At 41.4% G+C, this 144179-nt stretch overlaps 1 protein-coding gene across 2 annotated transcripts; it reads left to right on the top strand.

Annotated features, from left to right (window-relative positions):
- Nucleotides 1-27449: 27449 nt before the first annotated feature.
- On the top strand, nt 27450-130819 carry LOC124722919 (golgin-84-like). 2 transcript variants are annotated; one of them, XM_047248073.1, is made up of 11 exons: nt 27450-27767; nt 27847-27976; nt 56697-57048; nt 72450-72591; nt 72705-72839; nt 80761-80981; nt 95259-95518; nt 96061-96306; nt 96462-96537; nt 129917-130077; nt 130178-130819. In XM_047248073.1, the coding sequence occupies exons 1-11, from the start codon at nt 27628-27630 to the stop codon at nt 130244-130246; spliced, it is 1932 nt and encodes a 643-aa protein (XP_047104029.1). In that variant the 5' UTR covers nt 27450-27627; the 3' UTR covers nt 130247-130819. The 2 variants fall into 2 exon arrangements, with proteins under 2 accessions (XP_047104029.1, XP_047104028.1); XM_047248072.1 differs by having other exon boundaries at nt 27844-27976.
- The last annotated feature ends 13360 nt before the right edge of the window (nt 130820-144179 follow it).

Genomic DNA, 144179 nt, shown 5'->3' with positions numbered 1-144179 from the left:
GAAGGCCAGATCAGTCAATCATCCAGACTGTTGCCCCTGCAACTACTGAAAAGGCTGCTGCCCCTCTTCAGGAACCACATGTTTGTCTGGCCTCTCAACAGATACCCCTCCGTTGTGGTTGCACCTACAGTACGGCCATCTGTATCGCTGAGGCACGCAAGCCTCCCCACCAACGGCAAGGTCCATGGTTCATGGGGGGGGGGGGGGAACACTTATTGGGTAACCTTTTTATAATGACAGATAATTCCTCAGGTGTTGTTGGAGACATGAATAGGGTTCTTGTAAGAATTTTTGTATCTGACTGGAGTGTATTGCTGTTTGGTTGTGAGTTCTAATGTTTGGTAATCAGGTGGTGTGCTACATTAAAAAAGTAGTTGTTAAATTTATTAGCTACTACTGTGGGGTTGATTATTTTATTGTTGTTTTCGTGAAGTTCTATATTATTGTGGGCTAATGATGTAGTAACTTTCTCTCTTTTTATGATACTCCAGGTTGCTTTAGTCTTATTCCTGGAATTTTTTATTTGTTTGTCATTTTCCATTTTCTTTGCTTTTCTTATAACTTGTCTAAGTATTTGTTTATATTGTTTAAAGTAGTTGATAAATACAGGATTTGTGGTTCGTTTTGAGTATTTATATAAGATCCTCAACGTTTGAAGCAACTTATATTCATGAGACATACTTTGTAGTTTAAAACCTATCAAAAACGAGCTTCGAGTCAACCGGCGAATTCCATTATGGCTTCTACACGTCTCAGAACTCGGTACGACCACGAAAGTCGATAGACTTCCCAAACAGTCGAAACTGGACATGTTAACGTCATAGTGATGTCACGGGGAAGTACCACCGAGGTGAATCGAACGTCTGACAAGCTGGAACGTGAAGGAAACCAACAAGACGTCTGGAAACGAAATTAAATTTCGAGGACAAGAAATAGAAACTTTTACGTTTGTTGATGACAGTGTAATTCTGTCGGAGGTGGCAAAGGAGTTAGAAAAGCAGTTGATCGGAATGGATAGTGTCTTGAAAAGAGATTATAAGATGAATATCAACAAAGGTAAAATAAAGCTAAAGGAACGTAGACAAATTAAATCAGGCGATGCGATATTAGGAAATGAGACACTGAAAGTAGTAGATGAGTTTTGCTAAGTAACTCTTGATGACCAAAGCAGAGGATATGAAATGCATACTAGCAATCGTGAGGAAGTCATTTCTAACGAAGAGAAATTTATTAACATGGAATATAAATCTAGACGTTAGGAAAATATTTTCTGAAAGTATTTGTGTTGAGTGTAATCTCATTTGGAAGTGAAATGTAAGCAGTAAACGACTCAAACAAGAAGAGAATACAAGCTTTTGAAATGTGATGCTACAGAATGATACTGAGTAGATCAAATAACTTACGAGGAGGCGTTGAATATAATTGGGGAAAAAAGATGTATGAAAGCCAAATATGTAAAGAGGTGAAAACGACGATATCCGACTCAACGCATCGTCACATCACGTAGAGTACAAATTAGTTTTGTCACTGCGTGGAGAAGTATTTTTGGCTGTTATATGAATATGTCGTTTAAGTTATTATAGCCATATGTGTAGGCTGTGATTAAACTAATTCATAGTCCTAAAACATGTTTTTTACTCACATCATAAACTTCAAATTTAGTGTCACTGTATTGAGAAAAATCGTAGAAGAATGGACTTAAAAGTGATTCTGAGAGTTCTAACGTATTCTAACGTAGTTCCTTTTTGTCCACTACATGTGTGCAATTTCAAAGCAAGTTTAAAAAAATGTAACATGCACTGGTGTGCAAGTCTTAAGGATGAAACTAACTTCCGCTTGATGTGTCACAGCCAAGTAAAATTCGCTGAAGAAACTTTGACTATACATAGGAAGAGCTGCTAGAGTATAGTACAGAAGATAATTGAAAGAAACACGCAACGAAACGATCAGAAACGATGCTTTTATTCAAAAACGAAGCCACCTTGAAGTCACCGCTATTTGTGATGGTCCCCTGGACATTACAAAAGGTAGTACATAGTACATGGTTCTTAACAGGGTGTGTGATCACCACTGACGGCAGCGCATGCTCTGCAATGCGCTGCCGTGATGGCATTATGGCTGGTGAGGAATTCTTGCGGAATGGTGTTCCTTTCCTCCACTAGCGAGGTTGATAACTATTAGATGGTCGAAGGTGCACCGGGACATGCTCCAATACGTCTTCACAAAGCATCCCACATGTGCTCGATGGGATTTTAGTCGGGAGTATTGGCAGGCCAGTCTATTCGCCGAATATTCTCCGTGCCAAGAGCCCCTCCATCTGCTCTGTTCGATGCAGTCGCGTATTATGATCCATAAAAATAAAATCGTGGTTGCATGCACCCCTGAAAAAACACACGTGGGGAAGGGGTACAGTACAGTGTCACAATAACGTTGACTGGTGTGTGTACCAAGTTCAGAGATTTGGAGGTCAGTACGCCAGTGTAACATTCTGCCTCCTCATACCGTAATACCTGGACCTCTAAAAGATTACGTTCGACAGTACTGAACGTACCTCCATATGTCGAGAGGTGGAAATATATCCTGAAAAGGCAAAGAAACTGATACACCTGCCTGATATCGTGTACGACCCCCGTGAGCACGCAGATGTGCCACAACACGACGTTGCATGGACGCGACTAATGTGTGAAGTAGTGCTGGTGGAAAGTGACACCATGAATCCTGCATGGCTGTCCATAAATCCATAAGAGGACGGGGGAATGGAGATCTCTTCTGAACAGCACGTTCAGCATGTTCATGTATGGGGAGTTTGGTGGTCAGCGAAAGTGTTTAAACTCAGAAGAGTGTTCCTGGCGCCACTCTGTGGCAATTCTGGACGTGTGGGGTGTCGCATTGTCCTGCTAGAATTGCCAAAGTCCGTCGGAATGCACAATGGACATGAATGGATGCAAGTGATCAGACAGGATGCTTGCGTACGTGTCACACGTCAGGATGGCATCTAGAAGTATCAGGGGTCCCATATCACTCCACACCATTACGGAGCCTCCACTAGCCTGAACAGTCCCCTGCTGACATGCAGGGTCCATGGATTCATGAGGTTGTCTCCATACCCGTAAACGTCTATCCGCTCGATACAATTTGAAACGAGACTCGTCCGACCAGGCACCATTTTTCCAGTGATCAACAGTCCAATGTCGATGTTGACGCGCCTAGGCGAGTCGTAAAGCTTTGCGTCGTGCAGGCATCAAGGGTACACGAGTGGGTCTTCGGCTCAGAAAGCCCATATCGATGATGTTTAGATGAATGATTCGCACGCTGACACTTGTTGTGGCCCAGCATTGAAATCTGCAGCAATTTGCGGAAGGGTTGCACATCTGTCACTTTGAACGATTCTCTTCAGTCGTCGTTAGTCCCGTTCTTGAAGGGTCTTTTCCTAGCTACAGTGATGACGGATATTCGGTGTTTTACCGGATTCCTGATATTCACAGTACACTCGTGAAATGGTTGTACGGGAAAATCCCCACTTCATCACCACCTTGGAGTTACTGTGTCCCATCGCCCGTGCGCTGACTATGACACCATGTTCAAACTCACTTTAATCTTGATAATCTGCCATTGTAGCAGCAGTAACAACTGCGCCAGACAATTGTCTTATATAGACGTTGCCGACCTCAGCGACATCTTTTGCCTGTTTATAATCTCTGTATTTTAATGCACATGCCTATACCAGTTTCTTTGGCGCTTCAGTGTATAATGCATCCAGGAACATTGTCGAACATGAACGTTTTGGTGGTACCCAAGTGTTGTGGTGTGGGGAGGCATAACGTTGCGTAGGTGTACTGACCTCCAAACCTTTGAACACGTTACATTCATTGGCCAACGTTATTGACACTACCCTCCCTTCACATTTGTGTCTTTCCAGGATTTTCAGGTATGCATTCGGCCCTGATTTCATTTTGATGGATGACAATGCGCTACAAGATCTAGCTACGCAAGTAGAGGTAGTCTTGGAACGAGAGGATATTCAGCGAATGGATTGGCCGGCACGTTCCCCAGACTTAAATCACATCGAGCACTTGGGGGATGCATTGGAGACACGTGTTACACAACGTCGCATACACTAACGTTCATCCAGCAGTTGTCAACCGCGCTGGTGGAGGAATGGATGCCCTACCATAAGAACTCCTGGAGCACTCTGCAGAGCAAGGCACGGCCGCCCGTGGTCATCATACAACTAATTAACAACCATCTCCCGCCATCTGCGATGTCGCGATGACTTCAGTGTAACTATTGTCTTTTAATAAAAGTGTCTTTTCTTTTCGTCTCATTGCGTATTATTTCGTGTACCTTCTGTACGATACTGTAGCAGTTCATCCCATGTATGGTCCAAGTTTTACTGAGCAATGTTATTTGGCAGTGACATATCATTCAAAGTTACTTTCGTCATTAACTTTTGCACACTGTGCATATCTCGGCTTAAAAATAGTTGTAACCATTCTAAAGTGTTATTTGTTTCATTATAAGTCAAAACTCTCGTAGCAAGTATATCAGTGTGTGTGTGTGTGTGTGTGTGTGTGTGTGTGTGTGTGTGAGAGAGAGAGAGAGAGAGAGAGAGAGAGGAAGGAAGACAGGGAATATAAGTTTATTTATATGTAAGTACATTCTAAGCAATAAAAGAAAAACGACGCACCATGCACGTCTTTGCTGGTCATAGGGACTCAGTTCGAAGCGAGATTCATCCATGAAGACAATTCTACTCTAATCAATAAGATTCCAAGCCGAAGACATTTCTGCAGACGGTCCAGACTGCCATGGGATATCAACCAGACTGTCACCCTCCATACAGCCTGACAACCAGGAGTGATGATCTGGCGTGCCATTGCTTTTCCTAGCAGGACCCACCCATTGCACCGTTGCAGCACAGTGATATTTTACGCCCCGTTTTGTTGCTCTTCGTGGGAAGTTATCCTGGGCTTACATTTCAGCAAGATAACGCCCACCTGCACACGGCGAGAGTTTCTACAGTTTGTCTCCGCGCTTGCGAAACCCTACCTTGGCCAGCAAGATCGCCGCATCTGTCTCCAGTTAAGGTTTGGAGTATTATGGGCAGGGCTCTCCAACCAGCTCGGGATTTTGACGATTTAACGCGCTAGTTGAACAGAATTTGACGCGATATCTCTCAGGAGGACATGCAACAACTCTATCAGTCAATGCCAAGTCGAATAGCTGCTTGCATAAGGCCACTAGAGGTGAACCAGAACATTATTGACTTGCTCAATTTGCGAAGCTTTTTCTCTTGAATAATTCATCCAGTTTTGTGCAGATTGCAATCACTTCTTTGCCTGTACATATACATCATTTCTACCGATTTTCGTCCCATTCGCATAATTCCTTCGTGGTGTGTCTTTTTTTGTCTTAGTGTGTACCACGAATTCCCTATCCTTTTTAAATACATCGTCAGATGTCTCTCACAGGCTATCATGCTGAGGGCTCAGTTTATCGCCATTCATTCTCTCTCTCTCTCTCTCTCTTTCCTCTCTCTCCCTCCCTCCCTCCCTCCCTCTCTCTCTCTCTCTCTCTCTCTCTCTCTCTCTCTCTCTCTGTGCGTGGGGGAGGGGGGGGGGGGGGGCACGCGTTCACTCGCGCGTTCCTGTGGAGGGAGGGGCGAGATATTTTGTATTTGATTCAATGGAATCTTTTTTTCGTTATTGACATCCACTGTGTTTAAGTATTTTAGTATGAATGCTAAAGACCAAGACATCAGGAGCCAAGCCAAATGACATCCACATCATCATAGTAACTACAATGTTCAAATGGTTCAAATGGCTCTGAACACTATGGGACCTAACATCTATGGTCATCAGTCCCCTAGAACTTAGAACTACTTAAACCTAACTAACCTAAGGACAGCACACAACACCCAACCATCACGAGGCAGAGAAAATCCCTGACCCCGCCCGGAATCGAACCCGGGAACCCGGGCGTGGGAAGCGAGAACGCTACCGCACGACCACGAGATGCGGACTACTACAATGTAACTCATTAAAATTGCGATACCATGAGGACAACAGGCAAAAATCATGGAACTAGGATGAAGAATACTACATGCTTTCATATGCAAATGATTAGCATTTCAGCATAACCACACAAAAGTACAAACGATAACGCCATCTACATTTTGTATATAGGTAAAGATTACGCTGTAGGTTTCTCATTCGGAAATGACATCCCAGTTTTCGTTGTTTGTGAGAAGATCATGTTACGAATTATGTAAGAAGGAGAAATGTCTACTAACCAGTGTCGGTATCTAACACTGGCTGGATGGTGGCCTATAGAGATAGCGATTTATGGTTCCGTTATATTGCTGCTCGCACCCGTGAGTATCCAGCAACTATCATGCGCCTATGAAATCGATTGGATCAGGAGGTCCGTACCAAAGTCATTACGATGGACGCATTCGTGTGTGGATGTTTCGGCGAGAATAACGTCACCAGATTGCATTCGCAATCCTCATACGGACCCAGCAGGTGGCGTGATAGTGTGTGGTGTCATTGGGTACACAACGCGATCATCTTCTATTCGCATGGTCAGTAATTTTGACAGCAGGTATTACGTTTCTGACGTTTGTTGGAAATCTCCATAACATTGTCATTCAATTACACAGGGTGAACATTTACAAAACCGACAAATTGCAGGGGCGGATTCCTGACTGAAAATGGAGGAAGAAAGGTCCTATGAACATGTGTCCAGAAATGCGTCGTCGCCACGGTAGATGGCGCTGGCGAATGAAAGGTCCTCTGACCACCTGTGTGTTGCAGACTGTGTGACTGACACAGCGTACTGTAAGCAGCAGAATGGTCCGGTCCGGTATTGACGTCGGGAACAAGCCGAGATGGTGTTTGTGTACGGCCACGGATATGGAAATGGTCCAGAGGCAGCACAGCTTAAACAAAACAAGTACCGTCACACACACCAACTCCATCACACAACATTTCAAGCCTTTTATGGACGTTTGTGTGATCAAGTGCAGGGAGGCGGCGGACTCTGCGTACGCCAGATTTGGAGGACGAGGTCCTACAGGATATTGAGACGAACCCTAGCACAAGCTCCAGGCAAGTGGCTCTCCAACATTATGGAAGCCAAAGTACTATTATGTGTATCCTTCATGGCAACCGCTACTACCCCCGTCACCTGCAACGAGTGCAGAGACTATCAGCAGAAAATTTCCTTCACCAGAACTGGCATCATTAATCTGTATAGTCGTCTTCTGTGGGCTACAGACAATCACCAGGGAATGATTGAGGCGTCTCATCAGCATCAGTTCAGCATCATGTGTGGGCAGAGATTATTGGTGACCACATACTTGTATCGGCTATTATTCCACAACGCCTCGACGCAGAACAGCACATCGCCTCCCGTTGAGGCCACTTTGAACATCTGTTGTATCGTGGATGAGATGCAGATCTGTACTGTGTTCCATGGCGATCTGTTGTCGTTGAATGCACACAGTCTATTTCCGGACACATGTTCATAGGACTTTTTTCCCTCCATTTGCAAACAGGAGTCGGTTTCTGTAGCTTCTCGGTTTGTTTAATATTCACCCTGTATAAAGCAAGACTATGTGTTACCTGTACTGTCGTGACCTGTCTCGATATACACTCCTGGAAATGGAAAAAAGAACACATTGACACCGGTGTGTCAGACCCACCATACTTGCTCCGGACACTGGGAGAGGGCTGTACAAGCAATGATCACACGCACGGCACAGCGGACACACCAGGAACCGCGGTGTTGGCCGTCGAATGGCGCTAGCTGCGCAGCATTTGTGCACCGCCGCCGTCAGTGTCAGCCAGTTTGCCGTGGCATACGGAGCTCCATCGCAGTCTTTAACACTGGTAGCACGCCGCGACAGCGTGGACGTGACCCGTATGTGCAGTTGACGGACTTTGAGCGAGGGCGTATAGTGGGCATGCGGGAGGCCGGGTGGACGTACCGCCGAATTGCTCAACACGTGGGGCGTGAGGTCTCCACAGTACATCGATGTTGTCGCCAGTGGTCGGTGGAAGGTGCACGTGCCCGTCGACCTGGGACCGGACCGCAGCGACGCACGGATGCACGCCAAGACCGTAGGATCCTACGCAGTGCCGTAGGGGACCGCACCGCCACTTCCCAGCAAATTAGGGACACTGTTGCTCCTGGGGTATCGGCGAGGATCATTCGCAACCGTCTCCATGAAGCTGCGCTACGGTCCCGCGCACCGTTAGGCCGTCTTCCGCTCACGCCCCAACATCGTGCAGCCCGCCTCCAGTGGTGTCGCGACAGGCGTGAATGGAGGGACGAATGGAGACGTGTCGTCTTCAGCGATGAGAGTCGCTTCTGCCTTGGTGCCAATGATGGTCGTATACGTGATTGGCGCCGTGCAGGTGAGCGCCACAATCAGGACTGCATACGACCGAGGCACACAGGGCCAACACCCGGCATCATGGTGTGGGGAGCGATCTCCTACACTGGCCATACACCACTGGTGATCGTCGAGGGGACACTGAATAGTGCACGGTACATCCAAACCGTCATCGAACCCATCGTTCTACCATTCCTAGACCGGCAAGGGAACTTGCTGTACCAACAGGACAATGCACGTCCGCATGTATCCCGTGCCACCCAACGTGCTCTAGAAGGTGTAAGTCAACTACCCTGGCCAGCAAGATCTCCGGATCTGTCCCCCATTGAGCATGTTTGGGACTGGATGAAGTGTCGTCTCACGCGGTCTGCACGTCCAGCACGAACGCTGGTCCAACTGAGGCGCCAGGTGGAAATGGTTTTGTGGCGGCGTTCGTAGCGACAAACAATTCGCTGTAGAAACAGCTTACGAAGTCACCGCCACACTTTTAATAGCGGGCCGACCGGTCCGCTGGAATAGTGAACAGAAAGATGAAAACTCAAACACTCTGATTAAATAAAAGTCGGTACTTATCTTTATTACGAAGATACAGAAATACAGTAGTTAACTCCGTGTCTACAGAAATCTGTCTAGTTCGAGTCGGAGCGGCTAGATCAGCGTCGGCTGACGACAAACAACAACTCTGCTGCGATGAACACACAACTGACTAGCAAGTACACAATTCGGTGGCGAGTATACAACTGAGCGGCGAATACAGAACTGTCTTAGCGCTCGCGACTCCAGCGCTTAAGAAGCCAGAAGCCAGCGGTGGCGCGCGCAGTCTTGCGGCGATTTGCTGTCTCGCTGGCGCTGCTTATGCGGACGGCGTCCGGACTTTGATGCTGCCAACCTTTCGGCAGCGGGCTCGGGTGGCATTACTGGCTAGTATATAACAAATGGCATGGCAAGCCTTTCCACAGGACTACATCCAGCATCTCTACGATCGTCTCCATGGGAGAATAGCAGCCTGCATTGCTGCGGAAGGTGGATATACACTGTACTAGTGCCGACATTGTGCATGCTCTGTTGCCTGTGTCTATGTGCCTGTGGTTCTGTCAGTGTGATCATGTGGTGTATCTGACCCCAGGAATGTGTCAATAAAGTTTCCCCTTCCTGGGACAATGAATTCACGGTGTTCTTATTTCAATTTCCAGGAGTGTAGAAAGTGTTCGGCTGTTGCCCTGCCCAGCATTTCTCTCAGCCCTTGAAAATATATGATCATGTATTGTTGAGAGACTGGCACATAACAAGGCGTCAGTCACTACGATGGATGAAATCGAATGACGTACCGTTATCTGCCATCCAGGCTGAGTTCAACTCGATACCCAGGCGGATTATTGCCACTGTCGCCGATAGACGTGGCAGATGTGGCTAGTGCCTTTCACATCCTGTACACCCCTAATCGTCTAAAACTTTAGACATGTATTCTTCCCACAATACTGTATACACATAACAATTGTTGATTCCGGAGTCTGCGCAATCCTCAAGCGTGGTCAAGTGCCATATTCTCTCACAAATGTCATCACATCGATATAATCCATTTACATAAAAATTAAATAATGATGAATCCAAAACTGCAGGGCCCTGTTAACGTTGTATGGACGTAAATGTTATGGTGTGAGGTGTCTTTGTTTGTGTGTGCAGGTGTTTTTGTTAGTTTTTGGTTAGTTCTACTCCTGTCATGCACACTAATTTTACTCTGGCGCTACCTCTATGCCTCCACCAAACGTGCAGACTTCTCCCAATACTAAATACTAACGTATTGTACTGCCCTATGCCTTTGCTAATACTACCGAAGCGAAGTTTCATGCATTTTATTTCTTGGATACTCCTCTTTTATTTTTCGATATCTGGCGGTATTGTCTGCTGACGCTGAAGTGGCCAGGAAATGCGTCTACTCACTCAGGTGCTGGTGATTTACCTGAAAACTTTGAATTGGCGTTTCATGATTGTGTACACATAATTGTACATAGTGCAAGGATGCCTCCTATCTCCTCTGTCAGGATCACTGCTGCTGAAATGAAACAGAAGCATTTGCATTATATACATATAAATATTTTTCTAATTTAAGTCTCATCCATGGTCCATCATTTCGTTTCTGCTTCCTATTTCTGGGTCTGGGGTTTTTCACTCTATCATGACTTGCACTTGTCCATGCTAATTACCCATACACAATATTTCGCCGACGGCGCTCACATGGCGCTGGCAAAATTCCACCACGAGACAGGCTACATCGCACGACAGACGATGGCTCATATCACACCCAGTCTTAGCGTCGACACATGCCCAAAGTGTGGACGGCTAACATCATACGAAACACATCAGAAAATCGAGACGCACATGCTCTATCGCACGATTTACCGTCTAGACACCATGGAAAACATAAAGTGACGTATATCCGTCCCTTGGACAGTGTACAACAAACCACGGAAAGGCAGCAGAAATAATTTCATCGACCACGGTGATAATTGTGAAGGCTCTTCTACGAGAATGCTATGACAGAGTACGATGCTCAATTGCGGAAAGCGGACAACAGCTGTGAGGTCCAAAGAACTAATAGCAGTATTCAGTTGTTTGGAGTACTCAGTATTGCAACGTGCCTGGTTTGGTATTCCACAACAAGTGCCAATTGATGATGAGATATAATTGGCAACGGAACTTTAATTCAATCTGCTACCTGCCAGTGAATGTTGGCGTGAAGATGTCACAAATGCGCAACTCATTTGACCACGTCCAATAAGGACTTATGCTGAAAACTAATTGAGATGACAAACAAACAGAATAAAATCGAAATAGAACAAATGGAAAATTACCCTAATTAACACAGTATCAACATTTACGTTAAACAGTTCATCCATGGAGACTATTTACATACTGCACCTTTTCTGATCTATAAATCTACTATGTACACTTATTCTACGAATGGCTTGGCATGACAGACATGATGGATGCCAAGGGATTTCCTTGATTTCAAGGTCTCTAACTCCAGAGAGTTCAAGTGAGCGATTCTCCGGACACGGACAGGTCCATAATAGATGAGATAGAATTTGTGACAGAGCTGTTTCTGTTTGTTAGATAGACTGAAACTTCTAACGAGCGCTTTTTGCCCAGTTCGGTACCTTTTCTAGCGTGCTTTTCTATCCCAACTCTCTTTCCGTTTCTCTCCTGCCTCACACAATCTCATGAACGCAAGGTCAACAACTTGTAGGTGTTGTTCATGAGTTCGCGGGGGAAAATTTACAACTTCATGGATGAGATCTGTAGGTTGCCTGTTCTTGAGAATTGTTATTGATGCTATTTTGGTGACACTCGTCCATCACGTCCTGGAAGTCACGTAGGAAAATACCTCAGGTGGCGCGTAGTTTCGCGTAGTAGGTACGGCAGAGGTTTCCCAGACTTTTCATCACACTCTCTGCTGGCGACGATTGTAGATGTCGTATAGAAGCGAATATGGGTTTGATTCTGTGTTTCCGCAACATCTCTTTCCACTTCTCTGACTGGAACTGAGGTCCATTTCGGAGATAATCCTGTCGACTTGGCCGACTTGCGTGAGGAAATCCTTGCAGAATGCTCTACATACTGACTGCGCAGTTGCTTTCTTGAGCGGGATTAAAGTGACATACTTGGATGTCAGCTCTGCTACCACAAGGATGTAGCAGTATCCTCTATTTGTTCGCACTAGTGGGCCCATTAAATCTGTTGCTGCAAGATGCTTCAACTTTGATGGGATGATGGGATGTAGAGGTGCTTGCGTTGCCACAGTGGCGTGCTTTGACTTCTGATACGCTTCGCAGGCAGCCAAAACCTTCCTGACTCTTCTGTCCATATTCTTGAAATAGCACAGTGTGCATAATTTTAAGTAGCACTTCCTGGGTCCAAAATGTTTGTGACTCAGGTGCGCGTGCCAGATGACCTTGTTCACCAGTTCATCTGGAATGCAAACGCGCCAGGGCACTCCTTCTCCCTCACTTCGAAAGAACAGAATGCCTTTTCGTACTAAGTAACACTGCCTCAGTTTAGATTCCCTCTTGCCTTTCACCCTCTGTTTTAGAGAAAATATAGCAAAATGTCCTGCTCCTTGCTGATGTCCTTGAGGCTCGAGATTACATAATTCTTAAATGCAACCTTTTTCATATAGAACAAGCTGCAGTGTTCGTCTTCCTGTCGCTTGGCCTCACTTGTTTCTAGCCCCACAGGTGCACGTGACAGCGCATCCGCAATGATGTTCTCCTTCCCTGGTATGTGTGTGATCGAAAAGTCATACTCCTTGAGCAAGAGTGCCCATCCCGTTAGACGTTTGTTTCGGCGTTTCACTGTGAGTAGGAATTCCAAGGCTTTGTGGTCGGAATATACTCTTGTTTCCCTCCCATACAAGAAAAAACTAAATTTCTCGAAGCCCAAAACAACCACCAAAGCTTCTAATTCAGTAACCGAATAATTTCTTTCACACTTGCTAAGGACTCGCCTTTCAAACGAGATGGTCTTGGGCACCATGTCTCCCTCTTGTTGATATCGTTGGAAAATCACTACAGCAATCCCAGAGTAGGAGCTGTCTGACACTATGCAAAAGTCCTTCTCCAGGTTGGGGTGCGAAAGTATTGGCGCATTAATCAGCGCGGTTTTGAGTCCTCGGAATTCATCTTCCACCACGTTGTGCCATTCCCACGGCGTCTTTTTTCCTGTGAGCTGACATAGTCGCGGTGTCGCTAATTTCTTCACATGGACGAATCATTTATTGAAATTTGCGATGATAAGGATGCCTCGTAGTTGTTTCTTGGTTGTTGGCGTGGCAAATTTCGTAATTGCCTCTATTTTGTCCGGGTCTGGTGTGATTCCTTCCGCGATAATGATATGTCCGAGGAATTTTACTCTTTAAGTTCCTATGCATGACTTCGTGATGTTGGCGGTTACGCCACATTCTTTGAAGGTCTGTAGGGTATCTCCGAGGATCGCATTGTGTCCTCTCCACGTCGGTTCCTCTATTAAGAGGTCGTCTACGTAGGCGGTGATCCTTTGCTTCATGGAATCCTTTAAGATGCTATCAAGTCCTCTGATGAAGGCAGATGAAGACACGGTTAGCGCGAATGGTAGACGTTTAAATCGATAGCATTTCACAAATGCAAGGAACGCCGTGTATTTCCTGCAGTCTAGGTGGAGCATAATTTGCCAGAAACTGGACCACAAGTCAAGAGATGAAAAACCGTAACACCACGGAAATTTTGCAGGAGTTCTTCCAGCTTTTCCGGACGATCTGTCTGGCTCAATGATTCTGTTGATTTGGCGCGAAACCAGCACCAAACGGATCTAGCCGTCAGCCTTCTCGACCACTGTGAGTGGGTTGTTGTACGTGGAGCCTGTTGGTTCAATGATGTTCAAAAATAGTTCAAATGTCTCTGAGCATTATGGGACTTAACTTCTGAGGTCATCAGTCCCCTAGAACTTAGAACTACTTAAACCTAACTAACCTAAGGACATTACACACACACCCATGCCTGAGGCATGATTCCAACCTGCGACCGTAGCGGCGTCGCGGTTGCAGACTGTAGCGCCTAGAACCGCTCGGCCACCCCGGCCGGCTTCAATGATTTCTTCGTCAAGCATCCTCTTGATCTCGAGAGGAACCTTCTGTCTGTAGGCGCGTGATTTTGGTTTTCTTCAGCGTGGGTGCCGGCCAAGAATGATTCGCAGTGCAATCTTGTCTGCCGAATCCGATATCGCAGTCACTTGGCTCCCACTGTCCACAATCCCGGTTAGATTGACCTTGCCAACTGTGATGCGAATGATGGGGAGTAAATCCGGTTGTGTCATGATCTCCTTCACTTTCCGTAACAAAAAATGGTTCAAATGGCTCTGAGCACTATGGGACTTAACATCTGTGGTCATCAGTCCCCTAGAACTTAGAACTACCTAAACCGAACTAACCTAAAGACATCACACACATCCATGCCCGAGCTATGATTCGAACCTGCGACCGTAGCAGTCGCGCGGTTCCGGACTGAGCGCCTAGAACCGCTAGACCACCGTGGCCGGCCTTTCCGTAACAGTTCTGTTGTATCTTCGTACTCTAACAGGTTAATATCGCTCTTTCCGATAGTTTCTGCGGCATTGTTTTGAGCGGAGTCCGCAGCGGCTGTGTATCTATTCCGGGTTGAATTTTCTCTGCGTGACCCCTGCGATGGGTTAGGAGGCCTCAATTCGACATATTCGCTACGTTGGTCATTCCACTGACCTTGACCGTTGTATGTCCTGATATTGCTCTGCTGTTGGTCCCTAGAATTCTGTTGATCCTGGATAAAGTTCTGTTGCTCTCTCCAGTTTTCGTTTCATCGGTAGTTATTGTTGTTATGATTATAATTTCCTCCTCTTCCTCTATTTTCCCATGATGGCTGGTTATTCCCATTGAAGTTAGAATTTTCGTTTCGATTCGATCGATGTTTTCCCCTATTTCGTCCTTCGTCATTCCTCTCTGGCCAATCTGGCCAGTTACGGTCATTGTTTTTACTTCTTTCCAGCGAGTTTTGAATTTTATTCATGTATTCGAGTTCGCACAGCGCACTCTTGAAAGCTACGGTTGCATCCCAGCATCTACCTATGAGCAGTTGCTGGTAACGTAAAGGTAACTTAATGTAGCAGTGCCTTATAATTTCCTTGTGACTGTACGGTTGATCCACGAATCGGTTCTTCTTGACCAGGGATTCGAAGAGTTTGACAGGATTGCGAAATCCTGACGCTTCTAAGTCCTTTCCTAACGTGATCTCCTGTTTTATCCACTCCTGTGTGTCTTGCGACCAATATGTGCTAAGGAATGCGTCCTTAAATTATTGGTAGGAGCGACAACTCTCTGCAACTCCACGCATATGTTCTGCAATCGACCCTTCTAAGATACCACAGATAAAGTGGAGCTTGTACTTCAGTGGCCAATATTCTGGTAACACGTGATCGTAAAGTGCCATCCAGGTCTTTGGATGTAATGCGTTGTTTGCCTCCTTGTAGAATTGAAAATTCTGGGTGGTCAAGAAAAGTTTGTGGTCGATAGGTTCGACGTATCCGCCGTACGAATTTTCCCTCTCATCTGCAGCTCGTTATTCCATGTATCCGTGCCCAAACGATCATTGTGCACTGTTATGGTATCCCTTCGTGTTGTCAGTTTCACGTAATAACGTTTCTGACCTCCGCAGACGTGTACAACTGTTTTGCGGCTCGGTCTCTGATATGCCGCGTGTTACCGACGGAGCGTGTTCTATTACGCGTTTCTCCGTGGCAGAAGCATATCCCTGCTGCATTCACCCATGTGCAGGGCGTGTGTCCTCATATAGCGGTTCGGGGCGTTGCAAAACATTTTCTTCACTTCTGTCATCCTCTCGATGGCGCTCTACCAGACGAGTTTGTGTTTGCGATTGCGCGACCCGCTCATGTGCCTGCCGAACCTCGTTAGCCATCTAGTTTTGTTGCGCTGCGACTCGGGCCTACTGATCTTTAACTTCAGAGATTTCGGCCTGTTTGATTTCTGTTTCTTCAATTCGCTTCGCAGGCTCACTCATTTTTTCCTGCGTTTCTTGAACTATTTTTTTGCCTTGCTTTTGGTGACTTGCAAGTGCCTTTTTTGTCTTACGCACCTCAGTTCTTGCCAGTTTAACTTGTTCTTTGGCCACTGATGTTTCCTTTCGTGCTACCAATCGCGCTGTTGTGGCATCGCGCTTCGCTTGGTCCGTGACCTCACGCGTTTCTGCTGTCGTTTTCTTGACATTCCCTAGCTCTTCTTGGATTCCTGTGATCTCTTTCTTGACTCCATCTAATCGTCTGTGACCGTTCTTATGACTGATTTGTGTTTTCCCTCCTCTTCCTCCTGTCTCTTTTTCTCTGCCTCTTCCTCTTGTCTCTTCCTTTCTGCCTCTTGCATGAGAGCCTCAAACTGAGATCCACCGCTGACACCTTCCAGACTAGGTGAACGACATTCTATCATTCTGTGACGTTTCGTTCTTGATTCTGGTCTGCCAGTCTCACTGCTAATGAGTCGTGTGCCAGCAGCGCCTACATTTCGTTCTGCTGCGGCCTCCCGTTCACTTTCGTCACCTGACTGAGACATCTCGTCATACTCCGCAAGTTCTACGTTCGACGTTCCTGCCCGGTCTGCAACTGAATTTACCTGAGAATCCTGTGTAATATCTATCTGGTCACCGCTAATAATCTGACGTGGATCCATGGTTAATAAAACACAATTACTTCCGCTACTCTGTAGCGAACGTGCCTTGCTTCTTGTAAGCATGCACTCTAATTCTGACCCAAACGAATTTAAATACTACACATCCCTATGCTACACAGATTCTACTCTAAATTACGCTCCTGTGAGCTACTGATTCCTAGTTCCTGACAACGAATTCAAATAACAGCACGCTTGTCTATGCTAACAGACAAAAACCTCAATCTATCCGAAAAAATCTGCACAACGCCGTTCGCCATCGGAAATAAACAATCAAGTGACACAGAAGTCACAACCACAACATAAAAATACACAGATACAATAATTAAATATTGGTACTATGTCTAGGTGCCAGTAAGGTGAATCTACTATACCCAGTGCACCACTTAAAACATGGGAAACAGAAACTTCACTAGGTAATACTATCTACTATCTGACGGTCACTGAAGGTGCCATCAATTCAAATTGAATGACTACGCTAGGCAACGCGATCTGACGGTCACAGAAGGTGCCATCAATCCGAGATCCTGGCAGAGGACGCCACAATAGAAGGCCACCCTATTTGGAGGCTATATAAATGAACGAGAATGTATGCAGAATTTAGTTTACTAATAACACTTATTTTCCCAAAACAAAGACAGACATAAATTATGCTCAACAAGTTATTGATTGTGTAGTGTCACAGCCAGACACCACACTTGCTAGGTGGTAGCCTTTAAATCGGCCACGGTCCGTTAGTATACGTCGGACCCGCGCGTCGCCACTATCAGTGATTGCAGACCGAGCGCCGCCACACGGCAGGTCTAGAGAGACTTCCTAGCACTCGACCCAGTTGTACAGCCGACTTTGCTAGCGATGGTTCACTGACAAAATACGCTCTCATTTGCCGAGACAATAGCATAGCCTTCAGCTACGTCATTTGCTACGACCTAGCAAGGCGCCATTACCAGTTACTATTGATGCTGTAAAACATGTACCGTCAAGAGCGATGTTCACCATTTATGGATTAAAGTTAAGTATTCCACAGCTACGTCCTTTTTTGCTAGTCTAATTCCTTGACCTGTTCCAGGCCTCACGCTAGCCTGCGTGAGCTAAAACGCGTACCTTTCGGCTTCCTCTCATAGTGGGTTGGCTCTCTTGCCAATCCACAACAGATTGAATACCGTAAACAACTAACGGGTGGTTTAAGAGCACAATGGGCAAGGATCCTGGGTGGCAGAAGTGAGTCAAGTACTCTGACCCTAAAAATGTGGATAACGCAATCTGAAATGATCTGACGCTGAGCAGACTTTGATTGATCGAATTTACTGTAAGTTCTCTACATAGGTGCTGCTGAGAGCAAGTGGCGATTGAGATTCGTACGCCCTGACAAGCCCGGAGCGGAAAAAAAAATCTTTATTCAAATTAATTACAAGGATACATATTAACCCACCACCTTACAACATTAGTGGGTCCTAATATTACAATCATTTTACAACTACTGCAGCTTAATTGTTAACCCTACAAGTTTGCAGATTCTACTCGTACTATTATTTCTCTACAGTTGTTACTGTTGACGTATATGCTACTATCTATACCTAACTAATCTACACTATCTGCAGCGTTACAGATGTGCCAGCGTTTAACAAACCAGTGTCGTTGTTGGCCTTGCCCACCGAGCTAACCCCAGTGGGCGTGCCCCTGGCACTAGGCTGGCCGGAGACGTTAATCGCTGCAGTGCTGTCCTAAGGGGTTTTCCTAGCTTACCCTACAACTAACCTATTTCTATACTGTCATTGTCGGCGCTTCTCATGTTCGGTGAAAAGTGTGCACCTCCCCCCCCTAATCCGAGATATGGCGGATCTCAGCCGTGAAGCGGCTGGCCAAGTCCATGTCCCGGCGGAACAGGATAGGTGCACGGAGTCTAATTCGGATATTAAATATTATCGATTGTTCCGTAAAAATTATTTGAGAACTTTACTGAAAATTGCATCTGAAAGTTTATTCAGGACGTGAAAGGTGTTCTCATGTCTGAGCGTGTCGTGGTTAGGAAGTTGTTGTCTAAGTTCCTCTGCAACGTCGTTGAAGAGGGGGCACTCATACACCACATGGTCTGGAGTGCCTTGCACGGCACCACAGTCACACGGTGATGTAGCCCGCTTCCCGAACCGACATAGGTGTGTCGCGTAGGGTCCATGTCCAGTAAGAAAGTGCAGCAGTCCTATGGTTGGTCTGAGATATTTAAACTGTAATCGCTCCTCAATGTGTGGCAACAACTCATATGTTCTTCGCCCCGTTTCATCATTATCCCACTGCTCTTGACATAATTCTTCCCCCCTTCTTTTTATTCTAATCTTATCCCCAACGTATACCCCCATTATTTCCACTACCTTTTCCCTTCTTTTCTTCTTCACCCAGTACCAGGTGGCTTGTTCTCTGATTTTTATGTCAAGGAGACAGAGCCCCTTCAGTACTAGCAGTGCCCCCCCCCCCCGCCCCAGGTCATGTTTTGCTGCACCCTTCTTACCGCCATAGCAGGCATAACCCTCGTGAGCCTGTGTGCCCAGACCCCTGACCTGTATTCAACGATTGACGTTACGATGCTACTGTGATAAAATTTAATTAGGTCGGGTGAGAGATGGAAGCATTTGTGGCCAATTCCAATTAGGTTATTTAGCGTTTCTAATGATCTTTGTGTTATGGTGTCAATATATGATGCATAGTTCCACCTCTCGTCGACGACTACACCTAGATATCGCGCCTCACGGCGCTGAAGAAATGGATAGCTGTTTATCCTAACAGTTGGATTCCTAATAAGTTGTCCTTTTAGTAGCAAGTATGTGGACTTGTTTGGCTCGCTTATCATTTTTGCTTTGTGACACAATGCCGTGAGAATAGATATAGCTCTTTCAACTTTTGGTTCTAAATCCTCACAGCTACGGCTGCCAACCAGCAGGAGAAGGTCGTCTGCGTAGGCTATGACTTCTAGCAGATCGTTACTGCTTTTTAACTCATCCAGAAGGGGTCCCATGTTTAAGTGCCAAAAGAGAGGCCCCAGGACAGAGCCCTGAGGACACCCCTTTGTTATTTTCTAGCGAATTCTTCCGCTAGAGACCGATAGCCAGACCTCCCTGTCTTCGCAATAGCTCCTAAGACAGTTGTATAGCGGCCCTGGACAGTTCTTCTCCCACAAGCATAGAAGAGCACAGACCACCACAGGTTGTCAAAGGCGCCACTGATGTCCACCATGATGCCGACAATGTACTTGTGTCAGAGTCACAGACATCTGCAGCCAGGGTGATTGCATCAGACGCTGATCGTCCCGACCGGAAGCCGAATTGTCTGTCCCTCGTTGACACACAGCAAGTGGTGTGCTGTACGTCTGTCTGCTAGCAACCTCTCAAAAAGTTTGCCCAGCAGGCCCAGTAAGCAGATTGGTCTGTAAGATTTCACTTCTTTGGGGTCTTTATCTGGACTTTTTTCGATTATTACCACATTTGCTTTTTTCCAAATGGATGGAAATTTTCTCAGTCGTAGACACTCATTGTATAATTTAGTGAGAGGTGCCACCAGCTGGGGGGGGAGGGGGGAGGGGGGGGAGGGGGGGCGAGGAACTGCACTACTTCTGCTGTAATGCCGTCTGGGCCAGGAGCCTTGCCCTTCTTAAGGTCCTTTATTTGGGCACCTATCTCCTCTTCGGAGAAGAGATAAACCATGGTGTTATTTATGTAGACCTGTTGGTTTTCTCTCCTGATCCTTTGTTGTTCATCTGAGTCGTCTTCCTCTGTATCGTCAGGTAACAGGACCTGGAGGAGGACCTCGGCAGTTTCCCGCCATGTCCCGGTCATCCGGTCCCCATCCCTGATGGTAGATAGCACTATAGGTGACCTTATTTTTTCCTGTACTAATTTGTACGGGACACCCCTAGGGTTAGTAGCCAATTGTCTTTGTACATAAAAATGGTTCAAATGGCTCTGAGGACTATGGGACTTAACTTCTGTGGTCATCAGTCCCCTAGAACTTAGAACTACTTAAACCTAAGGACATCACACACAGCCATGCCCGAGGCAGGATTCGAACCTGCGACCGTAGCATGTACATACTTGTCGCAACTCCTCAGCCTAACTGCCCTGAGCTCCTGTTGGAACTGTTCTTTGGTTTCTCTGTACACTTGCAGCCATCGCTGCTTTTCTCCCCAGACGACACTTCGCTGGTAATACCTCCTCGCCCTCCTTACACACTGGTGCATCTGTCCCAATTCGGCTGACCATGGTCAAGGGGAGGCCGCAACGGCTCTCTTCCTGGTTGATACAGCTGTCCTCACCACCTTAGTAACTGCTTTCACCAGCTCTACATTCTCATCATCCTCCGGCAGTATCGGTATGTCGCACTTCCTTGCTAAGCGCCTCCTGTTCGCGACCTGGTGGCCATTATCGTATGGGGAGTTCCGTACCGTACGGCAGTATCCGGCGAATACAGGGGGGGAGAGCAGTGTGGATCTGCGCCAGTCTTCGGTATTTCCTCATAAGCCTTAGGATGTTTTGCCGTTATTATCGCGGGCGGGGAATCTCTCGGCCAGAACTGTTATATCAGCAATGTCACCCAACAAGCTGGAGAGCGTTATAACGCAATTTTAACGACTATTGCTGGGCAGTGTGTCTGCAAGTATCAGCGTTCGTGGTTATACACACATACGTCGGAGTCTGAGGAGTGATATAGAGTATCAACCCTGCAGGCGACTTAATTTCCACTGCTCACCTCTCTAGAGGTGTATTTTGTAGCGATGTGTTACAAATACAGTGTCTTTGGTTAAGGCTTCAGAATTTTACTATGACATCACACAATCTAATAATGTAGAGTGGTATTTCTTATACAATATCTTTGGTTAGAAATCGGTAGTACTTATAGAATTCTCTGTGATATCACTATTTCTACTAATGTGTTCGTTTCTAACACTGTGATGTCACATTGTAGCGATGGAACGATGGTTTAGCAATGATACGTACATCGGGACCATGCTGCATTGTGATTGACTGACATCATGTACGAGACTTGACACTGATGTGACATCATGACGTGACGTTGTGACACGATGCAACGCGGTTTTTACACATAACTGGCGTAATTGGGTACAGTGCGCAAAATTTCGGAAAATGCAAAAAAATACATAATATTTGGGATGAATGAGAGTACTTACACATCTGTCTAGATGAGGCCTATGCTGGTGCCTCAAACTATTAGACTGTTATAAAAAATAGCTCTCAAGTGACACAGATATAAAAGATGCATTTGGGGAGGTATGCTGCCATATCAGCAATACCTAATTCGAGCCCGGACTGCATTGTGATATCCTGAGATCATCATGACGTCGACGCTACGTGGCGAACAGTCTTGTGTAATTGGTCAAAATGCCTAAAATTGAGGAAAATATGAAAAAATACATAAAATTTGCGATACATGAGAGTAATCCCATATCTATCTGGGTGTGATCTCTACTGGTGCCTCAAATGACACAATATTGGTATTAACAAACGGAACTCAAGTGATATACTTTGTTTAAATGGTAGACCCACGTTACAACTTCTCCCTAAGCTACCCAGCTCCAGAGCGCCTCCAGTTGTAAAATAGAATGATCGGTGAAAGAACATGTAAAACATGGAATAATGAGAGTACTTATATATCTGACTAATTGTGGTCTCTGCTGATGCCACATATGACTAACCTGTTATTAACAAATACAGACGTGTTAGATTATTAGACTAAACGATTATTTTTGATACTCTTAAGTTTTCTGGAGTAAAAATAGGAGAGAAAAGTGTAATAATTGTTATGTTTTAATCTTTTGATTGATGTCACAATATTTGCCTTCCAAGCAACTCACAGATCACTGAATTTTTCACAATTGGTAAAATTTGCCATTTTCCCTCCAGATCGTGTTGGCGTTAGTTGTCTGTGTACATACTTTGAAACTGTGTTTACAGTAATATTTTACGTTTCTGTGGTGTACTTCATCTTGCTCTTTATTCTATCAACTTCTTGCTACATTAACAAGCCATTATATAGCTTGTGGACTTGTATGTCTTTAGCTATAGGGTTAAATCGTGGAATTTCCAAAGGACGTGAGGTCATAGGGAAGGCGAAAGATGTCTCACTTCGAAAAGTTTCGGCTGTGGTAGAACATCTTACTGAAAATAGTTATACGCAGCAAGAAATTGCTGACAGAATGAGAATATCACAGAAAACTGCCACCAGAATCAAACTTTAAGTGCAGAAATGTGGTGAATAAAAACCAAACAGGAAAGGAGAATGTGGATGTGAAAGAAAAATCAGATGTAGAACAATGAAAAGACTTAAAAACAGGGCAACTTACTTCTACAGACATGAGCCATTAGCCAAAAGGTTTGTGTGTTGAAGTTTCACCTGTGACAGTGAGGAGGAGGCTGTTTGAATGTGGTTTAAAGGCATGCCGACCATGGAAAAAAACGAAAATCACACCTGCCATCAAAACCAAAAGATTGAAATGGGCTAAACAAATTCAGGAGTGGACAAGTGAGAACTACGCTAAGGTATGTGTAATGATATGGTTAATTAAGTGGGTCTGATCTCAACATTAGGAGTTTTGGCTTGAAACTGTGATGTTTTAATGATATGCACATAAGAATTTTGGGACTGTTGAGGTCTCTTATGCTGCTATTCCCATCTTTTCTAATTTGCTATTTTGTGCACATGCTTTAGGTCTGCTTCAGTGATGCATTTGTATTCACTGGAATCGAAGAAAGCAGCCAGTATGTTCGTTGCATTCCTGGAGAACAGGTATGTGCAGCAATGTGTGAAGCATCCAGCTTCGATTATGGTCTGGAGTGTGATGTCTGTGGAAGGTCCTGGCAAATTTCACATTGTTGAAGGGTCAACGAGGCAAGAACAATCTAAAGAAATCCTTGGAAAGGAACTTTTCTCCCAAAGAAATGAGTGGTTTCCTAATAAGATGCCATTTTTATGCATGATGGGACACCTTGCCACAAAGCCAAAAGTGTTTCCAAGTATTTGGAAGAAAAGCAACTGAAAGTGTTGCTATGGCCAGGGCATAGCCCTGATATGAACCCAACTGAAAATTTATGGCCTATTGTAAAACATAGGGTAAAGAAATTTACAATAACCACCTAACAAGATCTCATGAAGGAACTGGAGGAAATCTGGTACCATGACAATGATATTAAAATGACTTGTGAAAAGATAATAAAAACTATGCCAAACAGGACAAAAATGTATATTAAGAAGAAAGGCATGCATACAAAGTGTTGAGTGCACAAATATTCTGTTTGTGGATGTAAATGTGTAATAAATGTAAAGTTTTGTAAACAATGCCTTTAGTCTAATAATTTGAACACGTCTGTAGCCCTAAAGTGACATAATTTGTTATAAACATATAGACACTGTCTATAACCTTTCTCTATGGTCCAGAGTGTCTTCAGACATAAAAAAGGAAAATTGTGGAAAATGGGTGCAAAATACGTGAAACTGAGGAAATCACGAAAAATATGGAAAAATGCGTAAAAGTGGGTGCACTTATATATCTGCCAGGGTGTCGTCTCTGCTGGTGTCACGTAATATTGTTATTAAACAAATAGACACATCCTTTCCCTTATGCTGTCCAGCTCCCTTGAATATAAGCGTCCAAGTTAAAAAAAAAAGACGAAGTTGTGGAGGTGGTATATTCATTGGTCTATATAGGATTGAAGTTCTCAGGGAGGATGGGAGGGGCTGGTGATTCCACTTTGTGACCTTGATCAATTCCCGGTAGTTCCCCTGGGAGATGGAGTAGGGAGCACCAAGGAGCCCAACTAGGTAACCTGACTCCAGATGTGTAACATAACACCAAATGTGACAAGATCGTTGTTTCGCCATTAACCGGCACTGTTGTCATACTACTACTACGCTAGCGTACTGAAAAGATTGCCTCAGAAAATTCTGAAGAAGAAATCAAAATTGTGGCTATGTACCGTCTCAACCATCTTTGATAATTCGCGACTTTTATGTAAAAAAAAATCATGTGATTGTTATCTCACAGCCAATTTACTTCATAGACTTTAATTTACGTGTGTTTTTCTTTTTCCCAAGGTTACGGTCACGTCTGAAAAGATGCCGTCTCCACATTATTGATGACGTTAAAAATAATTCGTCGTGAGCACTAAGGGACGGACATTCCAAAAGACGTTTTCAGCGCTGTGAAGCGACGTGGAAATACTGTGTGAATGAAGGAGGAAAGTACTTATGAAGGGAACAAGGACCAAATACCTGCAAGGTGAATAATCCTATTACCAAAAAGTTCCGTTTTATTCTATACACATCTCGCACAGTGAACAACATCTGCCCCCTACTGTCCATGACAAACCAAGCACAATGTGATATCACAGACCATCTTCTGCACAGATCTTCAATGAATTTATGCCTCAGGCACACCACCTCAGTGTATTTATGGCACAATGTAACAATAACACTGCTGCATGATGTTAAGATGCTTGCAGGCTTTCTGTTTACACTGTATTCGGTATATTGTATAATGTCCAATGACTAATTAGTGCCCAACAGATTTTTGATTTTATTTAACTCTCATTCCTCAGTTTATTGACGTAGAAGTTTTTTTTATGCCTCATTATCATGTCATGCAAATCAGTTTTTTACTGTATTTGCTCTGCATTTTTATGAAAGTTTTTGCAAAAATCACCAAATCTTTTCTTTCACAAATATTTGCCCTTTTTTCTCTTCTTCTTTTTGACAATCTGGAGCTGCTTAACAACAAACTCGCTTTTTCTGACATTTATTTTCTAGAAATGTGCTGTAGGCAACTGATGGTCGCTTGGAATTCATGACTATATGCTTGGATGTCAATCAAGCCAAATCAAAAATCTTAAAATTTATATTCTTTTCTTAATATAGTTCGTGCTGAAGTGTAAATTTAATGAGATATTACAATAATTTCAGGTACAGAATTGCTTCAAGAGCATTGTATGTAAGTAAATTGTGCACTCACAAAATGTTCACAAATAATTATTTTTTACAGTTATTTCACTTTACTGGAGTTCTTGGCTATTTTCTAAAGCTATCAAAATTGACTATTTTCGGCAGTCTATATGAATTTCAATATGGGGTAGTGTTATAGTAGTGGTAATTAGATTTCATGAAACACCTGTCAAAATTTACATTACAGTATTAGTCTAACAGATATACTTATTAAACTTTTAGATTAGAGGGAAACAAAGGAAGGGAAAGGTGAAGGTCGAACACAACAAGAACGTCGCTCTAGGAAGCATCGGAGTAACAATTGTAAATTGTCGTAGCTGTGTTGGTAAAGTACCAGAGCTCCAAGCGCTAATAGAAAGCACAGACGCTCAAATCCTTATAAACACTGAAAGCTGGCTAAAGCTGGTGATAAGTTCAGCCCACATTTTTGCGAATGACCCAACGGCGTTCAGGAAAGATACATACTGTTGGCAGTGGCGTGTTTCTTGCTGTTAGAAGTAGTTTATCTTGTAGCGAAATTGAAGTAGACAGTTCCTGTGAGTTAGTATGGCTAGAGGTCATTCTTGAGAACCGAAATAAAATAATAACTGTACCCTTTTATCGACCTCCCAGCTCAGATGATACAATTGCTGAAAGGTTCAAAGAAAACTTGAGTCTAATTTCGAACACATACCTGACTCATGCAATTACAGTTGGTGGTGACTTCAATTTACCCTCCATATGTTGGGAAAAATACATGTTTAAATGCGGAGGTCCGCATAAAACATCATCCTAAATTGTGCAAAACTCATTCTCTGAAAATTATTTCGAGCAGTTAGTTCATGAGCCCACTCGAATAGTAAACGGATGTGAAAACCCACTTGACTTCTTAGCAACAAATAATCTTGAGATAATAACGAGCTTCAAAACGGATACAGAGATTAGTGAGCACAGGGTTGTCGTAGCGAGACTGAGTACCGTAACTGACAAATCCACCAAACATAAATGAAAAATATATATGTTCAAAAATGCAGATAGAAATTCGCTTGATGCCTTCCTGAAAGACCATCTCTACTCTTTTCGAATTAACAATGTAAGTGTAGACCAGATGTGTCTTTAATTCAAAGAAATAGTGTCGACAGCAATTGAGAGATTAATACCAAATAAATTAACAAACAACGGAGTTGGTGCCCAATGGTACACAAAACAGGTCATAATACTGTTGCAGGAAAAACGAAAAAAGAATGCCAAATTTAAACGAATGCAAAACCCCAAAGATCGGCGAACTTTAATTTAGCGTGGACTTCAATGTGAAATGTGTATAATAGTTTCCACAACGAAACCTTGTCTCGAAATCTGGCAGAAAATCCAAAGAGACTCTGGTGTTATGCTGCTGCTGCTGAACTCATCACAGTCATACGAGCAGTCAGAGTCATATTATTTGCTAAAGTAGAGAGCAGTGAAACGATTAAAGTAATTTTGTTATCGTTTACAAATGATGTGCTATTTCTTGTTAGTTAGGTCAAATAGCCTATGGTTAGATATAAATATTATACGAAAGCCATTTCGGCACAGGATTATCAGTCTTATTATTTAACCCTTTTGCCAACACGATGAATAAATGAACGCAAGAGGCCAAAGAAGTGTGCAGTCTAATCATCAGAGCTTAAGTAAGTCCACTTCTTGCAGCATAGATTTACGAAGGGATTGAATTCAGTTAGCTCACGACCTTTCATTGCGCACATAGTTTCGCCAGTAATCATTGCACTGAGTAGACCAGCTGCCGAAATATGTATTAAACACAAAAGTGTGAAGACTATCTTTGATGTTAATTTGTTTGATATGAAAATGGGTGTATGTGGCTAGTAAGTTGACAGGGGGTGATTTGTTGGGTTTTAGATTTGTTTACGTTCAGGAAAGACGTCAAAATTTGTGATTTAAAATGATTTGTAGGTAGCTACTGTTTAATACAAAAGGTCAACAATAGCAGCTAGCACATGCCATTCGTTCAATGGCGTGGTTTAAAGATTTAGCTGGAAAAGCTGAAGACCTATTGAATCAAATAGACCAAAATGCTGCGGTTGCTTTCCAAAATGAAAAGAAAGAGAAGATGAACTCGCCATCTCCAACGTGGGAGTCATTTCAGTCTGGGTACAAACAACTTCAATTAGTCCATGTCAACGTTACCATCGTGAAATATGTCAATTTTTAATTGAATTTTTTTCAGCAGTTTGAGTTGTGAACTGGCAGAAACAAAGGATTCATATCAGGAAACCGATGGACTTGCAATCGTTGTTGACTCCGGTTCCACGACTTCAGAACAGATTCTTACCACAGAACCGTATGAAAATGGATTTGAGGTATATCAGTGTGTAATAAATCTCAGTAGGCTAACTATTATCTCCATTCCAGTGTCCAAAGTAATCGATAAAAAAGTGTAGCTACGCGATAAGTGGGACGTAAAAAGCACAATTTGAACAGTTTGAATGACCAGAGTACTCTTGTTTTTAAGAACTGTGAAATTGTGGCTCCAGTGATATTACCATACAGCAAATGAATCCCCCACCCCTAGCCGAATCATGTGCTGCGATGGCAAGATACCATACTTGTAATTGAAATGTCATCACTTAAAGTCCCACTCTGGACCCCCAGATTTATGTTTTACAAGATTTCCGTAAACTGGTTAAGGTGAGTTCTGGGATGATTCCTTTGAAGGGGCAAGACTGGTTTCCTTCTGTATCCTTTCCCAATCTGATCTTTAGCTCTATCTCAAAAGACCTTTTTGTTGGTGGGAGTTTAAACACTGGCCTTCCACCCCCCCCCCCCCCCCCCTCCCCGGATAAAACTTTCATTTTCCCACAGCATAGCATGGAAACGATTTATTTGCCTGTAAACAATAAATTGACTGTAGATTAATGACAAGTCATTACTATTGATTACTGCCTGGACCGTAATCACTGCAGCTGGGCAACAGTGGTTGAAATATAGAAGTGTGTAGGATAGGTAACAGTTGATTCAGTAACCTTTTTTTATGTAGAATATCTCTTGCATTTATCAGTTTCTATTCATGGTGATTTTTATTATTGTACATTATTTCTATACAATCACCTATTGTGTACTATGTATGCTATATTTTTCATAGGTTACTAGAAAAAACATAACTGAAAGGGGTCAGTGTTATCCCATGACTTGGGGTTACATTGACCCTTATTTTTTTTTTTTTTTTTTTTTTTTTTTTTTTTTTTTTTTTTTTTTTTTGTATATAAACACATGCACAGTGGTCCAAGGATAAGCAGTAGTGCAGTGCAGTATGAGTATGACCCTGCAAAGGGATCTCAATGATCTCCATTGAAAACTGAATGTTTTGTAAAATGTTAAGATAGATATTGGTGAGAAACACGTTTCTATGAATATGATTATCAATGCTTTATTTGAAACACACTACAAAAACTTCTATTGACAAAATGTATTAAACTTATTAATTATTAAAATCCTCCCTGGAAATTTATACAGAATTCTGTGCTCATCAGCCTGTAGCTCCAGTGGAGGCAGCTTCCCAATTGGATCACAGAATGGGACAGTGAATACACTGATGAGCCAAAACATTATGACCACTTGCGTAATAGCGTATTTGTCCGCGTTTAGAATGAAATACGTATGTCTATGCACAGTGCGTGTAATTTGCATAATTAATGGGCTGCTAATTTGCGTGCGTGCTGATGGCCTTCGATAGTGATCCAGATGGGCTCCATAGGATTTACATCAGGTGAATTTGATTGCTGAGATGACGACTTGAGTTCATTATAATGCTCCTCAGGCCACTGTAGCATGGCTCTGGCTCCAAGAGACAGACAATTATACTGCTGAAAGATGACATCGCCATTGGGAAAGACATCAAGCATGTAGGGATGTGGGTGGTTCACAGCTGTCAGTGTCTCTTCGATTACTATCACAGGTCCCATGCAAGTACAGGAAAATGTCTCCCATAGCATAATACTGCTCCCACCAGCCTGTGTTCATGGCACACTGCACATTTTCAGCTGACGTCCACCTCGATGAGGGCATTTGTAGAGACAAGCAGTGACCTAGTATAGCAAAAATGTGATTCACCTGAAGAGCCAACACATTTCCATTGATCGATGGTTGAATGCCGATGGTCCTGTGGCCGCTGCATTCATAATTGACTACGTCGTTGAATGAACATGCGAACACGTAGACGTAGTTTGCTGTGGAGCAAACAATGTACTTGTGCATACACCAGCACCGTGCTCTTTTGGCAGGAGTGCCACAGATCACCATCTGTCCTACTTTACAAGCAGACAAGCCTTCAAACCCACATTCTGTGAAGAGTCTTGGACATCCAACCATTTAGAACCTAGCGGTAGTTTCACTGTCCTCCTAACTCTTTCTGTAGATGCTCATGAGAGCAGCACGTGAACATTCAACCAGCTTCACTGTTTTCGAGGTACTCGTTCAGTCTCTTCATACTAATAATCTGGTCTTTGTGAAAGTCGCTTATCTCAGTGAATTTCCCCATTTGCAGCCCGTATCTTCACTAGGGTGCTCCCCCATCTGTGTCTGCTCCACTTACATACTTTTGTTACTGCATCATGTGCCCGCAACACCACCAGGCAGTGTCCAATGTCACAGTGGCCATAATGTCTTGGCTTATCAGTGTATTTCTTTTGAACTAACTGTAGTTTTCATTGAGGCAGTAGAGTTACGCCCCATAACTTCAAATAACTTTTCCCTTGTTGTAACTTTTAGAATTACACAAATATAGTGAAAAGTTCGCTTCCTCCTTTTACCCTCAACTACATTCACCATAGCAAAGTCAGTTGGAGAAAGATCTTGTAACTCACACTTAATGAGCAGAAAATCTTTGGCAGCAGGATTGTCTGAAGGATCAAAATCATTTTCATTAGTTCCCAGAGTCTCTGGCTATTTCATTACACCAAGGTCATCTTCTGATGAAGAATCATCACACTTTTGGAAGAGATATTTCGTGGCCATTGAGAGTCATTCACTTGCTGCGAATGACGTAGAACAACCAGGCTGAGGATCATTTGTACTTGCAGACAATTTGACTCTTTTATGCAGTGCAGACACATTTTCATTTGATGATCCTTTGAAAAATTTTGGACCAATGTTCAGTGCATGGTCAGCTAAAACAGCTTTACCAGGGCTTGTATTAATTTTCTTTCTTTTTGTATTTGAAAGCGCTATTGGTTTTTTTCTTTTCACATAGAGACTGTAAATAAGAAATCAGAGGTTCAGCTAGAGCTTCATTTTTCTCTTCTGTATCCTATTCATGTTGGAGTTTAGACGGTACAGCTTCTTTTTTGAGTGGAAATATGCCATGTGCCTTGAACACATTTTGGAGATTCGTCTTAATCATACCTTCTAGGGTATTTATGATGTCATTAAGAAGGGTTGCATTGCATTTGTTACAGCTGAGAATTGTGGATTGCTATTTTTTAAAATTGGTTAGTATTTTCCTCCAGTGAGTCTTCAAAGAATGAAACAACCTGTAAGCAAAGGTTGTGTTAAATGAGTTGTGTTGGCTGGGATACACAGAAATTTTGTCATGTCATTTCCTTCACATAGCTGAAGAACTTCACTTGTGAAATGTGAACTTAGGTTGTCTCCTATCATTATCTTTGTTCAAGGCAGCCTCGTAGCATGAGGAAGCAGCTCTTTTTCAAACCAATCTGTAAATATTACATTGTCAAAGCAACCATGTTGAGTTCTGTTATAGTGTGTTCTGTCTCTGCAGCACCATTCGTTGCAACAGGGTGCCCCATTTGGTCCTCCCAGAGTCCAAGTATCATATAAATTTTCACTTTTATAAACAACATAAACTGGAAACAAAACACCAGAAGCAGACCATCACATCATAATAGTTATGGATTTATTTATTTATCCATCCATCCGTAGACGATGCAAATTGTATGGGTGTTGTCAGCATATTAATGCATAAAATACAGACACAGAGATACCAAAATGTACACAATTACAAACATAAACAATTACATACATTTTTTGCCTTACTGAGTTACCCATTTGGACGTTGTATTTAACTATTCTATTGAACATATTGTAAGATGCCTCTTAATTTCAGTAATTAATCATTAGCATAATTGTCAACAAAACTTACTCATCATTTCAGGTAATCCTTTATGGTATAAAAACACTTTTCTGACAAATAGTGTTTTTAGGGTATTCCTGAAAGCACGTATTTCACTATAGTCTTTGTTCCCTTGTGATAGTTTATTGTATAGTTTAATTCCATTGTATAGCACACTGTTTTGGGTTTTTGTTTTGTTTTTTCTATTTAGATGTAAGTGGCTGTTGGTTATGTGGTTCCATGTTTGTGTAGAGATCTTTCCATTGGGTACTGATCAATGTTTCTTTTAATGTGGATCACTGTTTGCAAAATGTACTCACATAGAACAATAAAGATTCCCATAGATTTAAAGAAGGAAATACAGAAGCGTCCGATCCCACCCATCTGCTTTGACCCATGACGTCACAAATATGGCGGAAACAAAAACAAACACACACACTTTCCACAAGAAGCCTAATGACACTAACGGGACAAGTGCGGGAAATGGGGTGTTTTGGGTGGGGGGCAAACTAAATATAAACAAATTTAGACGCTTTGCGTAGCTACAACATGTAAGTGAAGACAGCCATGAATACCCACCCACCTCCCCAGGGGTCGTAACCCCTGCAACCCATAGAAGATAAAGATGCTTCAGTAGCTGATTAGTGTTTGTTGTCTTTTAAAAAAAAAAAATCTCACGGGATAGAACGAACAGATCAGAAAGATAAATATAATAAACTAAAACAGAAATTCAAGGAAACAGATAATTAAAATAAGTAATAAGTGTTTTTAAATTTTAAAAAAATCCTCACGAGATAGAACGAACAGATCAGAAAAGTAAATAAAATAAGATAAAACAGAACTGGAGACAGCCACACTCAAACCAAACTTCGCACCGTCATGACGTTACATACGACAACACCCTTACGTCACGGGTCAAAGCCGACGCGTGAGATCGGACGCTTCTGTCGACCCTTTAAAGAACTCAGTGCAGTGATTTCTCTTGCTACTTTTTGTAATTCACACAGCCCTTTTTTGTAGCTTAAAGACTGTTTGTCTGTTCCGCTTATTTGTTCCCCAGAACATTATCCCATTACTCATCACAGAATGAACATACGCAAAATACGTTGTTCTGGTACATGAACTACTACACACGGCATTTATTGTTTTAAATGCAAAGCATGTTGAAGCTATTTGTTTTACCCTAGGACAGTAACATGTTCAGTCCATTTTAGTTATGTGTCAACAAGCACCCCTAGAAATCTTGTTTGTGATACACGTTCTGTGAGCTCATCTTCCACTTTTTAAAAGTTGAGTTTAGGTTTTCTGCTTATGTGGAAACTAACACTGTGGTTTTTTTTTTACAATTCATTTGTCTACCCATCTGCATAAATATATGAGTTTCTTCAGCTTTGTTCTTTTGTATAATTGGTGATGTTTCACTGATTAGAATGTTACTGTCATCAGCAAACAATACTGCTACACCATGTTTGACACTTGGGGGGAAATCGGGTCAACGGAAGCATCCGATTCCACCCGTCGTTTTTGACCCATGACATAAGGCTGTTGTGGTGTGTGACGTCACTGTGGCGCGACATTTAGTTTGTGCGTTTCGCGTGTTTGTAGGTATCATGTTGATGCGGTCGGTGGTGCTCTCTGGTGGTGTGTTTGAGGGTTTCGTGTTAGGTGATGTTGTGGGTTTAGTTTGCACTTACGGTGTGGTTGTAGGTGGCGTTTTGCTGGGGTCTGTGGTGTTCTCTGGTGGTGTTTGTGGGTTGCGTGTTGTGTGTAGTATTGGGTTCATTTGACTGGTAGCCGAGCGAGGTGGCGCAGTGGTTACACACTGGACTCGCATTCGGAAGGACGACGGTTCAATCCCGCGTCCGGCCATCCTGATTTAGGTTTTCCGTGATTTCCCTAAAATCACTCCAGGCAAATGCCGGGATGGTTCCTCTGAAAGGGCACGGCCGACTTCCTTCCCCATCCTTCCCTAATCTGATGAGACCGATGACCACGCTGTCTGGTCTCCTTCCCCAAACAAACCAACCAACCAACCAACCAACCATTTGACTGGTAGACGTTGACTGGTTTTGTCATGGTGCTGATTGTGTGTGTGTGGAATATTTTGCAGTGAGTTGATGGTGTAGTTTTTTTTATGCGTAAGTTACTGTAGTGTCATTTTCGGTTAGCCGTGTGTGAATTTTTTATATTAATGTTGTTATGTCTCTGTTAGGTATGGATATGACCCAGAAGATTAATAGTTTTAAGTTATGGAGGCTTATGGGTGACACTCCCTTGCTGCTTATAAATTTCCTGCAACTTTTCGGTCTTTTGGCTGAATTCATGTGGTGTTCTTTGTGTGGAGAACCTATGAGGCTTACCAAAGTTGCGGCATCTTGGACCAGGGACTGCAATATGCGGAGATGTCAGAGGGATAACGTATAGTGCTCTATACGTCAAGGTTCCTGGTTCGAGAAATCTAGATTGGGCATGCTTGAGATTGTGTTGATGAGTTATCATCTGTGCACATGAGGTGGGTGTGAGTGAGCGAACAGTGCTTGACTGGTATTCCTTTTGTCGTAAAGTTTGTTCTGAATATATTAAATACAGGGGTAAGTTGGGTGTGCCTGGGATAGTTGTAGAGGTAGCTGATTGTGTGCTTTTACCAGGCCTGAATCCAAACTGTTCTTTACACAAAAGACTGTACTTTGTTAGGTACCCCATGAGTCTAATTTTCATTATGGTCTCCATTGCTTTTGAAAGTGATGACAGTAAAGAGATGGGCCTATAATTTTCTATATATTTGGGGACGTCATTCTTATGTAGGGGCAGAACCTTTGCATGCTTTAGTGCCTCTGGGAAGCAACCTGTGGTGAATGATTCATTTATGATGTGCACTAAAGGGTCTTTGCACTGTCTATACAGCATTTCAGCAAGCACATAGACACTTGATTTGTACCTGCTGAGATTTTCTCTCTTAAGTTCTGAACAACATTGCTTATTTCCTATGAAGTGGTGAGTCGCAACATCATTGTGTAGAACATGTTCAGTGTTTGTACATTTATTGTGGTACCATTGTGCTGTAATTGTATGTTCACCTGTTTTGTCTTTTTTATTATTTCTTTGTGTTTGGTGACATTCCAGGCTGCTTTTATTTTGTTTCCTGCCTTTTCTGAAATTTTATCATTTTGAGACCTTTTTGCTGTTACTAAAATTTTTCTGCATATATTTTTGAAATTCAGGGTCATTTTGTTTTTTTTTTTATGCTGCTGAGATATTTGAATGCTACAGAGGATTTTTTTATCCTGCTGGTCACCCATTTACTTTTGTTTTCTGCTTTAGTGACTTGTAGTACTTTTGGAAATACATTTTCGAAACTGAATTTAAATTATGATAGAAACTTTGAAAACTTCCTATCTGTACTAGTCTCCGTGTACATTTTTTCCCATGTTCCATTGTTCACTTGCATGATAAATTCAACCCTTTTTTGCTTAGAGAAGACCTTTCTATACATGAATATTTTAGTTTTGTATTTAACAGCTATGTTTAATTTTGAGAGCTGACTGGAATGGTGTGAAAGGCACAGGTTACTTATAACAACATCATAATTTTCTTTCTCCAAGTCAGTCAGTATTAGGTCAGTGATTTATGCTGAATGCTTAGTTAACCTTGTGGCTGTGTTAATCAATGGAGATATTCTATAACTGTACATAATGTTCAGAAATGTGTTGCAGAATCCATCTGGGTTCAATGTGTTGATGTTGAAGTCCCCCACAAATGATAATTTTACCCCAAGGCTTAGTAACTCGGATTAACTTTATTATGAATGTATCTATGTCACCACTGAGAGGATACATAGTATTGTTATTCTTTGGCTGTAAATCACTTAATTGCAGGATGTCCTTCCATCTGAACTGGCAGAAACTGGAAGACTTCAAGGTGCCAATGTTTCAGGGCACTGCCACAAAAATTAATAATAATAATAATAATAATACTTGGATTAGGCATTTTCATTAGATATTTAAGCATATGTCATGTGTATGTCTCAGTTTTACTGCCATAGATTCAAGGTACAAAGTATTTCTGTAGTGGGTAAACTATGTGAGGGAGATGATGATCACACATTTGTTTCACAAGCTGTAGCCCCCACCTCATGTGTCATGCATTAATGCTAGTATTTTTTTTTTTTTTTTTTTTTTTTTTAAAGAAAAGGGAAGTTGTGTAATCAGTATTTCGGTCATATGAAATAGTGATAAGAGTAATGATCTTTTAAAAATAACATATTTTCATGACTGAAACACAACTGAATCTTTCCCATTTTTGCCTACACTAATATTCTGTTATGCAAACAAATTAGCTATCAGTAGTCTGCAGTTCCACTTCTAGCTGTTGCACTTTATTTCTTATGGACTGGATAGTTTGGTGGATAATTGAAAAACACAGAGCAGTTTTACCATGGAGACTTCTCATTTCTCTTGCCTTTGTTTAAAAAATTCATTTGGATGATGAGGAGCTATAGTTTTCTTGTCATTCATTTCAATATCCTATGTTGTTTCTGATGACTCCTCACATTTTTTGCGTGTTTTGCTGCAACTGCAGATGGTTCTGTCACTTCTACCTTCTTTTGAGGTGTTTTTTGTTGTTCCTGTTGGGTCTGGTGATGGCGTTGTGACTGTGGGTTTGGTTTTAAAGATTTTAAGGTGTTTTTTTAAATCAGGTTTGCCAGATATTCTTTTCCCAAGCCCTTCAAATGTAGTCCGTGTTGTGTGCGGAATCTATGCCCTATATTACTCACGTCATTGGATTTAACATTTTTAATATGTTTGCACATTTTACCAAACTGATTATTGGCATTTTGTATCTCTTTATTAACACACGACTGCCTCATAAGAGCGCGGTGATGTGGAATATTCACAATTATAACATTTATATGTGTGAGACTTTTCAGACACTAAGATCACACGTAGCACTCACTGTTTTGTTTTTGTATACGTCGTTAGAACCTCCCAAAGGTATGACAGAGTCTTTATCGTGTAGACTTTTTTGCATCAGTAGATGCAATCATATTTTTATTTCATCATGTGCGGCTCCCAGGGTTCCTGCAACCCATGAGTATATGTTAGTTTTTTTCTCTTATTTTATTTGCAAGATCACAACCGTGGCTGTTTGAAAGCACGAACAGTTAGCTATCGGATTGCACAGCCTGGAAGTAGTTTTGTGTCATTTCACTGTACACTTCAGCCCAAGCGAGGTGGTGCTGTGGCTAACACACTGGATTCACATTCAGGACGACGGCTGTTCAAATTCAAGTCCGGCACCCTGATTTAGGTTTTCCACCATTTCCCTAAATCGCTTCAGTCTTCTGAAAGGGCATGGCCGATTTCCTTCCCCATTCTTCCCTAATCTGAGCTTTTGCTCCATCTCTAATGACCTCCAGAATGAGATTTTTCACTCTGTCGCGGAATGTGAGCTGATATGAAACTTCCTGGCAGATTAAAACTGTGTGCCAGACCAAGACTCGAACTCAGGACCTTTGCCTTTTGCGAGCAAGTGCTCTACCATCTGAGCTACCCAAGCACGGCCCATGCCCCGTCCTCACTGCTTCACTTCTGCCAGTACCTCGTCTCCTACCTTCCAAACTTGCCCGCGAAAGGCAAAAGTCTCGAGTTCGTGTCTCGGTCCGGCACACAGTTTTAATCCACCAGGAAGTTTCTAATGACCTTGTTGTTGATAGGACAAACACTAATCTCCTCCTCTGTGAACACTTCAGCCCAACTTTGGGTCGGTAGAGTGTCACTGTCCACTTTCACGCTGGTTTTTTATTTGCCAGTGTCAATAAATTTTCTTCTCCTGCTTCATGCACATTGTCCTTTCCCTCTTCATCTCATTCATGAGAACTGCATAGGTCTGCACTTCTACAGTTGTTGTAGAAAGTACTCGAAATAAGTTTCAAGTGCAAAACTTATGTTACTTTCACAGTTTTTTTTTTTTTTGATTTAACACATTTTTCTTGCTGTTGTTGCATGTCACGTTTGCTCACTTTTCCATAACGGTTGCACTATCTTATGTAAATTTCAATGTGTTCAGTTCACATTTCTCAAGCTGTAATTTCGTGGTATCTGTTTTGAAGTACTGACAATAAACTGTAAACTGGTTGTGTGTTCATTCAGTTTGCTAATTTCGTCCTTACAGTTTTCGCACGGGTTCTTTATAACAGCAAAATTAGTGTTCTCTCTCTCTCTCTCTGTTTTTTTTTTTTTTTTTTTTTTTTTTTTTTTTTTTTTTTTTTTTAAAAGATACATTTTTAACTTTTACCCTTGCTGCTTGATGATTTGGTATTACTGACAACACAGTCAGGATATGTAACTCCACAGCGAATTCTTCCCAGTTCATCTCATAGATTAGATTCATCATAATTAAATACATTATAGACTGGTATATCTTTGGAAGTTGTTTCCAAATTGAAATATTTGATAAGTTGATCTTTTGTCACTTGTGCCTTGCTGCGACTAAGATTGATTGCAATCCATGATGTGAGGATAACCTTATTTCATTTGATAAATGTATGGGCCAGATCATCACTTTTATAGTTATTCTGGAATCATCTTTCATTGTGTCCAACTAGGTCTAGGAATGTTGTTGTTATAACTGTAATATCTCTAATAAGCAATGGAATCCCCCAATTAGCTCTAGTGGCAATAGAATTTGCTGGTATAGATTCCTCTTCTGATGTTAGTACACTTCCATTTCCTACCTTAATTGGTCCATTGTTCCTTAAGTGGTTTTTCACTGCCTTTCTTTTTTTTATCTAGTCTCTTGGCAGCCCGATTTATTGTTTCTTGGCTATTTTTGATTAACAAGATCACTTCTTCCAGTGTTTCCATAACCACATTTAGGTACAGTCTTGCACCTGAAGACCTTTATTAAGTTCAGTGCAGTTCAATTCTTAATTCAGTTATGGCTGTACTTTATCTATTCAGACTGACACTTTATTCTTTAATGTCATTGTCTAATAAAATTGTAGCCTATTGTGTCTATTCATTACAGTTAAAACACCAGTCTCAATCTAAAACTTGTGCAATAAACAGAACACTTGTAACAACAGAGACTGACCAAGACTAACTAAGAATTTAAATTCATTTTTACCCCAATCTTAATTTGTAAATGATGATTATAAATTACACTTTTGTTTTGTGCTATATTTGGGCAAATACATGTGGATTGAAGGAAATTCAGTGATAATATTTAGGGGGTCAGTGCTACCCTCTTTTGAATAACTGTGAATTTTTAATTGTTAAAATTGTTTGTACTGTTTACAAGGTCAGTTAGCTTCATTAAAATGTGTGAATCTGAACATATAAGAACCTGATAATGATTGAATTAACCATTTCTTCTGGGCCAAGGAAATTTTACTGAACTGAATTTATAAGCAGAAATGTAGGGCTTACTTAAAATTTTTTAAACTATAATGTGTTTTGAATTTTATTTTAAAGTGCATGAATTCAAATCAACAAATACCATTGTATTATAGTATAATTTTTATTTTCAAGAAGATATAGAAGTTTATCCAGATATGGAAAGAAAAGGGTAAATTGACCCAAGGGTCAGTGTTACCACCTGGAGGTCAGAATCATCCCAGTGACAATAACTCCATTGTCAATAAAGAAGGGAGATTATGGTTTAACACACAGTCAGCAACTAGGTCATCAGTGATGGAGCTCCCTTGTCAGTTAAAATGTTATCCAGAATATTTGTCTTGTTACTAAATTTACCATCAGCGCATAATACCTAAAGGAGAGTTAGCAGCTATTAATTTGTATAAATTTTTACTAATGCTGTTTGATATTTATTGGTATCACTGAAGTGATGAGCCTGATCCAGCAGTACAAGACAACAGTTGCAGGAAAAATTAAGACGTGGGTCCCAAGTAAAAAGTATTGTGAAACCAAATGTAATTCTTGTCCAGGTCATAGAGGACATTAAGGCATTAATGATGAAAACCAGGTACTGGTAGTTGGGAGCAGTTAACAGCCTGCCAAGTATGTGAGGTATAGTATCAGAAGTGACCTGGTCACACCAGGAGCAGCAATTGTGCACACAAATTTTGAGTCTTGTTCAGGCTCTTCAGCAGGATGTATGAAGCTGTACAGCAAGTTAATTGGGAACCAAGAGAATTGCTGCAGGCTTCGGAGAGAATTCATGATATATCTAGCTCAGTTGATGCTGTTTTGAGATGGGAACACACGAAGAATGGCCTCTACCTTATTGGCTGGAGGGAAACAGGTTAGCGAATTTGTTAGCTGAGATGATAAGTTGGCTCACAATCACACATGACAAAATTTCTCTTATAACTGATGCATTGGGGTTCCTTTTTTTATGTTAGAGCATTTCATTCAGACAGATAGAATGGAATATAATAAAATACTACAGGAACAGAGAAGTTCCAATGTCTATTTAATATCAAGCACCAAAATATTAGAGGCTTAAAAAACCAAGTTAATGATCTTATTACTTAACATTGTGAACTAGAAAGTGGAAATTTAGTTGATTTACTTTACCTGCATGAGTACCATGTACGAACAGGAATAGGCATGTTAAATGTTGAAGATTATAAATTACCAGCTTCCTATTGCAGAAGCAATATGGAGGCAGGAGTTGTCATATATGTGAAAAGTTCAAAACTAAAAATGTAGGTAGCTTTTCAACAGAATTCCACATGGAAGCAGGTGTATGTGAAGTCATCATGCCTTACAAGAGGATAAAGATTATTACACTTCACAGATCTCCACTGGGAATGTTTCAGAAATTCGTAGAAAAATTAGATATTCCCATTATGTCACCTGTTTGACAAAAGGAGACAAATAATAATTTATTGCGATTTCATTATTAACTTTTTGAAAGAGTCTGAACAAAACATGATGTAAAAATTTTACTTAACACTTAGCCTAACTTCATTTGTAAAGGTTATCACTAAAATTGTGCATGACAGTAGCACAGTATTCTCCTAGATAAACTGAAGTTGTATGGAATTGATGGTAGAGTCAACCAATGGATAATGTCATATCTAACCAAAGAATGCAGAAAGTTGTACTTAGTAATTCAACCAGTATAATAAGGGGAGATTCCTCTGAGAGAAATCATGTACAGTGTTCCCCAAGGCTCAGTCTTGGGTCTGCTGTTGTTCCTCATGTGTAAATGATCTTCCATCTAATATAAAACAAGCAAAACTAGTTCTTTTTGCAGATGACACTAGCATTATAATAAATACAAGCATAAATACAGCAACAGGATAAATAGCAGACAATGTTCTTAAAAGTAGTTTTCTGCAAATGGTCTTGCTCTCAATTTTAAAGACACAACATATTCTGTTCTACACATCTAGAGGTACTACACAAGTGATAAGTCTAACAAATGGTGAGGAAATGATGAATAAGGCGGAAACTTCAAATATCTTTGGTGCCCTTACTGATCAGCATTTAAAATGGATAAAGTACCTTCTGGAACTCCTGAAACAACATAGTTCAGCCATATTTGCACTTAGAATCATTGCATATCTTGGGGAGAGACAGATTGATAAGTTATCATATTTTGCATATCTTCTGTCAGTAATGTCATATGGAATAATGTTCTGGGGTAGCACATATTTAAGAAAGAAAGTTTTCATTGCCCAAAAATGTTCTGTAAGAATAAGATGTGGTGCTGACCCAATGGCCATACTGTAAACATCTGTTTAAGGAGTTGGGCATTCTGACTACTGCTTCACATTAAGTTTATTCCCTCATGAAGTTAGTTGTAAATAATCCCCTGCAGTTCAAAAGGAGCAGTGATGTACATAATTACAATACCAGAAGGAAAAGTGACATTCTTACTCAACGTTAAGGTTGTCTTTACACGTAAAGTGGTGCACAATGGTGCAATTAATATTTTGGGTCACTTATCCAGTAATATAAAATGTCTGACTGACAACAAAGTAATATTTGGAAACAAATTGAAAAAGTTCTTCCTTGACAGCTCCTCCCATTCTGTAGAAAAATTTCTATTATTGTGAGTGTAAAAGGTGGTGGGTAGGATTTACTAAATCATATCTGTAGATTTAATAATAATAATAGTAATTATAATTATTATAAATATTCAGCATTTAGCCATATTTATAAATTAATTTGCAATGTCAATGTAAAATTACTCACTCCACATCATTACGATTTATTATGTAAATGATCCATGGAACATGAAACTAACACCCTAATAGACATTTTTTGTATGTGAAGACACAGTCAAAGTTAGTGTTCATTCAACCACTTGTAAATGGATTATCAGAGCATGAAGGACCAATTAGCCATAACAGGCAATGTGATGAGCCTGAATAATTTGTTAACCAGGAATATCATTAGAATAGTTATTGAGCTCACAACAGACACATTTAGAAGGAATCTGCAAAGCATCATTTTGGGTCAGCTATATGATGCAGAAGGCACGTATTGTTAAATTAAATACAGTCTAAGTTAATTTTCTTTAGGCCTTCAGCAGCTGTTTCTCAGTGAAAACTGTGAACTATGTTACCAATAGTGTATCAAAGAAACCATAGATAACAAACTGCAGTAAAATACATGTAGGAAAGAGAGAACTGTACGAAATGTTTAAGATAAGCATATCTGTGCACCCCCCCCCCTCTCTCTCTCTCTCTCTCTCTCTCTCTCTCTCTCTCTCTCTCTCTCTCTCTCTCTCTCTCTCTCTCTCCTCCCCCCCCCCCCCCATGTAAAAAATAAAAAAGGCATTTTTTTAATTGAGAAGAGTTATAAGAAAATCAAAATGCTTGTGTGTCATGTTAGTGATTGATAGGTTTGGAAATAAAATCAAATCAGTGTGAAGTGTAGTTAGAAAGCAAAGAGGAATCTAGCAGGGAACAAGATAATCTAAAAATTAACAATAATAACTAATAATACATGCCATCAAACATGTAGCAAACCTCTTTAACCTGCCAGTGGTCACTGCTAAAAATGTTACAATAGGTTGTGTGGATGATAGTTGTCATCCATTGGGTTTTTCAATGTTATATGTTTACACAGTCTATTTTTATTAAAATGTATTATGCTATAATATGTGTTTAAAAACAAATTACACCTTAAAGTAGCTTTCAATTATGAAACATAAAGTATGCAAACTTAGTAAACCATTGCAGTATATTTTTTAAAGGTAAATTAGGCAATATACAAGTTGAATCTGATAAAACTAATAAACAGTCATTAAACTCTTAAACAGTTATCTGAGCATACCCAATTTAGACACTTTTAGCAGGACCTTCTGGTAATTTTAGTTTTTGCTCGGCCACACGTGGCACCTTCACCTTGAATCTACAGCACCTTGAACCTACAGGCCAGTCAGTATTCAGGATGACTGGATTTAGATACTTCCGTATTGACTAAAACAACATCTCTGTTCCTAATTTTGACTGGCACCAAAGGATTTTCAACTTGTTTCTGCATTTGCTGTGAAATCAGCTCCCAGCAAATGATTTTGTAGAATCATCTCATTTGACTGTTGTATAGCCGTTATTCACTGAGTATATGCAGTGTGTTTATCCCAGAGAAGTTCAGAAGATCAAAGAAAATAATGGCATGCCATCTCCTGTTTCTTGCCACTGAATAGTTTGCACAAAGCTGGTCCCACTACATCAATGCCAACTTTTGCCTAATTGTAAAAAGTGGCTATTACAGGTTTTCTTTTATCTCCAGAAGACGCACTGACTGAACCATCATTGTCTATTGAATGTATCTACATCTATTTGATTACTCTGCACCACAGTTAAGTGCCTGCCACTGCCTTTCAAACTATTTCTCTACTGTTCCACTCTCAAACAACATGCGAGAAAAACGAACAATTAAATCTTTCTCTGTGATTTCTGATTTCTCTTATTTTATTATGATCATCATTTTTACCTATGTATTTGGATGCCAACAGACTATTTTTGCAATCAGAGGAGAAAGTTGATGATAGAAATTTCACAAGAAGATCCTGCCACAATGAGAAACACATCTGTTTATATTATTGCCACCCTAATTCATGTATAACTTCTGTGGCACACTCTCCCCTATTTCGTGATAATAGAAAATGAGCTGTCCTTCTATGAACTTTTTCAATGTCCTCCGTCAGTACCATCAGATGCGGACTGAATACGGCACAGCAATACTCCTGAAGAGGGCAAACAAACATAGTGTAAGCAATCTCTTTAGTAGACCTGTTGCACTTTCTAAATGTTGTGCCAATAAATCACAGCCTTTGGTTTGCTTTCCTCAAAACGTTGTCTCTGTGATTGTTCCAATTTAGGTTATTCATAATTCGAATCCCTAAGTATTTAGTTGAATTTACAGCCTCTAGATTTGTGTGAATCATCATGTAATTGAAATTTAGCTGATTTCTTTTAGTACCCATGTAGATAACTTCACACTTTTCATTATTTAGAGTCGATTACCACTTTTTGCACCACATAAATATCTTGTGTAAATCATTTTGCAATTGATTTTAATCATCTGATGACTTTACAAGACAGTAAATGCCAGTGTCATCTGCAGACAAACTAAGTGGGCTGCTCAATATTGTCTCTTGTTTCATTTATGTAGCTCAGGAACGGCAGATGGCCTATAACAACTCCTTGGGGAACACCAGATATTTCTCTGTTTTACTGGGTGACGTTCCATCAATTACTATGAACTGTGACCTTTCTGACAGGAACTCATGAATCTGGTCACACAATTGAGGCAATTTGGTTAGAAGACACTTGTGAGGAATGATGTTGAAAACCTGGAAATATAAAAATATGGAAACTAATTTGACATCCTCTTATGATAGCACTATTTACTTTCTCAGAATAGAGAGCTGGTTATGTTTCACAAGAACAATATTTTCTGAATCCGTGCTGACTATTTGTCAGTAAATCATTTTCTTTGAGGTAGTTCATAATGTTCAAACAGAGTATATGTTCCAAAATCTTATTGCAAATTGCGTTTGTGATATGGGTCTGTAATTCAGAATTACTCATATCTCCTTCCTTGGGTATTGGTGTGACTTGTGCAGTTTTCCAGTGTTTAGGTATGGATCTTTTGAGCAGCAAGTGGTGGTATATGGTTGCTAAGTACAGAGCTTATTTTATCAGCTTACTCTGAAAGGAACCTGACTGATATAAAATCTGGACAGGAGGCCTTGCTTTTATTAAGTGATATAAGCTACTTTGCTACTCTAATGATATCTACTTGTAACCCAACATAAGTAATTTTTTTTTAAGTGATGCTTCCAGCAGAGGAATGCTGTAAAAACCAATTATCACTAGTAATGTTCCTATTAGAACTATAAATTGGTCTGGCAAGGTGAAGGACATCACTCCCAGCATTGCTGACTAAATAAGGCCCTGGTTCCTGTTTTCCACAATAAACTTCTAAATTAATCATGTTCATTATTCTACAATCTACAAGTGCGAATACCTTTATACCATATTTGATATTGTTATTATAATTACTGTCATTACTGCTATAAGAACCATCAAGAAATATCATTCCTGATCAAATGCGATAAAAAAACCTGTAATGGGATTAGAACACCCAGTCAAATCTATGTTTGCTCAATGCTAAATAGTATGCTTGTGTTCCACACCCTTTGGAGTTGTCTTACACTGCTCTAATACTTGTCCTGCTACAACGGCAAAAACCAATAAGGAAAATGATTCCAGTCAGAGTGCTAATTTCAGTTTCATCTGTGAAACAACCATCCTTGTCTTTGGAGAAATTATTCTTCATTTATGTCAGAGCTCACTGCATTCTAACATGGGCAAATTGTCGTTGCTCGTATGGTGGGTGCTCCTGTAAATAAGATAGCTGCAGTGTTTGGTGTTTCAAGGTCCACTGTCTTGAAGATTTATGCTGCATACACGGAAGGTGGAAAAACGTCGTTCACAAAGTCAGAATGCAGATGAAAGTGTCTATTGAGTGATCGTGACAGACTGTCGTTGAAGAGACAAAAAAATAAGAGGATTAAAGCTGCAAATGTCACAGCAGAAATGAGTGTCACACTCAAAACCCCGTTAATACCAAGACAAGATGAAGGAAGCACCATAAACAGGAAATTGCAGGGCAAGCTGGAATTCCAAAACAACTATCAGTGAGGAATGTGCATGTAACAGGAAAGTATGGTGCCTTAACCATAAAACATGGACTGTGGAGCAATGGAAGAATGTTGTTTGGTCAAATGAATTTTGTTTCACATGGTTTACAGCTTCTTGCCAAGGTTATGTCCCAAAGTGAAACATGGCGGGGGTTCAGTAATAATTTGGGCACCCATATCATGGTATTCCATGGTTAATCTACTAGATTACATTACTGCCAAGGGGAATGTGACCATTGTGGCTGATCAGGTCCATCCCATTGTACAATGTTTGTTCCCCAACGGTGATGCTGTGTCCCAAGCTGACAGAGCTCCTATTTTCACAGCTTACACAGTACATGACTGGTTTTGTGAGCATGAGGATGAACTGTTGCATCTCTCGTGGCCACTGCAGCCACCAGATCTCAATATTATTGACTCGTTGTGGAAAGAAGGGTGCGTGATCACTATCCACTGCCATAATCATTTCCTTAATTTGTCACTATTTTGCAGGAAGAATGGTATAAGATACTCTTGAAAACCATACAGGACCAGTATTTATCCTTCTGAGACAACTGAAAGCTGTTTTGAATGCCAATGATTTTCCTACATGATATTAGGCATGGTAATGTGTTGTGTAGTTCCTGTATACGACCATATTTTAATGCATCAATTTAACAAGGTGTCTCTCTAGACATAACTAATATGTGTTGTTAGATCACTCTTTAAGAAATATAGGCATACTGATATTAATTACTACTAATTGGTTTCACTATTAAGCTCCTTCTCAAAAGTTTTGACAAAGTTAACATGTGTAACAATGGTTTTGCATGTCTAAAAGTATAGATTTGGAATTGTTCACAATTTGTATTCCATAAAGGCCTCTTTACTGAGTATACCATCTACGACTTCATTGCCCATCTGTGTCAGAATGACAAGATGGTTCGTAACAAGATTTTTTTATGGGATATCTAAGGCATTTGACTCTGCAAGTCGCAGCATTCATTTGGAGAAATTTAATGTTTATGGCTTTAAAGGTACAATGGTTTTTGTGATTCACTTCACATTTAACTGCTAGGAAGCAAAAGCTAATGCAGCTGTTATGATGAATTAATCAATTATTTTACCATTTCAAACCTAAATCTTTTCTGTATGAAGGAAATTTTTTCTTTATGCTGTAATGCTCTTAGGTGATTTTTTTTTATGACTTTAGATGTAAGATTTATACAAAAATATGTATGCATTTTCAGAATGATGGTTTTTACACTTGACTTCTTTTTATTTACCAAAGTAACTAATTTTGAAATATTCACTGTTGTAATAAATTAACTGATCATTCACTGTAACACAAAATAACAATAATAATAGTCAGTTATACAGTGGACTACAACCAAATGCTGTGTGCTGCTAGATTGACTTGTTGATATGTTTTGATAGTGATGCCCAACAGTTGGCAGCACTTGTGTGTGACGTTAAGATTGAACACTCTTAATTGAGTATATGAAGTTTCCAGTGGGGAAAGATATTTCTGTTGCAGCTAAGACACATTAAAAGATAACGTTGTACAAAGCCTTTTAACTATGCAGACTTTTCCCTAATGGTCCATAAATTAGAAAAAGTGCTTTGAAATGATTCAGATTGTATTTAACATAGAGAGAGAAAAATAAGGATTAGAGTTCCACATCCCATCAACGACGAGGTCGTTAGAGATGGAGCATAAACTCTTATTGTGAACATATGGGGAAGGAAATTGGCCATGCACTTTTGAAAGAACCAACCCAGTATTTGCCTTAGGAGATTTAGGGAAATCACAGTGAACCTAAATCTGGATGGCCGGATAGGTATTTGAACTACCATTGTCCCAAATGCAACTCCGGTGTGCTAATGACTGCACCAGCTCGCTCGGTAACAGAGAGAAAGCAATGGGTGTTTGTAGTGTCAAGTACCACCTATTGTTTCTCAGACTGGAACATTATTTCAGGGACACCCACAAGGCTTTGTGCACCTCCCCCCCTCCCCCCCCCCCCCCCACCCTCCCATCACACACACACCTCTGAATAAAACTTTGCAGACTGACATATCTGTACTCATTGAGAGTAAGACAACAGAACAAATTCTCCAAAAAGCCACTGGCACCCCAAACAGCTTAGAACATTGGTTTTATCTAAATGGGTTAAAATCAAACATGACAAAGATGTAGTTAACACAGTTTAAAGCTAAACAGTCAAAATCAAATGACTTTTTTAAAGTATCCTTAAAACTCAAGAATGTAAGGAAGCAGGCTTCTGTCAATTTCCTGGGGATATCTGTTGGAAAATTATCGTAGTCTTCTCTTGTACATTTTGGCAAACAAGCTAAACATTCTTGGCTTTGACATTATAATACTGTGCTATGAAAGTTACATGGACACTAGAAAAATGATCAAGCTACTCTTAATCTGTTATAAAATATGGAATAATCTCTTGGGAGAACACAAGACATGTAAATAGGATATTTAAACATAACAATACAGAATTACGAAGGGCATTCAAAGTAATGCACCACATTTTTTTTCTGAAAGCAGGTTGGTTTTATTCAGGATTCCAGTACATCATATTATTCCCCACTGTTTTGGCTACAAAACGCTGTTTTTTAACATAATCTCCATTCAGTGCGATGGCCCTCTGCCACCTTACTGGGAGGGCCTATATTGCATGGTACCATTCTACTGGTTGACGTCAGAGCCAGTGTCTTGCTGAATCAATAACATAAACATTATCCATGTACTGCTTCACATAGAGTGCATTCTTCATTGAGCCAAAACAGATGGGAATTGGAAGGTGCGAGGTCTGTACTGGCATGGGGTTTGAGGAAGAACAGTCCAGTGAAGTTTTGTGAGCTCCTCTCAGGTGCACAGATTTGGGTGACGCCTTGCGTTTTCATGGAGAAGGAGAAGTGCATTTGCATTTTTCTGGTGACAAACACACTGAAGCCGTTTATTCAATTTTCGGAGGAGTTGCTCATTGCACCATGAGGGAGGGCATCAAACAGTATAACGCCTTCAGAGTCCCAGAAGAGTGTTTCCATGGCTTTACGAGCTAATGACACTATAATGGCTGAAGTGGGAATATTCCATTATATCACACAACACATTTCACATATTATCAACCAAAATGGCCTGAGAAAAAAAAAATTACATTTCTTATTGAATGCCCCTTGTATTTATGCGAAACCATTTCCAACTTATGTATGTAATACTAGAAACAGAGAAAATTTCATGTTGCTAGCTCATGGATTAAAGCTTTATTCCCAGCAGCATTCCCAGGCTGCTCACGGCTATGAAAATTTATAATAAATTAAAAGGTAAAAACATTTTCATATGCAACCAGGTTAATCGGAAAGAAAATTATATTGTATCCTTATGTATAAATATTGTTATTCAGTCACAGGATTTTTAAATACTGATCAAGCTGTTGTTATAAAGTAATAAACATGTACTGATGGTTGTAAATTATGAGGGATTTAGGTTTTATGACACTGTGTGTGTCTGAATGATATTATATATATTACAAGATCACTAGTATGTTAAATCAGTGATTTATGTAACTAAGTGATGAGATATTTAAATTTTGATTCTGATGTACCTTTTAATGGGCACAAATTACGACGAGTGCCCTACAGGGCTCAGTTCTGGACCTCTCTTGTCCTTGCTATATATTAATGACCTACCATTTTATGCTGATAAAGCAAATCTTTGTTGATGAGGCAATCAACATAATCAAGCTCAACGGAGCTGCATCAACAAAATGAGAGAGAAATGAAATATTCAGAAGTATTATTGATTAGTCCTCAGTAAAGGGTCTGTAACTTAGAAAAAACACAGTTCATTCGATTTTGTACATGTGAGATATATCACCGTTAATAACAGTAGAGCGTGGGGGAAATGAAATATATAAAACACATTGATCAAAATTCCTAGGTGTGCATCTTGGTCAGAATTGGCATTGGAAATAACATTTTATAGATTTTCTTCAAACACTCAAGTTCAGCAACAGTTCCTTTATGTACCCCCAGGGGATCCACAACTCTTTTGTGGATACGTGTGTAGCGAGCACGGGACCCCGAGCTAATGTGGCCTTCCTTCTTTTCCGGGCTGCATACCCCCCCTTTCCGTATCCTTCCCCATCCCCCATCTTCGCCCCCCCCCCCCCCCCCCCTCACCTCTGGATCTTTCCTTCCCTTTCTCCCCCTATGGGAGTATGGTTTGTGCCTACGTCCGGAGACGGGCGCTTGTAAATGTACCGCACTCTTCGCCTTCCTTGCTTGTATGTCTTCATCTTTCTTTGTCCTTCTCTTTTCCTTACCTCTTCTCTTTACCCTTTTCTCCGCTGCAGCGTTTGAGACCTCTCTTCATTCCTTTCCCTGTCTCTTTCTTCCTCCCTGTGCGTGTCTGAAGGCCGACCCACGCACTTCCATGCGTAGCCGGTGACGGGGTAACGCGTAATTCCCCGCCCCGGGTAGACAGGTAGGACACGTACGTACCCCCTAGTAACGGCCAGGCCCAGGGAGGGGTGATTACCCGAGCTGATACCTTCCGAAAGTGCCGATTGGTCCCTCCGTCCGTTTGTCGGGAGGTGTGACCTGAGGTGTGAACAATCACCTAAGGCGGGTGTGCCCTCGGTGAGGGCCCCCACAAGGAAGGAGCGCGCCATCGGAGACACCGGTAATCATGGGGGATTCTTCCGCAATGGTTTCCTCACCTTCCACTATGTCTGCTCACAAACGTAAGTTCACTGAGTCTCAGCCACAGACGGTTCTCCCATCGTTGCCACAGTTCCTTGTTGTTTCTCGGTCTGACGAAAGTCACGACTTTTCCACGGTCAACCCTTTCATTATTCAGAAAGGTGTCAACGCAATTGCGGGTCCTGTAAAGTCTTGTCCCAGATTACGGAATGGCACCCTGTTGTTGGAAACACACAGTGCCCTCCAGGCTCAAAAATTGCTGCGTACTTCTCTGCTCCACACCTTCCCTGTCCGGGTGGAACCGCACCGTACCTTAAATTCCTCGCGTGGAGTCGTTTATACACGCTCCCTCGATGGATTGTCTGACGAAGAAATTCAGCACTACCTGTCTGACCAGGGCGTCACAGCTGTTCATCGGGTTATGAAAAGGGTTGACTCGAACATCATTCCAACCCGCACTGTCTTCTTGACATTTGACAAAGTTCAACTCCCATCAAAAATCAAAGCAGGCTATGAGATAATTTCCGTTCGCCCTTATGTCCCAAACCCCACGCGTTGCTATCGATGTCAGCGGTTCAGTCACACCAGCCAGTCCTGTTCCAATCCGGCCAAATGTGTTACGTGTGGCAAGGATGCCCATGAGGGTGCTTGTCCACCTCCATCCCCTCGCTGCATCAACTGTATGGGTGACCACGCTGCTTCCTCTCGAGATTGCCCTGTTTTTAAGGACGAAAAACTCATCCAGGAAATAAGAGTGAAGGAAAAGGTGTCGACCTTTGCTGCTCGAAAGTTACTTGCCAGTCGACAGCCCACTGTGCCTCAGAAAGGAAAATACAGCACTGTCCTTGCTTCTCCTCGGCCAACAAAGGAGGCGGCCACGCAGACTTGCGACCTCACCTTTAGTACCACGGTCGTCAGATCGGCCAGCGCAAAGATCGCCCGTTCAACCTCACCACTTTCGCCTGCCCACTCAATGGCTCACCCTTTGTCGGGTTCTGCTAAATCTCGAGCCCAAAAGTCAGACGCCAAGTCTTCGAAAAAAGAGCATTCTCGTGAAGAGTTTTTACGTACCGCAACTTCACAACCATCGGTTCCTCCTTCATCTAAACATCATACTTCCAAGAAGGCTACGAAGAAACACAGTTCCTCTCCTTCTCCGCCAAGGCGTGTCCCATCTACAGCACCACCTGGCGGAAATCGCCCTCGGCCGTCTTCTGTGTCTCCGAGGCGCACTGCTGGTGGCCGGTCAACTGGCCGATCGTTGGTGGCTGGAGCTGCTCCTGACCAACCTATGGATCAGGATCTTCGGCCTTCGACTGAATGCCATTCCATGCTGTCGGTCGCAAGCTCTGAGCAGTCGTTGAGTTGACAGCACCCTTGGTCACGTTCCTCCATTTTCTGTTCACCCTATGTCCATTATCCACTGGAATATCCACGGCATTCGAGCCAATCGGGATGAATTGTCGATCCTCTTACGATCCTACTCGCCGGTCATCTTCTGTCTTCAGGAAACAAAGCTGCGTCCCCATGACGGCTTTGTTCTCCCTCATTTTCAGTCCGTCCGATATGACCTCCCCTCTGTTGAAGGCACTCCAGCCCATGGAGGAATCATGATTCTGCTCCACGATACTCTCCATTATCACCAAATCCCCGTAAACAGTTCCTTCCAAGCTGTCGCCGTCCGTCTTTCCCTTTCTGGATACACGTTCTCTCTTTGTACGGTATACATTCCATCGTCCACACCAATGGCACGAGCTGATCTCCTTCATCTTCTTGGTCAGCTTCCACCCCCCTATTTGCTGGTTGGGGACTTCAATGCCCACCACCCGCTTTGGGGATCTCCACATCCTTGTCCACGTGGCTCACTATTGCTAGACGTCTTCCACCAAGCGGATCTAGTCTGCCTCAACACTGGGGTCCCCACATTTTTGTCTGCCTCCACGACAAATTTATCTCATTTGGACCTTGCGGTCGGTACTGTTCTGCTAGCTCGGCGCTTCGAATGGTTCGCCCTTGATGATACACACTCGAGTGACCACTTTCCATGTGTTCTTAGACTGCAGCCTCAACTGCCATATATGCGCTCGCGACGCTGGAAGTTTGCCCAAGCCGATTGGACACTTTTTTCGTCTCTAGCGACATTCGATGACCGTCGCTTTCCCAGCGTCGACGATGAGGTCACACATATTACCGACGTTATTCTCACAGCTGCGGAACGTTCAATACCACGCACCTCCGAATTGCCCCGGCGCCCCCCAGTTCCTTGGTGGAACGAGGCATGCCGTGACGCAATACGTGAGTGGCGACGTGCTCTTCGCATTTTCCGTCACCATCCAACTTTGGCAAACTGTATCCGATATAAGCAGCTCCGTGCGCGATGCCGTCGCGTCATCCGCGATAGCAAGAAGGCAAGCTGGAAATTCTTTATTAGCTCATTTAACACCTTCACTCCCTCCTCGGAAGTTTGGAGTCGGCTTCGACGGTTCTCAGGCGCGCCAAGTTTCTCCCCGGTCTCTGGGCTCACTGTCGCGCATGCTACCTTAGTGGACCCCGTCGCAATTTCTAACTCATTGGGTCAGCACTTTGCTGAGATTTCGAGCTCTTCAAATTACCCGCCAGCGTTTCTCCCAAAGAAACGTGCAGCGGAAGTGCGACATCTTGCTTTCTCCTCTCAAAATCGCGAAAGCTACAATACTGTTTTCTCCATGCGGGAACTCCAACATGCCCTCTCTTCTTCTCGCTCCTCCGCCCCAGGACCGGATGGTATCCATGTCCAAATGTTGCTGCATTTATCAACCCATAGCCTGCGTTACCTCCTTCGCCTTTACAATCGAATTTGGACCGACAGTACCTTTCCCAGGCGATGGCGGGAAGCTATTGTCGTTCCCGTTCCGAAACCTGGAAAGGACAAACATCTCCCCTCTAGCTATCGCCCCATTTCTCTCACGAGTAGTGTCTAAGGTTTTGGAGCGTATGGTGAATTACCGTTTAGCGTGGTGGCTGGAATCCCGCAGTCTTTTAACACCAGCCCAATGCGGATTCCGAAAGCATCGTTCTGCAGTTGACCATCTTGTTGCTCTCTCCACTTATATCATGAACAATTTTCTCCGGAAACGCCAAACGGTAGCAATATTTTTTGATCTGGAGAGAGCATACGATACCTGTTGGAGGACAGGCATCCTCCGCACACTGTTCTCTTGGGGCTTTCGAGGCCGGCTGCCCCTTTTTCTTCGCGAATTTATGGCAGAGCGCACATTTAGGGTGCGGGTGAACACTACTCTCTCCCGTACTTTCTCCCAAGAAAACGGGGTACCCCAGGGCTCCGTGCTGAGTGTTGTACTGTTTGCCATCGCCATTAATCCAATTATGGATTGTCTCCTTCCTGATGTCTCGGGCTCCCTCTTTGAGGACGATTTTGCGATCTACTACAGCTCTCAACGGACCAGCCTGCTTGGAAGACGTCTTCAAGGATGTCTCGATCGCCTCCACTCGTGGAGCATCGAAACCGGCTTCCGTTTCTCACCCAGTAAGACCGTTTGTGTTAATTTTTGGCGACGTAAGGAGTTTCTTCCGCCCTCCTTACATCTAGGTCCTGTCAACCTTCCGTTTTCCGACGTCGCTAAATTCTTGGGTCTTATGTTTGACAGAAAACTGTGCTGGTCCTCCCACGTTTCCTATCTTTCGGCTCGCTGTCTGCGTTCCCTTAACACCCTCCGTGTCCTGAATGGTACCTCCTGGGGAGCGGACCGAGTGGTCCTTCTCCGCCTCTATCGCGCCTTAGTGCGCTCGAAATTGGATTATGGAAGCATCGTCTACTCCTCTGCTCGGCCGTCTATTCTTCGGCGTCTCGACTCTATCCACCACCGTGGATTACGTTTAGTGTCTGGAGCTTTTTACACCAGCCCTGTGGAAAGCCTTTATGCTGAGACTGCTGAACCTCCGCTGTCCAATCGGCGGGCAGTCCTTCTGAGTCGTTATGCTAGCCATCTGTCTTCCATGCCTGCTAATCCAGCCCATGACCTTTTTTTCGACACCTCCTTTGATGTCGGGTATGCAGGCCGCTCCTCCTCCCTACTACCCCCGGGAGTCCGCTTCCGTCAACTGCTCCGTTCTCTCTCCTTCCGCTTTCCTAAAACCTTCTTGACAACTTGGGGTACAGCACCGCCTTGGCTCCGTCCCCGGATCGACTTGCTCAGAGACCTATGTCAATTTCCCAAGGATGGTACCCCTACACTTGTCTACCGTCGGGCATTTGCTGCTCTATGTGCACAAATGACGGAAGCCACATTTATTTACACCGACGGCTCGAAAACATCGTCAGGTGTAGGGAGTGCCTATATTGTTGGCGACACCCCAAATCACTTTCGGCTTCCCGACCAGTGTTCGGTTTATACTGCGGAGCTTTACGCTGTTCTCCAGGCTGTCCACTACATCCGCCGCCATCAGCGGATACAGTACATAATCTGCTCAGATTCTCTCAGCTCTCTCCTAAGTCTCCGAGCTCTTTACCCTGTGCACCCTCTGGTCCACCGGATTCAGGACTGTCTGCGCTTGCTCCACCTGGGGGGCGTCTCAGTGGCGTTCCTCTGGCTCCCGGGACACGCTGGTATCTGTGGGAATGAGGCGGCCGATATAGCGGCCAAGGCTGCAGTCTCTCTTCCTCGGCCAGCTATTCAGTCTCTTCCGTTTACCGATCTACGGAGCGGCTTATGTCGCCAAGTTGCTCATTTATGGCATGCGCATTGGTCAACACTTCCCCATAATAAATTGCGGGAAGTGAAAGCCCTTCCTTGCGCTTGGACCTCTTCCTCCCGAACGCGTCGTCGGGAGGAGGTAATTTTAGCTAGACTCCGGATAGGGCACTGTCTTTTTAGCCATCGACATCTTTTAAGCGGTGATCCTCCCCCACTCTGTCCCCACTGCTCTCAGCTGTGGACGGTCAGACACCTTTTAATTGAATGCCCCTATTTTAATCCATTACGCTCCCGTCTACAGCTATCGCCTGATCTATCGTCGATTTTAGCAGATGACACGCGCTCAGCTGACCGCGTTCTACAGTTTATTAGTGACAGTGAAGTGACGTCAGTCATTTGATTTTTTTTTGGGGGGGACAACCAACCCCTTTCTATAGTGGATTTTTAAGCATTCCTTCTGCCTTTAGTTTCTCAAATTTTATGACTTTGTTCCCCTTGCTGCTGATTTTAAATTTCGTTTTTTTCCTGTTTCCTACGTCACGGGCTGGGCGCTAATGACCATAGAAGTTTTGCGCCCTAAAACCACAAAAAAAAAAAAAAAAAAAAAGTTCCTTTATGTGTAATTGCTGATTTAGTTGATGAAACTATTAGAAAATTAGTTTACTGTGCAGTTTCCATTAACTGGCATCACACAGAATAATTTTATGGGGCTATTGCACACATAAAGTATTCATTACACAGAAAAGTGCTGTAAGGATAACATATCCTAAAATTTCATGTAGGTAACTGTCTGAAAAACTGGCATACTAACAATTTCATGTATGCAACTGTTTGAAAAATTTGGCATCCTAACAAAGCTTCACAATAAATTTGATCCTGTATGAAATTTGTTGTGAAGAATCAGATTCAGTTTGAATATAACAGTAGCATTCATCAATATTTCACTTTGAACAAAAATAGCTTGCACTATCCACAACTTAACCTTAGTCTTGTACAGAAAGGAACAAGGTAAGTAGACATGAAAATATTGGATTACCGCCTCCCTTGTGAGTTAAAGATGCTAGTAGATAATGAGAGTTTTTTAAAAAATTGAAATAATTATTTGTCGAATCCTACTCTATAGATGAATTTCTGAGTAAATAGTATGTATAAACAAACAAAAAAACATTTATTTTAATGACCAACATGCAGTGTGTAGCCATATTTTCACAAAGAAAATGTTTTTAATTTGATGTTCCACAACTTGATGAATTGTTGTGAATGTGCCCTTTGGAACCTGTAAAAAACTAAACTGAAATGAAAAGTTTTGAAGTTGTGAAAGGAAAATAACACAAAACCTAGTCGGACAGATCTAAAATTTATGGGTAATTAACCACAGCCAGGATACTTTTTGTTTGCTGTTCTCATTGTTGTTTTGTTATTTTTTAGGTGCCCAATGTGCCAGAAATTATTACTGTTGCAACAAATGATGCATTAGAATATTCCACATCAGTAAGAAACATTGATAAAGAAATGTTTGATGATGCCATTAGTGTGAAGAAGGTACCAACTGATCTACCCCAAGATGAACAGAATGATCAGTTAACTGAAGCGCTTATGACAACAATGCACATATGGCAGCAGGCTGAAACCGAAAAGACTGAAAATGAAAAACATGAAAATAGTTGTGCTAAATCCAAATCATCATTAATGGCAGATCATGCTATTTCTATGAGAGAACTGCAAAATGCAAAGACAGATAACGAACTTTTGCAACGAAGACTGACAGCTGTCGAGACAGGTGAGAATAGCTACTGAATCCTTTTTTCTCTTGCCCATGTATTATCAATTGCCTGGAGAGCTATAGTAATTACTTATTTTTCTTTTTAAAACTCCCGTTGAGTGCATATCAGTGTTGTGGCAGGAGTATACATGAAGTTGACAGTTATTGTACAGTTTTGTCATGCCCATAGGCACCACCTACTAGACATATTCAGAATTCACAGTGCAAAACTGTGTGTGATGCTTGTGGCTGTGGAAGAGAGAATTCATGATGGGAAAGAGTTTTCTCATCTGTTCAGATTCCCCATAACTACCCATAAAACAACCCAAATTTTAATTAGAGGAGAGAAAGATTTAGATCATTCCCTTCTTTTTTTAGAAAGGTACAGGAATTAAGTAGCATTCTACTGCATACTGGTGCACTTGAGAATCCAGAGGAATGAAGAAACTGGCATAGTGACAAAGGAAACTTTCAAGGGACACCATATGAAAAATGTGTTGTCTGCTTTAGGGAAGGGTTTTAGTGTGGTATTCATGACATTCTGACATGGGTGCAGTAAATGAAAAAATGTGAACTATGGAGACATTATTACCTAATGCGTCCAAACAGGATCAACGCGCTGTTATTATTTTCTTGGCTGCCGAAGGACAAACACTGGTAGATATCCACAGGAGAATGAAAAATGTGTGTAGGGCAGCATGTATGTCAAAAACCAGCATTGTGCATGATGCGCCAAGTTCTGTGCTGGTTGGTATTCAACACAACACACCGTCAATCTGGGAGACCAGCCTCATCTATTATGAACAAGAACAGGCAGCCAGTTGACGATGCAATCAGGCTGGACCAGCACATAACCACATGTGAGCTAGAAAAGTATCTTGACATCAGTTTTGGTAGTGTGCATAACATTACCTGGCAGGAGCTAGGCTTCACATTATTTGGTAGGAGTTAATCTACCGAAAAGTTTACAGTGAGTGGGTTCCTGCATGTAAAATGAGAACAAAGAGCGAAGTGAATAGCTGTTTACTTGAAGTATCTGGTGTGCTTCAGTGTTGAAGGCAACATGTTTCTTGAGCGCGTTATTGCAGGCGATGAAAGCTGGTTACACCACTAGGAAGTGGAGCCAGAAACATTGCTGGTGCAATGCTGTCACCTATTGTCCCCTTCTCCTCAGACATTAAAGAGCCAGCCATATGTTGGAAAGGTGATGCTCACGCTGTTCTTTATCAGGGTGCATTGGTTATTGATTTTGAGGAATTTGGTGTTTCCATCTGTAGGGAAGAGCACTGTGCAATGCTGGAGAAATTATGGCATGCAATTAAGGCAAAATGTCCAGGAAAACTGCAAAAAGGGGCGCTGCTGCCTCATGATAACGCACACCCCCACAACACAAATGTTGTAATGCTCAGTTGGGAGACACTCAAACACCTGTTTTGTAGTCCTGATGTCTCCCCACACGATTATCATGCCTTCAGTCTCCTAAAGAAGGGTTTGAATTGTCAGTGATGTCTATCAGATGAGGATGTGCAACAGGCAGTTACAGACTTCACACAGCGGGACATGATGTATTAGCGTCACCCTGGTTCACCGGTGAGATGATCGCCTTAGTGCACATGAAAATTTTACCTGACAGGCGTACCAACTCAGGATTGTATAGCCTTCAAACAGGAACTTCTTGATCGCTTCTTATATATCACATTTAGCTGCATTGTGTGCAGTTCTACAGCAGTGACCAGTTGGCACCTCCATAAGGATACATTAAAGCAGTATGAATAGTAATAGTTCATTGTGGGTACTATTGACTGATGTAACCAATAGGAGAGTATTAAAGACTTGTTTAAAAAGTTATTTCAATTGTTTTCTTCTTTAGTGTTTGTATTTTAGAGTAGCATGTCATCTCTGTGCAGGAGATTTTCATTTTATATGATTTGTTTACTTTTTCTTTATATACCAGAACGTTTGCAACATTACATTGCTGAATATTGTTTTGAATCACCTTAATAATGATACAGAAATATCAATATTGGATTTAAGACAAGTACTGCAACAGGGAGGTCAGGCCATAGAGAATATTGTACTGTGACTGTGGCTTGATACTCTTTCAAGGTATATAATCACAGGTTAGGCAAGGCAATGAGTCCTAACAGGTATATTTGCTTTTCATAATATGACAACATGCTATACTGCTGGCTGCTTGACTATCACTGAGCACAGCAGGGTAAATGTGTTCTACTCACACTAGCAGCTTGCGTGTTGTTTGACTGAGCTTTTCCCATGGGGCGACTGATTTTTATTGTGGCAATGCTCTAAAGCTACATGACTTGTCAATCAACAAACACTTTTAATAATAATATTAATGGTCAGATGACAAGAAATACTACTGATTTGTAATGAAAAAGAATCTAAAGTCTTTGTTTTGGGTACATGGAATTGTTGAATGACTTGTGACAGAGGTTGTAAAAATAATTTTCGGACAACTCTGTTCAGTATATAAAATTAAGAACAGAAAACATTCTAAATACCTGTCCAAATTATCATAATGTGCTAGCAACAAAAAGTCATGTCACATGTATTACTATTTTGTACAAGAACATGCACAAATCACAGATGGCACTTGAACAAAAATCTTTCTCATAGTGCCCTTGGTATTTCATGGTGATTTCCATAAGCAGATCTTTGTGTGAAGCAGGCATTGGCATTTCGGTTATTAGACACTGTCAGAAAGTGTTGACATTTCACTTTGTGCTTTTTCTGCCATATGTCAAATTTTTGTGTTTAGTCTATCTGTATTCATTTTATCAGGCTTATGCCATATAGAGTGACGCTCATTTCAAAATTAGTATGTTAGATGATTGCTGTCGTATTCAAAAATTCATTAACATTTATGAGCTGCATAATCCACTCTTCAGTGGTGGGACTATAGTAAGAGTGATTTTTACTACCAAATACATACAGCATTCAATGGCACACTGGACTCGCATTCGGGAGGACTACGGTTCAATCCCATCTCCGGCCATCCTGATTTAGGTTTTCCGTGATTTCCCTAAATCGTTTCAGGTGAACGCCGAGATGGTTCCTTTGAAAGGGCACGGCCGATTTCCTTCCCAATCCTTCCCTAATCCGATGAGACCGATGACCTCGCAGTTTGGTCTCTTCCCCCAAAACAACCAACCTAACCCGAGCTTGCGCTCCGTCTCTAATGACCTCATTGTCGACGGGACGTTAAACACTAACCACCACCATTCAATGGCTTGTGAATGCGCACATCATTCTCAGTTGTTTGATTATTCCAGACTAAGCTACAGTTGATGAAATGTTAAACATTTTAGTATATGAAAAGCTGTTAGCTGTAAGAGTTTGATAGATGGGCCACACAATTGCCAGTATTTCAAAGACATTAAACATTTCATATGTGATGAGGACCATCAACAATTAGCAAGAATTTTGAAGAGAACCAGAAAAAACTATGGGCTTAATATAAAATTAGAATGTAATGCAGGGTCAACTATAGATGCACCTCACAGGAACTTGAGATGTGCCTGACAGACATACTAGTTATTGATTATCTTTGATAGAATACGGCAGCACAAGACTCAATAGTGCCTGTGTTAAGCCTACATCATAGTAAGTAATGCCTTGCCTGGGCTTGTGAAGTTTATTCGACTGTAACTAATTGGAAATATGACTTCGTCAGATGAGTTGTTTTTACTAAATGATTCAATGGTTAAAGCAATGGAAGGATAGACTTTAAATTTGTCAGACTATCTGTCGTGTCCTGACACAGGTGGGAGAGGGAAAAACGGGTTGCTGGTCAGTCTGCGCTCCCGTGTGGTACAGAGCAGAAGGCAGAAGAACAATTCACAGTGAAGGCATTTGATTGTTTTCTTCTATATGAGCCAACACTGGTACAGGCATTTACTAGAAATGCAGGTGATGAGACTCGGTAGGGAACTCGTTGTGGAGACTCTTGGACAAACAGGGTCTTGAAATAGTTTTTTATTCCAGACAGGACTAACTAATACACTGGAGGCTAGTTCTAGGGTTAGAAAAAGCATGAAGAACACTGTTACAACAGAAGCCAGTGCAAAAGTCCCAGGAGTGGATGCTAACCACATTAGCAAACACTACCAGCATCTTAAGGCAACAACTTAGTTGCAAAACAAAACATACTGAAAGTGATACTGTTCACTGAGACACTCAAAGTGAGAAAGAGAGAGAGAGAGAGAGAGAGAGAGAGAGAGAGAGAGAGAGAAGACTTACGCAGAGCTGGACCAAGGCTGGAGTCGATGGATGTGGATTCGGCACCCAGATCGTCTGACTGAGAACTCTGACAAAATGCAGAATCTAGGGGTTTAGGGGTTTTGAAGAGTCGCATGGGGGCACTGTTTTTCCCACTTACAGCTACCCAGCCAATCCCGTAGGTCTCTAGCAGGTGCCTGCCAATCATGGTTTAGTTAGGTCCCTTCTACTGCTCCTAAAGTGGGGATGTTAATGCAGTTGCACTAACTATGTCCTTATTTGGTATCAACATTGTTCAGCTGAAAGCTAAACGTAACTGCTCTGTCAAATAAGGCTTGCAACATTATTGTTATACGTCATTTAGCCCTGCCCCTCAGGCTCCCCAGAGTAGGGTCTGCTAGGTCAACAGTTTTTGGGATTTTCACTCTCTTTCTAACCCTTGTCAGTCTACTGACATTGCTGTTCTCATGGCTGGTATTAAGCTGGCTTTATACACTAGTACGTGCCTGTTGGTTACAAAGTTCTATGGTGACAACCTACTACAGCGTCTAGACGACATATGAAGTTATATGTTAATTCCTTGAAGAGTAACTAAAGCCCTGGGACCGCATCTGGGGGCATCTGCATTTTTGCAAGGCTATCCCCTTACTGTTTACTTCATGTAACAATATCTCTCCTAGTTTCATCTGCCCTCAGCATTGTCTCTGCTTCCACGCCTTGGAACGCCTGTCCTTCTTTCTCACAGCTTCAAGATAACTACCCCAAAGACATGTCAAGTTGTAGTCAGGCACAATTAAGACACTCATATAGAGCTTTCAGCCACAGCCTTCATCAGTAAAGCCACACACACACACACACACACACACACACACACACCAGCTCCAGCATTCCAGCCTGAGATGCTGGAGTTGGCAGTCGTGTGTGCACTTGCTTTTGTGTGTGTGTGTGTGTGTGTGTGTGTGTGTGTGTGTGTGACAAATAGCCAAAAGCTATATGTGAGTATCTTCTAATTGTACCTGTCTGCAAGTTGACGTGTCATCTTAACAGTAAGTAGCAATCTATCTTTTCCTACATTGTTGATACTCCTGCATGGAGATTCCATTGTTGCATTATTACTTAAGATTAATATTGGAATCATTCCTTCGGAGTGGCCACAGCTGATTTCCTACTCCTTCCTTGCCCAGTCTGAGCTTGTGCTGTCTCTGTTGACCTTGTTGTTGGTGCAGTGTTGAACTTTACTGTTACTTCATTCTTCTTTGAGATGTATTGATCTTATGGTGAAACTCATTTATGACACAGTTCATATAAACTAGATGTAAAGTGACAGTTCTTACGAATATGAATTTGTAACTGCTTCTGCAAAATTTGTAAAATATTATATCGAGAAAGGTTGATTCAACTTAAAACAGCTCATCTCCTATCAGTGTAAGATGGCCAACATTTAGTGGAAATTAACTTTTGATGTAATATGTTCAACATAATTAAAAACTGTATTGGAGAAAATTGTGAGATCTGTTGTAATCACTTCTAGACAAAGGAAGGAGGGGAGGCATGCTTGCCTAGCTCAGAGATAATTTCCATTGCTCCTGTTAATTTCCATCTCTAATTATCTCATTGCCAATGGGGTGTTGAACCTTAATCTCTCTACCTTCCACCTTGATCCTGTTAATTGTGCAGGGGCTCAGCATTTGTGAGATTCCTTGGCAGCAGTTGCTTTATTATATTGACCATATATTTTTATAAATTTTCTTGCTGACAATGAACATAACCTTACTTGCTATAAGTCAACCTACAATGCCTCAAGTGCTTGCTGTGTGTGTTAGAAAATAGAAATTTCCGGTTATTTATTGGTATGTACCCATAATCAAAGCAAGCCTATTAGCTTCCTTACAGAAATTTCTGCGGCTCCATTGATTATCAGTGTGTCTACATGTCCAAATAGCAAACATGGATTTCAGTTCCTTCCATCCATATCATGTTTCATATGTCTGGTGATAATGCAGAGCAAGCTAGTTCAGTTTATCTTTCTCTCATTGAACTCTTGTTTCCTTAAAAAAAAACATATTCTTACTATTTGCATGTATTGAGAGAGTTTTCTTTATGCCCGTCTGTGGGCACCACTTTGCAGGGAAGATGCATGAAACTGGCTATCTGAAGCCAGAGCCACCAGACTTTTTCTGTGTTATAGAACTTGGTCTTTGTCTGAGAGTGGTTACTAGCTTCTGCTGGGCAAACACTCTGTGATGTGCTTTCCTTTTGAAAATGTTTGTCTGCATTGTTGGCATGTATACGATATGCAGAGAGGAGGGTGCTCATCATCTTAGCATTCTACCTCGTGGGTGGTGCTAAATAATGGAACACATCAAGGAGCCCAGTCTTTGTTGACCAAGTTTGAACTTGGAAAACATAGGATTCCTGAACTAGTGCTGGTCAGGTGCACCTGCCATCTATTACCCTAAACCTTGAGCACACTTCATCAATAACTGGTAGGCATGAAAGTGGAGTTTCATGTCTCCCAGAAAATGGGGATCTTGGTTAAAGAGAGGGTCTCAACTTTAGGTATTCATAAAGTGATTTAGTGTACTTCGGGAATCTTTAAATTAGAATAGTGACTTGAGGGTGCAACATTGACTTCAGAAATGTCTGTGAGGGCATGCTGAAAAGTAGTGCCACTGAATTTCTTATTCTGTTAACAATGTTGGTCAAGGCATTACAAGTCATCTTGGTTGACTTTCCCACTTAGCTGATGCAAGTTGCAACCCTTTGCCACTAGAGAGCTTTGAATTGTAGCGGGTAACATGGCAGCATGTAATGTGACTATGTCGATGTGTGAGAAACTGAAAGCACACATTCGAAGAGTTCCTCCACACATGGAGCAACCCTCTCCTTCAGCATGGCAATGTGAGGCCATGCACAAGCACTGTGACACCTGCAGCAATCTGATGCCTTGGGTTCACTGTCATTGATCATCCTCCATAAAGTCCCAGCTGGGCCCCATCTGATTTTCATCCATTTCCGAAACACAAAGAACACCTTCGATGGCTTCACTTTGATAGTGATGAAGTTGTGCTGACAGAGGTGAGGTTGTAGTTGTGGTAACAAAGTCAAACATTCCACAGTGATGGTATCAGCAAACTGATAGCTCGTTAGGAGAAATGTGTTTGCCGCCAGGGTGACTATGTTGGGAAATAAATACATAGAAATGAAAATAAGGATGTAGAATGTTCATAAAGTTTTTTTATTTAAAAAGGTTAAGAGTTTTCACAAAAAAATTCAGAGGCATTACTTTCCAGCATGCCCTCGTATGTCTCTGCAAACCACACAACTACAGAAGGCAAAATTGCTCGGTGAATAACCAATACCTACAGAGCTTCACTGAATTTCATTAAGAGTGCAGTATCTTGCAGAGACCAATGGGAATGGATGTTATTGAGTATAAAGGTGAGTAGGAACAAGAAGATTGTGTTTATTGATGTAAGGAACACAATGAAGATAGTATATGCTGATAGGTAAATAATGTAGAAGTGAAGAAGACAACTCACCGAATAATGTGTAGCTACATCATGCCAACTGAACACTAAAGTGTCAGGACTGTAGTTTGTCATGTAGACTGGAATGAGGGGCTGTATCAGGTATGGTGGATAAAGGGAGAAAGAGGTGGAAGTGGAGGAGGGGTTGGGAGAGGGTAGCTGATGGCTTGGAAGGAGGCAGTAGGTGGTTTGCAGAATTGGAATGTGGAAGGGAGAGGCAGCAGGTGCATGGCATAGGAATGCAACATTCGGGCACCCATTTGGGCACCAGAGCCGGTGAGTTCATGCGGCCCATGATGGCCATTATGGGGAAAGGGTGACGGGATAGGGGAGGAAACTTGGGGGCAGAGGGTGCGGGTGCAGTGGTTTAGCGGAGACTGAGGCTGAGAAGATTATGGGAGTGAAGGATGTGCTGCAAGGAAAACTCCCATCTACATAGTTAAGAAAAGCTGGGGGGGGGGGGGGGGGGAATCCACATGGCACGGCTTCTGAAGCAATCATTGGACTCTAGCACATAGCACTCAGCAGTGTGTTCTGTCACAGGGTGATCAACTCTGCTCTCGGCCACAGTCTGATGATAGCCAAGAGCAGAGTTGAGCACTCAGTGGCAGAACACGCTGCCAAGCTCAACATGCTCAAAGTTGGTGGCTGCTTCAAAACCTGTGTCATCTGGATTCTTACCCCCAGCACTAGCATTTCTGAACTATGCAGAAGGTAGTTCTTGCAACACATTCTTGGCTATCACAATTCTCTCAGCCTGAATCACTGTTGACCCTCTTCACCTGCATCCTCCGCCCCCCCCCCCCCCCCCCAGTATCCACTTCTCTGATCTATCCCTCTCTCCTAATCCAGTACTGCAAGTCATCGTCATATTGTGCTGCACTAGTTCACCAGCTCCAGTGTCTGTATGTTACTTTCCTATCCCGTACAACTGCCTTTCCATTTTGCTTTCCTATTCCGCACACTTGCTACCTTGCTGTTAGCTGTCAGCTACCCTTCCCTAACCCCTCCTCCTGCTTTTGCATGTTGTACTCTATATGAAGAAGATTTCTTGTTGCATATTTTCTTTCCTCAACATTATATATTTCTATTTTTATGCTTCTGTATTTCAATTTCAAGTGATTTCTACACCCTTCATCCACTTCTCACATCACTAATGTGATCATCTAGTTGTAACTCTCCATCATTACCTGACTGAATTAATGCATTCAGTATAGAGACATTTTTTAACTTACTTACTGTTTTTTGTTTTATATGTGCTGCATTACTGTGTCCACATTATGATTTTTTTCTAAGTTTTTCAGAATGATCTAGCTATTATCCTCTTACTTCACTACTTGTCTTCACTTGCTGTTCTCTAGTCTTTATTCATTAACTTTGTTTTCAATGAATTGAGTCTCAAATTTCCTTCATCTGGCTATTTGTTCCACAGTCGATATGGTCACAATTTCATTGGAAGATGTGCACACCTTGGTTGTGGAATAATATTGAAGGCTGTGGCTGTGGTTTCTCTCCTTGATGGCTGCTGCCTTTTTAAATTTTTACCGTCAATGTCATTCTGTTTTACTGACTGTCCAGTTACATTAATGTGTAATTGCTGTCAAAAGCATGCATAACCACCTTTTGCAGTACAGACTGCTGTGAGATGTGCAGGAAGAGTGTCAGTGAAGTTGTAGTGTCCTGTGGTTGGCAGGGAAAAACTAACAGTCAATTTGAACACACTTTATTATAATTAAAGAAAAATACCTTCTTGGCATACACTAAGTGTTAAATGCAAGAACAAATAGAAAAAACCCCACAACTCTTGTGGTGGCAAATCAGATAAGGAAACAAGACAATGGAAGAAAATACTGACCAAAATCTACTGTACAAAATACAACGTGCTACTACAATGCTACAGTGAGTGAATACAATGCTAGGGCTGGCGTAAGTACTGGCTGGAGCTGTTCCTAGCAGTTGGTAAACACTGTCGGGCTGATGGTTTAGGTGTGCTTATAAAGCCAGGTCGGCAGAGTGCTACATGAGTCATATGAGTTCCTATTTGTGGAACACTGTCACATGTTGTCTGGCAAAGTAGTTCCATGTTTATTTGGAAAGTTTGTTATTGTTTCCGTCTGCTGGCGATGTTTCTCCCTGCACTCATGAAAGGAGGTTGGCAACCCATCTTGTGTGTCAGTTGTGCGGGCCCTCTAACAGTAAGGGGCCACTACAACATTCCTACCCCTGGGGAAAAAATGCACAGCACCACAAATGTCCATAGGAGTAGGGGTGTCCTGGTTGACATCCATGGGTTCGTGGCTGCCAGGGCCGGGCGGCGATGACGCAGCACAGGCAGCTGGTGGTAGAGACAGCGACTGAGGCAAAGGTGGAAGCGGAGGTTCCGTCACAGGGTGGTCGGCGATAGGCACTGACTGTGCGCGATGTGAGAAAGGATGCCTTCATTTTGTCAGTAGCGAAGTTCCACTTGGAGCCTGTCTCAGAGAGCAAAGGGGACTGGGTGGGCCTTAAAAAAATGAGGAACAGCAGAGGGAAGAAGCTGAACATGCACGGTGAAACCCTTCGCCAGTGGTGTGGAGGATAAGAAGAGCATTTCATATTTGCTGAGCAATGGGGCAAGGAGGGTATCCGATGAGGGAATTGACACCGCCTGTACCACATCCTTCACTGATAAACCCTTACAACCAAAACTGTCCACACGCAGAAGGTTAGTAGGGCCAGGGGATCCAACCACCGAAACTGAGCAGTGAAGGAACGACTGTTGTAAGAGATTTGTGTGGAAAAAATGCCATTGACTGATATAGAGTGATTACTGAAACTGTGCAAGGTGCGAGTGTATGGGGATAATGCCGGTGAGCCCAAATGTTGGTATGTGGCACCATCCCCAATAGAAATGGATGATGCCGTGTCAATTTGGAAGACAACCGGAATATGTGCAACCTCCAAGGTAAGGAGAAAACGGGCACCTGATTGGGGAATGATGGAGAATACTTGCCCATCAATGGAATGCGAGGCTTCCAGGTCCAGAGATGACGATTCGTGATGAACCTGTGCATCCGCAGGAAGTGTGGCATCTATGTGATGTGTCTGCGAAGCCTGACACACCACGGCAATATGGCCCACTGGGCTGCAAGCCGTACATCTTGCTCGCCGGTGAGGGCAGTCCAACCGTTGGTGAGTCTGGAAACAGTTCGGATAGGATGAAAGCCAGGTGAAAGACTTCCTCTCACGGAGTGGACCAATGGATCGACGAGGCTCCCACTCAGCACTAGGCATCTGGTGACCCGCGTAAACAGCTGGATCAAGACGTGGTGGTTATAGATGGTGAGACTGTTGAAATGCACGAATGATCGGCAGACAGGTGTCGAGGGATGAGTCCGGTAACTTCAAAATATCAGCCCGAAGACCCTTGTTTGGTGTGTGAAACACCACCATATCATGAATCAACAATGAGACATAAGGCGACTTGCAGGCAACGTTGGCGCACCAGAATTTACAATCGCCAGAGAGACCCTGGAGCATCGTAATCCATTCCTGATAAATCTGACCTGGTGACTTTCAACAAGAAAATAAAATCTGATGGGCAGAGGTGACATGTATTTGGGCATCTGGGTACTCAAAAAGGCAGCCCTTGATGTGAGTAAATGAGAGATCTCGAGAGGACTGCTAGGGGTTCAATTGTTGAACTAAACGATGCACTTGTGGACCGACTGTTGCTCAGAAAAGCTCGACTTCGATTTTCATCATGGATCCCATGTGCCAGTAAATGTTGTTCCAAGCATTTGAGATAATTTGACCATGGTTAGACAGACCTATCGAAAGTCGGAAACGCCTGTGGAGCCACATGCAAAGTGTTCAATTTACCTGCGATGGAATCAACTCTATGAGCTACCTCTTGCAACGCTGACAAGTGAGAGTGAATTTCTGAATGTGTGAGTGTTGGCTGAATCTGCTGTAGAGTTTCCACCAAGGTCTGAAGAAGCTCTTCGGAGGAGACCATTCCGTTTGAAAATGAAAGTTTTTTCCTCGTTGCCAATAACTGTAGTATACTGCAGTCGGCAGGAAAGGACTAACAGTCTATTTAAATGCACTTCATTGTAATTAAAGAAAAACACCTTGGCATACACTAAGTGTTAAACACGTGAAAAAACAGGAAAAACCCCACAACTCTTGTGGTGGCAAACCAGGTAAGGAAACAAAACAATGGAAGAAAATACTGACCAAAATCTAATCTAAAAAATACAGTGTACTACTACAGCGAGTGAATACGATGCTAGGGCCAGTGTAAGTACTGGCTGGAGATGTTCTTAGTGGTTGGTAAACACTGCCGGTCTGACAGTCTAGGCGTGCTTATAAAGCCAGGTCGGCAAAGTGCTACATGAGCCATATGAGTTCCTATTGGTGGAACATTGTCACATGTTGTCTGGTGAAGTAGTTCCATGTGTATTTGGAAAGTCTGTTATTGTTTCTGTTCGCTGACGATGTTTCTTTCCACGCTCCTGAAAGGAGGTTGGCAACCCATCTTGTGTCCCGGTTGTGTGGGCCCTCTAGCAATAACGGGCCGCTACGAAAGAGGTTCTGTAAGGTATTGACAGGGAGACTGGAGCCGTGTCGACTCCAGTGCTGTTGTCATCTGGGCTAGATTTCTTGAATGAGGATCTGTGGTGTGAATAACCTAATAGAAGTGTCCCACAGATTCTCGATTGGGTATACACATCTGGAGTTTAATGGCAAGGGAGTATGCTAAATTCATCCTAGTGCTCTTTGGACCACACATGTACATTTCGAGCTGTGTGACACATTGCATGGTCCTGCTGGTAGATACCATCATGCAGAGGTTAAAAAAAAAAACTGTGTGTAAGGGTGGACATGGTCTCCAAGGATACATGAATTGTTGCGTTGATCTGTTAGACCTTCTAGAATGGTGAGATCAACCGAGGGAATGCCACGAAAACGTTCCTCAGACTATAACATTCCCTCTTCAGCCTGGACCCTTCCAACAGTTGTTGCAGGGTGTTTGTTTTCAGTCTGTCCAGTTGCAGAATTGACATGCAAATTCCAGCCTTCATTGCTGATGGATAGGAGCCAGTGTGGGTTCATGAACCAGGCACCTGCTGTTGAGGCCCATACGCAGCAACAGTTGTTGAGGAAACTGAGGGTAGCCCTTGGTTGATCTGGGCTGTCAGTTGCTCAACAGTTGCAAGTCTATTTGCCTGTACACACCTCCACAGCCATTGTTCACCCCTGTCATCTGCGGCCCATAGTGCACCACAGTTGCCTCAGTTCCAGTTTTGGATAGTGCCATTTTGCCATGCTTGGTATACTTTAACTGTGGCAGCACATGAACAGTTTAAAATTTAGCCCTTTCAGAAATGCTTCCACCCTTGACTCGAAAGCCAGTGATTGTGCCCTTCTGGACATCGGATAAATTACTCTGTTTCTGCAATATCATAATGGCTGCATTGTTTTCCCTCATTCCCTGACTTGCTTTATACACTCCTGGAAATTGAAATAAGAACACCGTGAATTCATTGTCCCAGGACGGGGAAACTTTATTGACACATTCCTGGGGTCAGATACATCACATGATCACACTGACAGAACCACAGGCACATAGACACAGGCAACAGAGCATGCACAATGTCGGCACTAGTACAGTGTATATCCACCTTTCGCAGCAATGCAGGCTGCTATTCTCCCATGGAAACGATCATAGAGATGCTGGATGTAGTCCTGTGGAACGGCTTGCCATGCCATTTCCACCTGGCGCCTCAGTTGGACCAGCGTTCGTGCTGGACGTGCAGACCGCGTGAGACGACACTTCATCCAGTCCCAAACATGCTCAATGGGGGACAGATCCGGAGATCTTGATGGCCAGGGTAGTTGACTTACACCTTCCAGAGCACGTTGGGTGGCACGGGATACATGCGGACGTGCATTGTCCTGTTGGAACAGCAAGTTCCCTTGCCGGTCTAGGAATGGTAGAACGATGGGTTCGATGACGGTTTGGATGTACCGTGCACTATTCAGTGTCCCCTCGACGATCACCAGTGGTGTACGGCCAGTGTAGGAGATCGCTCCCCACACCATGATGCCGGGTGTTGGCCCTGTGTGCCTCGGTCGTATGCAGTCCTGATTGTGGCGCTCACCTACACGGCGCCAAACACGCATACGACCATCATTGGCACCAAGGCAGAAGCGACTCTCATCGTTGAAGACGACACGTCTCCATTCGTCCCTCCATTCACGCCTGTCGCGACACCACTGGAGGCGGGCTGCACGATGTTGGGGCGTGAGCGGAAGACGGCCTAACGGTGTGCGGGACCGTAGGCCAGCTTCATGGAGACGGTTGCGAATGGTCCTCGCCGATACCCCAGGAGCAACAGTGTCCCTAATTTGCTGGGAAGTGGCGGTGCGGTCCCCTACGGCACTGCGTAGGATCCTACGGTCTTGGCGTGCATCCGTGCGTCGCTGCGGTCCGGTCCCAGGTCGACGGGCATGTGCACCTTCCGCCGACCACTGGCGACAACATCGATGTACTGTGGAGACCTCACGCCCCACGTGTTGAGCAATTCGGCGGTACGTCCACCCGGCCTCCCGCATGCCCACTATACGCCCTCGCTCAAAGTCCGTCAACTGCACATACGGTTCACGTCCACGCTGTCGCAGCATGCTACCAGTGTTAAAGACTGCGATGGAGCTCCGTATGCCACGGCAAACTGGCTGACGCTGACGGCGGCGGTGCACAAATGCTGCGCAGCTAGCGCCATTCGACGGCCAACACCGCGGTTCCTGGTGTGTCCGCTGTGCCGTGCGTGTGATCATTGCTTGTACAGCCCTCTCGCAGTGTCCGGAGCAAGTATGGTGGGTCTGACACACCGGTGTCAATGTGTTCTTTTTTCCATTTCCAGGAGTGTATATCTGAGAGTGGTTATTGCACATTGACATCGAACATAGGTGGTGGTCACATTAATATGACTGGGCTGTGTATTTTCATTCATGAACACAATTAGTGCTTTTATTGCCACTCACTTTATAAGAAAAGCATTGTTGATAAATTATTCTGTTGGATCTGTCCCACTTAAAAATTACTTGTATTCTTTCAACAGAAATGTACCTTTGGATAACTCTTTATGTTGTGAAGTAACATTATGAAAACAAATACTTAATATTCTGTCAAAACAATTCCTGTGACATTTGAGAGTTAAATTCTTTTTTCAGTTATGAATTGGAGTGCTTTTTCACTATGCTCACTGGAGCTGTATTTAACAAAACATAACTTGAGATACAGTTTTTTTATCTGCACAGTTCCTCAGTAGTAAAAGATCATCCTACTGCTGGAGCCAGATGTGAAGTAATTACAATTTTTGTTCATTTCTGGATCGTGGTGGAGAACTTATTTTTAGTTAGTTACATAATGTCATTGTAAACAACTCATAATTGCTTGGGAAAAAATTAAATTTTGTCACATGTGACACTTCATATATAGATGTTTTTTAAGTACAGTAGTCATTGGTTTCTTTATTGGCTGTTTACATACTGATATTAAAGTTCACTTTTTTAATTTTTGCTCCATTTTTATTGCTGTAGATTTTATATAATAAATGACCTTTACTTTCTGACATTTAAACTGTTTATTCTGTGTGAACCTAGATTGTAATGAGTACAAAGACAGAGTTGCGTATCTTCAGCAACAATGGAACACTATGACAAAAATGCAGACTCACTTGAGAGATGTTAATGAAAAGATGAGTTTTCTTGAAGAAATCCTTAAAAATACTCACGACATTGACTGGTAAGAATACTATCCTTCTTAATTTATATAAAAAAAAAAAAAAACCATGAGAAATCTCCTGCTGTTATATTAAATACTCTGATATGGATGACTCTTTTTTTTTCTCTTCCTAGGCATCACATCCAGGACAGTGACACAAAAAATGGTGTCATCGGAACAAATAAAACTGTTCAATTGCTTGAGGAGTTCATGCAAATTAAAAATGAGGACAAGGGGCCTAAGGAGGATCAGAAACTTGTGAAACAGCTGTAAGAGCACCCTATTTCATTTCATAATTTGGTAACAAAAGTGTAAGAGTCCAACATTAATATACTCGTGAATGACTATTTTACAACGCACTGATTCCCCAAAAACATTGTCATATTTAGTGTTGATAGTGTTGTTGTTGTTGTTGCGGTCCTCAGTCCTGAGACTGGTTTGATGCAGCTCTGAGAGCATTATTTGGCTTTTCCTTTATGCAATATAGAAGCAAAGAAAGAAAGGTAAACTACAAGTATGTAAGAAAAAGACATGTGGAATGGTAATGATTGTATGAGCATGTGAAGAGAGTGAATAATAACTGCAGAAAACTGTGAGAAAGATAAGAAAGTTAATAATGTAGGAGAAACTTCCCATTATTTAAGAAAATTATCTATATATATGTGTGGTATTGTGAGTAAAATACAAACGGCTTATAGAGTGATAGAAATGTCTGTTTTTAGTCATATTGTCATACAGCAATAACAGAAATTTTTATTGTATGTGCACTGTTTCAGATAGAACAAATATTCAGTAATATAACAACTAATACTGTAGCTCATTTAAAAGTGAAGTGATTTTATCGAATATTCTCTTGACTTTCATTTCTGAATAATGTGATGGACTATTCCTATTTTGTTTTTAAATATGAATAGGTAATGTTGTTTATATCAGGTGATAGGAGAAAGAAGATGTAAAATCGGGAGGAACGCGTATTTTGGATTTTCTGGCATTGCAGTTTCTCTAAACAACCTCATGCAGCTTTCAGTGTTATCCATTAGCTCATATATATTTTTTGTGAGCAGTAAGAGTCCTATAACATTCCACTGGGTACATATGAAGCTTGTGTGCTTCACATCTTATGCTTTCTCATCATTAATAACAGCAGGTTTTGCTAAGTATGCTAAGAAGTCTTTTGTTCCGTCACAAAACTGGTCCAGAATTCCATAAGCTTGTATGTACCCCAAGACAAACAGAGCAAGTAGAACTGAACACAATCACAGGCTTCCCATCAGATCACATTGCGTTTTGTCTGTTTAGCAATACTAGTTGACATGATTATATATTATCATTTATTTCAATATCAGTCCAGCATTCAGTTATAATAAAAGAAGAAACCACAGTACACTACTCTCATTGAAACAGTTTAGGAAAATAGAATTCAATATTTTGCTCTTCTGTACTATTTTCTGCTTTGCTGAATGATTCGGTAAATGCCATTCGTCCATTTACTGACTTTATGAAAGACCAAAACTTCTTAGGTTTTTTGTCATATCGGCAGACAAAATTGTACTCAAGAATTCATTGAACACATCTTGCATTGCTCTTATTACACTCAGTCTGTCTTCATTTGGTGGATATTTAGTAGAGGTGTACCCTAAGAAGAGGAAGGGGTCAGTCTTTTTTTTCCCCTTTGTTTTTTTTTTTTTTCTTTTTTCCATGTCGATCATGACATGATTATAAGTGTCATTTGAATGTTACAAGAATTTTCCCAGTGGGTCTTGGCTGTGAAACAATAATTTTAAATGTGAACAGCCATCTGCTGACATGACAGTTCAAAACCAGTAAAGCTGCTGTTTGTTCTCAAAAAATTGCATTATTAACAGTGGCTTTTTTGTACTTTATTGTAAGAATTAATGTGTAAAAGCATCTTGGTTTTAAAAGAGCTGTGCATATAACAAAATGTGTGGAATTAGTCTGAAAGAGCCTTGCTGTGACTGTTGCTAAAAGTATTTCCCATAGTACCATAGGCCTAAATAGTTTGATGGCTTTAAATTCATGCACTTTGGACAACAAGTTGACAGTCCTTGATGGGAATATGCATGAAGAACTAATTAATTTTTGAATGTCTGCTAGGTTATTGTACATATACATAACATTGTCAACACATTTTGAAAGTCAACTGAAATATAAATGACATTTTCCCCAAATTATAGCTGTATAGCTTTCTTCTCCTCCCCCCCCCTCCCATCATCCTCCCCCCCCCCTCCCCACTCCCCTGCACCCCCATAGGCTTTGCACCACATTCATACACACTTTATCTATACACGTGAAAAGTCTGTGTTAACCAGAATAGCCGTTCGAGTAGTATACTGCAGTATGTATACAACATTTTTAACACTGTCAACAGTACAGCAAATTAAGAATGTACCTTAAGATTTGAACAAAATTTTCATATTTAAAGGCTGAAAGAAGAGAGGTACACAACGAGAAACTGTGGTAAAAGTGGAGAGGTGATGTAATAAAAGATCATCACCCAATAACTTTACAATAATTGTCATAGAGGAACAAAACAAAGTGTTGTGTAGAAGTTTAGATTGGAATTCCGGTGTTGCTTACTGGCATGATTACCACAAAACATCCAATAAAGAATGCATTAATTTTCTGTGTACCCATGCACTTATCAGTATTATTGAATTTAACATGCTGTTTACTAGAGCATTGTGTTTGTAGGTACTTAATAATTGTTTCACTTCACCTAAAGGTAAATCTCTTTACTGATCAGTAGAACAAGAAGATAAATAAATACTATCACATACACTATAATCTTCCTGCTGGTTACATCAGACAACTGCACACACACCAGTAATAATTGTTCTGCAACAGGTAGTGGTCTTCTTTCTGCTGGAGAGGGTTGGTCATTCGTGACATTGCCAATGGGTAGGTCAGGAGTGACTTATGAGCTGAGATCCCTACACCACCACCACCACCACCACCACCACCACCACCACCACCACTGCCATAAGACAAAAAGTACTAACTTGAACTATGAAATGACTACTGGATTGAAACAGAACCACATTTTTCGTCCATAACAAGTTTCCATTGTGGCTGGATGCTGGTAGTTGTCTAGTGTTGCAAGGGGACTGCTGCATGCAGGTGGGTGGAGGCCAATCAGTTTCCAACTGAGTGTCACTGCTCTGGATGACATTGCAATGCTGGCATATGTGGCCTGAGGTTTGTTCTGCATCCTGTGGTGGACTGTATTCCAGTGGCATGTTGTGTACTTAAGTAAGGTGCTTTGCATCAGTTAGTGGACACTACTGTATCTAACTCTTTAATGTAGAGACGGAATACCCTGTCTTTTTGTGTCATAAGTGTGTAAGGGCTCTTATTGTAGGGCAGCTACAATGATCTGTGTAGTGGGCTTTGTCATTGTTAGGTCTTTGAAAACAAAGGTAGAGAGTTTTCTGCATCATGTTGTTCCACTTGGTCACATAGCCCTCATTTGCCTCCGAAAGCACCACAAGGAAATTTTTGCTAGAGTGTGAGAGAGGGTCTGGGTATGGTTTGAAAAACTCTACTGATAGATGCAGAGGTTCTCCATACAGCAGCTCTGCAGGAGAGGCCTGCAGGTTGTCATCTAATGTGCTGTGCAGTCCCAGCAGCAATACTGGTAGTGTATCAGTCCACAACACCATTATATGACACCTTGTAACAGCATTCAAGAAATGGTGTAAGCACTCCATAGTGCTCTTTGTGGATGTATGATATGGTGAATTCCTTGTCCTGTGTATCCTGTACAGCTAGGCTATTGCAAGTAATTTTTCTGCCTCCCACTGCCTACTCTGGTTAGAACTAATTTGCTGGAAGCACTTTAAATGTGAAATCAAACAGCAAATGAACAAGCACAATTTGTGTTACCAGTATTACCTCTGGCCACCTGGTGTATCTGTTGATCACAAGGGAGACAGTACTGGTAGTTGAGTGCGACCGGATGTGGACATACTAAGTCCAGGTGGATGTTTGAGAATCATCCCTGTGGAATGTCAGAACTTCAGCATGGAGCTCATTGCCATGGTATTTTGTGCTTCTGGCAGGAATGCAGGTCCAAATCCACATACGGCAGTCCCGTATACCAATCCACACAAAATGCTGCATTACTAGTGCCCTAGTAGCACAAATTCTTGGGTGACTGAGACCTTGCAGAGGGCAGGCACATACGGGTGTAGGTTCATCTTGTGTTCCAGCAGATCCCTTAATTACCCTTCATCATTTTTCTCTGTTGCTGGTCACAGAAATCCACAGTTGCAGAGATACTGTCAACTCTAGACAAAGCATCGGCGGTTGCTTTTTCAAATAACTTACATGCCAAATATCTGTTGTAAATTGCAAAATAAAACAAACTTAGTTGATTTGCACAGAGGATAGTTATTTCATTGTTGTGAACTAATGGTCTGTATAAATAGTGAAGGCATGCCACTCCACCATGAATTGGAAATACCTGAATGCTGCTTTGGCTGCTAAAAGTTCTGTGTGAAGTGGTGACGAAGAGTGCTGCTGCTCTGTGATTTTCTTGGGAATAAATGCAAAGGCTGCCAGAAACCATTCACATTCTGTTGTAGCACAGCAACAACAGTGTAGGACAAGGCATCCAAAAAAATCATCAATGGGACACAAGCAATCGGATGCACAATGAAGGTGGCTTATGTGGGACTTGGTTGGAAGGCTTCAAATGCTGCGCCTCCAGTTCATCAGTCCAAGTGAAAGGTGTGAAACTGTGCACTTTGGGGCTGACAAGAATGGTGTGGAGTGACAGATGGGTTGGCAGCTGAGGGTAAAAAATGTTGGTAAAAGTGGATTTCAGGTACTGACGCACTTCACACAACATTTTCAGGGGCGGGTAAGTTGTAAGTGCAGCAGTGTGCTCAGCTGCCAAATACATACCAGTTGTGGACACCCTGATTCCCATGAACATCAATTTGTTAGCACCAATGACATGTTTAGCCAGATTTATGCAGATTCCATAGTTATCAAACATTTGTAAACCTGTGTGTAGATATATTTCGTGTTCTATGGATAACACTGCCACCAACGTGTCATCATTGTATGCAGAGCAGAAGTCCAATTCCTGCAAAACTTCATTGATAAAACACTGAAAAATCTGTGCCATATTCGGTAGAGCTTATAACATGTATGGGAGTCTAATAGTCCACAGGGCATACTTACTGCAGTTTTTCGGAAGTCCTCTGTTGTCACAGGTGTTTGGTTGTAGGCTTTTACAGATCCAAATTTTAAGAAAATGGTGTGCTGCAGCAGTTGGTATACAAAATCATCTCCCATGTGGTGTACAGGGTACTGGTCAGAAATTGTCAGAATGTTATGCCTCTATTGTCACCAAAGGGTTGGCAGCCTCCTTTGTACCAGATGAACAGGAAAAGCACAGTTGATTTTCGATTGTTGTGCCCGGCTCACTTGGATCATTTAATCAAATTCTTCTCTTGTGATGCGAAGTTTGTTGGATGGCAACCGTCTGGCCATGAGAAAAAGGAAGATCAGGTCTTGATATGATGCACTGCTGAGTGGATGGGCCATGACAGCACTCCAGGGGGTTGTATAATCAACAGGAACTGGTTTAGCAGACACACCAGTACTGATGTCACGGTGAGGAACTATAACAATGGTTCACTGTACTGTGTGGGCTGGCATGCTACCGTAACTTATTTGACCCAGTCCATAATGGAAGCATTCCTCACATCAAGGTTGAGGTCAGAGTAGTAAAGGAAATCGAGCCTGATGATAGTGCAGGTTGCGTCTTCTGTGATAAATTGCCACTCAAATAAGCCAGTATCCACCAACAACTGCATCTCAGTAGTCCTGTCCATTACCACCAGGGACTGATGACCCTGTTGTTTGGTCCCTTTACTCTCCAAATCAACCATTACCACCAGCATCATGATGGATGCTGACTGACTTGGCCTTTGGGTATTGGAGGCTACTGTTCATGTTTACCACCCAGGGGTGGGTTATCTGCACCTACATGCTCTCTTGCCAAAATCACAGTGATAAAAACACTCTTTCTGGCCGGATGAGCTTGAAGAGACCACACTGCATTGTCTTTGTGATGACATGCAATCTGGTTGGTTGTATGTGCTTAGGGCTGCTACCTGCAATTTGTCAACTTGTCAAGACATGAGGTGATGTCATCCAACCTGTCTCTGGCAGGTGTTGTAGTAAACAAATGCAGAGTAGCAGCCTTCATTACTCTGTGCACAATCCTTGCATTATCAAGAACAGGGTGTGGTGCATCTCAGGCAATTGAGACAGCCATGTGGACCATAGGAGTGAGTCTCGGACCTCCTGTGGGGCCAAGGTGCGGAGATGCTGTATGAACTGTTACAGCTCCATGTTGCCAATTTCCTCCCTGTGCGACAATTTTCCTAAGCATTGCATGCTGGAGAGGGAAAGCGATGAATGAGCTTGCCTCTTAAGTAAGTCATGCTTTACGGAGGCAGGTGCATTTGTGATAATGTCACTAACCTCACTGGCACAGTCGCTGTCCAGTAGCCCCATCTCGTGTGCGTATTTGGTGGAGTCGTGCATTATCCCGGTGGTGATGAAATGGGTGTCCATGTGCATGAATCACAGTAACAGACAATCCATCCAGAGGGCTGTTGCCTTAAATACCATGCCGTTCGACTGTGCTGCAGGCAGTGTAATGGCCAGGGAAGAGGCAGAGGTGGTGGTGGCCAGTGGCAGGTGGCTGGCAAGTGACACCACCTGGCTGCATGACTGCAGCAAATCCTTTAGATGCCCCGTAGGTGGTTTCTTTGCTTCTGACTAGGGTTCATAACCACTGTTGGTGAAGTTGTTGCAGCATGGGCATCTCTTCCATGTACTGTCACTACGTATCAGACAGTAGCTGTAGCTGCCATAACATGAGTTTTTGCTAATGCTGTGTAACTGTCACTGTAGCTGTTCCATGATACTTTCTTTTGTCACTACTTTGTAGATACTTAATAAATGGTACACTTCACTGAAAAAAAGTGCTTTTATTGATCTGTTGAACAACAAGATAAATAACTGAAGTGTAAACTATTATCATCCCTCTGGTTATTTCACATGTTGTGTGTCCAACAACCGCACACACTCCAGTGCTCATGCTACGGCAGGTAGTGGTCTCATGACTGTTTCAAAGCACTATTTTACCAGTGTTAGTCATTGACATCAGTGCTAATGGATAAGTGTGAAGTGGCCTGCGAGCCGAGGTCACTACATTTTACTTGGTGCTTAGTTTACCACCGTTGTTTCAAAACCCCCAAAATAGGCATTGGGGCTCCCGATTTCCTGTATATATTTGTGGTTACCATCAGGAATGAGATCATTTGTGTATCATGATTTTAAAAGCTTACAGGGTATAACAGGTAGGGGGGAGTATTTGCAGTGAGTGAATAACACACAGTCTTAAAATAGGAATAGAGATTTAGTTATGATAATTCTAGTGAAAGATGCTTGATATGTTATATTCAACATCGCAACTGCTGACAAAATGTGACTGTCATGTGTTTGCAGCTTGCTGAATGGACCTTGAAAATAGTGTGAACTTTCTTTGCTAAAAGTGGACATATTGCCGCAATCGAAGGAAACATTTCTCTGCCAATAGTTTGATATGTTGCGCTAAATAGTATTAAGCTTTTTGAATCCAAGCAAATCATCTAAAAGGCGTGTCTCCTTGAGATCGTATTGAACCGCAGAAATGCACCGGTTCTGAGGGTAGTCAAAATACAATAAGTGTTGTGGACTCCTGAGTCTTCTGCATTCAGCTTGCTGCCCAGGTCAGCTCCCATGTGATTCTTTTTACTCATAGAATGTGGAAACTACGTATGTGCAAACTAAGCTTGTATCTAAGTGCAAGGCCTGAAAGCTACAGATGGTTTATGAACTACTGTTTGGCGGTTTGTAGTGCCGTATGACTCTTTGCTGTTTTTGTAATGTGAAAATTTAGAATACTTGTAAAATCATTTAACCTTGCTTGAATGTATTGTAGGTTTTGTTTTCTCCATGAACGAACTGAAATGGCTATTAAGTGCTGGGGAATTAATGTCTTTTTAAAATCCAGCTGAATATTTGTTCTATTGTGTAATAAAACTTAGCAAACTATGGGGCTGTTAAACAAAAATAGTGCCACTAATTTATCATGTTGAATTTCAGAGGATTGCTGCATCAGTTGTTGGAGCACTTTAGCCGCAAACTGGAAGTCTTATCTGTAGCAGTTAAGAAGAGTGAAACTGAACGGCAGGAGGCCTTGCAATTGGAAGAGATTGCACGCAGGGATGCTGTTGTAGCCCGACAAGACTTTGACCAGTATAAATTACGAGCGCAGCGCATTCTTCAAGACAAGGAACGCGCCCTTGCTCAGCTACGTGGAGAAAGTTAGTAAAACAGCATTTATCTTACTTGTGTTTATAGCAACATTTTTATTATTTACAGAATAGCTCAGTTTTGTGAGCACATTTTTAAAAAAACAACTAGAGGAGGAGAAAATCCACCTGCTTTTAAGTTGAAGGAAATTCTAGCCTGTGACCCTCCCGTACTAATAGTACGCACCACTGACATTCCCCCCAGGGGGCTCACCACACTTTGGTGAATTTGTGCTTGATTACCACAGGCCCCCGGCCTTTGCAGCGTCTCTCCCATTTCCATGCTGCATGTCTATACTCTTGCCATTCTTTTTCCCCTCCCTTGGAGAACATGTCTTGGACAGTTTTGGTAATGTGGTCTGAAGTTTCGATAGCCCAGCATCGGAACAGCTCCTCATCTTTTTCTTTCTTTCTTCATTCTCTATCTCCTCCACTTCAGCATTTGAGCTCTCTCTTTGTTGCTTTATCCTCTCTGCGCGCTCCTGAAGGCCGGCTCATGCGTTTGATGCTTAACAGGTGACTGGGTAACTTGTAATTCCTAGCCCCGGGTTGACAGGTAGGGTTTGCATGTACCCCCTGGTACAGGCCAAGCTGAAGGAGGGGTGATTGTGTGAGCTGCTACCTTCCCAATTGCCAATTGGCACCTCTGTCAGGAGTTTAGGGGCTGTGACATGAGGTGTGAATGGTCACCTAAGGCAGGTGAGCCCTCCCTTCTAGCCCCCCCCCCCCCCTCCCCCCAGTTGGAAGGAGTGCACCATTGGAGACTGACAAACATGGGTGATTTTTCCACAATGAGCTGATCCCCATATCAATCTATATCTACTAAACACAAATGGAATGAGGCTAAAGATTCAAAAAAACTCCTAGCTTCATCCCAATTCTTCGTGGTATCATGTACCGGAGGATGTCAGTCCTTTGCTACAGTTAATCCACTTATTATTCAGAAAGGTGTTGATGCAGTTTCAGGCTCTATGAAATCCTGCTCTTGCCTATGTAATGGGACTTTGCTTCTGGAGACCAATTGTGATTTTCAAGCCCAACAACTGCTCACAGCCTCCTCCATGGCTATCCTGTTCATGTTGAGATCCATCGTATGCTGAATTCTTCTCGTGGTGTTGTTTATACTCAGGTGCTTGATGGTCTGGCCAAGGAAGAAATTAAAACATATCTCCCTGATCAGGGCATCACTGCAGTCCATCGGGTAATGGAAAAGGTTGGTACAAACTTAGTGCCTAGACACACTCTTTTTCTCGCATTTGATTGCGTAGTGCTTCCATCAAAGATTAAGACAGGCTATGAAGTCATTGTCATCTGACTGTACATCCCAAACTCGATGTGTTGCTACCAGTGTCAACATTATAACCAGGCACGTGTCATGTCAAAACATGGCCAAATGTGTTTCTTGTGGTAGAGATGCTCACAAGAACAATTGCCCACCTCCTCCTTCCTGCCGTATGAGTTGTAATGGCAATATGCCACCGTGTCCTGTGAATGTCCCACTTGTCTCGATGAGCAAGCCATCCATGAGGTCTGGGTGAAAGAAAAAGTACCCCACCCTATTGCTTGCAAGTTGTTGGTTAGTCGAAAGCCCTGCATTTTACCATCTGGCACTTAACAGTACTGTTCTTGCTATGCCTCGCTCCATGAAGGACACAGCCATGCGGACTTGCAACGTCGAATTCAGTACTGCAGTTGTGGAACAGCCAAATATCACCGTAGCATCTGCAGCACCTTCTCCTACAGCTGCGCAACAAGCCACCATATCTTCACTCCTGGCAGTGAAATCACCTGCTACACAACTAGCAGGCCAGAAAGAACAAAAAGAATACTCCCGTGAAGACTTTCTACATCCCTCCAGCCAACAAATATCTGAGTCTTTGTCTGCCATCTGTAAAGGCTCTAGGAAATCAAACAAAGGTAAATGGTCTTCCCCTTTCCCAACTCAGAGATCCTCTTCAATGGTGTCGGTGCGTGATACCTCACCCAGCCGACCTCCATTTGGCTGGTGTGCACCACCTACTGTTTTTCTGCCATGGATGATCCAGAGAGGATGCTGATGCCTCTGTAGATCTCATGAAACAGGATCCTCCAGCCCCTGCACCCCGTAGCAGTGAGTCTTCTAAGGCTGGTTTTAAGACTTGTCTACAATAGAACGTTTGAAGCATTAGATCCAACAAGGGAGAATTATGGCTGCTCTTGGAATTGCAGCATCTGCTCGTTTTCTGCCGCCAAGAAACAAAATTGCATACCTGCAGCTGCTTTGACCTCTTGCATTTCCTTCTGGCGCGCCCAAGCTGCCATATTCATCCGTGCGCATCAGGCCTGGATCTATTGGGGGTTGGGGGCAAACCGGGGTATCTGAGTTGGGCGGCAATTTTGGGGGGAGGGGCAAATTCATATTCTTGAGGAAAAAAAAAAACCTTGTTTCACAAAGCACCTAGCATCCAGCGCATGTTGGTCTATCGATTTTTCATATGATTTTGAAATGCACCCCTGGTGGGAGGGTGGGGGGTGTACCTCCACGTGAGTCGTGTTCACATTTACTGATTTTTCTTTTCCTCTTCGTTTACTGTTCTCACCTCAAATGAAACTAGGCGAATTTCTGTGGCTGAGAGCTATCAAGTGAATTAAAATACATTCATATAATTACGGAAGCCTAAAATGTGTTATTAGTTTCAGATTTTATTTTAGTTCCACCTTTCTGACAGTTGAGCATTAATCGCCTTGCAGAACAATAAAGTTATTTTTGTCGGTTTGCTAAAGAAATTTGGCTTTTATTAAGCTTTCCTGCTGAGGCAGTCAATTTACTTGAATCGAAGTGTTTAATTCCACACTATTGGCTAGTTTCAACTGTTTTTGCTGCATTTCAAATGCACGTTTTCATCTTCTAGCACGTATGGCATTATGCCATAACGAAAAATTCACGTCCCGAAAACCACACCGAAAAGCTTAATATCAGGTCGAGGCCTACATCATGGTTCATGAAATTCCGATGCTCTTGGAGTATCCTCTGATGTCTTGTTTCTTTTATGACATAATGTAAGATCTTTTAATGTTTTACACGTACGAACATATGTAGCTGCGCAAGCGCAGTGACGCCTCTTATCTGGCGCTCTCTGGCAACTGCTGAAATGAATCTATTTATAACAGGACGCGGGAAAATATTGCGAATTGTTGTTCGAAAAGCGTTAGTTCCAAAGTTAATATCCTTCCACGCAAGATGAACTATGTGCGAGAATCTACGATTAATTTGTTAAATCGCAGAGCATTTTCTCTCTTTTAAAAATCAACTCTTTGATGACAAGCCATTTAGAAGAATTTCAAGGCCAGAAGACATTTACGTCGGTATTTAAAATTTTACTGGCGTATTTGTGTGATGTATCTTAAAGTGTAACATCTGCTAAACAGATCAACATTATATGCGAAAGCTTTGCCTTTCTTGTAGCAATGCTATGTATATTGATTTAAACCATTGACTTTTTGTGTTGGTGGAATTCGAATTTATACGTTTATAATATGAAAATATGCAGTGTACATGTTGCTGCACATCAAAGATCTTTCCAAAACATGTTTTTTCCCCATGAGTTTCGTTTTCTAAAGTGCCAGGAAATTCTACGCTGCTGTATAAAACCATATCCATTCAAAGGATAATCTTTACTGTTCCAAGGGCGAGTATACTGTCACTTAACACGGAAAAAGTGTATTTTCATCCGGGAGAAAATTTATTTTTAACTGGGAGATCCGGGAAAAATCCGGGAATTTTTTTCCTTGTCCACGTATACACCCTGTCATGGAGCATCGGCAGTAACTTTCACTTTTCCACTGACAAAACTGTTTGTATGAATTTCTGCCAGCACAATGGCTTCTTCCACTGTCTTTACATCTTCGGCTTATTGCTTTTCCATTTGCCAAACGAAGAAATTCATGGGGCTCATGCTCGATAGGAAACTTTCTTGGTCTTCCCATGTGTCTTACCTGGTTGCAAACTGTATTCAGTCCCTCAGTGTGCTACATGTCCTAAGCAGTACTCCCTGGGGAGCTGATCGGACCACCCTCCTCCATTTGTACAGATCCTTTGTCCATTCAAAACTAGATTTTGTGTGTTTCATTTGCTCCTCTGCACATCCTTCCATCTTTTGCCATCTTAACGTAATCAACCATCATGGAATGTGTTTGGCCACTGTTGACTTTTTCATTTGCCCGGTTGAGAGAGACTATGCAGAAGCTGCCGAACTACCGCAGTCATACCAGTGTGATGTCTTCTTCAGCAGATACATGTGCCGTATGTCTGCCATGCCTGGTCATCCATCCTATGCCATCTTTTTCGATTACTCCCTTGACCGTCTGTATGAAGCACACCCTTTGTCTCTGTTACCTCTCGGAGTTTGCTTTCAGCTACTGCTCTAGCAGCTTAACTTCCTGCTACATGCCACATTCCCAGTGAGTGTGAACCCTTCACAGCCTTGGCTTTGTGTGGCAGCCCATGGTCATCTTGAGCTCCATTCACTTCCAGATTTGATCTATAACTGTAAGTTTCTCGACCCTCACCCACAACTTAGCAATAGCACCTTTGTGTACACTGATGGCTTTAAGACTCACTATGGTGTCAGGTGTGTCCTCATCGGCACAGACCATTTTGGTATCAACTTCCAGAACACTGCTAGAATTTTTACAGCAGAGGTCATCGCTCACTATTATGTAACCCAGTACATCTAGGGATACAGGCTTTTTAATTATGCCATATGCTCTGATTATCTCAGTGCCCTTCTGAGTCTCTGTGCTGTACACAGTCCACCCCTTAGTGCAATAGATCCAAGAAAGCTTTCACTTGCTTGCTGTTGAGGGAGCCACTGTGATGTTCAGGTGGGCTCATGGTCATGTCGGTCTGATGGGAAATGAGGCTGCTGACATTGCTGCCAAGGGTGCAGTCCTCCTACCTCGGCCTACTTGCTCTTCCAATCCTTTGGATGATCTTCATGTTGCTGTGTGTTGGGAGATGGTGTCACTTTGACATTACCACTGGTCTTCTCGGGATGGGCACAAGCTCCAGGGAATTAAACCTCTCCCAACAGCTGGCCGACCTCCTCTTGTCCCTTTTGTCACAAGGAGATCATTTTATGGTAGTTGCCTTTTGGTCACTGTCTTTTTAACCATTACCATTTGTTAAGCAGTGATCCGCCACCACTTTGTGCTCGCTGTCATCAACCTTTGACAGTTTGTCATTTCCTGGCCTAATACCCCTTTTTGTAACCTTTTACATTCCATTGTATGTTTGCCATCTGCATTATCGGCCGTTTTAGCGAAAGACACATGGGCTGTTAGCAGTATGGTGTAGGACTTTTAATCTTTGGTTCGGGACCTCCACTGTCTCTACTACATACTTTGTGAACCTTTCTCTAAGGGGAGGTTGTCGTTTTTAGCTCTCTTTCCTTCTGTTGATTGGGCTTAATGTGTAATCACTTTTAACTTTCACATATTTGTGTTCTAAGGTTATGATGGGGGCACTTAGGATCTCAGTAGTTTTTGGAAGGAAAAAAAAGCCCTGGTATTCACCAGAACAGTTGGTAAAATTTTGTTATTTATTTTATAAACCATGGATTCATTGTAAAGACACCTCATAACGTATTGGCCTGACTAAGACTACTTACGTGAAAATGATTGTATAGGTGTATTTCTAAACTTTTGTGTCTAAACGTCCCAGAATACAGTTAAGAGTTGCAGTTTGGTCCCTTAAACCTCATTGGTCCAGTCCAGTCCAGTATCTCCTTGATTGATGAGTTTCGGTTCGTGTGTGAACTGCAGATATATATATATACATACAGTGTAACATGGCTGTGATCTTAAAGAGACTACCAAAATAGCTCTGCCATATAAACCTGAAAGTGGACTCTGGAAGCCAACACAGGTGTTCTTTGTCCACTGACAAATGGTATCTACTTTGTAATTAAGTTTTACAATAGACAGGCACTGTAGCCACATTTATGTTACTCGGGAACAGTTAGTGGAATCACACCAGAGTGTTGGAGTGGTTCTTTTCAGCAGCTCAATAAGGGCAGTGCGAGGAAATGACAGAGAAGAGATTGGAGTCTCTGTTTCATAAAGATTCATGTCCACTTTGATTGCAACACAGTGCCAAATCCACATGTGCACCGTGGAAATGGTATACTTTCCCGTGAGCTGCATGCCAACCAAAAAATTCAAGTTACTCAGTGTTTGCTAAAGAGACAGAATTTTCTGTTGCACTCAGAAATCTTAAGTCTTAGGTTTATTAGAATTGCAGACAAATCACTGTGTGAGAATTTCGTAACGAATTAAAAAAAAATCTATAGTCGGAGATACAAGGAGGGGGCAAGTGCCCCATCTTGGTTGGTTGGTTGATTTGGAGGAAGAGACCAAACAGTGAGGTCATCGGTCCCATCGGATTAGGAAAGGATGGGGAAGGAAGTCGGCCATGCCCTTTCAAAGGAACTATCCCCGCATTTGCCTGTAGCGATTTAGGGAAAACACGGAAACCTAAATCAGGATGGGTAGTCACGGGTTTGAACAGTCGTCCTCCCAAATACGAGTCCAGGATGCTAATCACTGCACCATCTCACTCGGTGCCCCTTCTTGCGTGTCCCCTTTGGAAATGCCTGTGACTCTACAGTTGCAGTGGTGCACAGAATTAATGTGCTGTATCCTGTGGAGGAAAAGTATATGCCTATGCATTTGTGGAGTGTACACGTAAATAGGTGCAGGTGAGGTCACATCCACCACCCTTCCACCCATCCCCTGACTCTGAAGTCTGTATCTATGTTTTGGGAAGTCATCCTGCTATTCTACACTGAGGCCAAAAAGGCAAGTAAATCCCTAATTCTCTTTTATCTGTGTCATTGTTTACAGTAGCTTCGGAGAAGTCTGCCTAAAAGAATGACGTATCAATGCAGACACGAATTGTGAAGACAAACTTAAATTCTGCTTGTTTAAATGCACTTATAAAACAGCACCTCTCAGTGAGTCATTGCAAATGCCAGAGAGTTCTACTGGGCAGAAAACTCTCAGCAGTTGGTGTAGCAAAGGTAAGAGAAATACAACAAACAGTGTGCTCCAACACAGATTCAATCACAGTTTCAGGAAGGTGAAGCTAAAGGAAACCAATAGCAGAAAATTTAGGAAGCAAAGTGTTTTCAAGCACATCAGAAACCACTGAGCTAGGTGGTACAGTGGTAAGTCACTTGACTCACATTGAGGATGGCAGTTCAAATTGCTATTCAGCCATTCAGGTTTATGTTATCCATGATTTCCCTAATAAAATACTTAAGGCAAGTACAGGATGGTTTCTTAGAAAGGGCATGGCTGATTTTCTACCCTGTCTTTTGCCAGTCCCAGATTGTGCTCCATCTTTAATGACCTTGTTGACAATGGGAGATTAAACACTAATCTTCCTTCCTTCACAACAGGAATCTCTATGATCATGTGTCCCACATCAGAGTTTAAGTGTGTTGAATGACCAAACAAGTGCTTTCAATTTACATTGTGTTTGACTTTGGTTTTCCATCTATGAGGAGAGAAACAGCTAAGGGAAAAACCACAATAATGACAGTGCTCTTATTGTGGTGGATCATATGTTGTAACAACATACATGCAAATATGAATAAACTGAAACTTAGAGTTTGGAGAAATCTCATATTGTTCTGTTTTTGGGCAAGTAATTCTTAATCTAATGGTACCCAGTTTCCAAAAGAGGGCAGTTTTCACTGAAAGAATGAATGTACTAGACAGGAATGAAAGGTTATATGTTGTATTTCTGATGAGCTACTAGAATCACTTCTCCACTGGAAAACCACTAATACTATCTCTCTTGTTGTTGTTGTTGTTGTTGTTGTTGTTGTTGTTGTTGTTGTTATCGTTGTGTTTTATGTCAGTGACTGATGTAAAATAGAGCATTGTAGAACAATCAGGCTTTTCTTCAAATGTGGGAAAACTGCAGTGGAGATATTTGAATTGATGAAGAGGGTGGCATGTACTGCAACTAGTTTGTCACAGAATAATCAAATCTATGGGCCTCCAGGTAACAAAGCTAACGAAAGTAAGAGTTACAAAAGCAAAGAGGAAAGCAATGGTCATTGTGTTCTTCAGTGGTCATATTGTCTTTCAAGGACAGTTAATGCCTGCAGAACAAATGTTTACTGGTGACTTCTACAAAAGATACGATAGTTTGCTTACTTGAAAGTCCAATACGACGAATCAGTCTGAACCATCTCTAGGAGTGGTTTCTGCAGCTTGACAGTGCTTTTTGACATGCCATGATTATCATCAGCCAGTTTCTGGACAAAAATCAAGCAAATCTTCGTCCTCATCTTGTACTCACCCAATTTGGCACTGGTGACTATTTCTGTTTCCAAAAACTGGATGGTCCTTTGAAGGAAACATCATACAATTGCATTACTGCATTGGAAAGGCCATCTGAAGGGCATATAAAAAGAATACTGTTAAGATTTTTTCCAAAGACTTCTTGAAGGAAATGTGTATTGACAGAAGTGATGATTAAAAAAAGATAACATTCAAAACTGAAAATGTTTGCATCCAAAAACATTGATTCAGAATCCAGATCAATATTTTTATTTGATTATGAGAGATTGTAATGATTTATTAAGTGAGTTGCAAGTAAGAAATTCTGTTGCTGTTCATGTATTAGAATATCAGGAAACAACATAACCAGCTTTTAATCAGCTTTAGAACGTGGTGACATTCAGACGAAACAAGAATGAAAATTAATCCAGAACGACATGTCTAACAAACAAAATAAATCATATTAAACTGAGCAAGAATGAATTACAGTGGAAAGACCCGTTGTGGAAACAGTACCAACAGACGTCAGTAGATCACAGGACAAGCGAAAGTTTTAGAATGGGTCTGAATTGTGATTGCAATCTTTTATTTATGTTGTAGTTGCAGTTGTTACACATGACCTGTGCACTCTAAATGATATTGCAGTCTGTTTTTCCCAGTTGCTCAAGCACAGCACTACAGGAGGGGAACAGTGACTCCAGCTTGGCTGAGAACAAGGATGAGTGCAGAGAGGAGAGTAGTGAGTGGGCTGGAAACTACATCGTGTTGCCAATATTGGTAATCGATACCATGTAGTTTGGAATTTTATGAACACCTACCACATTTAAACTGCAGTTTGCCTGAATCCCCTTCTAGACAGAACTGAACTGACTTTAAAAATACTCAATAACAGTATTCATTTTTTCAGATGATACAATTCTAGACATGGGCCAGTGGGGTACTTTCATGTTTCATGGCGCAATGTTTGTCTCCATGGCATATGACTAGAACAAAAGGTGCTGTTTCAGCTGCTGGTTCTGCACAGTCAGTGAGAGAGCAGCGGGCAGACGATATGTTTCTAAACAAGAAATATTATAATATCCTCATGTCAGTATAGTAGTGAAATCTGATATATATTTGGGGAAAAAAAGCTGGGTTCTCAGGCCCCATTGTAACCACAACCTGATAAATCACAACACATTCGGAAGAACCAGCTAAATATTTTTGACAGCAACAGAGATATAAATTCCACAGCTGTGCTGTTCGGATGATGGTGGTGGTGATTAAAAATAGTGCTCTCACAGACGACAGGGTTAGCAAGCAAAAAGGATAGAAAAGAAAATTATTTGCATATTAATGTAAACCATTTCTTTTTGTTTATTTTATTTCTGCTTGTATTATCAAAATGTAGATGGTCAGTAAATGACATAAGTTTAGAACGGGTAACTTTTTAAGCAGATGCTTGAAGTGGGTCATCTTATATTCAGGATTGTTGTATACTCAGATAAATATGGTACTTTGATTTTGTATTTGATTTCCCTTGGGACAGATTACACTGTGGCAACAAAGTTCATGGGATAGCAATATGCACGTATACAGATGGCAGTAGTATTGCGTGCACAGTGTATAAAAGAACAGTGCATTGATGGGGCTGTCGTTTCTACTCAGGTGTCTCATGTGAAAAGGTTTCCGACAATGTTATGGCTGCACAAAGGGAATGAAGACTTTGAATGTGGAATGGTAATTGGAGCTAGATGCTTGAGACATTCCATTTCAGAAATCATAAGGGAATTCAATATTCCGAGATCTATATTGTCAAGAGTGTACCAAGAATACGAGACTTCAGGCATCACCTGTCAGCATGGACAATTCAGTGGCCAACGGCCTTCACTTAACAATCGAGAGCAGCAATGTTCGCATAGAATTGTCAGTGCTAACAGACAAGCAACACTGCATGATATAACCCCAGAAATCAATGTGGTACATACAATGAACATATCCATTAGGACAGTGCGGCAAAATTTGGCATTAATGGGCTATGATAGCAGACAGCTGACATGAGTGCCTTTGCTAACAGCATGACATCGTCTGCAGTACCTCTCCTGGTCTCGTGACCATATCGGTTGGACACTAGACAACTGGGAAACCATGGCCTGGTCAGATGAGTCCCGATTTCACTTGATAAGAGCTGATGGTAGGGTCTGAGTGTGACACAGATCCCACAAAGCCATGGTCTCAAGTTGTTAACAAGGCACTATGCAGCCTGGTGGTTGTTCCATAATGGTATGGGCTGCATTTACTTGGAATAGACTGGGTCCTCTGGTCCACTTGAACTGATTATTGACGGGAAATGTTTCGGCTACCCGGAGACCAAGTGCAGCCATTCAAGGACTTCATGTTCCCCAACAATAATGGAATTTTTATGGGTGGTGATGCACCATGTCACTGTGCCACAATTGTTCGCGATTGGTTTGAAGAACATTCTGGACAGTTCAAGGAAATGATCTGACCACAAGAGGTAACTGTAACTGTGGTTCCATCAATAATAAAGAGTAAAACTGCTGAATTCTGCTTTGCCTGGGTATTGTAAAATATTCCTTGAAGAATATCAAATTCAGTAGATCATATTATAGCATTTAAGACATGTTGTGGAAGTAGTCCATTTAGCTTTATCATAAAATTTGATTGGATGGAAACATTCTATACCCTCTCTGAACACTTCTACATGAACACGGAAGGGTCTGTGTTTTCTCAGTAGGTACCCACCACTGCTGCTCTCTCTGGTTGTGGGGAAATGTGCAGGATTGCAAAAGTACTTAATATCTTACTTGAGTGGTAGACTCCAGGAAATAAGTTTGTTGCTATATACAGTAAGTAAGTTAATGAGGTACCAAGGCACTGTTGACATACTGCCCATGGATTTTGCTGAAGTGAGGTGCCTTACCTGCAGAAGGTTATCTGTGAGAGGCGGCCAGACAAACCTGTGGTTCTTGAAGAGAGGCAGCATCTGTCACAGTAGCAACAGTCTGGATGGCTGACTGATCTGGCCTAATTTTAGTCAAAATGGCCTTTGCTATGTTTGTACTGTGAATGGCTGAAAGCATATGAAAACTACAGTTGTTATTTTACCCATGGATGTGCAGCATTACTGTATTACTAAATGATGACAACTTCCTTGTGGGTAAAATATTCCAAAGGTAAAGTGTCCCCCATTCAGATTCTGGCCAGTGATTGCTCCAGAATTACAAAATGTGCATTCTGTGGGCAGTGTGTTGCATGTTAGACCCCTTAATTGGGTAGGGAGGTCATGAGTGAATACTGTTAGTTGCAGATCTATATCTACTGATCATTGTAGATTGTTTTCCTGTTTTTATGTTCTCTTCCAGCATCCCAGCTGCTGCTCATCAAATGGAAGAGTTCAAATATTGTTTCTTTAAAATATCTGATCATGCTACAGAATTCTTTCCCTCCCAAATACTCATTTTTCGTTTTAAAATAGTGTGCATTTACCAAGCAGAGAAGAGAATCCAATATGGCACAAAAAGGGCCCTCATGGCACACGTAAATTTTAGGAAATAATGCTTCAGGAAAAGCAGCTAAGGATTCCTGTATTGGACGTACTGTGACACAGTTTGTCGTTCCATTGAAAATGCTGTCACCTTGCCATTAATGCATATGATTGTATCCCAATGGGAGAAAGAATGTTTACTATATACCCCTACACCCCTGCTACCAATACCTCAGTTTGGAAAAAAAGACATACGGTCTTGGACATTAAGTGATTATGTTCTTTCATGTTATCTATTTTATGAGACAATCACTTGAGCATTTCACAATTTTGTAACTAGTTTCACCCAACCAGTGGTCATCTACAGACTAAAACCACAGGCTGCAAATGGTTTACACTGTGTCAACAATACAATGCACAGAAACTGTTTGTGGTATGTGCCGTTAGTCTGCAGATGACCACTGGTTAGTCAGACCTGGTTGCAGCATTGTGAAATGCTCATGTGATTGTGTCGTAAAAAATACAGAAAAATAAAAGGCCTATCTGATGTGTGTTTCCAATATGGCGAGCTCGACCTTCTATTTGATAATCAATGAGACACGTTTTTTGGATTACCATGTGTTCTGTATGTGTAATTCCAGTACACTTACAGCTAGAGTTAGTAAAAATTTTGTTTGGGATTGATCTGTAAGTGAAAGTTAATGAGACTGGGGGAAAAATAAGGTTTATCTTAATGAAGCTTTTATATAATTAGTGTTGATATTTTAATTACTTTAACCGTATTCACCTTGGATTGCTTTTGTAAGAGCACTAATAATTAGACTATTGGGTATTTAAAATCAGTCCCATCATTTTCAGCATTGCACAGAGGAAAATATTTTGCAGTTTTTTGCTCACATCATGTAATGTGGAGGAAAAAAATACAAAAACTAGCTGCCTCAGTCTGTGTCTGTGGCAAGGGAGGCTGAGGATGAGCTGCATGTTTTATACAGATGCTGCCAGGTAAATGATTTACCTTGCATGTTGACAACGAGACAGTACTCGGAGAAATCTAATTGGAGATGATAACGCAGAGAGTTGACTGAAAAATGCAGCTAATGTCATAAGAGCTCTAATTAAGATAGTTTTGCCATTTTTATTTTGTGTCTTTTTGGGCATATTAGCATCAATCAACAGACTTTCTGTGCTGTTGCAAAACTGAGTTGAAGAATTCTGAGAAAGAATGACCCTTGCCCCTTGACAAAAATTTAGTTGTCGGATATATTCACTCCCTCAGGAAGATATAAAGTCTACACTTTCAATATTTGCTTTCCTCTTATAGTGGCTCTGTTATTTGTCTAAGTCCTGTCACTTGCCCTGTTATTATTCTTTGTCATAAATAATTCCATCTCTCTTATAATTCAACATTAGTATCAAGGTGCTACTACTATGTATGTTATTTCATGTGGCAGTTTAGTACCACCGGATTACCACTACTCATAAATTATGCTTACTCCATCACCATTTTAATTTCTGCAGTCTACTAGAGTGCTTGATTTATTCTGGTGACTACACGAGTAATGTGTCTGTTAAGATTAAAACTATGTGCCCGACTGAGACTCGAACTCGGGACCTTTGCCTTTCGCGGGCAAGTGGTAGAGCACTTGCCCGCGAAAGGCAAAGGTCCCGAGTTCGAGTCTCGGTCGGGCACACAGTTTTAATCTGCCAGGAAGTTTCATATCAGCGCACACTCCGCTGCAGAGTGAAAATCTCATTCTGGAATGTGTCTGTTGGCTATATTTCCAGTGTTGTTTAACTTGGACTGGGAGCTGATTTTCTGGTAATAGATTCCAACCCATAATGTGGGTTACTGAAATGATTTAGTTACTGATTGTGTTCAGTTTTGTTCAACTTATTCTTTTATTGTATCTCATCTGTGTGAGACCTAGCTGGGTTTTCACCTGGCATAGGCTGTTCCAAGTCTGCCCCATGGAGCATGAGCACAAGGGAGTGCCCATCATCTCGCTCGCCGGCAGGCATTGCTGGTATAGGGTACGTGCCAGTTAACCCCATTGCATGCGTTCTGTGCACATGGCCTCTCCTGCTTTGGGTGTGAGACTGGGGCAGTACAGTCATGTACACTTAAGTTCAGCCATCTGACTGCCCATTCATCAGCTATTTGCCCATCCCTGCCCACAGACACCCATGTGCTGGCAGGCAGGCATGGGAACTGTAATAGATTAACCTAGCATGTTCTCAAAAGTACAATTGTGAGTAAGCATATGCTAAGTACAGCTTCAATCTCTTTTCTCGCTGTGGTGGGGGAACTGATTTCCAATACAATACTTACATTTAGTCCCTTGCCAGAACTCCATGATGAATAAAATATAAATTTTGCTGGTAATGTGTCTAATGACAACACGTGTTTATCAATTATGTAACTTTTAAAGAACTGTCAGCATTACTTGTATCGGCATCTGGTCAATTATTAGTTTCAGATATCAATTCAGGAGTCACTCCGACAGATGACACACACTATCTGGAACTGCAGGCTCTCCGACACGAACACGAAGTAGTGTGTGAAGAAGTTTTGCAATTGGAAGCACGCTTGCAAGGTATGAGAGAAGAATTATGTGAGGCAGAGCGGCGCTTGGCTACTGCTCGTGACACAGAACGTAGGCTCCAGGAAGCTCTAGAAAGTGAACGACGAGCTCGTCAAGCAGCTGAGGATGATTGTCGAGCACACATAGAGGTATGTTGGATTTGTAAATGTTACTTGGCTGACTGTTCAGAGTTTCCTTATTGACTCACAATTGAATTGTGAATATTAAATTCATATTGATGAATATTAGGTGAAGACAGTGAATATTAGGTGAAGACAGTGAATATTAGGTGAAGACAGTAAAGCAGTAAGAGTTTCTCTTATGTCTCATCACTTTCAATAGGAATTGGAAAATTTGACTGTTAAAATATTCCCTTCTGTGCCATGTAATTTATTTAGTTCATATTGCTTTGTGCCACTATCATTTTCAGACCAATTCACTTGTTTAGCCACTCTTAAATGACACTAAGAATATTTTAAATTGTGAAGCAATTTTAAAAATGTGGTATACATAACAATTTGCATGCAAATCTGACCATATTTATGTCAGGAAATATTTAAACTTAGGTAATCAAGTAAAAACATGTCCTTTTATCGTGATGTATTTTTAATTGTATCAAGTTGTTTGCATTACCAATTATTTTGTCAGATTAAGAGATATTGATTTGACTCTTTGAAAACTCCGTTTTTAGGAACTTCGAGCAGTAAGAGAGGATTTGTTTGTGCAGCAGAGCACATTAACTACTAAAGTCCGTGATCGTGAAATTGAACTCAATAAACTACGTAAACAACTGTCTCAAAGACCAGTTTTGCCTTCATCTAATGATATTGAATCTCGGTTGCATAGTCTTACTCATGCACTTGTTCAAAAACAGAGTGCAGTGGAAACTCTTACAGCAGAAAGAAATGCTGCACAGTTGCAGCTAGAGAAATTAGAGGTAAATATTTCATGTAAAAAAAAATGTAGTACTGTAAACTGTGTTTTGGTGAAATTTTATTTGTTTGATTTGCAACATTGGGTAGTTCAGTAACAGTACTTATTGACTGACTTGTGAAGCTGTCCTTTATGGTGGTTTCTTTCTTTCCTTTTCAGCACAAACATCAAGAGTTACTCACTCACATCCATCGTTCTCCGGCTGGCTTTGTCAATCTGAATGATACAGATGATGGTAAGATGAACTTACTTTTATTTTATTACATGATCTTTTCAATATTCAGTACTATTTTTTTCCACATTGAAGCTGTGTTATAGATTATAAACTGAAACTAAATGTTTGTTTCTGAGTGGACAAGGAATTTTAATAGAATATAGATGTCTAACACTTTGGCTGCCTTACTGTTAACAACCATTTCTTGGCAGTCTTACACAGATCTATTGCAGCTATCATATTATACAATAAGAACATTCCAGAGATGTAATTCATTGGCTGTTGTTTCAATTTAGCTTCTTGCTACTGCGTCCCTCTTGGCCAACCATCTGACATAGAGGGTGAGATGCAGGAAACAAAACAAAGAATCAAAATTTTGGAACAATATTCCATCCATGAAGTGAACTAGGTGTTGATGCTAGGTGTTTCTAGCAGCAAGTTTGGACAAAAAGCTTACTTCATTCCACTATATTTCAGTCTATAACAATTGAATGAGAGCAATCACAAAGTTTTAATAATAGCTTCAAAAATCAAGCTGTGACCATGAAATTTGCTGATGGTGTTAGCCCTTCTGTGTGCATTTTTACCCTTCTGTGTGACACATTTTTCCCAATGGTGGATGACTTGGTGACTACCTCGGCTGTAGAAGTCTGCATTTTGGATGTTTAGGAAACATTCCACCTCAAAAATCACCTCTTCATTTTTCTGGGTTTGGCAATCGTGCAGTGGTTTTTCATCTGGGGAAAGAGGAAGAAGTCACTGGCTGCTATGTCAAGAAAATATGCGTGATCCCAATTTGACAGCCTGTAGAAGTAGCAATTGTGCCTTTGTGAGTGAACTGGGGCATTGTGTAAAGCAAAATTATCCCCTTCATACATTGCTTCATCTTGACAAGCCTCAGGAGATTTTGGTAGTGTGTTCCTGTTAGCTCCACTCCATGACAGTCTCAAAAACCACTCATCACTACCTTGTCCATTGATGGTTGAGTCTTCACCTATTTTAGTGGTGGAGAAACTGTGTGTGGCCACTGCTTGCTTTGCTCCCTTATCTTGGGGTCATAGTGATACACTCAATACTCATCTGCCATGATTAAGTAGCTAAAGAAGTCATCAGGCTTGGCCTAACACAGCTGCAGCATTTCCTGGAAGCTTAGTTTTAGTGGACTCTTTGAATCAGTGAGAACAGTCACAGAAACTAGCAGGTGTTACCTTTGCCATCTTCAGAATGTTGTGCAAGATGTTGAAAACTAATCAGTGACTCATATTCACTTTTTTCCTGTATCGTCTATGTCGCGATTCCTTGTTCTTCACAGAGAGTGAGTCTGCCACATTTTTCTTGCCACTGGAAATATCTGCTCCACCTAACTACTTAGTTATATGACAGTGCATTGTTGCCATACACTTTCATCCACTCTGCATGGATTGTTGCAGTGTTGTTTCCTTTGAAATGCAGAAAATGAATTGCCATTCAGTACTCAACTTTGCTCAGTGGGCTATAGTCAGGCAAATGCTGGGATGGTTCCTTTGAAAGGGCACGGCTGACTTCCTTCACTAATCTGATAAGACCAGTGACCTTGCTGTTTGGTCCCCTCCCCCAAATCAACCAACCAATCAATGGGCTATATGGTACAATACTGTGTCACAGGGATTTCAATGTGTTCCAGAATTGCATAGTTCTCTGGAAACTAGTGAAAAGGATTTTGGAAAAATCAGAGTTGTTCTGAGCAAATTTACTGATAGGAGTACATGAACCATACAGATTTCTTCTATTGTCTCACAAGGGAAGCCAGAATGTCAGTACACAGAGACTTGGGGCCTGGATAACCTTGTATAGCGACAGATTGTGATGTGAAGATGCAATGATTCATGTAGATTTTTAGTTAAAAGTTAAAGAGCTTGCCAACAAAGTGGGCATCGTTATGCCTTGCAGTCGAAACATTAAACAGTACATGCACTACATTATTGAAATATTTGTTTGAATGGATGGAAAGAGAACTGCTTTGTCATTCATCAAGAGAGGTTTCAAAATGCAGGTAGTGGCGAAGACTTCAGGAAAAGTGTTGTGACAAAAGATGATATATGGCTCTACCAAAATAATCATGCACTTTGTTGGATCACCACACCAGAGAAAATGTACAAGAGCCACAATTTTTAGTTACATTGAAACCTCTCTACTTCATACTAATTGGGGTGAGTCCTAGTCCAGATCACTGGAACATCGAAGTATATAAATTTTTTAAGATTATTATCTGAAGTTATAATTTGGAATACAGTGTATGTATTGGTTAAATGAAAACTGAATTAACTGTAAGATCATGTTAAGTACTGTACAGTATACTTAAATATAAAATCAACTAATGTGATGATATCGCAATAATGAAGAATAGGATTAAACAAATTAAAGCTAAAATACATATTCAAAGGATACATTAAACAAGCTTTTTACGTACACTACTGCATGTATATATTACTGTATACTTTCAAAAATGAAAGTCTGCGCTCTGCTGGAAATTGATACACTACATTCACTGTAAAGTTGCCCCCCCCCCCCCCCCCCAAGGGGCTCGCCACTCTTTGGTGGGTTCATGCTTGGCTACAACAGTGCCCCAGTCTTTGCAGCATTTTTTCCCTTCCGTGCTGCATGTCTATCCTCTTGCTATTCTTTTTCATTGGAGAACATGTCTGGGGTATTATTGGGAATGTTATGCATTCTTTTGCTGATGTAAGAATGGTCTCACCTTTGTTTTTTGCTCCCTTTTCCTTTCTTTGTTTCCCTTTTCCTCTCGTTCCTCCACTTTAGTATTTGAGGATCCTCTTTTTTTTCTTCTTCCTCCTTGTGCACTCCTGAAGGCCAGCCCACGTGTCTGATGCGTAACAGGTGACTGGGTAACCACTTAATTCCCAGCTCCGGGTCGACAGGTAGTGTTTGCACATACCCCCAGTACAGGCCAGGCCCAGGGAGGGGTCATTGCCTGAGCTGTAACCTTCCCCAAAATTGCCGATTGATCCCTCTGTCAGGTGTTCGGGAAGCGGGCCCGAGATGTGAACAATCAACTAAGGTGGGTGCACCCCCTTGTGAAGGGGGCCTCCAGGTGGAAGGTGTGCGCCATCAAAGACGCTGACAATCATGGGGGATTTCCTTGGGATGAGTCAATCATCTTCCCACTCAACATCGACAAAACGTAAATGTAACGAGGCTAATGATTCAAAGACCCTTCCCGCTGCACCACAGTTCCTTGTGGTCTCACATACTAAAGATGGTCAGTCCTTCGCCACAGTGAATCTGTTTATTATTCGGGAAGGTGTAGATGCAATTGCTGGCCCTGTGAAATCCTGCTCTCGTGTATGGAATGGCACTTCGCTTTTGGAGGCCATTTCTGATTTTCAAGCACAACAACTGCTTGCTGTCTCGCTGCTCCTCAGTCGCCCTGTTCGTGTCGAGGCCCATAGAACTTTGAATTCTTCCCGTAGTGTAATTTACACCGGGCTGCTCGACGGTCTAACCGAGGCTGAAATCCATTCTTACCTCTCTGATCAGGGTGTCATTGCTGTCCATCGTGTAATGAAAAAGATAGATTCCCTCTTAGTGTCCACCCGCACTCTCTTTCTCACGTTTGATTGAGTGGTGCTTCTGTCCAAGCTGAAAGCAGGCTATGAAATTATCACCGTCTGGCCGCACGTTCCGAACCCAAAGCGCTGCTGCCAGTGTCATCGTTTCAACCACACTAGAATGTCTTGTCGACACCCAGCCAAATGTGTCACTTGTGGTAGGGATGCACACGAGGACGTGTGTCCTTCTCCTTCTCCCTGTTGCATCAACTGCAATGGTGGCTATGCCGCCGCCTCTCAGGATTATCCAGTGTATATTGATGAGCAGGCTGTTCAAGAGATCTGGGTAAAGGGGAAGGTACCGTATCCAGTCGCTTGCAAGTTACTGGCTAGTTGCAAACCCTGTGTTCTCCCATCTGATGCCTATGGTTCTGTTCTTGTTACCCCTTGCTCCGTGAAGGACGTGGCCACACAGACATGCGACATCCAATTCAGCTCCGAGATTGTGAAATCGCCCTGTGTCGAGATAGCATCGCAGCTGTGCAACGAGCCTTCAAGCTCTCGCTTCGAGGGGCGAAGCCACCAGCTACACAACCAGGAGGCCGTAAAGGACAGGAGTACTCCAGTGAAGACATCCTCCATCCCTCCAGCCATACAACACTCGAGTCTTCATCTAACTGTAAAGGCTTGAAGAAGTCTACCAAAGGCAAACGGTCTTCTCCTTCGCCACCTCAAAAGTCTTCTTCGATGGTGTCACCATGTGATACCTTAGCCCGGCCAGCCTCCGTGTCGCTAGTGCACACCGACAACTGTTTTTCAGCATTCGACTCTACAGAATGATCACACAAGTAAGCTGATGCTTCTGTGGACCCCACGGAGCAAGATCCTCATGCTTCTGTGTCCTGTAGTAGCGCATCTTCCCCAGCTGTCACTCGACAGATGCCGAGGTGACACCCTTACATCTCTTCCTCGTCGTGGCTCTCCTCCGATGGAATGTTCGTGGCCTTCAGTCCCACAAAGAGGATTTACGGCTGCTTTTAGTGTTGCAGCAACCCCTTGTACTCTGCCTTCAGGAAACGAAATTACGCCCTCACGACCACTTTGAGCTTTCACATTTCTTACCGATTCATTTTGACTTTCCCCGTGAGGTCGGCAGTCCATCTCGTGGGGGGGGGGGGGGGGTCATGCTGCTTATACGGGATGACGTTCGTAGTCAACCCATCTCCGTAACTACCAGTCTTCAAGCTGTTGCAGTTCGCCTTTTCCTTCCCCACCTGACTTTTTCCCTCTGTACCGTGTATGTCCCTCCATCATTTGATGTCACCAGGGCAGACTTCCTTCAGCTTATTGGGCAGGTCTCTCCCCCATTTTTGCTTCTCAGTGACTTTAATGCACATCATCCCCTTTGGGGTTCTTTCAGGACCTGTCAGAGGTGTCCTCTTGGCTGACCTTCTTAACCAACTTTACCTCTTCTGCCCTAACACTGGAGCACCCACTTTCCTTTCCGACTCCTTGCACATTAATTCCCATTTGGACCTCTCCTTGTGCACTGCCTAGCTTGCCCCCCATCTTGAGTGGTCCGTTCTTTCTGACACTTACTCGAGCGACCATTTCCCGTGTGCTATCTGCCTAAATGGCAGCTTCCTAAGGCTGACTGGCAGCTTTACTCCTCCGTGGTGGCCTTCGAAGAACAAGATTTCCCCAGTTGTGATAACCAGGTCGAATATTTCACAAACATTATCCTTACTGTTGCAGAGTGTTCCGTCCCCCACAGTTCTTCTTTACCACGTCATGTCCGAGTCCCTTGGTGGACTGAGTCACAGCTGCGACGCAATTTGCGCGTGGAGACGTGCTCTCAAAGAGCTAGCTGGATTTCATTCACTAGTTCTTTTAACAGTTCCACACCTTCCTCTGTTATGTTGGACAACCTCTGACAGCTCCCTGGCACCAAGATCCATTTTCCAATTTCCGGCCTGACAGTAGCTGATGATGTCATTGTGGACCCTGTAGCTATCTCCAACACATTGGGCTGCCATTTTGCAGAAGTTTCAAGCTTTTCCCAGTATTGCCTTGCCTTTCTTCATCGGAAACGTGCGGAGGAGGCTCGGGTGATACCGTTTTTGAATCGTGTGTGCTACAATGCCCACCTTTACTATGAAGGAGCTAGATAATACTCTCAGTTCATCCCGATCCTCTGCCCCAGGGCCAGAGGCCATCCTCATTCAGATGTTGCAGCACCTCTCTCTTGCGGGCAAGAACTTTCTGCTTAACATGTACAGCTGCATCTGGGCAGAGGGCACATATCCTGGATGCTGGCATGAAGCCACCGTCATACCCATACCTAAGCCCAGTAAGGACAAAAACCTTTCTTCTAGCTTCCGCCCCATCTCTCTTACCAGCAGTGTTTGCAAGGTGATGTAACATATGATTCATGCCGGGCTGGTGTGGTGGCTCGAATCTCGCCATTTACTAACAAATGCACAGTGTAGATTTTGAGTGGGGCGTTGTGCAGTTGACCATCTTGTTACTTTGTCCACCCATGTCGTGAATGGTTTTCTGCGGAAATCCCAGACTGTGGCCATGTTCTTTGATTTGGATAAGCCCTACAACACCAGCTGGAGAACTGGTATCCTCTGTACTCTTTACACATTGGGCTTCCATTGGTGCCTGCCCTGTTTTCTTTGGGCATTTTTACAAGACTGAGTTTTCAAGGTGCATGTGGGTTCTGCCTTGTTAGACACCTTTACCCAGGAAAATGGTGTGCCTCAGGGTTCCGTCCTGAGCGCCATCCTCTTTGCTATTGCCATTAACCCTATAATGGCCTGTCACCCACCATGGATCTCTGGCTTCCTTTTTGTCAATGATTTTACCATATATTCCAGTTCTTCATGGACCTGTCTCAATGAGCGGCATCTTCACCACTGTCTTGATTGTCTTCACTCCTGGAGCATTGGCAGTGGCTTTCGCTTTTCCACTGACAAAACCGTCTGTATGAATTTCTGGCGGTGCAAATGGTTTCTCCCACCATCTCTACATCTTGGGCCTGTTGCCCTTCTGTTCATTGAAACTACGAAATTCCTGGGGCTCATGCTTGATAGGAAACACTCTTGGTCCTCCCATGTATCTTACCTGGCAGCCCACTGTACGCGGTCCCTCAATGTTGTACATGTCCTCAATGGTACTTTCTGGGGTGCTGATCGAACCACACTCCTCCGTTTGTACTGGTCCGTTGCCCATTGGATACTCGACTATGGGTACTTTGTTTATGCACCTGCATGCCATTCCCTCTTACACCGTCTCAACACTGTCCACTATCATGCCATTCTTTCAGCCAAGGGCGCCTTTTACACCTGCCCGGTTGGGAGCCTGTATGTTGAAGCTGCCGAACTACCACATCGTACTCCCATTACTTTCTCATCAGCAGGGATGCATGCCACTTGTCTGCCGTGCGTGGCCACCCCTCCTATGCCTCCTCGTTTGATGACTCCTTTGATTTTCAGTATGGGGCTCTTCTCTCTTCTCTGTTACCTCCTGGAGTCTACTTTCGTCATTTGCTACGGCTGCTAAACTTCACACTACCTTCAACTTTCCTGGTGATTGTGAACCCTTCACCACCTTGGCTTCGTGAAGCAGCCCATGTTAACCTTGGCCTTCATTCGCTTCCTAAGGATACTACTCCAGTCTCGTCTGTCACCTTCAGTTTCACGAGCTTTGCATGGAACTTTGCGATAGTACCTTTGTATACGCTGATGGCTCTCGGACTGACCATGGGGTCGGGTGTGCCTTCATCATTGGCACCCATGTCCTTCGATATCAGCTTCCGGCACACTCCTTAGTATTTGCAGCCAAGCTCATTGCCTTGTATCGGCCACAGAGTACATCCGGCAACACAGCTTTTTCAATTGTGTTCTCTGCTCAGACTCACTCTGTGCCCTTCAAAGTCTGTGTGTGTTGTACACTATCCATCCCTTAGTGCAGCAGTTCCAGGAAAACTGTCACTTGCTCACTCTTGGTGGATCTTATGTCATGTTTCTGTGAGTTGGTTCCTGGTCATGTCAATCTGCCAGGAAGCGAGGCTGCTGATGCTGCTGCCAAGGCTGCAGTCCTCGTACCTCAGCCTGCAAGTACCTATATCCCTCTGATGATCTCTGCCGTTTGTCAGGAGGTGGTGTCCCTTTGGTATTGCCAATGGTCCTCCCTTCACAGGAATAAGCTTCGACTTATTAAGCCTCTTCCAGCACCTTGGACGACCTCCTCTTGGCCCTCCTGCCGGGAGAAGATTATTTTAACTTGGCTGCACATTGGGCACTGCCTTTTTAGCTGTTGTCATTTGCTAAGTGGTGCTACCCCACCACTTTGTACACATTGCACCCAAATATTAACTGTCTGCCACTTCGTGATGGAATGCCCTTTTTTAGCCATTTATGCTCCAGCTTGGGGCTTGCCGTCTGATTTATCACGTGGGCTGTCAATGCATTTTACTTTTTATCTGCCGAAGCAATATGGCAAAGGCCATTTAATTTTTAGTTTTGGACCACCATTTCTATATGGCACCTTTTTTAGCCCTTTTTCCATGTGCCTGGTTTTAGCTGTCTTCTATTCTGTCAGTTGGGACTGACGTATAGTCATTTAACTCCTCTCTGTGTTCGTGTTCTATAGTTTTGACTTGGGTGCATATGACCCCAGTTGTTTTTTGCACCCTAAAGCAAAACGAAACAAACAAACAAACTGTAAAGTGGCATGTACTTTACCTGTTAATTGTTGCTGTCATCTAGATCTACAAAATGATCCACGGCGGCCAAGGACACCCTTGTACCTGATGTTGATGCAATGGCAATATTTTCATCCCAAAATATATATTGATAATTGCCTAAAGAAGGAACTTATTTTTGGTCAATGCCCTTGTGTGCACTATTCTTTTAGTACTTGATGTGACATCTCTTTTAGTGTAAAATGGTACTCTCAGTTATCTGGATTAATGTCAGTGAAGTTGATTAGTGTGTCCCAAGTTTCCCCTTACATTTTACAGTTTATTCATTTGTCTGTTACTTGTACATTCACTGATATCACTGACTCCTTCTTCAGTGGAAACTCCGTGTGCTGGGCCCAGTCAGGATTTGATTGCCAAAATCTTCATCTTTATCCAGCTTGTCACAAACTTCCTCCGTGATTGTAGCTCCGAATGCATCCTACAAATCTGAATTTACTTTTCATTCAAAACCAAACTCTGTTCTTTGTTACATAAAAGATTATTCCAGTCATTTTGAAAAGTGATAGTTTTAACTTCATTCAAGTTGCTGACATTTTATCTTCTAAGCTTAACAATTCTCTGTTTTCTCCTAACACTTGCCTTAGTTACTGTTTTGTACTGTACAACACTTTAATATACTTCTAAGTGGTCGTGGAAATGGAATTTAACATAACTCATCGTGTGGTTTTCAGCAAGTGAACTTGGAAGGCTTTGACTTGGTTGCATGCTCATGAACAAAATGACACATTTGTTACTCAGTATTGACCACAAGTGAAGGAAGTGCTAAACGAGGGGATGCTTTCAAAATTTTACAATAACTGAGTAAGGTGCAAATGTCTTTCAGTATCATAAGGCAGTGTTTCTATCTTCATGACAAAAGACCAGTTTGAATTACTGCAAATTCAAAATTAATGAAGTCCAAATTTGTGAGTTTACTTTATTACAAGAATACTGAAAAATGTGTAAGTACAAATAATGTTATTGCACTCAAAATATTTGCTTTAAAAATTTATTCATTTTTTGCACGAATCCAAACCAATTCTGGCAATGTTTTTCCCATTGATATTTTTACCTGATAGAACATGGTCCTCTAAGGATCCAACAGATTCTTAATGTGATGAAAATTACTCTCTAGACATTTTTTGTTTGGCATAAGGAGGAAAAATAGTTGTTAGGCAATAAATTACAAGAATACAGAAAATGAGACATTAATTCAGTTTTTTATATCCATCACACAATCAATTGTTTGATGTGTTGTTTGTCAGCTGGCATTGTCATGCTGAATAATGTCACAACATTTTTGTTTGTTTTCCTGATTTTGTCGATGACTTGTGGTAAACAAAATGTCGTACGCCATTCAGCATCAGCTGTTCTTCAATCGTGATTACTTGTCCAGTGTAACCAAAGAAACAAGCTATCATTTTATTTGCAAACAAATGACATTTGTCAGTTTTGGTTCGTCTTGGAACTCCCAAACAGTGGACTTCTGCTTAGTTTCTGGCTTGTACGAATATGTCCAAGTTTAATCTCTGTTTTGAAGTTATATATGGATTTTGTTCTTTGGGAATCAAATTTTTTGAGCATTTCTTTGCACCAGTTGATATGAGTTTGTTTTTGAGGTTTGGTGAAATTGTGCAGAGTCCAGATTTTTTTCGCAGCTAAAAGTTTGTGCAAAATAAAGTTACTACAGTTTTCAATATTTGAGTATGATTAAAAATGCTTCTATCTTGTATTTTCTGAAAGTGATTGAGTACCAAAAGTTGTAAGAAGTGAATAGATACAGTGTTTGGAGTTAGGCCTTTATGAAAACTGTAAAAAAAAGTCTTCCAACAAAAACATTCATATAAAATTTCCATTTTTTCACTACACTGTTTCTTTATAGGTTTACAGCAAAAATCTGCTCAACCAGTTTCTAAGCTGCACTTTCTTAATCATAACAAATGGCATATTTTAAAACAATAATAATGTCACATCTCATTGTGCCCTTTAGTGATCATCTGTAAAAATATGAAAGGCCACCCTCATGTGAGTTATGGTAGTTATGTTCGTTGAACAGAAAGGCAATATATATATATATATATATACCACAGGTTCATACACTGAGGCCATGTTGTAAACAAAAACTAACAGCAATGGGATTTGACACTCCTGTGAGAAGTTGTGTACAGGGAGAGCCCCAAATATTGGGAAAGCCAGTTGTATGCAAGGTGCCGTGATAATGCATCAGCTCTCACATTTCATCTTGAAGGCACTCATCTGACATAACGTTGGACAACTTTTGTGCCTCACCCACTCCTATTTTCCTAACTGGCTTTCCGAGACTTCTTCCTGTTTCATAAACTTAAAACCATGCTGCAGGAACACAATTTCCTAATTGTATACAAGATCCAAAAATACTTAATGAGATAACTTCAAATCATCCTATTAATCTTGAGCAGGGTTAAGCAGTAATCAGCATCTGCAGTACTTAGTTTTTACATAATATTAATTTAGTTTTTATTACAAATTTATGTCTGAAAGTGCAAACAGTAAGAGTTTCTTTTTGTCTGTGTTTAGTAGCAATTTTATTTTATTTACTTGTTTGTGTGTTCAATATTAGTAGTCCACAATAATTCACCCATCTGTAGACGTATTTATCGTGCCTCATGTCTTCTAGCTGTCAAGTCATGTAGCTCTGTAGGTCTTTTCAATTATTTCACATGCTTAATTGATTCTGTATAATGGTGCATGATGCTGAGGGACTCTGTCTGTTGTGTGTGGGTCCTAGAGGAATTAGTCACAGTCTACTGAGTTAGGAACTGTGGTGGCCGAGGTCAACAGTCTTTGGTTACTGCCTTGAGCTGTGGCCATGAGGGGCGGGGGGGGGGGGGGGGTCTCTGGGGTAAAGGATGTGGCATCTGTCGTTCAATCAGTGTTGCCTGGAATCGCTGATATTCTGATGATTTTGCACCTTACGATTCACTTGGTGTAGTCAGTTCATCCTCACTTGAGCCTGAATGACAAATAGTGATGAGGTTGTGGTCTCCAGGTGGAGCATGAAAAATGCAAGACCAGTTCATGGCACTGCATTGTTGCAGGCTTCTGTACAGTTGGTTAGCTTCATGTGCAAGGGGTGGAGGTAGGGTCAAGGGAAGGTTGAAGAGATTAATTGGATAAGTTTGCAGGAGAGGAAAGCAGAAGGTTTGATACTTTTTAAGGTAATGGTGGATAGTCAGTTATTGTGATCTTTAGTGAGTATGGTGGATGAGTTTTATCAATGGAACAATTTGGGGGCCAGGTTAAGGAGAGAGAATATAAATTAGAAATTAAATGCAGATGGACTATAACAGCACTGTCATATGTTCTATTTTCCCTGACTTGAAACATGGCAGTTATTTCACTGTACATGGGAATAATAATATTATGTTGTTAGTTTATGCTTAAAATTATTTTTGAGAAATGTTCTTATAGATGATAATGTCTACCAATTTGTTTATGTCATCTGGTGTCAGAAAACTCTTTAAGATATTGAGCACTTGTGAGAGCATTCATCACACTGTTTGTGCTCTTATTGATCTCTGCAACAATGACTCATTATTACTGAAGTGTCTTTGGGTAAATTTGTGTTATACTTCTCCATTTCACCCTTCCCTTGAAACTGTAATGTGATACTGTCTGTGATAGTCTTTGTCTTCAGTGCCATCCCACTAGTGCACATTTGCTGAACCATGACTCACTACTGCTCTAGTAGTAGTTAATTTGCTTGTACCAAATATGTAATATTTCTGTGTCATAACTTCATTTTCAGACTTGTCATCCGATATCTGTGACATTTCTTTGGCTACTGTAAGCCTGCCTATTACTGTGACATTTCTTTGGCTACTATATGGCTGAAGTTTGTTGTAAGCCTGCATAGTCTCCGATTAGTGTTGAGGGGTGACAGAAACTTCAGATCATATCTTGACACTTTCTTCAGGGGAAGCTGTCGGTATACTGCTGTGTTTAAGGAGACTGTCTTCCAGTTTTCGTATCATTTTCCGTATAGCCATCAAACATGAAACTAAAATACCATAACACTTTTTTTTCCGTGGGAGTAATCTACAGATTCAGCAGTAGAACCTGAAAATGTTATAAACTGTTTTATGTCCTCAAACTCAGTGTCTTGTATTAAAATTTTAAAATTGAGAACTCTGTGTAACTGCATAGATCAGTTAAATATGTTTCAAAGCTCCAACCAGGTAGCCATGTGTTTTAAAGTACTGCTTCCAGGACAGGGGGCTCACCAGCCCTGGATCGAGTCCGCCCAGTGGATTAACAATAAGGGCCAGCATGCTGGGTGTGAGCCAGCCAGGATGTGGTTTTTAGGTGGTTTCCAACATTCTACTAGTTGAATACTGGGCTGATACCGAAGTCCTGTCTCAGTTACACAATTCACAGACATTTAGAAAACTTTCGTTGTCTTTCACATGAATAACACTACACCCCCGACAGGTGGGGTACACACATTCCATCCTGGAGGGAGGGGGGAGGGGAGGGGGAGGGAGGAGACACCCTGATGCAAACAGAAGGGCATCCAGTCACCCTTTAAATTAACCATCCAAAATCTGTTACACTCCTGGAAATGGAAAAAAGAACACATTGACACCGGTGTGTCAGACCCACCATACTTGCTCCGGACACTGCGAGAGGGCTGTACAAGCAATGATCACACGCACGGCACAGTGGACACACGAGGAACCGCGGTGTTGGCCGTCGAATGGCGCTAGCTGCGCAGCATTTGTGCACCGCCGCCGTCAGTGTCAGCCAGTTTGCCATGTCATACGGAGCTCCATCGCAGTCTTTAACACTGGTAGCATGCCGCGACAGCGTGGACGTGAACCGTATGTGCAGTTGACGGACTTTGAGCGAGGGCGTATAGTGGGCATGCGGGAGGCCGGGTGGACGTACCGCCGAATTGCTCAACACGTGGGGCGTGAGGTCTCCACAGTACATCGATGTTGTCGCCAGTGGTTGGCGGAAGGTGCACGTGCCCGTCGACCTGGGACCGGACTGCAGCGACGCACGGATGCACGCCAAGACCGTAGGATCCTACGCAGTGCCGTAGGGGACCGCACCGCCACTTCCCAGCAAATTAGGGACACTGTTGCTCCTGGGGTATCGGCGAGGACCATTCGCAACAGTCTCCATGAAGCTGGGCTACGGTCCCGCACACCGTTAGGCCGTCTTCCGCTCACGCCCCAACATCGTGCAGCCCGCCTCCAGTGGTGTCGCGACAGGCGTGAATGGAGGGACGAATGGAGACGTGTCGTCTTCAGCGATGAGAGTCGCTTCTGCCTTGGTGCCAATGATGGTCGTATGCGTGTTTGGCGCCGTGCAGGTGAGCGCCACAATCAGGACTGCATACGACCGAGGCGCACAGGTCCAAAACCCGGCATCATGGTGTGGGGAGCGATCTCCTACACTGGCCGTACACCACTGGTGATCGTCGAGGGGACACTGAATAGTGCACGGTACATCCAAACCGTCATCGAACCCATCGTTCTACCATTCCTAGACCGGCAAGGGAACTTGCTGTTCCAACAGGACAATGCACGTCCGCATGTATCCCGTGCCACCCAACGTGCTCTAGAAGGTGTAAGTCAACTACCCTGGCCAGCAAGATCTCCGGATCTGTCCCCCATTGAGCATGTTTGGGACTGGATGAAGCGTCGTCTCACGCGGTCTGCACGTCCAGCACGAACGCTGGTCCAACTGAGGCGCCAGGTGGAAATGGCATGGCAAGCCGTTCCAGAGGACTACATCCAGCATCTCTACGATCGTCTCCATGGGAGAATAGCAGCCTGCATTGCTGCGAAAGGTGGATATACACTGTACTAGTGCCGACATTGTGCATGCTCTGTTGCCTGTGTCTATGTGCCTGTGGTTCTGTCAGTGTGATCATGTGATGTATCTGACCCCAGGAATGTGTCAATAAAGTTTCCCCTTCCTGGGACAATTAATCCACGGTGTTCTTATTTCAATTTCCAGGAGTGTAATAACCAAGCTGACACTGCACCAGTGCGGGAGAGAGGCACAACAAAAATAAGAAATAAATTTGTTCCATTACACCATACAAACTTCTCCTTCTTGTGACTCCAGGTCCTCTTGAATTTTGTCCTTAAACATGTTCAATATATAGGGTGTAGAAAAACTTCCACTACCAGTGACTGCAAAAGATTACGTATTTGTCACATGACCGGTTTTGGGCTTATGCCCATCCTCAGGTGTTTATACATTCACATACATGTTTATATTGCTGAAGATTACTGTCTAAATAGAAAGCAAATTATTTGCTTCTGACTAAACAGATATAAGTGGGACAATTGTAAATGGCAAGGCTGCATTTGTAGAAAATACATCAGTACTTACATAAAGATGAAGCATCCTTATTATAATCATGCTGTGGTGGGAGTTTTTCCACTCAGTTGCACATTGGTTATCATTTTCACCCATCCACAGCTCGTGGTCTAGTGCCTAGCACTACTGCCCCTGGATCATAGGGTCCCGGGTCCGATTCCCAGGCGGGATGGGGTTTTCTCTGCTCGGGGACTGGGTGTTTGTGTTGTCCTTATCATTTCATCATCATTTGTGATAGTGGCTAGATTGGACAGTAAAAAATTGAGTCTGAAAAAATTGGGACTTTATATGGGCACTGATGATGGCACAGTTGAGCGCCCCACAAACCAATCATCGTCATGATCATCATTATTTTCATGTCCCCCCCCCCCCCCCCCCCCCTTGTTTTTAGCTGCATATTTCAGTACTGTGTCATGCACTTGTGATATACACTGTGTTTAAATACAGATATGTAGGCTATGATCAAATAATTTAAACATAGGAGCTGCAAAGATGTTTCTCATACAGAAACAGGTAGGTTACGGTCAGAGAACTTAGCCACAGGAAGTGCAAGGATGTTGTACACATACAAACTTAAAAAGGTGTTACAAATTGCGAAATTTTTTTGATCCGCATTATGAAATTTTTTATTCTTATTTTTGTTGGAGAACTTAGACCTAGGAAGTACAACGATGCTGTACATATGAAATTACTGAAAGCTATTACAAATTACAAAAATGACATAACTGTTTTAAGCCCCACTGTTCTCAGAGAACTTAGATCTAAGAAGTACAATGATGTTACACTCATGAAATGTTCAAAGCTATTACAAATTATGAAAATGACAGTTAAAGCATGTGTTTACAATATGACTTCTAGAAATTACGATATGGCACTTTAACTGTTGTATGATTGCTACATTGGAGTTCCATAGCATGTTACTTTGTTATTAGATATCAGAGGATAATGAGTTTTTGTTTTTGAATATTTCATGAAATATATGGAGATAAGATTTGTTTGCAAGCCCCACATGTTCGCTGAGAATAAGATGTGGTGAGTTAGAGCTATGGATGTAAATTTCTAGCTCTTCGAGCAAATCCATTTTCTTTCCTTTGTTGACTATGTGTAGTATTTGTAGGTTGTCTGTAATGGCTGTGGCTGAGTGACAGTGGTCTTTTAGATGCACTGCAAAGGTGGATTTGTCAAAGTTATTTAGCCGGAAGGCATCCATATGCTTACGGCATCTTGTAGCAAAACTCCTTCCAGTTTGGCCTATGTAGAACTGTGGGCAATTGTCATGTAAAAGTTTATAAATACCTGATTTGTGGTGGCATTGGTTATTTGTCTTATTGTTGTGGATGATGTGCTGTTGTAGCTTGTTGTTAGTGCTAAAAGAAATTTGAATAGCAGTTTTCCGAAAGAGGTTAGCGATTTGGTATGAAATTTTACCCATAAAGGGCATGCGGGCGAATGTGTTTTTTCCTTCTAACAAATCTGATTTAGGAGGAGTGCATTGTGTCTTTTTGATTTTGTTGTTAAGTTTATCAATTACATCTGGGTTGTCTCCATTTCTACGCGCAATTTCTTTGATAATATTAATTTCTTTTTGTTCGTCATGTCGGCTGAGTGGGATTTTATGTGTACGGTTACGTGTAGATCTGAAGAATGCCATTTTGTGTTGTACTGGATGACATGGGGAGTTGTTAATGACAACATCACTAGTGGTGGATAATATTCTTCTCGGGTATGCAGCCGGATCATAACGTCTTCATGACACAATATTTCCGCGGTCCATCTGGCCGCCATCTTCAGGTGAGAGTTCTGGTGCACGAACTCGCCGGAAACGAAGACAGGGGTCCCGCTTCGTCCAATCGTGAGTAATTTGGGTGCTCCTACCAACAATCTAGCCAAGTATTTAGCATCTGTTCTTGGCCCTCACGTCGGTAAATGCGAACATCACATTTCCAATTCTATGGTGTTTATTCAGAGATTGAAGTCCTTGTCTCTTAGTCCCTCGGATTTACTTGTGAGCTTTGATGTCGTGTCGCTTTTTACCCGGGTTCCTCTGGAAGAATCCTTGCAATTAATTGGTGAGAAACTGGATGAGGAAACAACCAGGCTTTGTCGCCACGTGCTGACGTCGACGTATTTTTTATTTAATGACAAATATTTTGAACAGACTGACGGAGTGGCTATGGGGAGCCCATTGTCCCCAATAGTCGCCAATCTTTTTATGGAAGATTTTGAGGAAATGGCGCTGAAGACGGCGTCCTTAAAACCAACTTGTTTTTGGAGGTACATTGACGATACGTTTATGGTGTGGCCTCATGGGAGAGAAGCTCTTGACCGCCTCCTAGATCATTTTAATTCCCTGCATCCTAGCATCGAGTTTACCATGGAGGTGGAAAGTGATGGGAAGCTTCCGTTTCTGGATGTTCTGGTGTACAGAAAGTATGATGGGACACTGGGACACAGTGTTTATCGAAAGCCTACGCACAAGGACCGTTACCTGCATGCTTCTAGCTGTCATCCATCGTTCCAGCGTACAGGGGTCCTGCGGACGTTGGCGAGAAGAGCTTATGCCATTTCAGATGGAGAAAGCTTGACACAAGAATTGGACCATCTTAAGGTTGTGTTCAAGTAGAATGGCTACACAGATAAACAGATCCGTCGTGCTTTCCAGTATGGACCTTCGCCTGAACCACCAGAAGATACCTGCAAATCGGTGGCCTTTCTGCCTTTTGCTGGGAGCATTTCCTCGAAGATAGGAAGAATTCTGAAAAGATACCATATCAAAAGTATTTTTCGTCCGCCAGCCAAGATTAGAGCGCTCCTTGGCTCTGTAAAGGATGACTTGGGTTTGAGGAAGCCTGGTGTGTACAAGATCCCTTGCCACTGTGGGAAGGCTTATATTGGGCAGACAATCCGGACCATTCAGGACCGATGTGTTGAGCATCAGCGGCACACACGGCTGCTTCAACCTGAGAAATCTGCAGTGGCGGAGCACTGTCTCACCGAAGGACACAGAATGCTCTATGACAAGACACAAATGGTTGCCCCTGCATCTCGCTATTGGGACTGTGTTTTAAAAGAATCCATAGAGATTCGTTTATCTGACAATCTTCTTAATAGAGACAAGGGCTATCTTTTAAGTAAGACTTGGGACCCGGTGTTATCTGACATCAAAAAACAACGGTCTGTGTTTCGATCGTCGGAATAAAAATTTTTTTAATTTTTGACAGCGATATCTCGATTTCGCCTATTTCCACCACTGGCGGCGCGGTATGATTACTGCGCTAGAGGGCAGTTACGGCACCTTCTCGCGCACACGTTGTGGGTCTTCTGCTGGTCTATATAGGGGCCGCAGCTTGCGCTAGGAAGTCAGTTCCGGCGAGTTCGTGCACCAGCACTCTCACCTGAAGATGGCGGCCAGATGGACCGCGGAAATATTGTGTCATGAAGACGTTATGATCCGGCTGCATACCCGAGAAGAATATTATCAATAATTACGCCGGGAAAGCATTCGTAGCCACGTCACTAGTGGTGGGTTTTCTGTAAATCTGGAAGGCATGTTTGCTGTTTACATTAGATATTCTAAGGTCAAGAAAATTGATTCCCTTATCTACTTGATGTTCTACAGTGAAGTTGTTGTTGTGCATGCTGCTGAGACGATCAACAAGTTTCTCTGTCTCCTTAGTTGTACCTTTGTACAAGATAATAGTATCATCCACATACCTTTAGCAGTATATTACTTTATTTTCAAGTGAGCAATCTGATCCGAAAAATTTATTTTCTAAGTGGTTAATGTAAGTATTCCTGCCAAACTACTGCCCATTGCAAGAACATCTTCTTGTTTATGAATTTTGTTATTAAAAATAAAATAATTGTGTGACAGGATTAGTTTTAGCAGTTCAGTGAGTTCATATATTTCAGTCTTGGATAACTTTTTGTGTTTTAATTGGTTGTTTTTAATTATCTGAATAGTGTCATGTATAGGAATGTTGGTGTAAAGGTCTACTATGTCCATTGAAGCAAATTTGGCACTTCCTGGTATTGGTAAGTCTTTGATATGTTCAATAAGTTCATAGCTATTCTTAATTGAAAAATTGTTTTCATAGGTATAAAAGTTACTGGGAATGTCTTTGTTTCTTGCTGATAAAATATGCTGGACTGTTTCTTGGGTTGGCTATGGGGCGTATAGGACAAGTGTATTTATGATTCTTTGGCTGCAAACATAATTTTGGTGTCGATGGATTCATGACAAGGCATTTTAGAACATCAGAGTCAGATACAGGAAGTCAGAAGATTTCAGTAGTTCCTTAAGCTGGGTGTGGGGTCACTGTTTATTTCATGTATGATGTTATTATGGAAAAATTCTAGAGATTGTTAATATATTTAAATTCACACATAACAACAGCTGAGTTCCTCTTGTCAATTTGACTACCAGAGCTTTGTTTTCAGATAGTTTTCTATTAATACCCCTGAGCAGTTTGGAATCATAGTTACATGATTTTTTTGGTTTTGTAAGTTTTTGTGTATAATATTCTTAACTTGCAGCCCAATACTAATGTTTTCATTATTGTTTATTTTAGCTGAGCCACATGCCATTTTAGAGCAGTCAATTAATTCTTTGATATTATTGTCAGTGAGTATTGGTGGGATGATATGTTTGAGGCCCTTCTCAAGTAATTTGTTTTTGTTTTTGTCAAGTTTCATAGTGGTTGAATTAATCACTCTGCCATAAAACCTTTGTTCTGATGTGGTAGGAGATTCTAGTCTTCGTAGTTTGTTAGGATTGACAGCTAGTAATTTCTGATTATGCCTAGTTGACACAACTAGTTGTTCTTCGCACACTTGCTCATTAATGTTATCTAAAATACACACGCATTGCTTTGGAGTCAAGGAGTTGCTTAGAGCCAAGTGGAGTTTGAACATTTGTTTAAGGGCATCTTTACGTCTGTATAATGATTTGATTTCAGTTTTTAACCAATCAGTTTCACACTTTGACTTTGCTGTTTTGGCTGACTTAGTGAGGCTCCTAACATTAAAATTAATTTTATTCGGTATTACTTTAGACAAAAGGCAGTTTTTGTTGAATTTAGTTGCTTGAATGGTCATCATCTTGATTTAACATGTTCTTAATACCTGACTAAGTGACATTAAGTAAATTTTATCCATAGTAGAGAACTCTGTGACTGTTCCTTTATAGGGTGCAGAAAAATGTCCAGCACCAGTTACAATAAAAGATTATTTATTGTAAACACAAGCTTTAACTGTCAATTTCATAAATATCATGTGTGCTTCTTAAATCTCAGTTCTCTGACAACAGTGTGACTCAAAACAGTTCTGTCATTTTCGTAATCTTTGACATGTTATGATTTTAGATTGTCTGTTCAGGTGATAATTAAGCCAGTAGACCAGGACACTCAGAAAACTCCTGCTGGATACTTGACCATATCTCAACAGGTGTGTGTGTGTGGGGAGGGGGGGGGGGGGGGCGCGTAGGATTCCAACTTGGGGTCTTCGGCCGACGTTTGTTTGATGATTTTTCTGATGCTTTGCTGACATGAGTGGCTGGCATTGTAAAAGCTTCACCCTCCATTGTTGGTAGTGAAGTGGAGTGGAGCTCGCGACTACAGGTTATACATGTACTTGTCACACCAACGTCGAATAGCTTTTACGCGGTCATTATGCCTGTATTTCTCCCTGTGCTGTCTGCTGTGGTTGTTTTCTGCAGCATGGGAACCCAGGATCCATTCACCTCAAGGCTTTGTTGTTTCTTGCTGAAGCTATTGCCATATTGGTAGATTTCTAAGGCCTCCCTGAACCTCTCTTCCACAGCAAGAACTTCCGTGTCAATAAATTTTTTTTAGTAGTCAGTCTCCCATGATTTATAAATGTGACAAGTTACACTTTCCACTGTGGTTCAGAGTCCACAGTAAACTACAGGTCAATTTGCGACTGGCTAGTTAAGTCAGTTCAGAGGTCACCGGAGTATCATTTGCAATAGGATCTCATCCAGTAAAGCACTGCTCTGTCTCCCATGGTGGGCGCTCTGTCACGACCGATTTCTCCTACTGCCTCAGCCTGCAAAAATCATCAAACAAACATCAACCAAACCTAAAACAGGCTATTTGTCAACAAGTGACCATGGAAGCTTTAACAACTTTTCTGACAAATAATCATCAGTTAATTACGTTTATTCCATAATCTGTAATGTTTAAATTGTTTAGCATTTTAATAAACAAAGTAACAGATGGGTCTGCAACAGTTTTCAGAGGGATCATGGAATGGATGAATACTCATTGTGAAATGCATCTTGTGAAAATACTTGATGACTCATCGAGTTTATGACTGAAAGTGGTTCAAAAAGTTATACATTGAATTAGCATTCTCCATAATTCAAGCAGGCTTAGGTAAGCAACTCGAACATGTAGCCACCATTCATTTTTTTTTATTCAATCTTTCTATAACATGTTTAAAATTTGCCCCCAAGTAGGGTCGGTGACGACGACGATGATGATGATGATGATGATGATGATGAATAGTTTTCATCTAAGCTGGTTACCTGCAAACACAAGATAACTGTGTAATTGGATCCTCATCCCATAGCTCTAGCAGTCCTGTTACAGCTGAGAAGATAATGCGTATTAGTTTCTGTTGGCTGCATTCGTATCTTTTCATAGTTACAGACAGGGCTTCTGAATATTGGAAGCAGGGGTTAGTTGAATTTGGCCACATCGTTAGTATAACAGCTAAAACCATCTGCTGTGGTTATATTTATTATGCTGTAAAGTAAACAAATCTGTGCACAACCTGAATGTTAGATTGAACAGAGCAGTGCTTTACTGGATGAGATCCTATTGCAAATGATGCTCCAGTGACCTCTGAACTGACTTACCTAGCCAGTCGCAAAGTGACCTGTAGTTTACTGTGGACTCTGAACCACAGTGGAAAGTGTAACTTGTCACATTTATAAATCATTAGTAGAGGTGAAAGAAGTGATAAGTGGCAGAAAATATCCAACGACCTACTGGGGATCGAATTCCAGGATTTTCACTTTATAGCCGGCACTTAGCCACTGTGTCACCAAGGCGTACTGCTGCACAAAGCTTTGATACATGAATAATTAAACAGTAAAGGGAGATGAAAATATAATCGTCATGGAGGATTTGAACACCATAGTAGGCGAAGGAATGGAAGAGAGTTGCGGGAGTAGCGGTAGTAGAAATGAGTGAGGAGAAAGACTAATTGAGTTTTACAATAAATTTCAGCATGGAGAGATGGGAAGATTACATCTTTATCAGACAGAGATTCTGAAATTAGATATTGGATTGTAAAGTATTTGCAGGAATAGATACAGTCTTACATTACAACTTAGTAATGATGAAATGTAGACTGAGGTTTAGAAGTATTGTCCAGAAGAATCAGTGTGGAAAGAAGGGAGATAAGCACTACCAAGAAATGAGGAAACATGTTTGAAGTTCTGTAAGGTACAGATACTGTAATAGTGAATAACACAGTAGGCAGTTCAGTTGAAAGGAATGCAATATCTAAAAAGGGAAATCACAGAAGTTGGGCAGGCAAACATAGATACAATGAAGGTAAGTGTGAAGAGATCTTGGGTAACAGAAGAAATAATTTAATTGATCGACAAAAGAAGGAAGCACAAAAAATGTCTAGAGAAAACAGGAACACGTCAGTATAAGTAACTTCAGAGGATGAAATAAATAGGAAATAAATGCAGCCAAGACCAAATGGCTCCAGGAAAAATTGTGAAAAAAAAATTAAAAGAAATGGTCCTTGAAAAGACTGAGTTAGCATATAGAAAAGTTAAAATAATATTATGTGAAATTAAAAGCAAAGGCATCAACATTAACAGTGCAAGAGAAATTCTGCTGTCAAAAGCAAAGGCAAGAGTAGTTAGGTGGAAAGAGTATATTGAATGATGGACCCTGCAGGGGTCAGGAACTGTCTGATGACGTGATAGGAGAAGAAATAGTAGTAAAGTAGAAGATTCAGGGGATCCAGTGTTGGAATCAGATTTTGACAGAGCTTTGGAAGACTTGAGATCAAATAAGGCAGAAGGTGTAAATAACATTCCTTCAGAATTTCTAAAATTGTTGGAGGGAGTGGCAATCAAATGTCTTTTAAAGTTGGTTTATAAAATCTGTGATATTGGAGATACCCCATCAGACTTTTAGAAGAATAATATCCACAATCTCAAAGACAGTAAGAGCAGGTAATTGTGGATACTATCACATAATCAGTTTATCAGCTCATGCATCCAAGTTTCTGACAAGAATACTGTGCAGAAGAATGGAAAAGAAAATTGAGGAACTGTTTGATCGTGATAAGTTTGGTTTTAGGAAAGGTAAAGAAAGGTACAAGAGAGACAGATATGACAGTGAGCTGGATAATGGAAGCAAGATTTAAGAAATATCAACACGTACTCATATTATTTGTCAGTGTAGAAAAAGCAGTAACATTGTAAAATTGTGCAAGATGATCAATATTCTCAGAAAAATTAAGTGTTAACTATAGGGAGAGATGAGTAATGTAAAATGTGTACAAAAACCAAAAGGTAACAATAGGCGTGGAAGACAAAGAACAAAGTGCTCAGATTAAAAAGGGTGTAAGACAGGGATGCAGTCCTTTACCCCTACTGTTTAATCTGAGCATCGAAAAAGCAATGATGGAAATGAAAAAACATTCATGAGTGTAATTAAAATTGAAGGTGAAACTATAGCAGTGTCATCTTATTATTGATAATTTTTAACCCTGAACGTAAATGTCAGTGATAAGATTTGCTGATAACATTCCTAATATCAGTGAAAGTGAAGAATTGTAGGATCTGTTGATTGGTATGGACAGTCGAATGAACACTCACTATGTATTGACATTGAAAGACAGAAGTAATCAGAAGTAGCAGGAATAAAATTAGCAGTAAACTTAAAATCAAAATTGGGGACCATGAGGTAGACAGAGTAGTAGTCTATCAGCAAAATAATATATGACACAGGAAGCATGGAAGACACAATACGTAGACTACCATAGGCAAAGAGGGCGTTTCTAGGCAAAAGGCGTCATCTAGTACCAAACATTGAACTGAATTTGAGAAGAAAGTTCATAGAAATTATGTTTAGATCTATAACTACCTTGTACATAATGTTCATTCATAACAAAGAATTCAACTTTGTGTCCGTACATTGTTGTAACTATGCAATAGTTTTGACAGTGTTTAAATTATATTAAATTTGCTGATAAATATTACTTATCCTGCTAAGTCATGTCAGTGTCTGGGTTGGCTTCTTTGCCCATATATAAACTTTTGGAATATTTGGTCCAGGTGTTTTTTGAAATAACGAGTTGCTGGAATATTATGTGACCTTTAAACACAGTCTTCGTGTGTTACTATGTTTTTGACATTCTTTTTACAACAGCACATCTTAAATATGCATTGTGCAACGTTCTTGAGCTAAACAAAGAGCTTCGTTGATCAGAGAATAACATGTGCCAAACTCAATAGCTCCTGAACCCACTCTCCTCTGAATCTTTCTAAAGCAACTCTACACAGTTCATGCCAAAATTCTCTATAAATATTATAAACCCAGTTTCCAGTACCTTCTAGAGAAGGCTGTAGGCCAAATAAGTACTAACTGAAATTCTTTTTCATATTTAATTTATCAAACGTTTCCTTGAAATCATTATTTATGCGAAGATTTATATGCCTCACTTAATGGTTTATAACAAAAGTTGCAGATTTTGACAGTGCGAAGAATAGCAGCTTCCTGTTGTCGTATAAGATTTATTTTATAATCCGTAATAAAATTAGAAGAATTATAAATGGAGGTAGAAATTTTGTATGCATAAAATCTGAAGCATCACATTATTATTTTCACTGTAAATTAGTTTTCTGATCATTTAAGTTGACAATTGTTGTTATTAATTTTTGTGGTTCAAGATCGATATTACGAAATGGATCTATAAGAATAATAAAAATATATTACATAAATGTAGACAACATTGTCCATGGAGTGCAGTGATCTGGTACTAAATTTGATTAGAACAACAGTCAAGATCACAATAACATTTGCTTATTATGATCAGTTTCGGCTTCTGTTACATCCGTCCTCATATATTTTGACCTGGTATGGCAGGTGCTGATGGCTCCTCAATTTTTTCACGATACCACACTCTTACACAGTATACGATAATGGTATCACATGAAAAAACTGAAGTGCTGTCAGCACCAGTCATAGAGAGCCAAAAAATGTGAGGATGGCTTTAACATAAGCCAAACCAGTAATAATAAGCAAATGTTACCGCGGTCTCGACTGTTGATTTAATCAAAAATATATTTCCAGAAAAATAGTCCTTTGGCAGTCAGATGTGTTAAAAAATATCTTTAGATGTGTAATATTTAATTTAAGTATAAAATTTAACTCAAATCTAACCAAAATTTATACAGAATTGAACATTTCAATTGAAGTGCGAAAGCTCCAAGGAATATATCTCACATGAAAATTAGTTGTTTTATAAAAACTTTTATCAAAAGTTGAGGGTTATGGAAGCCTTTATTTTGAAAGACCTTTTTCATAATTTTGTGTATATCTAGTAATTGGACAGTTATTATAGGAGAAAGTTTACAATGGCTTGCTGTGTCGTAAGTCTGTCTTAGCTCACTGGAGCACTGAAGTGGCTCCATAGAATCCTCAAAACCATAAAATTATTTGAATAGTCATACAACAAAGAAAATTTACATGCGCATATAATGAGATCTTCATAAAATGTCTACATAGTGATATTTAATTATTTCAGTTTCTTTTACTCAATCATACACTGGCAAATGGCACAAATATAGTTTCATAGCACATGGAAATAACAATTTTAGTAGAATGCAAAAAAATAACTGATTGTAAGACATAATTTGATCCTCAACTACACACTAGATACAAGGACTGCATGAAGAGAAATACAAGAAAAGTTAATGTCCTGGAAAAAATTTCCCTGACAATTACAGTAAAATACAATTGGATTGTACTAATGTGATTCTGGACCACTTTCCAAAACTGGATGAAGTGTTCTTGAACTGATGTTTAGCAAAAGACATTTTGAATAACTTTCTTATGATTTTACAGATAAGATTTCATAACTACAAATACAGTCACCCAGCTAGGGATTGTACTACTTGCTTAGCACTGAAATCTATCAGTTGTATGTAACCATAGAGGTAAAAACTTTAAAATAGTAATCCACAGGACAACATGCCATTGGATAAAGTAGTAAACATCAAAGAATTAAGATCATTAAGCTTTTTAAATTTCAAATAAATTTTTAAGTTTTGCTGTGGTACCACAGTAGTAAAATATTGATGTAAAGCAGTAAGAACACATTTCATAAGAAAATATTATACACAGTAATAATCCTCTAAAATCTCTAGGAATATTCTCATCAGGCAGTTGCCTTGGTCCAAATAATCTCACATTTTAGTAAAACAAGTCACATGTGGTTGGTATTTTCACCATAATAATTCACCAATTTATTTTACACTGTACAATCCCCCAAGCTGTACTTTCACAAAGTCAGATGGCATTGAAGATTTTCATATAGTTGGCAACAACATATTTAGCACTTCATACAAGCCATTTCATACCAAGGCTAACTCTTTCTCACACCAATGCTGTGTAATCGTGCAGTTGTTAATTAAAATTCAGATATTACCAACAAATCACATCCAGCTCAAACTTCATAAACATCAAGAATATAACTATATACCAATGTTCATAATCATCATCATCATCTAAGTTGTGGGGTGTGGTGTGTGTGTGTGTGTGTGTGTGTGTGTGTGTGTGTGTGTGTGTGTGTGTGTGTGTGTCATCTATTCTTGCTAAAGGCCTTACTGGCCATCTTAGAATATTATACGGCATACCATCATAAACAAAAGCACAGTGCATTACCAAACAGAATACCAGTAAGTCCCTAACATTTCATTTCCATAATGTCTGCACAACTGCAGAATCATTACACATATTATGGAATAAACCTCATCACAGTATCATAAACCTGAAACATCGAAGAATCGCTGTACTTCACAATACTATGAATCATCTCTCAAAAATTCAGTTCAACATGAACTTCGTTAGCTTTACAGAACATTTCACAAAACTTCTTCATAATATCATCAATATACCTGAAATAGGAAAATTGCTCTGAGTTATAATTTCTACATTCCATTCATAATTGTACAACATTAGTTTTAAACCGAGAAATATATATTTTGCATCATAACTGATTTTTATGTACTTCATATAACCATTAGCTTTGCATTTTTCTGAAAAACACCACTCTCTATTATATCTTATTCTCACAAAAACACCACAGTAATGACTGAAATGACAGAGTTAACAAAATCCTTCATTTTAATTTTTCTTTAGACAGTTTTCATTCACTAAAGCCCTAGATATTTTTGTATTACTAACACTGGATAGATATAGTAACATTATCTCAGTATGACATTTCTTTATGTAAAAATTTAAACTTTCTTTTCAAAATATATGCTAAGCTTCCCAACATGACAGTAATGTCAAATATATTTATTTTCAGTTAATTCCAAACAACAGAATACAAAGTAGTAGATTATGGCTTAAGTAATCGGTGACAAAAAATTTTCCCATATCTTATTTGGGCTCACATAAACAAATAAGATACATAAACAATGAAAAAATCCAGAAATACTAAGAATGTTTTACATATTGGAGGTTTCCTAACATAAACTGCAAATAAATCATATTTTTCTGCTTTCCAGTTTCCCCAAATATATTTTTAATTCATCATATTTAATAATTGTATATTATTAGACTGTTACAGAAAGCATCTGGTTTTTTGTACTGAGAAAGTAGAAGACAAATGCATAGTGTAATGTGACTATAAAAAGATGAACAGATGAGTAAGAGAAAAACATTGCATCATGGAAATCCAAATTGTTGAAGTAATATTCACAAACAAAAATAAATTATATAGTCTATGGTGGCATCGAGTAAAATGATACAAACATTACGTACAAATTTCCTTAGCATACAGACAGAATGGAGGTACAAAGTACACTTAAGATTATTTTATATAAAAAATATTTTTCATCAGTAACAAAGTAAATGTATTGTTTTTAGTAAGGAATCTTTTTCCAACTACAACTCACATTTTTGTTTTTAAATTAGATTTTCCACATCCTCTAATTACCATCTCAGTGTATATTAGAATTTTTTTCCTATAATATTGGGTTTCTACTTTGATTCTATGTCATTCTATCTTAACATGGATGGTAATCATAATTTTTCATTTCAGTTACTAGTTTAGTTAAATCATTATTATTTCACATTGCTCTGTAATTTCATATTTGCAAATCTCAGCCTTTTTTTCCCCCACTCTTGTCTGAGACTCTTTCTTGACAACTTTCTTCAGATACAAATACTTAGGCATAACTACTTACATGATTTCCTGAATGTAAATTACTACCATTCATGCCACTAAGTTCCTAATCCATTGCTTTATCATCATCATCATCATCATCATATTAATCTAAAGACCTAATGCATTTCCATTAATCATCACTTCTCACAAAATATTCTCTTCACTTCACAGTTCACCACTAAACATCATCAACAGCAATAACCCTACCGTATAGAAATAACATGATAGTAGCATAATATTCATTTCCTCCTTACCATGTTACCAATACTAAATCCAGCATAATTATCAATATCACACACCTCAGGATAAAGTCTTCACTTTTTACAGAACAGTTGTTTTTTACAATGACTGAAATACTTCACATTATATGTGAATTGACTGAAAATAGCTGATACTTATGATAAAAATTTATAGTCATGTCTCTGCTTATCATATTACTTTCATTTAACTTACATTATCTTTCATGTATTAATTTTACTTTTACCATAGTATACAAGTAGAAATAAAAAATTATTTTATATAGTCCACTTGGCAGTGGCAGGAATAGTACTACTCAAAGAGAAGCAAACAGTTCTGGTGACTATGCACCTCCACCAGAAGAAAAGAAGTCCAATACTGTCAATATTTTAACAAAATTTTCAGAATAATGTCCTAAACATATTTATGATAATTACCATACACCTCCATGTAAAGTTGCAGTCTACAGCTTATTATTGAAGAAATATCCATGTATAAAAAGCACACTTAACATCAAAGCAACATTTGATTAACTGCAAAAAAAAAAAAAAAAAAAAAAAAAAAAAAAAGACGTAATAAACATTCTTTTAGAGGAAACAAGGCAGTCAAAGAAATGGAGATAAAACAACCCATTCTGTCCTAATTTGAACTAACAAGGAATGAAGGAAATTTTGGGCAATTCAAAAAGCAAGAGAAATTGGGCGCACAAGTTTTAAATCCTGTGCAGCTTTCATAGTATGCCTCAATGAAGAATACAGAATTCTGTGTAGACACAGCTGTACTTTCATGACAGCCAGAGAACAAGAGGAAGACCAAACTATTCGCCAGTTTAGGGCCCGGTTTGTCAAAGAATTAAACCAGAAAACTGCAGGTTTCCAGATACAGTGATATTGCATTTGGAAAACTGATCCAAGTGGATTTGATGAATGTAACTCCATCTTCTGTCTGGAGTATCCAATTAAACAATGCCAACTGCCATTATTTAGGTTTTATTTTTAGGCTACCAGTTTCGACGATCCACTACGTCATCTTCAGGCCTGCTTCAGTTCAAGAACCTCCGTGTTACAAAATAAAGCAGCACTTTTAAATGGTCTCGTAACGATTATTACAGGCATGTGTGCTCTTTGGACAACTGTCAGCAGCTTTGACAGTTGTCCAAGGAGCACGCATTCCCATAATAATCATTCAGAAACCAATTAAAAGTGCTGTTGTATTTTGTAACAGGAAGGTTACTCGATTGAAGCAGGGCTGAAGATGACGTAGTGTATCGTCGAAACTGGTAGCCTAAAAATACAACCTAAAAAATGGCAACTGGTATTGTTTTATTCCAAATGGATTTAGTTATGAACTGACTTCTGAAAATGGAGAAAAATCAACAATTGCCTTAGTCTGTTCTTCATTCAGTACAAGTCATGGCTATAAAATAGATGTTGGACAAATGATTCATTTGCAGGTGGAGACATGGAATAGATGACCATTCCACCAAAAACAACAAAATACGTACAGCCTCTGGATTTACATGTCTTATGTATAAAACACACTGAGGCACAAAAGAAATTGGTATAGGCATGCTTATTCAGATATGGAGGTATATAGTTCAGGCAGAATACCGTGCTGTGGTCAGCAATGCCTATATAAGATTACAAGTGTCTGGCGCAGTTGTTAGATTGGTTACTGTAGCTGCAATGGCAGGTTATCAAGATTTAAGTGAGTTTGAGCGTGGTATTATAGTCGGCGCATGAGCAATGGGGCACAGCATCTCCAAGGTAGCAATGAAGTGGAGATTTTCCCGTACCACCATTTCACAAGAGTACTTTGAATATGAGGAATCCACTAAGACATCAAATCTCCGACATCGCTGCAGCCGGAAAAAATCATGCAAGAACAGGACCGACGACGACTGAAGAGAATCATTCAGCGTTACAGAAGTAAAACCCTTTTGCAAATTGCTGCAGATTTCAATTCTGGGCCATCAATGAAACATCATTGATATGGGCTTTCGGAGCCGAAGGCCCATTCATGTACCCTTGATTACTGCATGACACAAAGCTTTATGCCTTGCCTGGGCCCATCAACACTGACGTTGGACTGTTGATGACTGGAAACATGTTGCGTGCTTGAACAAATGTCGTTCCAAATTTTATTGAGTGGATGGACGTGTACGGGTATGGACACAACCTCTTGACTCCATGGACCCTGCATGTCAGCAGGGGACTGTTCAAGCTGTTGAAGGCTTTGTAATGGTGTGGGGCATGTGCAGTTGAAGTGATATGGGACCCCTGATACATCTAGATACGACTCTGACAGGTGACACATATGTAAACATCCTGTCTGATCACCTGAATCCATTCATGTCCATTGTGCATTCCAATGGACTTGGTCAATTCCAGCAGGACAGTGCACCACCCCACAAGTCTAGAATTGCTACAGAGTAGCTCCAAGAACACTCTTCTGAGTTTAAACACTTCTGCTGGTCACCAAACTCCCCAGACATGAACATTAATGAGCAATCCGGGACGCCTTGCAACATGCTGTTCAGAAGAGATCTCCACCCCCTCATACTCTTACGGATTTATGGGCAGCCCTGTAGGATTCACAGTGTCAATTACCTCCAGCACTACTTCAGACATTAGTAGAGTCCATGGCATGTCGTATTGCGGCACTTGCGCGTGCTTGCAGGGGCCCTACACAATAGTAGGTGAGTGTACCAGTTTCTTTGGCTCTTCGGTGTTTATGGAAGGAGGATAAAATACTCTATAAGGACTTTTTGCAGTGACTCTGACACTAAATTAGGAAACAGAATATTCATTATGAAATGCATTCTATTATTGATAACCAGCTGCCTGCCCAGTGTATCAGCCTATGCTTCAGAATTCCTGGTAAACAGCTGGCTACAATACTCCTGCACATGTTGCTGAACTCAAGAATGTGATTAAAGTAGCATTTGATTTTGCAGGTCAATAATATGATTCTGAGAATTGTCCAGATTGCTTTCACCAAATGCGCCTATCCTGATTTTGCATTTTGTTTCATGAATTTTCTCAAAGAACCTTATGTACATTTTTACAGTCAGACAGTAGGCAATCTAAGAGTAACACAATTGAATGCTTTCATCGTTCTAATCACCATTGTACGTAAAGATTCTAAATACTATTGGAACACCAAATTCCTGTTTAAGCTTAGAGACTTCCCTTGTTAGTATCATTATTTCACAAATTTTTCTGCGAAATGAAAACACTGTTAATATTCTAGCTAATATTGTCTTTATTCCAGCTGACACCCCCACATACAGTGTAACTCCCTTCCACTTAATGCTCCTATATAATGAAGAATTTAACTTTGCGTGCATACGTGGTTGTAACTATATAATAGTTCTGACAATGTCTAAATTAGTATGTAAGAGAAAGTATATTGTATTTATAGATAAATATTACTTACATTGCTAAGTTGGTCTCATTGTCTAGGCAGCCTTATTTGCACCTATATAAACTTTCGAAATGTTTGGTCCAGGGTTTTTTTAAAATAACAAGTTGCTGGAACATTGTGTGGCTTTTAAACACAATCTTCATTTGCTGCTATGTTCTTGATGTACTTTTTACAACAGCACTTCTTAAATATACATTGTGCTAAATTCTTGAGCTAAACAAAGAGTAAGTTGATCAGAGAGTTCCTGAACAGGATGTAGTCCAAACAAGTATTAACGTGACTGTCTTAACTGAAATTGTTTCTCATATTTAATTTATATAATGTTTTCTGGAAATAATTATTTACGTAAAGATTCATGGGCCTAATGGTTAATAAAAGAAAGTTGTAAATTTTGACAATATGAAAGATAGCAGCTTCCTGTCATTGTATAAGTTTTATTTTATAATCAATAATAAAACTTAGAAAAATTACAAAAGGAGACAGAAATTTTGCTTGCATAAAACCTGAAGCATAATAGTATTATTTTTACTGTAAACTGGTTCTTTGATCATTTAAGTTGACAATTGTGATTACTGCTTTTCATGGTTCAAGATAGATATTACAAAATGGATCGGTATGAATAATAAAAATATATTACCAGAAAATTAGTCTTCTGCCAATCAGATAGGTTCAAAAATATCTTCAGATGTGAGAGATATAATTTAAATATGAAAATTAACCAGAGTGTGGCCAAAATTTATATGGAATCAAACATTTCAATTGATGTACGAAAGTTCCGAAGAGGCAAGATTCATTACAGAGCACAGCATTGTATGGAAGGTAATCATGATCTGTGGGAAAACCAGAAAAGAAGAGAATCAAAGTGGTTGATATTTAGTGCTTTAGAAGGTTACAGAAATTTAAGTGGACTGATAAGATCAGAAACGTGGTAGTTCTCTGCAGGATAATAACATATGGATAATACTAACAAGAAGAAGGGGCAGGACGATTGTACCTGTGTTAAGACATCAGGAAAGAAAAGAGCATTTGAATAATTAAATAACTGCTGTGCCGTGCAGTTGGATGGTGGTATGTTTATTTATTTAGTCAAATGGGTTTATACAGCTGTGGCTGCACCACTCTCCAAGTGATCATGGGGGGGGGGGGGGGGGGAGGGAGGACCAGTCCTACAGAAAGGCTGTCAAGCTATAGGAAGAAACTCTGCCTATGCACATCACAGTACTAATCGATAAATAAAAAAAGAAAAGTGGTGGTAGGCTACTTTATTCATTAGCCACATGATGAAAAATAACACGTGTGCATTCGCAGAGAGAAGTAATCACATTATTCACAAATAAAATTTTTTGAGTTATCTATTTATTTATATAATTATCTATATAGAAATTTATTCAAATACTGCCCATCTCTGCCTTACACTCTGCATTAAATGATTATTCCATCATATCTTATGTTCCATTTACTGTAAAATGGCACCATTTTATGTACTTTTATTTTATAACTAATCAAGATTCAGAAATAAAACAACTAAATAGCATCATAAACTTAAATTGCCATTTTTGTATGTGTTAACTCTGCTTCTATTTGGTGCATTAAGAAGGTGAATGTGTGTTTACAGCCAAGGCTCAAGTCCCCAGCCTTTTTGTAGAATCACCGTTTGACACGGGAGTGACACGCAGAGTAAAAAGGGCTTATACAACACTTGATGCTGTCAGTATTAGGACTGGTGTCTTTTTAAGGAGGTACCCATTGGCCCGAGTATTAGTATTTTCTTACATGGTAAGCAAATAACATCCAGAAGTATGGAAAAGAATCTTTCAGTGTAGGTAGATTCTTGATCTTGTATTGTACTTACCATTTCTTTTCTTAATTTTTACAGATTCTTCTTCACATTTGGGTGATGGTTGTATTGTTCACATATACCCCTTCTGCTCAAGGAGGACAGTGAAACTAGAGAATCTACAGAAATTATCATAAAAATTGGTCCAACAGTACATATCCTGTTGTGATTAATCTCTAGTTCATATTTATTTATCTAGAAATGGAACACTTAGGAACTAGAGTGAAACCACCAGTAATTGCATTGTATTCCAGTTTGTTATTATCTGTGTATAGGTATTTCTATATTAGCCTAAGCTAATTATGTTAATATGAATGTAAGTTTCTTAAAAATCGAGGAATAATATCAACAAGATGTGATGAGCAAAGTTTTTGATTACATCGAGATTAAGGTCATGGTGAAATACCATTTGCTGAGTGTTGAGCTATGAATACAGTCTATTACTGGTTGTAAATTTTATTTATATGCTAGGAGAGAACTGTGTATGCAGGGAATACTTTTATACTGCTGATGTATCCATTTATTTTGCGTTATTTACTCTTTCCTGTGTTGCTAAATCTGTCATCAGTTTCAAATGTTATTTTTTTTGGTGTTGCTAATCCTGTCATCAATTTCAAATGTGACTAAACTATGTCACTACAACTTTTGAATCTGGAAATAAAGGTGTTCAAGGTCTCTTAACATTGAGTGTCTGCTGCTTCTGTTACTGTGATTAAATCACAAATTTATAACCTTTAACAACAGTCTAATTTGGTATTGAATAGCAAGTAATGTGTCTGAATTGATACAGTGCTCAGAATCAATGTATACTGATACTGGATTTCCCATGTAATTTTATGCAGTAAAGAATAGCAATGTTAGTGGTGCTGTATGTTACTGTGATAAGTTTCTCAATACAAAAAGTTTACTAATACATAGTCCAGGTAATAGTCTCTCTATGTAGCACTGCTCACACAGGTATTGATGTTTGTCAGTTGACATTAAACTGCGCTTTATGCTAGAAACAGCATAGCTGTGTGTGTCACAAGTTGGACGCAGAATGACAGTTGGAACTAGATACATGGGACATTCTATTTTGGAAATAATTAGGGAATTCATTACTCTGATATTCACAGTGTCAAGAGTGTACCAAAAATACCAAATTTCAGGCATTACCTCTCACCCCGGACAATGCAGTGGCTGGTGGCTTTCACTTAAAAGACTGAGAGCAGCAGCGTTTACGTAGACTTGTCGGTTTTTACAAACAAACAACACTGCATGAAATCAATGTGGGATGAATGACAACCATATCCATTAGGCCAATGCAGTGAAATTTCGTGTTAATGGGCTATGGCAGCAGATGACCAGTGTAAGTGCCATTGCTATCAGCATGACATTGCCTGCAGCACCACTCCTGAGCTTTTGACCATATTGGTTGGACCCTAGACAACTGGAAAACCATGGTCTGTCCAGATGAGTCCCCGTGTCATCTGGTAAGAGCTGATGGTAGGTTTCGAGTGTGGCACAGACCCCACGAAGCCATGGACTCAAGTTGTTAATGAGGCACTCTGCAGCCTGATGGTGGCTCGGTAATGGTGTAGGCTGCTGTCATGGAATGGACTGGGTCCTCTGGTCCAGCTAAACCTATCATTGACTGGAAGTCATTATGTTCGGGTGCTTGGAGACCATTTGCAGCCAATCATGTTCCCGAACAATGTTGGAATTTTTATGGATGACAGTGCACCATGTCACTGGGCCACAATCTTTTGTGATTGGTTTGAAGTATTACGCACCTCCTTGAACTATAGCAAGGGCATTGTGTCATGCAGGGGTCTTGTAGATATTCCCAGAGAGGAAATGGGAGAGTATCACTGAGATGCTGAAAGAAATGCACTGGTCAAATCAGACTCATTTATTCTTACTTTCAGTAGCACAAAACTCCCAGAGCATGTCGAGGCAGTTTACCTTCGCTAAAGTGTGCGACCCCATGTCCATAATCCAATGTGCTTTGGGCACACCACTTTAGGATGTAAGGGTGAAGCCACTGGTGGCAAATGGGGTAGGGCCATCCACAAAGGCGTCATTTGTTCATCTCCTCTGAAGTATGTGAACTGCTCTGGGGCTCATTCTGTCTGGAGTAGGAACTGTAGCATATGTCTTGAAGAATGGAAGATACCAGAGCTTAAAACTAACAAGTGCATCTACATATGGGTCATTCCAAGTGAAGTGCCCTATGGCTCCCAGCTCAACCATCTTCAATTTTGATGAATTTTGTGCAGTATGAACCAGAGGGCCCGACATGTACTTATGCAAAGTTTTTGGCTCACCTGTAACTTGGTTGAGGTGCTAGAGCCACTTTTGTGAAGACCACTTTCTCCGAGATCGAAAAGTCGCGAAGAAATCTTCAAGTTTGGAGTTCCACTGTTTCTAATGTAAAAGAACTAGGCTCTTGTTCCTGTGTGTAGTGGTACAACTTTTTGTGCTCTACACACAAATTATGGAAGTAGAGTTCAGAAGCAATGCATTTGGCATAATCTCAGTTCAAAGTGGGCAACAAATCATGTTGTGAGTAATTTGTTGCATACTTTAGCGAGGCATAAGTAGTGGAGAAAGTGCACTATGGGCCTGGTCTTTTGCCAAACTACTGTCTGTGTAGATGTTTAGTGTATCACAAATTTGGGCCTGGCTTGTGTGTTTAATTACTGTGCTACCATTCTGTAAAATAGCTAAAAAACATGGATGTATCAAAATATACCCATGTTCAAAGCCATGTGTCACAAAATGGGCACCTACCACATTACATTCATTAATACCATCCAACAGAGCACATTTCATTCTGTTAGAAAAACTTATTTCCATTTTGGTGTCTCTTTGGGTAATGTGCAAAAATTGCACCTAAGCTATTGAAATTTTTTGTAATTCGAGAAAAATCATTGCATTGGTCCATGGTGGCTATGCTACTACCAATCTCAGTGAGTGGTAGCCACATTGCCAAGGGGCCCGATAGCCATGCAAGGTCAGCCATGGGTAGGTTTCTTTACTGCAGGTTCCCAAGACTGAAGGTGGGAGTCTAGCAGGTTACCAAGCCTGAATGTGGGTATCCAACAGGTTCCCAAGCCTTGTCTGGGTCTCTTCGTGGTTCCCAAGCCATAATGCAGAATTTTTCAGTTAAATGTTTTAAATTTGTTGCTGATGTCCAAAACTATTGGTTCCAGCTAAAACTGTATTGCCACCCCATCATGGAAGCAGCTGGAACTGGTATGACTGCAATTATCCTTTGTTCTGGAATCCTGCATATGTCTCTTCTAGTTGGCCATTGAAATGATTGAGCAGCTCCATGAGGATGCATGGAATTAATCAACGCGTCTTTTTCTTCACATGAAAGTTCACAGATATTTCCTGTCCACCATTTTCCATCATAAATGCAAGCCACATACTGGCTAGGCTGTAGTTCAGTAATGGCAACATGTTTAGTAGCAACTTTAGCATATCGGTTAACATTTGCTATAAAGGACAATGTATGATTTGATACTCTATGAATCTGAAGTCGCTTTTCATCAATTACCACAAAATGGTGAGGGTCTCTTGTACCAGACACTGTACATCCATCCTCAAAATGTTTTTCTTGTTCAATTTTTGCATCTGCAATAATTTCTTTTTTAATATAGATAAATTCAATGCCATGCACATTTTTTTGGCATTATTCAAACTGATCAGTTGGTGTTAAGATTTTGTTGTCAATTGGGCACTGAAGGCTAGCTCTTGCTGCTAAATGCTTCACTGTGCACCTAATTCCATCACATGGTGATTTCCCATGGCTTGTTCCAAAAAAATTCCATTCTGCAGTAATGCCAAAATCTTTTTTATGATAGCAAAGATTTAGGAAGCTCTTAAAATTTTTTTACTCTGTGGCAGAACCATCACTAAAATAATGAATATGCTTAATTTCTTTAAAAATGCACTCCAGGGATTTGATCCAGTTCATTAAAGACACATGCACTGCAACTGTGTCATGTCAGAGGAAATCACTGATTATGCAGTAGCTGACACTTTTTAGGTCTTCATTATCTTTGTAGTAAATGACAAATTGATGTATTGTAGCTTGGCTATTTTCCCTGTGGACTCCTTGAACTGTGCCTTGGACAATAAAGGAGTAATTTTCAGCGAAATCCAGTAATATAATCAGTTCTCCTGGTTTGAGACCTTTAGTGAACTGAAAATGCTTGCTCTGATGCTTTGCAATGTAGTGGTGAATAGAAAGGGCCAAAAGTTTTGTAACTAATAGTTCAATGAATTCTTCCACTATAACTTTCTTGGTTCCAAGTGTATCTCCGTCAGTGTGAGTCCATTGTTTCAACTGAATTGTACCCCCAGTATCAGTATCTGCAAAAGTGCTTTCCAAGTATTCCTTTAGAGCTTTTGTTCCTGGATGAAGCATGCAATCCTTTGTTTCCAAATTCCAGACAGTTTTGCTCAGAAACATTTTGTAATCTTCTTTTATGTAATCTTCTATGTGCCAACATTAGTTTCACATCTTAATGTATTGTGCAGACACAAACTGAATGTGAACCAGCTGTGCCTACAGTCACACACCACTTTGGCCTTAATACACGAAATTTGGAAAATCCAATTTCTGGTCCATTTTTACTGCGGTATGCAACAAACATTTCTTTTAGGTTGCTCAGTAATAAGTATTTTTGTTTTTGAATGTTTTCTCCATCAATCCAAACAGTAATACAGTCATTTTTTCCTGGACAAATCTGACAACTCTTCAGCATAAAAATGTTCTAGGACTCTTGCCTTCACAGCCTCAGAAATCTTTTTCCCACATTTACCTTTGGGCTGTGCCAATATTCCCTGTACAGCTTTTAACTTTCTAGCCTTCCTTACCATTCTTTCTGAAACACAAAACTCTTACATAGTCTTTTTGATAGACCAGCTTTGGGGATCTAAGGTCAAAATTTGAATTTTCTCCTTATGATCTGATGTATGTAATTTGTCTTTCAATTCTTGGATCAGCTGACTGTAATCTGAACAAGCCAAGCATTGCTTGCTTGTGGATCGTTGCTCCCGTTCACTGGAATCAAGTCCTCCCACTTCTGCAATTTTCTTAATAATTGCACCTTCAACTTGATGTATTTTGTGGTTTGCATATCCTTTTGTACGCCTTGCACCAATTCATTGAAATTTTGATGCTGATATTCCAACAACTGTTAAGCTTGTATACAAATTGTGAGCAACATTAGTCTCATCATCTTCATCTGACTGATATGTAACTCCTATTTGTGAATATTTCAGTGTATCAAATTCTTTTCTACTGGAAGGACAATTTTTTTTGGCCTGGTTTAATATCACACACAGTTATCCATTGTAGCAGGTCAGCTGTTTCTGTGTTGACTGAGGGCAAACTCTTGCGTGCAGTATGGTTTTTCTTACCAAATGGGTTGCAGCATGATCTTTGCAAAAATTCAAATCTTTGTAGTACTTTACAGTGTTTAGTCATTTTAAGGCACTGTATGTCGTTAAATGGCATGGGGAAGCAGTATTTCCAAAACTGCTAACATTAACTTGATCTTTTTTCCATTTCAGCAGCAACTAGATGTGGTTCAGGCACTAAAATCAAATTATCGAGTCCTAAATAAAGAAAATAAATAAAATTAATAAGCACTCAGCTTCACAAAAACTATGTAGCAGTCTTTAGTATAGTTAAATGGTTAAATTTAGCAATGAACCTGTCACAAACAGGTTTAAAATCACGAAATAAACAGCAAAATGAATATTTAAACACTGCAGACATAATCAACAAAATTTCAAATTTAAGGCGCAATTTTTGCATCTTACCCAAAGAGACACAAAATGAAAATAAGTTTTTCTAATAGAATGAAATGTGCTCTGTTGAATAGTGTTAATGAATGTAATGTGGTAGGTGTCCATTTTGAGACACATGACTTTGAACACAGGTATATTTTGATACATTCATGTTTTTTAGAAAATTTACAGAATGGTAGCACAGTAATTAAACACACAAGCCAGGCCCAAATTTGTGGTGTACTAAACACCCAGACAGACAGTAGTTTGGCAGAACACCAGTGGCAGAACACCAGGTCTATAGTGCACTTTCTCCACTACTTATGCCTCGTAAAGTATGGGACAAATTTCTTGTGACAGGATTTGTTGCTCACTTTGAACTGAGATTATGCCAAATGCATTGCTTTCTGAACTCTACTTCCATCATTTGTGTGCAGAAGACAAAATGTTGTACCACTATACCCAGAAGCAAGAGTCTAGCTTTTTTACATTAGAAACACTGGGATGCCAAACTTGAAGATTTCTTTGCGACTTTCCGGTCTCTGTAAAAGAGGTCTTCACAAAAGTGGTTCTAGCACCTTAACCAAGTTACAGGTAAGTCTGAAACTTTGCATAAGGGCCCTCAGGTACATACTGTACAAATTTCATCAAAATTGAAGATGGTTGAGCTGGGAGCGTCTTCTAAACTGGGACACTTGACATGGAATGACCCATATACATCTACATCTACATCTACACTCTGCAAACCACTGTGAAGTGCATGGCAGAGGGTACGTCCCATTGTACTAGTTATTAGGGTTTCTTACTGTTCAGTTCACATATGGAGTGCAGGATGAATGATCGTCTAAATGCCTCTGTGTGTGCCGTAATTATGCTAATCTTATCCTCGCGATCTCTATGTGAGCCATACATAAAGTGTTGTAGTATATTTCTAGAGTTATCATTTAAAGCTGGTTCTTGAAATTTTGTTAATAGACTTTCTCGGGATAGTTTTTGTGTATCTTCAAAAGTCTGCCAGTTCAGTTCTTTCATCATTTCAGTGACATTCTCCCATGGGTCACACAAACCTGTGACTATTCCTGCTGCCCTTCTCTGTATGTGTTCAATACCCATTGTTAGTCCTACTTGTTATGGGTCCCACACACTTCAGCAATATTCTAGAACTGGTCACATGAGTGATTCGTAAACCATCTCCTTTCTAGACTGACTGCACTTCCCCAGTATTCTACCAATAAACCGAACTCTAGCACCTGCTTTACCCACAACTGAGCCTATATGATGATTCCATTTCATATCCCTACAAAGTGTTACAGCAGGTATTTGTATGAGTTGGCCGATCCAGCAACGACTCATTATATTATAGCCATAAGATATCATGGTTTTTCATATTGAGAAGTGCACAATTTTACATTTTTGAACATTTGAAGCAGGTTGCCAGTCTTTGCACCACTTTGAAATCTTATCAAGATCTGACTGAATATTTATGCAGCTTCTTTCAGACAATACTTCATCACAGATAACTGCATCATCTGCAAAAGACTTCCCTGGGCACATCCAAAGTTATTTCTACATCTGTTGATAACTCTCCATCCAAGATAACATGCTGCAGCCTTTCTACCAAACAGTCGTCAATCTAGTCACAGATTCCCCCTACATTCACTACTTCCTTTGCTTCAGTTCTTAAAAAGCCTGTTCAGAAAGCTGATGCCGCTATACAGAGGTTGCTAATGTCTGCACTCGTACCTGCATTTATCAATGCACTTGGGCTGCTGCAGTTATTTTGAAGCCCGTACATCCCCCCAGAACATCAGTAAAGGCCATGGTTGCCGATGTTGTGGAGTTTCTTGCCTCTCCAAAAGTTCAGTTTGGTCCACTGTCCAGTTCTGCCACTACCACTTCTGTGGTTGTAGCTCTGAAACTGCACCAAGCCAAAAGAAACAAAGCTGAATGTCAACTACAGACAGAGACAAGAAATAAACAGATGATGTTGACATCACTCTCTCTTAAATCTCCCATTATTCATCTTCAGAGCCAATGGACATTGATATTGGCCTGGGGCATTCATTTCTCCCCAAGACTGAGCCTCTACCTATTGTGAGCTCCCCTCCACCCCGGAAAGACAGGGTATAAGTGCTACCCCAACGATAAATGGCTCCCACACATCTGTAGAGCATTAATGGTTTCAGGATGCGTAGTGCTAAAGTATCAACTGAACAACGACCAGCGCAGCGTCACAAAATGGCATCAAGAAGGTGCTGATCCACGCGCAAATGGAAAGAGTGGGCAGCACCACTCCTCCAGGAGGACAGAGTTCAGAGCTCCCTGTCAATGCTGACTTAGCCAGCTGCCCATCACTGGTCAGGTCCAGATCGGTCACAGACTTTGAGAGTATCAGTACTTAGTAATAGAAAGACGATACTCAGCCTGCTTTCTGCGAGTAGTAACAATGTGTCAGTTGCATATAGGAGTCACAATAAGCACATCAAGCCACATCATAATGAAGTTAAGTTATGTTTCTTTCCTTTTTTAAAATAAAGTGTTCCGTTAATCAGCAAGTGTTTCATATGATCATTTTGGATTCCTGGCACCAGCCATCACAAGTTCTCTCCTTCCTTGTTTGTGTCAGTGCTGATTCCCACAGTAGCCTACACAACACAGGACACATGTGAAGGAACTGAAACTGCTAGCACAGGAACGCCTCCTGTGCTTGTGTTTGCAGGAAACACATTTTAAAGCATCTGATATCCCTGTGCTACAGGGCTGTAGCCTCCAACACAAGGATGATCTGACTGGAGAAAGGGCCAAAGGCAGCGTTGCTGTGTCTGTCGGTAACACACACCACTCCTCCCTTGTGTGTGTCAGAGGATCACTGTTTGCCCACTGTACTTACCTCCACAAGAGAGGCTCTCACAGATCTTATAGAATAACTCCCCTGACCATTTCTCCTACTTGTAGACTTCAATGCCCATCGTGTATTGTGAGTCTTGACTTCTACTTGCCTTCGGGACCAGGGTTTGGGGGCCTCGTGACGTCTCACAGGCTGTGCATCTTCAACACAGGCACTCCCACTCGTTACTGTGCTGCTACTGGGTCATCCTCAGCCATCAACCTCTCTTTCTGCTCTCCGGCTCTCATGGATTCTGTTCAGTGAGAAGTCACTGACGATGTTCATTCCATAGACTACTCTGCACTCTGGATTCACCTACTCGATGGAGCTCTTCCTGAACAGACACAGCCACGACGAATTGTCAGCAGAGCTAAATAGATGCTGTTCAGCTAACTGGCTGTGTTTGAATGCTGCAACAGCATCCAAGAGTGGGTGGGCCGCATCATGCGAGTGCTCCACTGTGCCATTTACTTCTCCATCCTGAAGTCCTCTCATCATCCTCGGAGACAACCTATCTATAGGTGGACTGACGAATGACATTTAGTACTCTGGGTCAGACGTGTGGCTCTGAGACAGTTTAAGTGCCACCCGATGGTGGAAAACCTCACATCATTTCACTTAGCGAAGGATGAGACTCGCCATATCACTGAGGAGAGCGAGAAAAGGTCATGGCAAGCGTTCCTGGACTCTGTCAACAGTTCCACTTGTTCTGATACCGTATGGGAAGCCATTAGCAGGATTTCTGGTAAAGGCAGTCAGTTACTTGTAATGGGGTTGTCAAAACAGGGGTGTCACCAAACGAGACCTGAAGACATCGCGCAGACAATGGCAGAGCATTTTGCAATGACTAGTGCCACTGCTAGCCAAGATCTAGGGTTCCAGCATAACCGTGCTACCACGTAAATGGGTGAGTGGGACTTCAGGTCCAACTATTAGGAGTTCTACAACTGCCCTCCTTGTGGGAGCAGTATTCAGCATGTCTCCTGCTCTCAACACTGCACCCACTCATGACCACGTGTGATACAGCATGCTGCGTAACTTGAAATTAGCATCAAAGGAAGTCGTCTTACAATGTTTTAATTCTGAATGGCAGACAGGCCACTTACCCAACCTGTGGAGGGAGACAATTTTGATACATCTCCCCAAACCAGGAAAAGACCGAACGTGTCCCAGTAGCTACTGGAGCATTGCCCTAACAAGCTGTGTAGGAAAGACTGATGTACCTTCACCCATGATGTGCGCCATTTCAGAGGTCACGCATCCGTACAGTTAACAGGCCCGCTTACATGGGCCACCTGGGTCGGCCCCCTGGCGTGCTCTGGTGAGTCACCAAAGAAACAGCGTTATTGAAGTGATCACAAATGGGTGCTCTGCCTATTCTTTACCCTGTGCTACTATTGACCAGTCAGTGTGTTCAGTGTTACGCACAACCTGTACTACAGTGTATCGAATGTGTTGCTCTATACCTATTGTTCCATAAATCATGTTTGTTCTTGCTATAGAAAACTTGGTAATGAGTGAGCGTTGGGATTTCTCCGTGTGTTAGTGTCAGTGCTAAATCATCCGACAAACATCTTGAGGGAAGTAATACTCATTGCCCAGCAGCAAGATTTCACGGAACAACAGCAGGCCCTCATGACTGCTCTCAATCGGGTGGCATCTGCATGTTCGCAGCAGGTTACTCTCCCGTCAGTGCAACTGTCACCCTCTCCAGCATATGACGAACTGGATGAAGATTGGGACTCGTAAGAGATACAGTTACCTCAACATTTCCAGGTTTTTCACGTGGGTGTGTAGCATAGCACTTTTTTTTTTTCCTGGCTTTCACCGCACATTTATCAGGTGTTGTGCCAACTTGTACCTTTGCGAGAACCTGCCAGTTTATCATTTGATGAAATGTGCAAGCTTCTCCCAACCTATTTCTGTGACAGAACGCATGTCACTGCAACACATGTAGAATTTTACCATTGTCAGAAATATCCAAACCAATCTTACAAAGCCTCGGCTGAGAATTGCATTGGTTGAGCTGTCATTGGAAATTTGTCACTAGTATCTGTCTCAAATGCTACACCAATCACATGGTGCATGATGTCATTATTCGTCTGGCCCTGGATAGGCAGGTCCACGAAAAAACATTTCAGTGTGAGAATGCGACACTTACAGATGTGCTCAATACAGCACGGTTCTTCAAAGTGTCACGGTCCACAGGCGATCAGATTGCTGCATGGGGGGAGGTATGGTAAGTTACTCAGTTAACTGCTGTTGGGCCCACTACAAGTGTTCAGAATGACAGGGAAGCCATTGCAGTTGCATAAACTTCAACTTAGTGTCATGTGGGGCAATGTAGGGTTATGGCAATAGCAGCAACGGGCCATGTCACGATGGCAGCCGCATGCCCCCCTATTTTCTCGTCCGTACTGCTTCAACTGACATGAGCATGCTGCATGCCCTAAGTGGCAGACTGTTCATGACTAGTGTCAAAAGAAAAGCCACACTGCATTGGTGTTACTCCTCTTCAAACGTGGTGGATACAATAGTACCAATGGACATAAACTGTTCGTCTATAATGACTGTCTCCCAGAACAAATTGTTTATTGACTTGCATTTTTAATAAACTGCTAAAAATGCAAGTGGACACAGAAGTGGCAGTGACTTTACTAAATGCACAAATGTATGTAGACCTGGAGAATGTACGTAGACTTGGGCTCCCCTCCCCTCACACAGGTTTGGCAGAAGTCGGTGGGCTACAATAAACAGAAGATTCCAACCCTAGGTCAGTTCTTCACTCGTGTCTCTTACAAATCTGTTGTTCACCCTCTCACCTTCCTTGTCGCAGATCATTCCTATACTGCAGACCTTTTTGGGTTAGATGCATTTAGTGCTTTCAGTTTCTCTTTTAGCGATGAGGTAAGTTCAGTGTCAGATTGAGTCCCGTAGCAGCAACTGGAGTCCCTCTGCTCTGAGTCTTCATCTCTGTTTTCCCCTGTGCTCCTGGTTTTCAGGTTCACATTACCATGAAAGAGTGCACCTGTCCCCATTCTTCTCGGGTGCGGCAGGTGCCTATCCAGTTGCGCGACTCTGTCTAGGCTGAATTAGCCTGTTTGACGTCGCTCAATGTTATTTGGCCTATTTCTTCCAATGAATGGACTACACCATTGGTCATCGTTAAGAAGCCGATGGGTAAGCTTTCCCGCTGTGGCGACTTCAGTGTCACGATTAATGCACAGCCTGTCATAGATAAGTATCCTTTGCCTCATCCTGATGATTTGTTTGCAAAATTATCGGGCAACCGCTACTTTCCCGAGATTGATTTGTTGGAAGCATACCTCCAGCTCCCTTCGGATGAGGCCACTAGGCACCTACTCCCTGTCAATACACCTTTTGGCTTATACCAGTATCAACACTTGTCTTCTGGCATCACTAGCGCACCCGCAATTTTTCAGCATTTTTAAAACAGCTGATAGCCTCTGTGCCCAGCTTCAACAATTACCTCAACGATATCGTTGTTTTGGGTTCTTCCACCAAAGACCACCTTAGAAATCTCCAGTCATGTTTTCTATTTTACAGCCTGTGGGTCTCGAGTGCAGTCTTGCCAAATCACAATTTGGGTGAACTGTGCACTGTGTGGTGTCAGTGGCGTACAGATCACTGTGTGCCACATTTTACTTGACTGTTTTTAACTTTCAGACCAGAGGCCAGCAGCAGATCTTCTAATAGATATGCCCTCATTTTAAGTGACATTCAAACAAATGTGGTTAGAGTTTGAGGAGATGCTCTTAATGTGTCAACAGGTTGACTGGCTTACGCATGTTTTTTGTAAGTGGTCAGCCAGTCACATTTCCATGTGCTGTCATTTTACTTCCTTTGTCATTTTCTTTATGTTTTAATCCCTGATATTGCACCTTTCACCATTTCTCCACTGTCTTAGTGCATGTGAGATGGAGTGGTTGTGTGAGTCAATGTGTGTGAGGTAGGAGAGAGTGTCATTTTGATTTGTAGTTGAATTTGCTGGTGACTAAATATTAAACTTTTAAAAGAGAGACAGAATTAGACAAATAATGCTATATCAGAAGTACAATAGATAAAGAAAGGAGATGAAAGAAAGACATAGTAGCAAGAACTGCCCAAGATGGAAAGAGATTTATGTAACAAAGAAACAACTGTTAACAGTAAAAAAATATAAACTATCAGACCAGAAAGAAGATTAATGAAAAGCAATTTTTGAAGCAGAACTCTCCATGGCTGTGAAATGTGAAGAATGGTAACACAGAACTGAAAAAATTAGAAGCTTTTGTAATGTAGGTTTTTAGACAACTGTTGAAAAATAATGGACTGCCTGAGTATGGAATGAGGGTGTCCCGCAGTGTGCTTATGAGAAAAAAAAGGTCTAATACCAAACATAACAAATTTAAGAGAAATAATGGTTGGGCACATATTATGAATTGAGTTCTTGTTGAAAACAATGATTGAAGGGATGAAGAACAGAAAACATCATAGGGACAGGGTTTAGAAATGAGTGTTTAATCCAAATTATTGATTCAGAATGCAGCAATAATGCTGGAATGAAGAGGATAGCAGGCAAGGGAGAGTAATGGAAACTGCATCACACCAACTTACAGTGCTGGTGACTGGAACAACAACAATGAAGTTCCATGAAATGGAGAAGCTTCTGCCTGCAAATCAGCACAGTTTTAGAAAGCATCACTCATGTGAAACTTAACTTGTCCTTTTTTCACATGATATCCTGTGAACTATGGATAGAGGGCAGCAGGCGGATTCTACATTCTTAGATTTCTGAAAAGCATTTGACACCATGCCCCAGGGTAGAGTGTTAATGAAAGTATGAGCATATGTAGTAGATTCTCAGATATGTGAGTGGCTCAAAGACTCCCTAAGTAACAGAGCCCAGTGTGTTGTCCTTGACAGCTAGTGTGCATCAGAGACAAGTTTATTGTTCGTTGTGCCCCAGGGAAGTGTGATAAGACTGCTCCTATTCCCTGTGTATATAAATGATCTCATGGACAGGGTGAACAGCAATCTGCAGCTGTTTGCTGGGGATACTGTGGTGTACAGGAAGATGTCATTGTTGAGTAACTGTAGGAGGGTACAACAAGATTTGGACAAAATTTCTAGTTGGTGTGATGAATAACAGCTTGCTCTAAATGTAGAAAAATATAAGTTGATGCAGATGAGTAGGAAAAACAATCCCACAATGTTTGACTACAGCATTAACAGTGTGCTACTTGACACAGTCAGGTCCATTAAATATCTAGGTGTAACATAGCAAAGCGATATGAAATGGAACGAGCATATCATGATTGTAGTAGGGAAGGTGAATGATTGACTTCAGTTTATTGGGAGAGTTTT

The sequence above is a fragment of the Schistocerca piceifrons genome, chromosome X (genome assembly GCF_021461385.2).
Source record: "Schistocerca piceifrons isolate TAMUIC-IGC-003096 chromosome X, iqSchPice1.1, whole genome shotgun sequence".
Taxonomy (NCBI): domain Eukaryota; kingdom Metazoa; phylum Arthropoda; class Insecta; order Orthoptera; family Acrididae; genus Schistocerca; species Schistocerca piceifrons.
Note: the sequence above shows the minus strand (reverse complement) of the source record. Positions and strands in the feature narration are given on the sequence as shown.

What these genes read in the sequence shown, in the direction of transcription:
- LOC124722919 (XM_047248072.1), top strand. Translation starts at nt 27,628, where the DNA reads ATGGCGTGGTTTAAAGATTTAGCTGGAAAAGCTGAAGACCTATTGAAT. An exon ending in CGTATGAAAATGGATTTGAG is followed by an intron (nt 27,977 to 56,696) that starts GTATATCAGTGT and finishes GTTATTTTTTAG; the next exon opens with GTGCCCAATGTGCCAGAAAT. An exon ending in CAGAAACTTGTGAAACAGCT is followed by an intron (nt 72,840 to 80,760) that starts GTAAGAGCACCC and finishes GTTGAATTTCAG; the next exon opens with AGGATTGCTGCATCAGTTGT.